The 130,342-nt window shown below is 47.6% G+C and overlaps 10 protein-coding genes and 2 non-coding genes across 26 annotated transcripts; 7 read left to right on the plus strand and 5 right to left on the minus strand.

Moving 5' to 3' along the window:
• Positions 1–7,495: 7,495 nt before the first annotated feature.
• Positions 7,496–11,171, plus strand: UFC1 (ubiquitin-fold modifier conjugating enzyme 1). 2 transcript variants are annotated; one of them, XM_012184828.4, is made up of 6 exons: positions 7,496–7,633; positions 9,448–9,515; positions 9,752–9,815; positions 10,120–10,196; positions 10,446–10,536; positions 10,735–11,171. In XM_012184828.4, the coding sequence occupies exons 1-6, from the start codon at positions 7,511–7,513 to the stop codon at positions 10,813–10,815; spliced, it is 504 nt and encodes a 167-aa protein (XP_012040218.1). In that variant the 5' UTR covers positions 7,496–7,510; the 3' UTR covers positions 10,816–11,171. The 2 variants fall into 2 exon arrangements, with proteins under 2 accessions (XP_012040218.1, XP_060271402.1); XM_060415419.1 differs by having other exon boundaries at positions 10,446–11,171.
• A 125-nt stretch (positions 11,172–11,296) lies between these two features.
• USP21 (ubiquitin specific peptidase 21) lies at positions 11,297–18,007 on the plus strand. Of its 5 annotated transcripts, none has more exons than XM_042256819.2 (13): positions 11,297–11,739; positions 12,804–13,424; positions 14,223–14,282; positions 14,414–14,534; positions 14,758–14,869; positions 15,052–15,207; positions 15,713–15,777; positions 16,130–16,233; positions 16,415–16,501; positions 16,784–16,862; positions 17,091–17,198; positions 17,303–17,417; positions 17,628–18,007. In XM_042256819.2, exons 1-13 carry the CDS (start codon positions 11,734–11,736, stop codon positions 17,716–17,718), a joined length of 1,725 nt encoding a protein of 574 aa, XP_042112753.1. In that variant the 5' UTR covers positions 11,297–11,733; the 3' UTR covers positions 17,719–18,007. The 5 variants fall into 5 exon arrangements, with proteins under 5 accessions (XP_042112753.1, XP_027833156.2, XP_042112750.1 ...); XM_027977355.2 differs by having other exon boundaries at positions 11,647–11,739; positions 12,804–13,163; XM_042256816.1 differs by lacking the exon at positions 16,415–16,501 and having other exon boundaries at positions 11,647–11,739.
• A 698-nt stretch (positions 18,008–18,705) lies between these two features.
• On the plus strand, positions 18,706–22,561 carry PPOX (protoporphyrinogen oxidase). Of its 4 annotated transcripts, none has more exons than XM_027977358.2 (13): positions 18,706–18,910; positions 19,062–19,173; positions 19,321–19,455; positions 19,591–19,706; positions 19,896–20,028; positions 20,332–20,476; positions 20,586–20,776; positions 21,211–21,271; positions 21,450–21,568; positions 21,650–21,760; positions 21,860–22,009; positions 22,218–22,260; positions 22,343–22,561. In XM_027977358.2, the coding sequence occupies exons 2-13, from the start codon at positions 19,087–19,089 to the stop codon at positions 22,483–22,485; spliced, it is 1,434 nt and encodes a 477-aa protein (XP_027833159.1). In that variant the 5' UTR covers positions 18,706–18,910; positions 19,062–19,086; the 3' UTR covers positions 22,486–22,561. The 4 variants fall into 4 exon arrangements, with proteins under 4 accessions (XP_027833159.1, XP_014947830.2, XP_027833160.1 ...); XM_015092344.3 differs by having other exon boundaries at positions 19,079–19,173; XM_027977359.2 differs by lacking the exon at positions 18,706–18,910 and having other exon boundaries at positions 19,079–19,173; positions 19,575–19,706.
• A 92-nt stretch (positions 22,562–22,653) lies between these two features.
• Positions 22,654–28,839, minus strand: B4GALT3 (beta-1,4-galactosyltransferase 3). Of its 5 annotated transcripts, none has more exons than XM_004002689.4 (8): positions 28,759–28,839; positions 27,787–27,932; positions 27,148–27,422; positions 26,406–26,641; positions 25,419–25,609; positions 25,188–25,310; positions 23,582–23,686; positions 22,654–23,448 (listed from the first exon to the last, which is right to left on the minus strand). In XM_004002689.4, the coding sequence occupies exons 3-8, from the start codon at positions 27,407–27,409 to the stop codon at positions 23,175–23,177; spliced, it is 1,191 nt and encodes a 396-aa protein (XP_004002738.1). In that variant the 5' UTR covers positions 27,410–27,422; positions 27,787–27,932; positions 28,759–28,839; the 3' UTR covers positions 22,654–23,174. The 5 variants fall into 5 exon arrangements, with proteins under 5 accessions (XP_004002738.1, XP_060271331.1, XP_012040156.1 ...); XM_060415348.1 differs by having other exon boundaries at positions 27,148–27,446; XM_012184766.4 differs by having other exon boundaries at positions 28,499–28,839.
• A 9,203-nt stretch (positions 28,840–38,042) lies between these two features.
• On the minus strand, positions 38,043–46,133 carry ADAMTS4 (ADAM metallopeptidase with thrombospondin type 1 motif 4). Its single transcript, XM_004003720.5, has 9 exons — positions 45,073–46,133; positions 43,642–43,965; positions 43,261–43,393; positions 42,528–42,698; positions 41,498–41,784; positions 41,205–41,391; positions 40,800–40,975; positions 39,704–39,879; positions 38,043–39,268 (listed from the first exon to the last, which is right to left on the minus strand). The coding sequence occupies exons 1-9, from the start codon at positions 45,808–45,810 to the stop codon at positions 38,842–38,844; spliced, it is 2,619 nt and encodes an 872-aa protein (XP_004003769.2). The 5' UTR covers positions 45,811–46,133; the 3' UTR covers positions 38,043–38,841.
• A 3,442-nt stretch (positions 46,134–49,575) lies between these two features.
• NDUFS2 (NADH:ubiquinone oxidoreductase core subunit S2) lies at positions 49,576–58,531 on the plus strand. Its single transcript, XM_004002691.5, has 14 exons — positions 49,576–49,702; positions 50,483–50,589; positions 52,878–53,068; positions 54,576–54,696; positions 54,843–54,955; positions 55,378–55,452; positions 55,623–55,700; positions 55,830–55,915; positions 56,119–56,238; positions 57,065–57,194; positions 57,587–57,682; positions 57,853–57,936; positions 58,068–58,125; positions 58,311–58,531. The coding sequence occupies exons 1-14, from the start codon at positions 49,608–49,610 to the stop codon at positions 58,346–58,348; spliced, it is 1,392 nt and encodes a 463-aa protein (XP_004002740.3). The 5' UTR covers positions 49,576–49,607; the 3' UTR covers positions 58,349–58,531.
• Positions 58,532–59,095: 564 nt separating this feature from the next.
• Positions 59,096–62,306, plus strand: FCER1G (Fc epsilon receptor Ig). 2 transcript variants are annotated; one of them, XM_004002692.5, is made up of 5 exons: positions 59,096–59,212; positions 61,053–61,144; positions 61,312–61,344; positions 61,761–61,781; positions 61,948–62,306. In XM_004002692.5, exons 1-5 carry the CDS (start codon positions 59,164–59,166, stop codon positions 62,008–62,010), a joined length of 258 nt encoding a protein of 85 aa, XP_004002741.3. In that variant the 5' UTR covers positions 59,096–59,163; the 3' UTR covers positions 62,011–62,306. The 2 variants fall into 2 exon arrangements, with proteins under 2 accessions (XP_004002741.3, XP_060271445.1); XM_060415462.1 differs by having other exon boundaries at positions 61,761–62,306.
• Positions 62,307–65,153: 2,847 nt separating this feature from the next.
• APOA2 (apolipoprotein A2) lies at positions 65,154–66,411 on the minus strand. Its single transcript, XM_004002693.5, has 4 exons — positions 66,380–66,411; positions 66,149–66,224; positions 65,755–65,887; positions 65,154–65,388 (listed from the first exon to the last, which is right to left on the minus strand). Exons 2-4 carry the CDS (start codon positions 66,198–66,200, stop codon positions 65,271–65,273), a joined length of 303 nt encoding a protein of 100 aa, XP_004002742.1. The 5' UTR covers positions 66,201–66,224; positions 66,380–66,411; the 3' UTR covers positions 65,154–65,270.
• Positions 65,154–77,022, minus strand: NR1I3 (nuclear receptor subfamily 1 group I member 3). The gene is made up of 10 exons (XM_004002694.6): positions 76,963–77,022; positions 76,526–76,665; positions 75,823–75,953; positions 74,488–74,657; positions 73,925–74,064; positions 73,555–73,700; positions 73,343–73,459; positions 73,056–73,161; positions 66,380–72,285; positions 65,154–66,224 (listed from the first exon to the last, which is right to left on the minus strand). Exons 2-9 carry the CDS (start codon positions 76,630–76,632, stop codon positions 72,156–72,158), a joined length of 1,047 nt encoding a protein of 348 aa, XP_004002743.3. The 5' UTR covers positions 76,633–76,665; positions 76,963–77,022; the 3' UTR covers positions 65,154–66,224; positions 66,380–72,155.
• Positions 68,441–72,888, plus strand: TOMM40L (translocase of outer mitochondrial membrane 40 like). 2 transcript variants are annotated; one of them, XM_004002695.6, is made up of 10 exons: positions 68,441–68,517; positions 68,729–68,978; positions 69,270–69,337; positions 69,634–69,726; positions 70,010–70,111; positions 70,258–70,363; positions 70,551–70,673; positions 70,788–70,864; positions 71,058–71,160; positions 71,298–72,888. In XM_004002695.6, the coding sequence occupies exons 2-10, from the start codon at positions 68,864–68,866 to the stop codon at positions 71,435–71,437; spliced, it is 927 nt and encodes a 308-aa protein (XP_004002744.1). In that variant the 5' UTR covers positions 68,441–68,517; positions 68,729–68,863; the 3' UTR covers positions 71,438–72,888. The 2 variants fall into 2 exon arrangements, with proteins under 2 accessions (XP_004002744.1, XP_042112768.1); XM_042256834.2 differs by lacking the exon at positions 69,270–69,337.
• A 13,232-nt stretch (positions 77,023–90,254) lies between the features above and the next one.
• On the plus strand, positions 90,255–97,101 carry LOC101105373 (uncharacterized). The gene is made up of 2 exons (XR_009600634.1): positions 90,255–90,490; positions 91,260–97,101. It is a non-coding gene; the product is annotated as an uncharacterized LOC101105373 (transcript).
• A 23,209-nt stretch (positions 97,102–120,310) lies between these two features.
• TRNAC-GCA (transfer RNA cysteine (anticodon GCA)) lies at positions 120,311–120,382 on the minus strand. Its single transcript has one exon. It is a non-coding gene; the product is annotated as a tRNA-Cys (tRNA).
• Between the last annotated feature and the right edge of the window lie 9,960 nt (positions 120,383–130,342).

Genomic DNA, 130,342 nt, shown 5'->3' on the forward strand with positions numbered 1-130,342 from the left:
TGAGTCACCTGGGAAGCCCTACCTTATACTGCTGCTGCTGCTGCTAAGTCACTTCAGTTGTGTCCGACTCTGTGCGACCCCATACACGGCAGCCCACCAGGCTACCCCGTCCCTGGGGTTCTCCAGGCAAGAGCACCAGAGTGGGTTGCCATTTCCTTCTCCAATGCAGGAAAGTGAAAAGTGAAAGTGAACTCACTAAGTCGTGTCCAACTCTTGGTGACCCCATGGACTGCAGCCTACTGCAGTAAGGCAAATCTCAACAAATTTCAAAGTTCTGAAGTGATACAAAGTACGTTTCTTGACTTGCAGTTAAGATACAGATCAGTAACAAAAAGGTAACTAGAAGTTATGAAATACACTACTTCTAAGTAGTTCAGTTCAGTTCAATTCAGTCATTCTGTCATGTCTGACTCTTTGCAACCCCATGAATTGCAGCACGCCAGGCCTCCCTGTCCATCACCAACTCCCGGAGTTCACTCAGACTCACATCCATCGAGTCAGCGATGCCATCCAGCCATCTCATCCTCTTTCGTCCCCTTCTCCTCCTGCCCCCAATCCCTCCCAGCATCAGAGTCTTTTCCAATGAGTCAACTCTTCACATGAGGTGGCCAAAGTACTGGAGTTTCAGCTTTAGCATCATTCCCTCCAAAGAAATCCCAGGGCTGATCTCCTTTAGGATGGACTGGTTGGATCTCCTTGCAGTCCAAGGGACTCTCAAGAGTCTTCTCCAACACCACAGTTCAAAAGCATCAATTCTTCGACGCTCAGCTTTCTTCACAATCCAACTCTCACATTCATACATGACCACTGGAAAAACCATAGCCTTGACTAGACGGACCAAGTAACCTCCCCCCAAAAAATCACAATTGGAGTTAGAAAATAACTTGAACTGAATGATAATAAAAATACTACATATAAAATGTGGATGTGACTAAAGCTATGCTTATAGGGAAATGTATAGTCTTAAATGAACATATTAGGAAAAAAGAGAAATGAAAGTTCAAAAGCTTTGCATCCGTCTTAAGAACCTATATAATAGTAAATTAAAACCAAACAAAGTAGAAGAAAAATGTGTGCATAGAGATGTCTAGAAGGATGTGTACTTAAAATGATAGCAGTTTTTTTTTTAATATGGGGTAGGATTTTGAGTTAATTTTATTTTTCTGTATTGTTTAAATAAGCTAGCACAAACAAAGCCATTTTCATTTTAAGAGAAACAGTACTAGAGGAAAACATGGGATAATTTTTAAAAAGTAATATAGACTGTTGTGGTGACTCAATACCAGAAATTTTAAGCAAAAAAAGACTGTGGAAAAAAAGTATTTCCACATGGTTAGAAATACTATGAACAAGAAATAAGACAAACTGAGAAAAATATTTATAACACCACAAATGACTAATCTCTTTAATATATTTTTTAAAAACTCATAAAATCAGTAAGAAAAAACAAATGACAATTTTAAAGGAGCAAAGGATATAAGAATTTATAGAAAATGAAATACAAATGAATCCTGAACCTATGAAAAAATATTGGACCTTACTCAGAATGAGAAATAGACTCTAAAATTGTTTTGAGATTGTACTTCAGTCATGAAATTGGCAAGAAGAACTCTGTTGTTAACACTGATTTTTTTTTTTAAGGAGGGGAAACTTGTAATTTCATATATTGCTAATAGTAATATAAATTGGTTTAATTTTTATAGGGGACAATTTTTAACAAATTGCCTTTTATAGAGGCAATATTTAACAAATTTTAAAAAGCACAAATCTTTTGAGGCAACAGTACTATATCTGGGTATTTATTACATGTGTACAAAGTGATGAGTAGACAAAGCTATTAACTGCAGTACTGTTTGTAATAAATAGCAAAAGACAATTTAAATATACCTCCTGAGCGTCTTGCTGAATAAATTACGTAGATCCATAAAATGGGATGCATCTACAAAAGAAGAAGAAAGAGTGGGAGGGGAAAGAATGAGGTTGTTTAATTATGTATTAATATAGAACAGTCTCCAAGATATTTACTCAATGAAAAAAAAGCAGAAATTTGAACAGTATACTATGACTTATATAGAGAGTTCGGAGAAGGCAATGGCACCCCACTCCAGTACTCTTGCCTGGAAAATCCCATCGACAGAGGAGCCTGGTGGGCTGCAGTCCATGGGGTCGCTGGGAGTTGGACAAGACTGAGCGACTTCATTTTCACTTTTCACTTTCATGCATTGGAGAAGGAAATGGCAACCCACTCCAGTGTTCTTGCCTGGAGAATCCCGGGGACGGGGCAGCCTGGTGGGCTGCCGTCTATGGGGTCGCACAGAGTCGGACACGACTGAAGCGACTTAGCAGCAGCAGCATATAAAGAGTTTTCAAAGAAGGTATATGTGTGTATATGTATAAGTGCATAGACTATATCTGGAAGGATATACAGAGAGCTAGTTGGAGAGGAGAGCCCTGGGGATGAGGACTAAGTAGCCAAGGAATGGGATTAGAGGGACACTCACATTCACATTACATTACAGACTTACACTGCACTCTATAGCATTTTCTATCTTTTGAATTTTGAGCAGGTGCCTGTATTTGTAAGTATTTTGAAGCTACGTCTGTGTATAATTTTGTTTTGTGATTTTATGCTTATTTTATAAATCTTTCTATATAGCATATTGCATATAATTAAGTCCTGCTAGGCGCTTTCTTCCGTCTTCTCTTATAAACAATGATCTGGATATTTGCTGTCCTTTAATATACTACTTTATTCCCTCATGACTTGCTGACTTACAGATGCTCCTCTTTCTGCCTAGAATGCCCCATTTGCCCTGCTCTCTCCTCTGCACAGTCAATATGCTCACCCTAAGGGGTCCAGTTCAGGTGCTATCAGCCTTCCTGATTCTCTCAGGTGTATGTGCTTGGACTACACTGTGAACATGTCCAGAACAGAGATTTATTTTATGGTAATTGACTACTTATTAATTTCTCCTCCCCAAAGAATATGTATTTTCATCTTTATTAACCAAATCCTCTGACACCCCAACCCTTGCCAAGATCTTCCTTTGAACTCAAAGTCCATAGTTCTGTAATCTCTAGGGGTGATATTAACACCTCAGAGAGTCCTGTGCACACTTCAGCCCATTCCAGGGAGGCGGCTGGTTGTCCCATTTATGTTTCTGCAGCTCTACTGTTTGTTTCTGCAGTCTCTCTTTGTGTTTTGATAACTGTCTGCCCTTTAAGGGCAATGAATAGCCCTCGAATACCAACTCTGACCTCTCAGATCACTGCTACTAATTTCACGTTGGCCCAGAAATGGTAGAAAGATGGGTATGGATGTGATCTCTAGAGCCAGACTGTGCTTGGGACTGAATGCCAATTCTACCATTTAGTGGCTGTGTGATATAGGGCTTTCTTTTATTGAGCCCAACTTCAGTTGGGTTCTTCAGTTTTTTCAAATGTAAATGAAGCTAATGAAGTAACTATATTAAGATTGTTGCCAGAATTAAAGGATCTAATTTTTTTTTTAACATTTAGGACACTGCCTAGCACATTATAAGCATTGTATAATTTTTTTTTAATCATTCTCTCCACCAAGTTCTCTCAGTGTTATAAGAATTCTTTGCTGAAGTCTCCAGAATAATTAAAGGCAATAACAAAAGGGAAAAAGTTTTCCGAACTGGTTACCCATCTATACTGATCCTCTATAGGGTGGTTCCCTCTCCTCACCATTCTGAGTTATATTCTCTGAGAATATTACAGTCCAGACTAACCCCTTTAAAATAAGAATGAGGAAAAACTTAAATTCCTCCCCTAGTCCAAAGTTTATTTCCCTAATACAGTATTTCTCGTTTCATCCCAAGGCCTACCTTTCTCCACGATGACTGACCATGGGATTTTCAACTACTTTCAGGGGCACCCTCATGTACCCAACAGTACTATCCCATCAAAACCATGGTCTGATGTCAGTACACTTCCCAGAATTGAAATTTCCAGTCATTTCTGTCCAATTCCTTTTTATAGCTGTTTTAGGAAAATTTCCTTCAGGGCAAGTACTCTGCCTGCCTTATGCACTACTGTATTTCCAATGCCTGAATGTAGTAAGAACTCCATAAATGCACGAATTGTGCATGAATGAGCTCTTCCTTTGGAAAAAAGATGAAGCTCAGGCCTACACACTCTTTTTTCAGTCTTCTCAATCTTACCTTCTGATCTCTTGTAAGAAATACTTTAACTAAAATAAGCTAAATTGAAAATTTTAAATGAAACATTTCTCTAAAATAAATATACTTTACAGAAATACAACTATGCTTACAATAGAGACAGCTTTTTATCATGCATTATGAGCTCTGCTTTACAAAGTGGTCTAATAAAGTGAGTTGTCATTTTTTTAAAATAAGATACAGATTTAGGGAGACAGCTTTCCTGATGCTTACCTAACTCATCAAGAAATTCTTTTATTTTAAAAATACTGGTTGAGCACTTAGCTTGTGCCAGGCACCACACTATTATTGTATAAACAAGATTGATACACAGTCTTTACTGTGAGTTTCCAGTCTTTCACAACAATTAAACAATAAAGTGTGATAAATCATTACCATAGGGGAAGTATTCTAAGGCTAGAGGTCTCTGACTGCACTTGAACAAGAACATTTCTGCATTGATCATTTTTGTATTTTGAGATTCCAAGTGAGAGTTTGCTTGTTAAACTAGCTCTAGTATTACAAAAAGTTTGAAAATCACTGCCATATAGTTAACGTGAATTTCATCCTGAAAGTCTATTATGTGAATGCATGAAGAGACACGACACTCATGCCACAGCTAGACAGTCTATGTAATACAACGAAAGATCGCGTGTGATGCAACAAAGATCCCACGTGCCATGCTAAGATCTGACACAACCAAATAAACATAAGTAAAATAAAAATGAAAAGCTCGCATATATAGTCAAAATCACCCTATAAACACTACTATCCTTTCATAGGTGAGGACATGCAGCTCACAGAGATAGAGTAACTCACCAAAGTCTGGCCCTCCCCTACTTTACTCAGGAATAATTGACAAATATATATTTTTAAAATCATGGCTTGATCTACATCTGCATGTATATGTCATATGCATTTGGCGAATACACATGCACGCACGAGCACATATACGAATGATTAGCAAAATCAATATCCATATCCATCACTTCACATAGTCAACACATGTGTGGTTAAGAATGCGTAAGATTGGACTTCCCTGCTGGTACAGTGGATGAGAATCTGCCTGAAATGCATGGGACATGGGTTCAGTTCCTGGTGTGGGAAGATTCCACGTGCCATGGAGCAGCTGAAGTCCATGTGCCACAACTACTGAGCTGACATACTGCAATTTCTGAAGCCCGTGCACCTAGAGCCTGTGCTCCACAGGAGATGCCACCAGTGAGAAGCCCATGCACCACAACAAAAAGTAGCTCCTGCTTACCCACACACTGCAACTAGAGAAAGCCCATCTGTGGTCACCGTGTGGTAGTGGTGGTGGTGGTGGTGGTGGTTTAGTCACTAAGTGGTATCCAACTCTTGTGACCCCGTGGACTGTAGCCACTAGGCTCTTCTATCCATGGGATTTCCCGAGCAAGAATACTGGAGTGGATTGCCATTTCCTTCTCCAGGGCATCTTCCTGACCCAGGGATTAAACCTGAGTCTCCTGCATTGAAGGTGGATTTACCGCTGAGCCAGCTGTACATTAAATCCTCAGAATGTATTCTTTTTATAACACTGTGCATCCAATTTGACCTACATTTCCCTATTTCTCCTCCTTCTCCAAATTCTTATGACAATCAAATTGCATGCCTCATTGCAAATCACTGCTCTCCACCAAACCACAAAGCCCACACTCAAAATGGAATAAATATTTATTTCTCCAGGAGAGAAAACTCTAGTGAGATACTACAAAGCTTTGCCTTAGCCTTATCCAATATCCAATATTTTAAAGAAAGAAACATATTGCATGCTAATAAAAGATAAAAACTACATCATCATCTCAGTGAATAAAGAAAAAGCATTCGGGGTGGGGGGGGGAACACTCCCATTCATGATAAAAACCTTCAGCACTAGGGAGAGAAGGGAACTTCCTTAACCTGATAAAGAGCACCCGTGAAAAGCCTATAGAGAATAGCATACTTAAAAAAGAAAGACAATGCTTTCCTCCCTGAAATCAGAACAAGACAAGGGTGTCTGTGCTCAGCATTGTACTGGAGGCTTCAGCCATAAGAAATTAAATTTGTAGATAAACTATAGAATTTCATGATTAATAGGATTGGATCCAAAATTACAGCTAAAAGTTGCAATGATTAACGCTGCAAACAAGACATGTAAGTTAAGGCCAAAAATAATGTGCTTCTGTTTAAAAACCAACTGGAAGATACAAAATTCTGAAAAAGGACTACTGGGTACCTACTGTGTGCCATGCACTGGAGATAAGAGACTTGATTCCCTCCTAGATTTGTTAATTCCAGACCCCAAAATGACTAGGCTAGACGAAGGCAAGTTTTCTAGCGGCCTTTCAACAACTTTGGCATTTATTAAGAATTCTCTAATTCAATTGTGTTAACTCTTTCGGGCTGAGACTGTATATACTTTGATTCTCCATGGTTTCCAGTAACTTTCAAGAGTTTAATACCTTCCTAATGGATGACTTTAAATGCTTTTGAACTGCGGTGTTGGAGAAGACTCTTGGGAATAACTTGTTCTGCAAAGAGATCAAATTAGTCCATCCTAAAGGAAATCAGTCCTGAATATTCATTGGAAGGACTGATGCTGAAGCTGAAACTCCAATACTTTGGCCACCTGCTGCGAAAAACTGACTCATTTGAAAAGACCGATGCTGGGAATGATCGAAAGCGGGAGGAGAAGGGGACAACAGAGGATGAGATGGTTGGATGGCATCACCAACTTAATGGACATGAGTTTGAGTAAGCTCCAGGAGTTGGTGATAGACAGGGAGGCCTGGCATGCTCCAGTCCATGGGGTCGCAAAGAGTCGGACACGACTGAGCGACTGAACTGAACTGAACTGAACTGAATGGAAGACTACAGCAGTGGCTCCTTGCTACCTCAGCCTAACAACAAGGAAGTTAAGGAAGTTTAATCAAAGCTGAAACAGGTGACTCGCGCATTTTAGGATGACAGGAACCAGAAGAGCGCCTACAATTGCCTGAAATTCTAACAATTCTTCAAGTGTCCAGAAGGGTTTTCTGAGATTACGTCTCTGAGCATGAGCGGAAGTCACCCTTTGAGCAATCTACTGTTAAATGATAGGTGCCATATCCAGGACATAGTCATCCGTTTCCATTCTTTTCTCCTCGTTGCACCCACAAGCAAGTGATCCGGTGACAAATTTGTCTTCGTTACTAGAAAATAAAGATCGTAGTTAGCGAAGTTTTAAGGCAGCCAACTCCCCATCTTCCCATAGTAAAGATGGAGGCGCCCTGAATGTAAACTACAGGTAATACCACTTCCGTGTTTCTCTTGTGCCCTGGTCTAAGATGGCGGACGAGGCCACCCGGCGAGTCGTGTCTGAGATCCCGGTGCTGAAGACCAACGCTGGACCTCGAGATCGGGAGTTGTGGGTGCAGAGACTCAAGGAGGAATATCAGTCTCTTATACGGGTCAGTTGTGCTTCTACTGTCAACCGCGTCGTAAAAGGTTTGCGGGTAATCAGGTGTCCATCGGAACAGGCTCCGTATGGAATCTACTTCCGGTTTTAAAGTGTAACTTACAAATTCAAAGATACTGGATGACTTCGGGGCTGGGGGACTTAAGGAGCCGCGGTGGGGAGGAGGCAGAAGAGACTCAAGTTAGGAACTACAGTGGGGCCAGATTTTCTTCCTGAAAGCAGCAGTAATTTTAGGGATACGCGGCCCAGGAAAATGACGTGTCCTTCTGGCCCCAGGTGATTGCACTCCTGGATGTAGGGGAGGTGGTCTTAAGGATTTCTTAGAGCCCTAAGTCCGGGCCTGAGTCCCTCCGCTCTTTCACTTGTCCTAAGGTAGGAATACATGTTAGATCGAAAAATTAAAGTAGGTATTAGTTGCAGAGAGATGAGGAGCTCAGCTCAGTTAGGAATGAACCGTTTTTTCAGCTAATCTCCGTTCTGTGGAAAGAATTTGACTTCTTGCGGTGGTCTCTGTTCCAAAGGTTTCCTGATGCATGTATTCACTAAAAAATAAATTTAAAAAATAATGTACATCTAGTACCTAGGAGGGGCATCCAAAGCCGAATAAAGTGGAGCCTACCGATGGACAGAAACATATTATTATAATACATAAGGTGGAGAAAGAAGGAGAAGGAATCTGAGAAATTGCTAGGATGTTTTGAAGCAGGAGGTGAGATACCTAAATCTAGCCTGGGTCTGGTCAGGGAAGGCTTTCTAGAAGAGGCAATGCTTGAGCTGAGACTGAAAGGGTAAACATAAGTTAGCCTTATAAAAAACGAGCATAAGAGAAGAACATTCAAGGCAAAAGGAACAGCATGAGCAAAGTTATGGAAGCTAGAAATACATGACCTATATGAAGAAACACAAGTAGTTCAGAGTTGTTAGAGCATCAGGGTGTGTCAGGGAGTGGTAGATATGACTTAATAAATAGATTGGAACTCTTGAATTCTATCTTGGAGGCATTGGGGTAGATACCTTTAAAGGATGTTAACCAGAGGATGTTAACATGATGAGATTTGGCTTTAGATCAATCACTGGCAGGAGAGAGGAAAACAGAATTGGCAGGGCTAAGGCTGAAGTTTGGAGGCTGTCATTCCAGGCAAAAGAAAAGTGATGATATAAATTCAGCAGTTATGGTAAAGAGAGGCAGACTTGAAGAATATTCAGAAGGTAAAATCAGCAGAATATCATAAAAGATTGGTTTGTAAAGGAGAAGGAGGCTTAAAGATGATTTCCAGGTTTTTAGCGTGGGTGACTGCACGCTAATACTGCCAATGGAGATTGGTGCGGTGGAGAAACAAGTCTGAAGGACTAGGGGGAAACTCACACTGCCAAGTTTGAATTGTACCTGTGGAATGAAGGTAGAAGTTTCAAAATACATTTGGATATAGACTTTGAAGCTCTGAGAAAAGCTCTAGTTTAAAGGTAAAGATTTAGAAGTTATCAGCATATGAGTGCTAGTCAAAATCAGGACAAAATGAAGTCTTGGGAAGGAATATGCCATAAAATGAGTTGTCGCTGACATTGTCGGAAGTGAGAAGAAAAGCCAGGCAACATCATAAAGTGTTTTGTGCCTGTTAAATTGAGTAGAACCCAAGCATTCTATTCTCTGTTCTGCGCAAGTCCCCTACTTACCAATATGGCTTTGACTTCAACTTATGTCAGAAAAGTTGGGTAAACAGAGTAAGTAATCACACTTCTTTTGAGGGAAGACGTACTCCCCTTGGCCCCAATTCCCCCCTCAAAGACCTCATTCTCTGCTTTTAGTATGTGGAGAACAACAAGAATGCGGACAATGACTGGTTCCGACTGGAGTCCAACAAGGAAGGGACTCGGTAGGCAGACCCTCTTGGGAGGTGTGGTGGTGGGGATCTTATATAGCTTAAGCATTCCGGTGTCCCAGAACCCACTCTCAGGCCTTTCCTGCCCCCTTCTAGTCTTCAATCCCACAACTCCAGAGTCCCCAGTTCCCAACTTATGAGTCTCCCAGGCTGGTCACCTAAGCCAAAAAGATGTCATATGAGTGTTAGAAGAATGGGAAAATTGGACTGAGGCTTGGTTTCTGTTATAGGTGGTTTGGAAAATGCTGGTACATCCATGACCTCCTCAAATATGAGTTTGACATCGAGTTTGACGTGAGTATGATGGAGTGGTAGTTAATGGAGGTTAGTAGAGGACGAGGGATTAGGTGATTCTTAACAAGCTAACCTTTCTTGGAGGGACCAAAGAAAACTTTTTAAATGGGAGGGAAAATCTTAATAAGGTTTGAAACAAGCATGGGTTTTAATTACTTATCTCCATGTCCAGAACCCTGCTGTGTAACTGCTGCTTGGGGGAGTTTGCAGAACCTTTCATTTCAACCAAGAAATGTGTATATCTGATTAGATTAGTTCCTTTCTATTCTGCTTCTGTCATATTAAAGCCTTGTAATTCTTCCAGATTCCTATCACATATCCCGCTACTGCTCCAGAAATTGCAGTACCTGAACTAGATGGAAAAACAGCAAAGATGTACAGGTAGGACTGAACAGGAGATGGGAAAAGGTCAAAGAAGGCCTTGGTGAAGAGCTTGCCAAGATAGAAATTTTCTCATAGTCTGCAGGCCTAGAGAAATTCCACATCTCCCTCTGCCAAGCCTGGGCAAAGCACTTAGATGACCTTGTTCTCAGTTCTGATCCCCAGCAGTCTTCCTGTGCTCTCAAGAATCTGCTTTGCTTTGTGGAGTACCTTGCATGTCAACACCTTCTGATCTTGTTCCTCTCATAGGGGTGGCAAAATATGTCTGACTGATCACTTTAAGCCTTTGTGGGCCAGGAATGTGCCTAAGTTTGGACTAGCTCATCTCATGGCTCTGGGGGTAAGTTTGGAGTATTTGGTATATAAGAGGGGAAGGGGTTTGGTCCTGAGCGATATAAGAAAAGTGAGAGTAAACATGGAATAATAGTGTTTTGCTTTGGGTATGTTCTCCTAGACTATCTCTAGGAAGGAGCTTCTGGTGGAATACAAGGCATTGACTGGCTGGTAGTAATCTCACAGGGTCTCCCTTGTATTGCAGCTGGGTCCATGGCTGGCAGTGGAAATCCCCGATCTGATTCAGAAGGGAGTGATTCAGCATAAAGAGAAATGCAGCCAATGAAGGATCAAGCCACTGAGGCAGGACAGAGGGACCTTTGATAGGCTGCGGTTCCTGTTTTCCTGTGCATCATTCTTCTTACTCATCTAACTGCTTCCCCTGACACCCTTTCACCCATAATTGTTACTAAGTAGCTGCAGCAGACACTGCTGGAAAAAACAACATTGCTACTGGATTTCTGAAGTTGGGCTACAGAGGAAGAGGAAAAACTAGAGCCTTGAAAAACCAAGAGGCAATTTCTATCCCTTCCCTAGGTGGAGCACTGCGAGGTCTAGAGGGATAGGGGGTGACCAAAAGTGGATACATAGTCTTTCTGGTTTCTGGAGATAACTCATCAATAAAAGCTGCTTTCTTTGGTGGCTTGTGGCTCTCATTGGTGGCTGTAATAGTGGGTGAGTAGCCTACGGGTCAGCAGGCTACCACCCAAGGCACATGTACGACCATCCTAGTTCAGGGGGGAGGGGGAAATGGAGGAAGCTCTGATCTGGACCAGAATGAAAGGAAATCCTGACTGCTGTCCCTGCTGCTGAAATCTGCTCATGTGCTTGAGCAGGGAGCCTCCTGCTTCGGCCTGCAAGATGACTGAGGACTGGTTTTGCAGGGCCAGTATTCCCTGCCCTCCGAGGAGCTTCCAATCCCTATGTGGATACTTCTCTTCTGTGGACTGGACCCTGCATTCGCATCCCTGCTCCCTGGGAAGGTCTGTGCTGCAAGCCGGGGGGGCCATACAACGATTGTCAGGTTTATATCCTCTAGGGCCACGAGATGGGGCGATGGGACTCTGTACTTTAGGGACTTGCTTTGGAGTGATGGTTTAAAGAAAAATTTTGGCAGAGCTGGGAACTGGCGGTCCTAAAGTTGGCTGTGTTTCCATGGTGTCAGCGGCGGAGCCAAGAGGGCGGGTTCACGCAAGCGCCGAAGATGCAGGTGGGTGGATTCTGAGTGTGGGTGCGCAGGCGCTCTGAGAGACGGTGAAGCCGGTGGCCGGTGGCCGGGCGGGACCAACAAAGATGGCGGCGGCCCCTGCGGCGGGAGAGAGCTGGGCAATAGCTGCGGCTAAAGCTGCAGCCGGGCCCGCGGGGGCGCTGCGCGAGGGTAGTAGGGGGTGGCCCTGAGCTGAGACCTGACCCCAGTTGGCCTCCCCCTCCGCCTCACTCGGGGACAGGTACGGTCCGGGGCGTATGGCGTGGGGGGTTCCGAGGGAAGACTGCTCCAGACTCGAGAGATCGCCCTCCACAAAGGCAAAGACGCTGGGGACCTGGCAGGCCTGAGAGAACTGGGCTGGAGGGACCAGCATCCTTGGATCGTGGAGAATATGCCTCGGGACCCCGTAGCCAATCAGCAGCCTCGGCCTTTCTGCCCTCGAGGGGGGCGGACCCGGTTGAAACCTGCTGTGGTGGGCGAGGTGCAGAGCTTGAGGGTCAGGGAATTAGTTGTTCGTCCTCCCTGCTCGCCACTGCCCCTAAGCCCCGACATCACTTTGGAGCTCAGAGGCGGGGGGGAGGGAGTGATTCGCAAGTCACCCTTTTAACCTGCTTCATTTGCAGCCCGGAGGGGCAGAGGTTTGAGAATGGAATGCTATCTTTGGGGCTGTTATACTTGCATCCACACCCCTATTTGACCAGAGGTTCTAAATGACCCAGAGCACATCCCACTTGACTAGGTTCATGGGGGACCTTCATGAACATTTAGATTATAAAGACAGACGATAGTAACTGTCTTTTCATTGGCTCTCCAGTAAAGCTGTGTTCTGCAGGAAGAGGGTAAGGAATGTAGAGTCAAAGCTCTGGACTGCTATCATTCATTCATTCATTCATTTACTCAATGGTTACTAAGTGTTTACTTTGTGCCAAACACTATGTTAGCTATTGGGGATACAATGACTGATATGATAGATACGGTTCCTGCCCTCCATGCATATAGCCAGGTATGGTAGCCTAGGTTCCCACCTCCCTCCATGTTCAAATGTTGACCCTGTCTTCTTCTCTCAGGTCCAGCCTGTGGCGTCCACAATGCCCCAGGCTTCTGAGCACCGCCTGGGACGGACCCGAGAGCCACCTCTTAATATCCAGCCCCGAGTGGGATCCAAGCTACCATTTGCTCCCCGGGCCCGGAGCAAGGAACGCCGAAACCCAGGCCCTGGGCCAAATCCCATGTTACGACCTCTGCCTCCTAGGCCAGGTCCCCCTGAGGAACGGCTCAAGAAACTGGAGCTGGGACGGGGACGGACCTCAGGCCCTCGTCCCAGCGGCCCACTTCGGGCAGATCATGGAGTTCCCCTGCCTGGCTCACCACCCCCAACTGTGGCTCTGCCTCTCCCATCCAGGACCAACCTAGCCCGTTCCAAGTCTGTGAGCAGTGGGGACTTGCGTCCAATGGGGATTGCCTTGGGAGGGCACCGTGGCACTGGAGAGCTGGGGGCTGCACTGAGCCGCTTGGCTCTCCGGCCTGAGCCACCCCCTTTGAGACGTAGCACCTCTCTCCGTCGCCTTGGGGGCTTTCCTGGGCCACCCACTTTGTTCAGCATACGGACAGAGCCCCCTACTCCCCATGGCTCCTTCCACGTGATATCTGCCCGGCCCTCTGAACCTTTCTACTCCGATGACAAGATGGTGAGGATTCGCCGGCACACGTGGCCTTCCATGCCCACACGTTCCTCCATGCCTCCAGCTTTCTTGCCATCATACGGCTTTCCTTTCTCCTTTTCCCTCAAAATTCCTTTTTCACTCCTTCATTTTAGTAGTGTGGACTCTCTTCTCCCTTAAGTACCCTTGAGCCTCATAGACCCTTTTTGGGCCTGTCTGTGACTCCCCAGCATGGTTTGCCATTTCATTCTCCAAGGAATTAACTCAACCATTTGGAATTATTTGGGTCCCCAGGCCCTTAATTTCCCTTACTGTGCCTTCTCTCCTAGGATGCTTGCCTAGGTTTAATTAATCTCTGGAGCCAAGGAGGGGCGGGCTCAGAACATCTGAGCTAATGTGGTTGCCCATTTCCTGAGCTAAGTGAGCTAGGCTGATTGCAGTTGGAGCCATCAGGAGAGGGTGTAGAAAGGGGCCACGGGTGCAGGAGGGGGCCTTGCGGGTAGCAAGGTGGGGGTGGGGAGCAGCTGGGCAACCATGCCAGTGCTTGGGGAGTTGCCCCAGGAGTTGCATCGCCGGCTAGCTGGGCAGAGGAGTAAGTGGGGAACAGATGGGACAGCCATGGCTGAGACCGTGGTACACTCAGCTGTGATGGGCTTACTGCTCATGGCCAGTGAGGTAGGGAGACCCTGATACTCAGGGAGAAAGTGTAGAGTTTGGGGGTGAACGATGGGATGGGGAAGGCAGTGGGCAGCATGCTGTGGGAAGGTTCAAGTGCCAGTTAAGGGTATACAGGAACCTGTTGACTGTACTGTACTGACCTTCCAGGCTCATCACACACTGCTTCTGGGCTCTGGTCACGTTGGCCTCCGAAATCTGGGGAACACGGTGAGAGCCGTTCTTGCATCCTTCCTAACAGGAATGTGGACTGGTGCTGGGGACAGGCATGGGGAGGGAAACTTAGAGAAGCACAGCACTGAAGTTCTCCTAAGGCTTCTTGGTTCTCTCCTGCTCCCCAGTGCTTCCTAAATGCTGTGCTACAGTGTTTGAGTAGCACCCGGCCTCTTCGGGACTTCTGTCTGCGAAGGGACTTCCGTCAAGAGGTGCCTGGAGGGGGCCGAGCCCAGGAGCTCACTGAAGGTAGGGCAACAACTCCTGCTCCCCCCTTTCAGGTGCTCTTTTCCCTAACCCCATGTAGGTTCATCTGCCAGTGGCAGTGAACCCGAGCCTGAAAGCTGGCAGTTGTATCTGTTTTTCCCTGTGTCTGATTTCCTAGAGGTGGTTTTCCACCCTCTCAGCCGCCTCTTGCTTCCCTCTTGTAGTCATTAACTTTAGTTTCCCTTCCCCACTCCCATCCTAACAGCCTTTGCAGATGTGATTGGTGCCCTGTGGCACCCTGATTCCTGTGAAGCTGTGAATCCTACTCGATTCCGAGCTGTCTTCCAGAAATACGTCCCCTCCTTCTCTGGATACAGGTGGGAGAGCTGGAGGGTATGGGATTTCTCTCTGGCCTTGTCTGGGGGTAGGGAGCCCTGGCAGCCTCATTCTGAGCCTTGAGATGCTCTTCATCCAGGAAGTGGGGACAGATGTCTGGGCAGAGATTAGTGACTGTGGACTAGGGAGGAGTCAGTTGCACATGCTTTTTGTCTGGCTGCAGCCAGCAGGATGCCCAAGAGTTTCTGAAGCTCCTCATGGAGCGGCTACACCTCGAAATCAACCGCCGAGGCCGCCGGGCTCCACCAATCCTGGCCAGTAGTCCTGCTCCACCCCCACCCCGCCTCGGAGGGGCTCTGCTAGAAGAACCTGAGTTAAGGTAAGGTTGCTCCCCCTCCCGCTTCTCCCCAGTAGTTTATCAGCAGCATTCATCCTTCATAGAAGTGAGTTAGTCACGGTTGAGGCTGTAGGGTCCAAGGAAATATATAGTTCAGAAAATGGTTGGTGAAGCAGTGCAGAAGCAGAAGAAGGAAGGAGGAGGCTGAGGGGCGCAGATGGAAGCAGAAGACAGTGCCGTGGCTGTCACCATATTGACGGAGGAGGGGATAATTAATTTATAAGGTACAAAAGGGGTTTGGAGCCAGGTGGAAGCAGACGGCATGTTCTTCCCCTGTCTACATTCCTTTGTTTTCCTCTCACCAGAGAGTCCTCTGAAGGAGGGCTCCTTTGACTCTTGAAATTCAGAGAAGGAGCTGGGGCACAGAGGGGGTAGAGTATGGGGTGGGGTGGGGTACAGGGCTTTGTGGATCATTTCAGTGGTGTTAGGGGTGCCCAGCGTTCCTGCTGTCTCATGGATGCTTCCCACTTTCCTTGCTCTGTTGTAGCGATGACGATCGAGCCAACCTAATGTGGAAGCGTTACCTGGAAAGAGAGGACAGCAAGATCGTGGGTATGGAGTAAGGCAGTGATGGGGGGAGTCTGTGTGTGGGGGCGGGGGAAGATCGTGGGTATGGAGTAAGGCAGTGATGGAGGGAGTGTGTGTGTGAGACGGGGGAAGATCGTGGGTATGGAGTAAGACAGTGATGGGGGAAAGTGTCTGGGGGTGGGGGCGGTGCAGGCTTGGCAGAAAAAATCAATACTATCGAGGGGTATGGGAACAGGATTGGGTGGAAAAGCTGTTAGGGGTTTGTGAGGAGTGGTGGTGGTGGGAAAAGAAAGGTCAAGTAAGGGGGTGGAATTCCAAGAAAGCACCTTAGACATCCCGTAGTGACTGTTTCTCCTGCCCTTTTGCTTCTATCTAGACCTGTTTGTGGGCCAGTTGAAAAGTTGTCTCAAGTGCCAGGCCTGTGGGTATCGCTCCACAACCTTCGAGGTTTTTTGTGACCTGTCCCTGCCCATCCCCAAGGTGGGATTCCAGAAGATTCCAGGGGTGGATGGGACATGAGTTCTGTGATGCAGTCCTCCCACCCCTAGTGTGGGAGGGATCCCTGTGGGTCTCTGGAGCAGAAATGAAGCTTGGATTACTTGAGAAGAGTTGGAAAAGTAAATTCATACCATGCTGACCCTTCACTCCCCTTTCCCCTCAGAAAGGATTTGCTGGGGGCAAGGTGTCTCTGCGAGATTGTTTCAACCTTTTCACCAAGGAAGAAGAGCTAGAATCGGAGAATGCCCCAGTATGTGGGGGTTCACAAGGGATATAGTAAGGGTGGGAAACCTGGGGGGGGAGCTCCGTATGTGTAAAAGGGGTTGCATGGTGCCTGAGTATGAAGAATGACACGTGTCAGGGTTTGTAAAGGAGTTTCAGGAATGTCCTGGTGCTTCCAGGGCAAAGGGCAGCGGCCCAGAGGATGCAGCAATGTATACAGAGCACAGTGAATTTGTGAGTCAGGATGCCAGAAAAGGCAGCTGAGGTGAGGAACACGTTAACCTTATAACATTATTTGACATTTGTTTAGGTTTGTGACCGATGTCGGCAGAAAACACGAAGTACCAAAAAGTTGACAGTACAGAGATTCCCCCGCATTCTCGTGCTCCGTATCCTAACCTTCAGATTATTTCTCCCATTCATTCTTTTTCCACATTTTCCCTGTTTACAGAAGCTGGACATTTGGGAATTCAGTTTGCCTTAGGAAAAACCAGCCACTCCACCTTTCCCTATCATGCTCCCCAGATCTGTTCAGGGAGGGGTGGTGGACAACATTCAGTTCCTCAGTCCCTCTCAGAGGCCCTCTGCCTCCCAAATTCTCCTTAACCAGAGCTTAGATCTTAATCGATTTTCTGCCTCCCGAGGCTCCATCAAGAAGAGTTCAGTAGGTGTAGACTTCCCGCTGCAGCGACTGAGCCTAGGGGACTTCGCCAGTGACAAAGCCGGTGAGTCTGGCAGGAAAGGTCCTGAGGAGCTCCATGCAGGGGAGGGAAGGGTGGGAGCGGAGCACAGCTCTGACTATAGGATTTGGTCGTCTGTAACCCTGAAGGAAGCCCCGTGTATCAGCTGTACGCCCTTTGCAACCACTCGGGCAGCGTCCACTACGGCCACTACACAGCCCTGTGCCGGTGCCAGACTGGCTGGCACGTCTACAATGACTCTCGGTGAGAAGAGCCTGCTACTCCCCTCCGGCCCTATCCCCACAGCAGCCCTGACATCTTTCCCAAATCCGAAGCCCCAGGAGAGCACGGTGCCGGGCGGTGGGGGCGGGGTTGGTATCCTGATCACTACCAGGATGCTGTGAGGTTGATCTTGCGGGGAAGTAGAATACCCAGAGATGATCACACCTCTTTCCCCATGTCCTTTCTTCCTAGTGTTTCCCCTGTCAGTGAAAACCAGGTGGCATCCAGTGAGGGCTACGTGCTGTTCTACCAACTGATGCAGGAGCCACCCCGGTGCCTGTGACATCCCTTTTAAGCCCTGGCACCTGTGAAACCCTTTCAACACCCTTAAGCCCCCAGGCTCCCCATTTACCTCAGAGACGTCTATTTTTGTGTCTTTTTAATCGGGGAGGGGGGAGGGGGTGGTTGTACCTCCCATTATTTTTTTTATTAAAAAATCCCCTTTCACCTGGAGGCTCCCTTGTCTCCCAGTCCCATGTACAGAGCTCCACAGGCCCCTGCCCGTGTACAGCCCCCAGACCCTCTACAGTCTCACTTTTTTTGTGAATAAATTTATTAAAAAAAAAAAAAAAGACCTTATTTGTATTTGTGTTTTAAGGGTGTGGAGATACAGAACTAGGCCGAATGGGGAGTCTTTCTGGGACTCAGTTCCCTCTCTGAACAGATGGGGGCCCACTCAGAGCCGTGGGGGTGGGGATGGGGTGTGGGACCAGGACACGGTGATGCCAAGGTTTACACTGGTAAGAGAAGAGGGAAGGCAAACGAGACTCGTGAAGCTGTAAGGAAGCCTGGAACTAGAGTGCAGGCACGGGGGTCCACGGGTTTTGCCCGCGTAGGGGGCTGCCTCTCGAGAGCGTGGTACCCAGGGACCCCTGCGGATAAACACGGTACGCTGCCGGGCTGCCCTAGCTCCCACAGGCCCAGGCTGTTGCTAACATCAAGGAGCTGTTGATGGAGCCACTTCCCCACGGACCAGCCTCCAGTGCCCCTATCTACTCTCCTTACAACCAAAGCTCCTGGGAGCCTCCCTCCAGGGTTCTCACCCTAGGTGGGCCTGGGAAGCTCGAGCTGGGGAATGCTGACCAGGATTCAGCTCTCGCCGCTCCAGCCCTGAAGGGAGAGCCGTGCGGGATATGGCCGCTCTCTCCAACAACCCGGCATCGAACCAGTTAATCTCCAGCTTCAGAGAACCGCCTTCTACAGGCTGGAGCGTCCGCGAGACTAGAATGGACGGAAAGTCGGAGAGGCCAGAAAGCTTGGGGGCGGAGGCAGCGGGCTGAAAGCACTAGGCCTGGATGGGGGTGGGAGGGAAAGCGCTCCAGAACACCGGCGTCCAGTTGGGCCCCCGAGCCCTGCGCGAGCAGATAGCGTGGGTGTGGCCCTTACCCGCCTCGCCTGTCCCCCCGGATCGCCGGCGGGGTGATGCGCTGAGATCGCTAACTCCTTTCGCCTCATTTTTCTCGTTCCCCTCGTGGGTGAGTCCTAGGCCCTGGGAGGGGACCTCAGAGTTCCACCGCCGCATCCGCCGGCTCTGGGTTTCCCCGCAAACAGCGAATGACCGGGGGTGGAACGCGGAGCTCGCAGGTTTTCTGCAGAGCAGGCTGCTTGCAGTCACCCTGGCCGTAGTGCCTCTTCACCCGCAGGTTTCTTCATGGGCCGGACGGTGGTCGTGCTGGGCGGAGGGATCAGCGGCTTGGCCGCCAGTTACTACCTGAGCCGGGCCCCCTGTCCCCCCAAGGTGAGTGCGCTACGCTGCCAGAGAGAGCGCCTTTAATACTTCTCTCCCATTTCCAGCAAGAGCGACTGCGCCGCCCCCTTTTTCTCCTGACCACGCATGCCGCCGCGGCTGTGGCTGTAGGCTGCAGTGCCTCCCTCTTGTCCTCAGGTGGTCTTGGTGGAGGGCAGCGAGCGCCTGGGAGGCTGGATCCGCTCAGTACGCGGGCCAGATGGTGCTATTTTTGAACTTGGACCTCGAGGAATTCGGCCGGCAGGAGCCCTGGGAGCCCGGACCCTGCTCCTGGTGAGCGGCTTGTGCGATGCCTAGGAGGGATTGCGGAGGGGCCTTCACTAGAGGATAGAGTTAAGGGGAGCAAGTGGATTTGGTGGACAGTGCCTTCCTTAGTCTATCCTCTTCTTGAGGACGTGTGGAGAGCAGATTTCTGAGCTTGGCTTGGACTCAGAAGTGTTGCCTGTCCGGGGAGACCATCCAGCTGCCCAGAACAGGTTCCTGTATGTAGGTGGTGCTCTGCATGCCTTGCCCTCTGGCATCAGGTAATGTTATCACTTCCTTACTGCCATCCTTCTCCTTTGCCCTTGTCCTCACATCCCTTCCACTTCCTCATCTCCCAGTCTGTCAGCTGTCAGCCCTCCCAGCAAAAGGGGCCAAACGAATAGAGATGATCCCCTGGAGCTGGGGAGGCAAACCAGAGCTCCCTTTTCACTGTGCCTTCCTCCATGCAGGGGGCTCCTCCGCCCTTCACCTCCCTTCTCCAAGCCTCTGTTCTGGGCTGGGCTGAGGGATTTGACCACCCCTCGTGGCAAAGACCCTGATGAGACTGTGCATAGTTTTGCCCAGCGCCGCCTTGGTCCTGAGGTAACACCACCCAGAAGCCCCCAGATCCCTCCCCTTCTAAAGCGGCTGCAAATCTACCACTGGGGCCCAAACCTACCACTGGGGCCTCTTCTGTAGCCTCTGAAAATGCCCTCTTCTCTTCATACCCAGTAGCCTCCCAAACTCACTGTTGAGGTGAATGCCTTCACTTCCTTCCCATCCATCTGTTGTAGCCAGACTGCTTTCCAAGTAAACCCATGCTGCCTCCATTCCCTGCCAAGCAGGGATCAGTGGAAATTAGTGCAGTTTATTCCTTGGCCTCTTAATCCTAGTCTCACCCTTAAGGTGGCGTCTCTAGCCATGGACAGTCTCTGCCGTGGAGTGTTTGCAGGCAACAGCCGTGAGCTCAGCATCAGGTCCTGCTTTCCTAGTCTCTTCCAAGCTGAGCAAACCCACCGTTCCATATTACTGGGGCTGCTGCTGGGGGCAGGTGAGGGGGCAGTTGGTTCAAGGGTTGAAGATATTAAGGACTGCCAGAGTGAGGGACTGGAGGCAAGGAGTGCTATTTTAATGATTCTTCTCTGCTTCCTTCTCTGCAGGCCGGGGCCCACAGCTGGACTCAGCACTTATTCGCCAAGCTCGGGCTGAGCGCTGGAGCCAGTGGTCACTCCGTGGAGGGCTGGAGACATTGCCCCAGGCCCTCAACGCCCACCTGACTAGTAGGGGTGTCAGTGTTCTCCAAGGCCAGCCAGTCTGTGGGCTCAGTCTCCAGGCAGAAGGGCGCTGGAAGGTAGGCGAGCCTCCTGGACTGTAATGAACGTGTGTGTTAGAGTTTTCATCTTTGTTTAAACTCCAGGACTGGAGTTTCTCTTTTTCTTCTGTCCTAGAAGCTGCTTAAATATGGGCTACCCCAAGTTCTTAGGCCTTATTTGTGGACCTTCCTCCAAGACCATCTGATCCAGATCTGTGGATAGAAGTAGTGCTTATATATAAGTGGCTCCCAACTAAGGGAAAGAACCACCCAGCTCCACTAAACATTTCAAATTGGCCCACTGGCTTTTGTCTGGCCCACTTGCTGGAGTGACAGGGGGGTGATTTTTGTTCTGACTACACAGTTAGTCTCTTCATCCTGAGTCAGCATCCAGTCTCTCCTGCCACTTGGGTGCTAGGAAACGGAGGCAAAATTCCCATGATTTCTGTCTTTTAATGTTTTCATCCTTTCAGGTGTCTCTAGAGGACAGCAGCCTGGAGGCTGACCACATTATTAGTGCCATTCCAGCTTCAGGTAATGGGATAGCCACCCTCCCCTTCCCCAGCCAGGGTGAGGCAGCCTAGCTTCTTCCTGGGCCAACGGGACCATACCATGCCCTTGAACTGCTCATCCTTGTGGGGGTCTTATCCTAAGGATGGTGGCCAAAACTGCACTAGGAATGCCTCCTGAGGCAGGCTGCTCTCTCCTCCAGTGCTCAGCAAGCTGCTCCCTGCTGAGGCTGCACCTCTGGCCCGTGCCCTGAGCACCATCACTGCTGTGTCTGTGGCTGTGGTGAATCTGCAGTACCGAGGAGCTCGTCTGCCTGTCCAGGTGTGACCCAGAAGAGGAGGTGAGACAGACACAGGCTTAACTGGAACACTTCCCTCCTGACCCAGTCTCTGTTTTCTCCAGGGATTTGGACATTTGGTGCCTTCCTCAGAAGATCCAGTTATCCTGGGAATTGTGTATGACTCCGTTGCTTTCCCTGAGCAGGATGGGAGCCTGCCTGGCCTCAGACTGACTGTGAGAGAAGGCAGCCGTGCTTAGTGGGGGTTTCCAAAGGGCTCCTCTCTGCCCCAGTGCAGTAAGGCCAGGCTAGTCAGTGCTATCTTCCCTCCTTAGGTGATGCTGGGAGGTTCCTGGTTACAGACACTAGAAGCCAGGGGCTGTGTCTTATCTCAGGAACTGCTCCAACAGGAGGCAGAGAAAGCTGCTGCCACTCAATTAGGACTGAATGAGCCACCAAGTCACTGCTTGGTCCATCTACACAAGGTGAGTTGGTAACACAAGGTAAACACTCTTCAGCTACCTAGTAGAGGCATGCCTTGGAGGCAGGGACTGATCCATTTGTCACTGTCTATCCAGGCCTGTTGTTCAGTTACTAAGTCGTGTCTGACTCTTTGTGACCCCATGGAACGTAGCACCCAGGCCTGGGATATCAATAATAATGTTTTTCCTGTATGCCTTTTTCTCTCCCCAGAACTCTATCCCCCAGTATACATTAGGCCACTGGCAAAAATTGGGTAAGTTGAGAAAGCAGCTGGGCTGAGAAGAGCCATGAAAACAGACCCCCAGCTGTAATATTCCTTTTATCTTTCCTTTCAGAGTCAGCTGCCCAATTCCTGGCTGCTCAGAAGCTGCCTTTGACTCTGGCCGGGGCCTCCTATGAGGGGGTTGCTGTCAATGATTGTATAGAGAGTGGGCGTCAGGCAGCAGCCCGTGTCTTAGGCACAGAACCTAACAGTTGATCCTCAGCTCCCACTTCTTCTTGCCCCTGGTGGCAGGGATTCTCTCACCCATGAAAATAAAAGTTGCTAAAGCTTGGCTTGGCCTGGCTGTTCTGTCATCCAAGGGCAGAAGGTGGGGGTGGGTGAGCAAAGATAGGCAAAGAGTGCCTGGGACGCAGAAAGCAGGAGCAGAGGCGAGACAAAGTCCTTTATTAGAAAATATATCAAAATCCCAGCCCCCTGAGCCAGGTCCGAAAGAGGGAGCTACTCCATTACTGGCAGAAAGTACCCAGGGAGGGGCTTCCTTCAAACACACTTCCTGGGAACCATAAATAGAATAAATATTCACAGAGGTCCCGGGAGAAGCCAGATCACTCTTCTCTCCATGGAAGAAGAAGGGATTTGGGGTCCAGCCCTGCTCCTACCCCATAGGCAGGGGACTCCTAGGAGTCATCACATAAGTCATGACATCAAGGATTCACAGTCATAAGCCCTGGCAGGTGACCCTAGAAAGAGAGACCCCCCCAGGGCCAGAGGAGCCCAGCTCCAGTCCAGCAGTGAGGAGAGGCCCCTGCCCCCAGCACAGCAGTAAAGTTCAGTTCCCCCACATCCCTCTAAGAGCAGTGAGGAGCTGAGGGTGGGGAAAATATAACCCCTCTGATTCAGTTTCATGATTAAAGTGGGAAAGATTCAGTTTCATGATTAAGGAGTCAGTGTGAACCATGGGGAGCTGTGTGGTTGGCAGTAGGCAGAGGGCCAGGCCTGGCTGGGGGCCGGCGATGCAACATCTCCTGACGGAAGGCTTGGGAAGAACCAGGCGGGTAATGGGGACCAGAGGAAGTCCGGGGACCCCGAGGGTCAGTTCCAATGTCTGCTGTGATGTTGGTATAGAGAGGGCCCAGCTCTCGAGACAGCAACTGATACGTCAGTGAGTTCATTCCATCTTGAGTCCAGGAATTCTGGGTACGGACCAGGAGGTCAAATCTGAGGGTTAGAGATTGGAGACTGAGACCTGGAAAGGAACAGCCAGGAATCTAGAAACTTTTAGGAGCTGCCTGGCTAGGGTGTAGAGCCCTGAGGATTCACTAATAATTCCCAGGCAACCCTCCCGTCCTACCTGTGGGGGTTTTCCTCGTTGCCCTTATCTCCTCGGTGCTTCACCATCTTATAGTGTCCCACAGATGTGGGGGGACGAGAGATCTTCATCCCAGCCAAGCGAACCCTATGGGAAAAGCGAGGGCACCTTGGAGGATCCAGAGTGAAAGAAAGCTGCTGACAGGTGAGCAAGCAGAGCTAAGGCCAGCGAGGGAGGAATTGCAAAGAATAACTATTACTAACTCGATAAAGGGCCAAGTACTGGAAGGGCAAACAGAAAACTCAGAGAAAGAAGGAAAGGCTGAAGATAATGTAAAAGCTACTACTACTACTACTACTACTACAACTACTACTACTACTAAGTCGCTTCAGTCGTGTCCGACTCTGTGCAACCCCATAGACGGCAGCCCACCAGGCTGCCCCGTCCCTGGGATTCTCCAGGCAAGAACACTGGAGTGGGTTGCCATTTCCTTCTCCAGTTTTCCTTTAAAATTAGAGGAAGTTACAGTTCAGTACACACAGGCAAAGTTGTATCCGACTCTTTGTGACCCCATGGACTGTAGCCCACCAGGCTCCTCTGTCCATGGAATTCTCTAGGCAAGAATACTGGAGTAGGTTGCCATTGCCTTCTCCAATGTAAAAGTTGGCTGTCTCCAAATCCTCAGGGCCTAGTGTAGGCAGCCTGGGGGATATAAACAATCGGCAGAGGTAGGTTTGCACCTCCCACCTGTTTCCTCAGTGGCTCCCAGGAGCTGCCTTTGCTGTCTGCAAAGGACAGGGAGAGGAACCATTTTGTCAAAAAAGGTAGGACAAGACTGGGAACCACAGACCCAAGCTCAGCAATTCTTACTGAGATTAGTGGTTGAGCGGCCTCAGCTCTGCTGCACTCCTGCCCCCCACCCACATTTAAGAAAAGGGTGGAACCAGGAAATCAGGACCTGGAAAGAAATGAACTCCAACTCTGATACACAGAAGCAAGAAGTGAGGATGGTTGGGGAAGATACTGAAAGAATACGTACATTTAGAAATTGCTGGGTGCTTTACACACATACAGAAGACAAGAATTCAGAGATGTCTTCCCAGAGGACAAAGCGGGAGGTGAGGCAAGGGGCCCAGCATATCAAGCCCAAATAGTCAAATGACATATGAAATTGGGTCAGCTGAGGCTGAAGGTCAAAATCTTTTACATGCTAAAAATAAGCTGGCATCATGCCAATGGCACAGGCCCTTTCTTTTTTTAAAAAAACAGTGATTCTGGACTATGTGGAGCAGAGCTTTTCCTCTTCCAGCTCTGCAGGAAGTGGCTTGGATGCAATCCTAGCAGAGGCAGGACTAAACAGTTTCTAGGCCCCTTTCCAGTTCTGGAATCCCATGATCCTATTGGGATGGATTGTATTGATCTTGTCTTCTCTCCCGGGAATGTTACTAACCAGGTCTAAGGGACTGAAAGATAACAGAAGGGGGAGCAGCATGCAAAGCCTGACCTGGATAGGCTGCAAAGATAAGGGAGAGGAATAGGCACCTTTCAGGACCAGGGAGCTAAATTAAAAGACTAGGGCTAGAGGTGGTCTTAGAGGACAGGGATCCAGGCTGGGGTTAGGGAAGAAGGTCGTGGCAAGAAGTCTGACCTGGTAGCTATGTCATCATCCTCACCACCCCAGCCCCAGTATTCATTGGGGAAACCATTCATCTTCAGGTACTGGTCAGGAGTGAGCGCCGAGACCCCGCCGAAGTACTGGGGATACGGGAGGCTGGGGAAAGAAAGATCCTTGGATTTCACACATCTTCTGGGAGCCATCCCTCCTTCTTCCACTGGCTGGTGGAATATCCTGCTTCCAGTACCCTCCCGTGCCCTCTACCTGTATCCAAACTTGTTCATGGCAACAGCAACGTGCCGAGGTCCTCGGGGGTCGCACACATACAGATTGTGGTCGTTCTCTGGCAGGAGATCCACATCATGCAGGAACAAGCAGTCCCATTCTTCATCACGCAGGGCCTCCCGCACCCCAACATTCAGCAGCTTTGCCCTGTTAAATGTTCCATTTCCAGCCTGGAAGATAATGGAGGAGAACCAACTAGGTCTATAGGTGGCATGGAGAAGAAGCATAAAAGTGAATGGAGGGAAGTCAAAGTGGGTTATGGGATGAAGAGGATGAAGAGAAAGACAACTTCTTTGTTTTCTCATTCAACAAAAAATTTTCAAGCATCAGTATGTGCCGGATGGGCTTCCCTGGTGGCTCAGATGGTAAAGAGGGAGACATATGAATGTCCTCTTGCAATGCAGGAGACCCGGGTTCGATCTCTGGGTCAGGAAGATCCCCTGGAGAAGGGAATGGCAACCCACTCCAGTATTCTTGCCTGAAGACTCCCATGGACAGAAGAGCCTGGCTGGCACAGTCCATGAGGTCGCAAAGAATTGGACATGACTGAGTGACTAACACACACATGTGCCTGACACACACATGCTATTATTTAGCATTTAATCCCAACAACCATGAAATAGGGGGTATATTCGTTACCACTCTTTGCCTCATTTTAGCAGGTTGGGTGTCTTGCTCAAGGTCACGTATGGAACAAATGGCAGAACCAGAACTTTGGCCCAAATCTATCCACTTCCAAATTCAACAACAGAAAAATCATGGAAGATTACAGGACAATGGGAATACCCTTAAGAAGAAGCATGGGGCTAACATGTTGGCAGAGCAGTGCAAGCTGCTGCTTTCTTACATTCCACAGTCTGACCCTCTTTTAATTATTTTGAGACCCATTATATGAGAGTGGAGTGGAATTTGCTTGAGGCTTCCTTATTAAAAAGAAAATCACAGTGGCGTGGGAACTGGGAGTACCTGGTGGATGACATAAATGCCATAAGCAAGCTGCTGGCGCTGCAGGAACGGATGCAGGTGGTAGAGCAGCAGGCGCAAGTGGTGCTCCCGGGCACGGTGGGGCACAATGATGGCTGTCCGGGACCGGGGCTCACACCTTGCAGGGCGGTATCGGCCCCCCGGTTCTACCCGGGGATTCCTCTCCACAATCTCTGCCAACGATGGCACTGGGCTAAAGGACACGGATACGGGACCCACTGTCAGGAGGGAATGACAAGGTCAGGGATTAGAAGGTCAAGGAGAACTGTCCCTGGCAGTCTGATTCTGGGACTCAGCTCCCCCAAGGGCTTGCTCAGAAATCTCACAAAACCTTGAGTTCCCCATCATTGGCACAACTTTGCAAAGTCTGGAAGGTGAAGGCTCCTCACCTAGCCTGCCTTATTTTAGGGTTCCTTAACCCTCCCCTGCCTCACAAGGTTGGAAGCTTAGAGTTAGCAGGTGGAAAGATGAGGACTTCCAACTAACTCCTAATCCTACCCTGAGGCATGAAGAGCCCATAAACGGGCAGGCAATTGAAAGCTGTGGCTCAATCAAAGAACCCAAGTCGAAACTCCAAATTTAGAGTCCATTCTATCTCAACATTAGCCTACCTCCCAGTTCCATGACCCTCCAGTTTGAAGACCCATGGCTGCCATCCTATACTTTTCCAAGCCTCCCTGTCCCCACACCTTGGCCTTGCCTTCTGCTTTCCTTCTGCACTCACCTAAGAGAGGAGATCGTTCGGGACAGTATGGCAGGCCTTGAGGAGCTGGGAGGCCCCCTGGGGCAACAGGGGCCCCAGGCAGGTGACTGAGGTTACTGTAGACATCATGGGGATGAGAATAGTCAAACGCCGGCTCCTGCTCTCGGCCAAAGAGGGCACTGAGGCTTCGAAAGCCCCCCAACGACAGGTACATCATGACTGCCAGCTGGGAGCCCACAAGCAGGGCCAGGGTGCAGGGCCGCTCCAGCAACCTCCGCAACATCCTGTGCTGGGGTCTGGATGAGAGAGAGAGGAGAGTTCTGGGGGTGGGGGGCAGGAAGGCAGCATGCCAGCAGAGAGATCATTGGGTATTGATGAAGGTGGTGGGCAGGGGTAAAGAGGAAAAAGGAAAAGAACCGAGTCACAGAAGGGAGCACACACCAATACAGAAAGAAACAGAATGTAACCAACGGCAGGCCGCACCACCTGTCACTCCCAGCCTAAGTTTCACTCTCCCCCACCCCTCCCTCAAACAGCTCCTACCACCTACTCAGTCCCCACCCCCGAGAGAATGCTTACATCATTCAAGTCCCAAGGCCATTCCAGAGCATTCTCTGGAGAACATTCCTTCCAATTTTAGAGGGGGAGAGATAGACTCACCTAGATTCAAACTGTCTTCTTCAGGATCATGGGGACTCCAGGAGGTCCCAGGGGAGCAGAGATGTGAAGCATTATATAAAATTGGAAACGCAACAGAGGACAGAGACAGGCTCCATCCAGCACGCCAACAGCAATCTTGGGACCAGCTGGAACAGAAGTGGTCAAGGATAGCCAGCCACCCTCAGAGGGGCAGAGGGCAGGAACAGGGTGAAGCCGGCTTCCCAGCTCGGGAAGCGGGAAGCGAGCGAGGGAAAGTGCTTGGAGAGAAAAGGGGTGGAGCAGGAGATGCTAGGTCCCCGGCTCTGCCCCAGCCATCCTATAGCGTGTCACATTCACTCGGTATTTAACCATCCCCCACGCCAACAGGACCAACCTGTTTGGGGAGTGGGGACAGGGCAACTACTGGAGATTTGGGTGAGGCAGTCCTAACAGGACTGTGAAGTGGCCTCAAGAGAACCCAGGGAGGCGGAAGAAACTGGCTGCTTTCCGTTCTTCACATTTATGGGAGCTAGCTCCGCAGGTGCAGGGAGGCGACCACCTGGGAGCTGCAAGCAAACAACCCCGGAGCGCGGGAGGAAATAGGATGGGGGTAGCGTCCTCTACCTTCTTCTACCTTTCTCCATCCTAGGGTGGGGGTCGGGGTTATTGATGAAATGAGATCGGGAGAGGAAGGGCTGGGCAGAACCTGTCAGAGGAACCTGGGCTAGCTCACCTAGAGGGGCGTGGTCATCGGTCTGGAAGGGGTTACAGCCCAGTTCTTTCGGAGCAGCCTCATCTCATTCCACGCCAACCTCCTCTGGCGATTGATTGCTCTATCTTGCAAAGTGAGCCCGCCGGCCTCTGTCCGGACTTGCACTTAGGTCTCCCTCCTTGCTCAAGGCTGTTTACAGCCTTTACCCAAAACTTCTCACCTTCCCAATCTCCCAAACCTTTCTCCAGGGCCTCTCACCCCACCATCTCCAGCCTACACACCTGGCCTCCTGCCGCCCGTCGTCACCGCCACCCCGACAGCCGGGCAGGAATCGCTGCCGCCATCTTGGAAGCGGGCGCCGCGGGGGCGGGGCCTCGCGTCACGGGGCGGGGCCTCGGAGGGAGGTCGCCCAGGCGTGGAGCGCAGGGTCTGAGCACCGCGGGGATGGTGAGGCTCGCTTCAGGCCGCAGGCAATGAGGGGCTCGACCCTTTGGAAACCGGTGCGGGGGCTCTTCCCCACTGGACCGACTCCTAGCAGGATTCTATTCCCCACCCCTCAATTCAGCCTCTGAGTCGTGTCCGACTCTTTGCGACCCCATGGTCTGCAGCATGCCAGGCTTCCCTGTCCTTCACCAACTCCCGGAACTTGCTCAAACTCATGTCCATCGAGTCGGTGATGCCATCCAACCATCTCATCCTCTGTCGTCCCCTTCTCCTGCCTTCACTCTTTCCCAGCATCAGGGTCTTTTCAAATGAGTCAGTTCTTTGCATAAGTTGGCCAGAGTATTGGAGTTTCAGCTTCAACATCAGTCCTTCCAATGAACATTCAGGACTGATTTCCTTTAGGGTGGACTTTTTTGATCTTGCAGTCCAAGGGACTCTCAGGAGTCTTCTCCAACACCGCAGTTCAAGAGCATCAATTCTTCAGCGTTCAGTTTTAAGATCCAACTCTCACATCCATACATGACTACTGGAAAAACCATAGCTTTGGCTAGACGAACCTTTGTTGGCAAAGTAATGTCTCTGCTTTTCAATATGCTATGTAGGCTGGTCATAACTTTTCTTCCAAGGAGCAAATGTCTTTTAATTTCATGGCTGCACTCACCATCTGCAGTGATTTTGGAGCCCCAAAGATAAAGTCTGTCACTGTTTCCACTGTTTCCCCATCTGTTTGCCATGAAGTGATGGGACTAGATGCCATGACCTTAGTTTTCTGAATGTTGAGCTTTAATCTAGTTTTTTCACTCTCCTTTTTCAGAATCAAGAGGCTCTTTAGTTCTTCGCTTTCTGCCATGAAGGTGATGTCATCTGCGTATCTGAGGTTATTGATATTTCTCCCTTGATTCCAGCTGGTGCTTCATCCAGCCTGGCATTTCACTTGATATACTCTGCATGTAAGTTAAGTAAGCAGTGTGACAATATGTAGCCTTGACGTACTCCTTTCCCAATTTGGAAGCAGTTTGTTGTTCCATGTCCAGTCCCCACCCCTAGACTTATAAAAACAGCCGGTCCAACCAGGACCTTCCTCGGGGCCAAGAGGGACCGAGAGGCAGGCTGGTCTGAATTCGATTTTCAACATGTCAATGGCCCCCCCTGCAACCTAGTGCCACTTATTATCAAAATTGTTTCCTGCTTGGGGTACATCTTTGCAGACCACTCTGGTGCAGTTTTGTATCCCCAAGGTATCCCTCAGGCCTTGAAATAGAAATGGTTCATAAAACAAGGAAACATTGAGGATGAAGAGGTCAGCATCTGCTTTAATGTAAAAATGTGTTTCCCCAGATGTTAGAATAAGACGGAGGCTCCACTAATAGGCAATATATTTATCTTGTGGCTTCTACTACCCGCTTCGAATATTGTGCTCCTTAGACGCAGATGATCACACTGAGAAAACTTTGAATAACTCACAGTGTCTGCCTCAGAAAGCTCACGTTCTTATGTGGGGATGGGAGGAGTTACACACAATATAGTATAATAAATATGATAACCTAGAAACTGCACCTCATTCACAAGTTGAAGTTTGGGAAAGATTTCCCAGAAGTGACAGGAAACCTAAAGTACATGTCCTTCTGTTGTATAAGTTTCTGTTTCCACGTGGCCATTTTACAACTCTGTAGGTAACTGACCCAATGTAAATTCTGTTGTCTGACAGAGGTTCAATTAACCCCCTCCTCCCGAATTTGTGGAAAAACAGTTTTGCCTTCATTTTCATATTTCTGTATCCCTGAATAAATGTGTCTATTCTTTTGTTCAGTTGCTCAGTCGTGTCCAACTCTTTGCGACCCCATGGTCTGCAGCATGCCAGGCTTCCCTGTCCTTCACCATCTCCCAGAGCTTGCACAAACGCATGTCCATTGAGTCAATGATGCCATCCAACCATGTCATCCTCTGTCATCCCCTTCTCCTCCTCCCTTCAGTCCTTCTCAGCATCAGGGTCTTTTCCAGTGAGTCGGCTCTTTGCATCAGGTGGCCAAAGTATTTGAGCTTCAGCTTCGGCATTAGTCCTTCCAATGAATATTCAAGGTTGACTTCCTTTGGGATTGACTGGTTTGATCTCCTTGCTCTCTGAGGGACTCTCAAGAGTCTTCTGCTTGTTTCCTTGTGAGTTAAAACCTTTAACAGGTGTTCATTTTTGTATGTGTATTAACAAAAAGTCTCTCCTTGACCAAATTTTAAACAGGCCCCCTGAGCCCTCTTTTAGACCTCATCCTTGGGCCTATAACCATTTTTAGGAAGAATTCGATATCAGTTTAGCAAGAATCCCCTTACCTTTAATTTCTGATCTCCTTGTCCTGCTTTTAGCAAGAATTCTAAGTTGGTTTAGCAAGAATCTTCTTATCCTTGATGTAATTTTCCATCCATTGACTCTTTCATTCTGCTCATTGGCTATAAATATCCATTTGTCCTTATTGTATATAGAGGGAATTCCTAATAATGTATTTTCCCAGCCTTGAGAAATTCCACAGAAACAGCACCTAGAAAAACAGCATATATTAAGAAACTATGTTAATGGTTAGCGTTCATGTTTTTCTTAGAATAATATCCTTGTTACAAACCCCAAGGCCAGACCCAAAAGGGAGTATGACTGGGATCATGAAAGCATGGACCTTGGAACACCAGGTCGGAGTCAGGCATAAATATTGCTTCAGTTCAGTTCAGTTCAGTTCAGTTCAGTCGCTCAGTCATGTCCAAGACTTTGTGACCCCACGAACAGCAGCACACCAGGCCTGCCATGTCCATCACGAAGTCCCAGAGTCCACCCAAACCCATGGCCATTGAGTCGGTGATGCCATCCAACCATCTTATCCTCTGTCGTCCCCTTCTCCTCGCTGCTTGTTCACTTGCTAATTGTTCCTAAGACTAGCCCAGAAGGGAGAGGCCTGGGGTAAAAACGAGGAGATCTGGGCTCTGTCAGTGTTGTCCATGACATTTAGGAGTATGTGATTGAAACAGCATGTGTCTTGAGAAAGATAAGATCTGAGAAAGTCTTGTGGTCTACAATTAGGAATAAAAGCTGGACTCAGAGTGGACTCTGCACATTAGTCCAATAGAGGCTGCAGGTCCCCTGACCCATTGCCCCAGATTTCGTGTTCTGTCTTCATTCTCGTTGCTCATTCCCGGACCATTAGAACAACAGCTGTATTCAGAGTTGGATCCAGTCTCTCTCTGACAGGGACAGTGTTGGCCCCTATTGCAATAATCCTGAATAAAATCTTTCTTACCATTTTAACAAGTGTCAGAATAAGTTTTTACAGAGTGACAGTTATAATTTTACCCTTTTCTGAAAATTATCTTTTAACAGATGGATTGTGTTCTAGACCAAGAAAACCATAGTGTAGTCTGAAAATGAGGAATAAATTAGGGCATTGGGGAAATTAAAAAATGGATCAGTAGAGCTAAACGATAGGGTGAGGGGAAGGATGAGAGATGAGACTGATGCGGTAAATAGGTGCCAGATAATGAAAGAGTCCATAAACCACATTAAAAGAGATTTTTATCCTGAGGGTAAGATGAAGGCATTAAAATGCTCAAAACAGAGATTTTAGGAAGTTTGCTCTGGTGGAAACGTGGAGCATTATCAGAGTGGTCAAGGCTGGAAGCAGGGACCTAGCAAGGTTACTGCAGAAACCCAGGAGTGAAATGAAGCTCATGCAAAGTAAGGTAATTTCAGTGGGACTAGAGGGAAGAAGACACCTTTGAGAACTTCGGGGAGGCAAATAGGACTTGGTGATTGATGGCATGTGCCAAGTCAGGGAGTTAGAAGACTCCAGGATGAAACTTGGATTTCTAATGTGGACCAATGGACATTTAATGAGAAACAAAACTTAGAAGAGGCAAATTTGGGGGAAACAGTAGCGATGACAAGTTAAACTTTGGACTTAACGAGTTTGATGTGCCTGTGAAGGCTTATAATTATATAATGTTGGATTTCAGTACAACAGCAACTAGTTTTTTTTTTTTTTTTTGGCTGCATCAGGTCTTTGTTGCATCATGGGGAGTTTTTCCTTGTGGTGCCCAGATTCTCTAGTTGTGGTGTGTGGGCTCAGGAGTTGCAGCATACAGGCCTAGTCACGCCAAGGTATATGGGATCTTTTTTCCCCAACCAGGGATTGAACCCACGTCCCCTGTATTGCAAGGCAGATTTTTAACCACTGGACCATCAGGGAAGTCCCACAGTGTCAGCTTTGAAATCTCTGGCTGCGTGATGTTGAGCAATACACTCTCTGGGTTCATCTGTACAGTGAACCCATCTTAAAGGGTTTTGTGATAATTAGAAGTATGGCAAAGGGCCAGCAAACAGTGGATATTCAATACATCTGAATTTTGAGCACAAAATAGGAGTCAAGTAAAAGCCCTACTTTTTTTTTTTTAAGGTCTCACTATATAATGGAAAAGATAGACTTATACAGAAAATTGACACTTAACTCATCTAGAGGACTTTCTTCCAAGCCTCTGCCCCTCCGCGGTGTTCTATTCTTGTAAAACTGATCTTCACCTTCTATCCCTCATATCTACCATCTTCTGACAACTCCTCTACATTCATTTGCAAGCTCCCTGTTTTCAGGAAACTTCACCTCCACTTCTTTACATGCCAGCCACACCCTGGGCTTAGTCATCATCTAGAATGGCTACATTTCTGAAACCGTGAATTCTAATATGCTGGTTTCTACCACAACATCCTGCCTTTTTGTATTCTGAATAAGTCATGGGGCCCCTAGAGGCCCAGTCATGACACACCACGTAACAGAAGACACCCAGTCTAATAACTAAAAATAATAATAATTTAAATCTCTACTTGGGCTTCCCTGGTATCTCAGCGGTAAAGAATCCACTTGCCAACGCAGGAGACGTGGGTTCAATCCATGGATTGAGAAGATCTCCTGGAGAAGGAAATGGCAACCCACTCCATTATTCTTGCCTGGAGAATTCCATGGACAGAGGAGCCTGGCAGGCTACAGTCCACACGGTTGCAAAAGGGTCGGGAGTCGAACACGACTTAGTGACTAAACAACAGCAACAACAAATCTCTACTTAGTTTCTCTAGGAGATGTCAGAGGCATGGGACAACGGAGAGGGAAGCAAGAGCACATTCTAATGCACAGCTCAATGTCTTTAAAATCCTCCTCTGCCACTTAACATTTTTTACTGAGATGGCAGCTTCTTCCCAAAACTACCCTTTCCAACTCTACTCAGTTCCTTACAGGTATTATCCACCAGCTTCAAGTCTGTTCGCTTTATTTTGATTTTGCATAACGGAGAAGAGCTTGGGAGCTGACCTAGCAAGCAGAAATTCTTTCTTCTTCCACCACTAATCTACTCTCCACAAGCGCTTACAGTTTACTTCTCAAAGGGGAGGCAGACACCTCTAGGAACACTTCTGTGACCTCACACCCTACGACCCCCCTCTATCTTGGCACCTGTCACACATGTCTGGAATCTTTGTCTTACCCAAATGTCTGAGCCATCAGACTATGAACTCTCTGAGGACAGAAACCATGTCTTCCTTTTAATTATCCCCTGAATGTAACCTAGAACTTTTGGCACAAATTTTTACAAAATAGCCCAAGTAATAATAATCTTATTATTACAATATAATATAATATTAGATAATATAATATAATATTAGATCAAACAATTTAAGATCATGCCATTACATCTTGGCTCTTGCAAAGCTTAGATTCAGTCCAGCTCCAAAAATCTATGTCCTTTCCAGACACTGTGAGAGAATGATATGATTCCGGTTTGTAACCTAATGGTTTATTTATTGAACAGGTAAGTGTGATGAACAGATCATTTGCATAGGGGAATTAAGTCAATTAATTTATCCCCTCTGACCCATTTTCAGGCCTCAACTCTGCATTTTCAGCTTCTCAATGCTTACTTGCATCTATATTTGAACATGTGTGTCAACGTGTGTCACTGTTAGTGTATTTATTACTGGATCTGCAGGGCCTGTTGTTGGTTGCCCAAAGACTATGAGGGATGCCTTGGATCTACTTCCTCCCCTATCTTTCCTTCCTAAAGCTACTTAAGTACTCAGGGCCTGTCCCCATATAAGGTCCTGTCTCAGGAGGTTTTGCAGCATTGTTCCCCCCCCCCGCCACCCCCGGCCCTAGCTTCTTTCAGAGTGGCTTTTTAAGAACTGGTGGTTTCCTGCAGCTGTCAGCTGGTTACTCTTGTTGCCAATGGTTTTGGCTTCCCCCCAGCAACAGTCAATGAGGAAGGTGTTCAACTGGTTCAGAAGCACCCTCTTATACGAGTTAACAATAAAATGTTAATACATTAAGGTCTACTCTCTTCTTCCTTCCTCCCCAACAAGTCCCGACCATGAGATGAAGGTTTTGTCACTTACCATCAATCTGGTATTTTAGAAAATAAAATATTATAATACTATGTGAAGAGTAAAGAAGCGGGGCTAGGGAGGGGGTGGAAATGTAAATTAATAGCTCATTCCACAGGATACACCCCACCCCAAACCCTGGCTCTCCCACTCCCACCACAAAATTAGTGATTGGACAAATGCCCAGATTCCTTCTGCTCTAACTGCTAAAACAGAGAATCTCTGGGACAGAAAGACTTGAAAGAAATTGGCCCAACTCACAGCTATTGCTTCAGTCTCCTCCCCTACCTCAAACACACAGTCACCCTTGCCATCCTATAAAATAGTTGTCTCTGCTTGAACTTCTGAAAGGACTGGGCTCTCCCAGCAGTCACTGATTCTTCTTTCTTCAGCTCAACATCGTTCTTTTTCCCTTAATGACCAGATATCTGAACTGTCTCCATGCTTTCCTCCCTCCTGTTATTCTTGTTTCTCCTCTGTTTGTCCATCCATACCCCAGCTCAGCCCCATGAAGGGAGTAGATTAAGCAGACTAAGGAGTCAGGGCTAATCCTGGCTCTTCGAGGGAGGTATGCACTCTTTAATCCATAGGAAGAACTTGCTGGACTCCTGACATCAGGATGTTAGGCAGTCTATGGCCTGGTTCTGGGAAGGGTGCTATGATGAGAACATTCCGGAAAGGGTGAGGCCTTGCTTGGGGTTTAGGGCCAGAATGCCCATCAGTTCTCTTTGAGGAGCAGCTCTGTTTTGTCTTTCACTGTCTAACTCCACCCACCTACCCGCCCAATCATACAGGTGGCCTCTGAGCTCAGCGACCTCCCGGGAAAAACGTCTTCATGGCAGTCAGAACCTTATTCAGTGAGAAAACGGCTTTCTCTTAAAATAGTACATATGAAAGTGATTTACAAAGTGTGAATTACCATAGACACTAAGGAAGCATGAGGAGGGGTATCACGATTACCTGTTCATAAGGCCCAGCCCAGGACACTCTCTTTTATTTTATTGGACCACACTGCACAGCATGCAGGATGTAAGTTAGTTCTCTGACCAGAGATCAAATCTGTATTCCCTGCAGAGGAAGCTCGGAGTCCTAACCATTGGACCACTAGGGAATCCCAGGACTCATCCCCCTGAAACCTCACAGTCCACTGAAGCCTGGGCATCAGTTCAGTTTGCCCTTATCATACAGTTCTTCATATGATCCTATCTTTCTCTTTGCGGAGGTATACTACAAAACATTTCCCCAGATTGCAGTGAGCATCTTTAGCCATGTATTGTTTGTGTTTGTACCTCAGGTCTACTTAGTACCGAACTTGGCTTATTATACCATTAGCTCATAGTATTGGCGGCCCAATTTTGCTACTTAGGTGAAACATTTGAAGATCACTCTGGCCTTGTCCCCTCTCCTGTTTCTCCCTCCTCTAGCCTGGCTGATAGGAGGACGGGAGGAAGGGCCAGGGCCGAGCACAGCAGTGGGGCCATACACGATGAAGAGAAGAGATGGAGCGGAGCAGGGGCCTGCCCCGTTCCCAGTGAGTGCCATGCTTGGTGGCACAAACTCCAGTGCACTGTGCAAGGCACTGCCTGGTACAGACGCGAGCAACGAAGCCCAGCCCCAGTGAGCACGGCACACACTACCGCCACTCTCCATGGCTTGCCTTAATCCCCTAGTCCCAGCACTATATCCCAAGCAACGTGTGGCAGCCCAGCCAGGAGCTACTATGGCAGAATGAAGCACCTCTATTTTCCCTGCTTCTTCTTCCTCCACTTCCACCTCAGGGTCTTCTTTACCTATTGTTCCTCCCTCACCTCCACATTTAGACCTCTTCAATCCCTAGCAGTCCTGCTACTGCCTCAAGACCCCAAATTCTTGCAGGGTCTACCTGCCACCCTATCACAAGCCTGTTCCTTTAATCAAAGTCACCCAGTCAGAAGATAAAATAGAATTGTTTAGTACCCAACTGCCCTTCAGGTGTTTTCTGCCACCACTGAACACTTGGTTCCCCCTTGCCTCAGCTTCTCAATGCCTTTTTTTTTTTTTTTTTGGCCCTTCTGACTATCTCCCACACCTCTTATTAAATTCCATTCTAACCTCATGTCTTCAAAGAAGCCTGCTAGGTTTACACTGGTTTCTAAGGACTCTGTGCCTGTTACTCACAAGGGTAATTCACATGGGTACAGTCTTCACAGTTTTGAAAATACTGTAACATTTGTTCAGAATAACCCTATGGGAAGAGGTATTTTTAGCCCTCTTGCACACATGAGCAGCCTAAGGCTCAAAATCTGTGACTTATCCACCACTACCAGTTAATAAGATGCTGAATCCCAACTCAGATTCAGACCCTGCTCCAGTGGTCTTTCTGAAACAGCTTCCCCAGGACCCCCTTACCTAGCACTCTCATTACTAAGCACTGTTTGTATGTATTGACATAGTTGTTCTTGTTATTTTTCACCTTCATGTTCTTGTCAACTGTGCTTGTACTGCAGTGTTTATTAAGTCTCCCCGTGGTTGGGAGCCTCCAGGAATCAGGGACAGGATTGTCCTTTCTCTGACAGTCCTTCAAAATCCAGGCTAGGGCTCTGCCAACCAAAGGAATTGAGCCTGGGGGCGAGCCCAGGCACCACTGACGCAGATCTTTGCCACCTTCAGATGCACTGCAGACTCTGGAGACAGTGGAGCTGAGGACAGCACGGTGGTGGTAATAACAACGGAGGACAGCTGACATTTGTTGAGCACTTACTGAGAGCTAGGCATTATGCTAGTTCTTTATTTACAGTATTTAATCCTTATAACAAATTTACAAAGGAGGTATTATTATTGTCAAATGAGGAAACTAACGTTCAGAGATGTGGAATCAGGGTGCAACCCACATCTGTCTGACTCCAAAAGGAGCACATAAATAGCAGAACTCAATTTATATTTAAAAAATATGATAATCCCTTACTCCCTGAAGGCCTATCCTACCCTTGACTCTTCCTTTCCCAGAAAATAAAATTCAAGGAGAGGAAAGCTGGGCAGGATGAACCGCGCGCGCGCACACACACACACACACACACACACACACACACACACATACACACACTTTGTCACACACACACACACAGGTCACGTACACCTATCACCACCACCCTGGATTTCCTAGACAGGGTGAGAGCTATCAAGACAGGGGATCAGTTTCCCCAGGACCCTGACCCTCATCCCCATCCTTGGTGCTAAATAAAAGTGAATAAATACGAAATAAATACAACTGGGGCCCACCCTGCCTTCCCCCTCCCTCCTGTGACCAGCAGGGCAGAGGGGGCAGTTTGGACAGGGGTCAATCTCCCAGCCCCTTCCATCCACCAGCCATCCAGGGCAGGAAACCCCGGCAGGGCCAGCCTGCTCGGTAGCGCGGAGAGGAGGGGCGGGGCTCGTTAAGCCCCTCCCCCACGGCGTTTCGGGGTGAGGCCGCTGCAGAGGTCTCTCGTTCACCCAGCTAAGTCCGAGGCCCCGGTGCCCAGAAAGGGCAGCCGGGATGGTGAGGTTATTTCCTGCCGGCCCAGGAGCGCCGCCGGAGGATCTCCAGAATCTGTGCCTTCCGGCGCAGCCAGTCCTGGGGAGTAGGGCGTGGCGTGGAGGGGGCCGGCCGGGGCACGAAGAAGCTGTATCGGAGGCGGGCGTTCTGCGGGTTGCCAGCCACTAGGACCTGCAGCGTTAAGGGCTCAGCCAGGGGCCCGTGTCCTGACAGTGTCTCCACGGCTGCAGTGGCCCCGCTGTAGCGCAGGCTGACTGCCCCGGGCAGTACCACGTCTTTGGGGGACGGTATCAGCGTGTATTCACCGTTGAGGGCGTAGGAGCCATCGGGGAGCTTCAGGGCCAGGTAGAGGCTCCGGACGCCAGGGCTCCCCTGCTGCCGCACCAGGATGTGGGTAGCCCCAGCGGGGATGGTGACCACGTTGTTGTATCCGTACCTGTGTGCGAGTAGAGGAGAACTCAGCATCTCGGTGAACCCTCTCTTGCTATTCTGAGCAGAGTTTGTATCATCACACGTGTGCAGCAGGTTGAATCCCCAGACCTACCTGAGCTTTCCAGCCTAGATCTGAGCTACCTGCAGATGCGTCCTTCTCCCTCTTCTCTGTGGGCCCTTACACCTGCGTCCCTTCTTGAGGTGCCCTTCTAAGCCCCGCCTCCTTGGTGCCTGTCCAATTCCTGTTCCCTCCAGGAGGGAGGTCGCCTCCTGGAGAAGCCTTCCCCAATGCCCACAGTGGCCCTCATGGCAAGCCCAGGCTGACACTCCGAGAAGGGGTCTGTATATCTCCCCTACTAGACTCCCAAGTCAGCTCTTTGAAAGGAGAAACAGTGTTGAGGATACCACTATATCCCCAGGAAGGTGGAAGTGAACAAACCTGAATTTTTTGAAGGAGCCAGACTGCTTGCTGCAGCTGGAACCATCCCCACCACACACCATGCACTTGTCAAACTTCTTTTTGGAGCCAATGACGCGGTCACAGCCGGCATGGATGCAGCGGCCCTGGACACAGACTGAGGAGCTGTCCGGGGAGCAGGGGGTCCCATCTGCCACCTGAGGAGAAGAGAGGGAGTGATGAAAGGGTCTTCCTAAATCAAAAGGTATTGGTAAGCCAAACAAAAGCCATATCCCATCAGGGAGGGGGTGTGGATGGAGTGCGGAGGGAACCTCAGGCTCTTGTAAGGGGCGATAATCATAATGACAGTGATGAAAGCCACCATTTTCAGACGCTCACTCTGAATTAGACACTGTGCCAAGTGCCATATAAATCTCACAACCACTATTTGAGGTTTGTAGAGATGGAACACTGAGGTTTAGAAAGATTAGGAGCTTGCCCAACGGTAACACAGCTGGCAAGAGGAGATGCCAGCATCGGAATTGCAGGTCTGAGTCCCAACACCAAGCCCTAAACCTTGGTGTAGTGTCCCAGCTAGACACTAGAGGGCAGTCACAAGTAGGCATTCTCCCCAGAACAGGGTAAAGGAAGCAAAACTGCTAGTCTAGTTCTTCTTTCTTCAGCTTCAGCCCAGGGCCCTATCACAGAGAGGGGTGGGGCAGGGCCATCACCCTCTCCAGGAGGACTGTTTAGTGGGGGACTGGCCCCCCATGAGCTCAGCGAGGCCACCGCTGTAATTCAACAGAGCAGCCCATCCGATGGGGGTCAGAGCCGTGCCCAAAAGGCCACAGGCTTCCCTTCTCACCAAATGGAGCACTGGAAGATGGGGAGAGGAAGAGCGAGAAACCAGTGGAAATGGAACAGCCTAGCACGGCCTGATTGACAACTTCTCCAGAGTCCAGGGCTGATTTTCCAAATACCCATAGACAGAGAAGTCTGAATGGAGCCCTGGGCTGGCCAGGCATGGCCGTGGGAACTCCAGCAATAGTGCTGTTTTGGATCTTGGCCATCAGAAAGCAGAGGGCCTCTGGGGGGGTGAGTGAGCACAGACAAGGCCCTGGGGCATTCTGGTCCTCACCCGTGGGTCCAGCACGTAATAGTAGCCCAGTGCCCGGGTCTGGCAGGTGAGTTTGCACTGGTCCCGGGGGGCCACACCAGTGTAGCGAGGAACCCAGTCCATGGGCCCGGGGAAGTTCTTGAAGAGGTCAGTGCGGTGGTTGTAGGCAGCACACTGCTCTTCACGGAAGGTCAGCGCTGCAAGGTTAAAATGGACAGTCAGAGCCCCTCTCCCTCACACTGCCCACCAGCCTCCCGTTAGCCTCTCACACCTTCTAGATAGCATGGCAGCTCTCTACCCCACAGACTGCCTGTCACCCCCCTCAACAGCAGGACCCTTAACACCTCCTTGGTCCCTGAACTCAAAGGACAGTGCTTTCTGCTCTCCCAACGCTTTCCAAGCGGTCCCCTACCTCCCACTCCTCACCTGAGCCAGTTGGGCAGTCCTGGGTGTTGCAGGAACGGAAGCGGGTACGGCGGCCCTCACAGTACTTGCCACCATTCCGGGGGACAGGCCGTGTGCAGTCCCGGTAAGAGAACTGGACACCACCCCCACAGCTCCGAGAGCAGTCACCCCACGATCCCCAGGGACCCCAGCCACCAGCCTGTGGGACCTGCAGAAAGACAGAATGCAAGAGTGGGATCAACATACTCTCTTGGGCTCAGGGCCAGTCACCACTCCCCCAGGCCCTCTGCCCCACCCCTGCCCTGGGATCTCACGTTGAAAGCCTGGAGCTGGTCCACATGGAGGCAGCGGCCACCCATACAAGCCTGTGCGGGCCCGCAAGGAGTACCGTCAGCCCAGGGTGAGTGCTTGGTCTGGCACATGGCATGGCCATTCAGATGGCCAGAGCACCAGAGGGCAGCGCAGGGTGGCGGCAGCTGTGGACAATGGCGTGAGTCAGGCCCAAAGGTCAGCTGGCACTGGCGGTCAGCATCGTAGTCCTTGCCGGGGAAGGTCATGGGCAGATGCAGGGGAGCCTCCGGCTTGTCTAGGAGACAGTGCCCTGGGAAAAGAGGCAGGGGGTTATGAAGTCAGCAAGAGGTTGCAGAGGGGCCGGCTGGTCATCAGCTGAAATCTTGGGTTCCCCAGGTGGCTGAGGGATCCTACAAATTCTAGTACTGGAAGATGCTTTAAATAGCAGCTATAATTTATTCAATGTTTATTTGATGAGCATTGACTAAATGCTTGACCAATAATATGTGTTTAAATCTTGGCCAGCACCTGTGAGTTAGTCACTGTTATTATGCCTATTTTACAGATCGGCTATGCAGAAGTGAAATAACTTACAGTCACACATCTATCTACACACATCGAAAAATAGGATCAGGAGAGGAGCTCACAGCACTAGATCTTCCCACCTAGTCTAACCAACTACAGACTTCTTGATCTGCTTCTCATCAACAGCATTGTGCGATCATAGTCATACTGCTGAGTTTGCACACTTCAAGTGACAAGGCCTCCTTCACAACTGGCCCCTTCTGGTGTCGCACAGCTCTGGCCCTTAGAAGGTCAGTTCTAATTCTTTTGAGGCCAACACTTGCCTCCTGTAGTTGTGCTATTCATCCTGAGAGGAAGTGGGAACCACACGAAGGCAGCAATGTTTCTCACCGCATCCCACACGTAGAGGAGGCATGTTGGAGGGAGTCAGTTTGGCCCACATGGGATGCGGCAGAAGAGGAAGTACTGTGGAGTCGGGGGGGCAGGAACTGCGTCCAGCACAGGGCAAGGGGAGTGCCAGCTGCTTACCGTAGCCATTGTCTAGGAAGTCAGTGATGAAGCGGGCGCTGCAGGGGGACCAGGGCTCCTCGGGATCCACGTGGGCCATCACAGGAGCCATGACGTGGCGGGAGGTGCTCTCAGGCCCGTTCAGACCAGCGCATTGCTTCGAGCTGTCATGGAGCATGCTGAAGACATGGCCTGTGGAGCAGAGGCCCTGTCAGTGGCCACGAGCCCCATCCCTGTGCCTGCAGTGGGCTGCGGACCCATCCAAGCCTGGCTGCAGCTTCGGAGCATCAGATCCAGTCCACACCTCATTCTGCCCCCAGCGTCTTTCTGGTGCTCCCAGGGTTCTCAGTATGTAGCCCCCATTTCTCTGTCTCCCTTCCCCCTGATATATTCAGGGGCCCTCCCTACTCACTTTTCCTTACAGGCAACATTCCCAACCCTGATTCCATCCATTCTATCACTGACTCTTGTGAATAATCTCTCTCAACACTGTCCCACCTCCGCCTCCAAACACACACACACACACACACCCAAGTTCACAGTAGATTTCTACACACTATCTCACTGAATAGAAAAATTTGTTTGTCTACATTCTGAGCAGAGAAGGGTAATGGCCCTGGACTGAGGCTTGAGGAGAAGGAAGAAAACCCTTGTGACCTCCACTTGTATGCTGGTTAGCGCACCGTTGCCTCACCTCACCCCTGACAGCTCTCTCACTCCTCACGGGTGTCCCATGACCCCACCGCCAGCTTACCCAGTTCATGAGCAGCAGTGAAGGCTGACTGGAGTCCGTCATCCTCTACGATGGCGCAGCTCCGGGCGGGGTCACACACGGTGCCCACGTCAGCCATGCCTAGAGTGTCACAGGTGGAAACTCCACACAGGTCCTGGGAGAGGGATCAGAGACACTGCATGAGGGAACATGACAGCGGGCTGCGTTGGGCCAAGACCCAGATTAGTGGGGACCTGGGCACCGTGCCTGCAGCAGTGTCAGGGCCAAGATGGCACTGGCAGTGTGGCTGGGGCCGGGCGCCACGCCGAACTACTCCAGAGGCACCATTTACACCAGAGTCTGTGCAGCAGTGCTTCTTGGAGTTGTGCAGGGCGTTGCCTGAGGTGCTGCCCGGGGCCTCACCTGCCGGGTAAACAGAATGGCTGTGTCAAAGTGGTCAGGGTCCGCGTCGTCAGGGGTGTTGAGTCCTCGCTGCCAGGCACAGAAGCTGCGCAGGGTCTGGGCGGCACTGGGGCCCACTTGGGGCCCTTCCTCACCCGGCCCCAAAACCACTAGCCGAGTCACCACCAAGCTGACGGGGTTGCGGATGCTCGGGTGCTTGAAGGCCTTGGCTGCCGCTGCCATAACTGTCAGCAGGTAGCGCTTGAGCCCTGCACCGTGGAATGCCGCCATCTTGTCATCTGCCACCACCAGGGTCTCCACAAATCTGCTCAGTGAGGCAAAGCGCTGCAGAGGGAAAGAGGGGAAGAGGATCCTGAAATAGCCTCCCAGACCCGTGCATAACTTCTCCCCTCCCTCACTTCCTAGGTCTGGAACTCAGCAGAGCCAGCTGGGCCTCACATATCCCACGAGATTCTTGAAGGGTCTGGTGAGGCCTCTCCCCCGACAACTCCAAATCCCTGGGCTTTTGCGGTAACTCTGAGAAATCATCTGTTGGTTCTGAGAAGAGGAGGGGATAGGGAGGCCACGTCCCAGGGCTGTGTGGGCCCCTGAAGTGAAAACCAGTTGGGACTGCCTCTGGGAGGGACCATGGGGTCCCCCAAGCCCAAGTGTGGCTGGGGCCTGCAGGACTGGGGCTAGAGGGCTGGGCTGCAACGTGTCTGCCCTGTGTGGTTGGAGGAATAATTCAGTCAGCAGCTAGGGCCAGGGCCAGATCTCAGCGTGGCGGGTGAGGAGGGAGCGTCTGGTCTGGATTAAAGCTAGAGAGGAAGGGAGGGAGGAAGGGAAGAAGGGGGAGAGCAGGAGTGGGAGGGAGGAGAGGATGGAGCCTCAAGCAGCCTTACAGTCAGTCCTCAGTGTGGGAAGGACCGACCAGAACGGACTTCAGGGTGCTTTGCCTCCCCATCCGCTCCTGCCCTAGTTGGTAGTTTGCCAGAACAATTTTGAAGACAGCATCAGAAGCCAGAGGCCAATCCCTCGGGCCTCAAACCTCATTCCTTTAGCTGGTGGTGGGGTGAGAGTCAAACTTGGGGCCCAGAAAAGAGTCAAGGCCAGGGGGCTGTTAGGAGGGCCTCACTGTTAGGGACTGTGCCAGCAGGATAGCCAGGGCCATAGCCACGCAGGGGTGGGATGGGGAGAGGCAGCAGTCACTCCCCGCACAGAGTCTCTGACCTGCCCCTGGGAAGCACCCCTTGGGGTCAGCGATCTGGCCAGAAGAAGGGTTGGGGCAGGGAGAAGCCAGAGGCTTCCCAGGGAAGGAGGGCAGTGGAAAGAGAAAAGGCAGGCAGAAGGGAGGGGAGCAGCAGACGGGCCAGAAGTGGAAGTGGGTGGAGAGAAGGCAAATGGGGGTCAGTAGGACAGACACGGCAGGACACAGGCTTCAGGACTGCCTACCTTAGCCCTTCGGGGGCTGGGGCTGGGCTTCCCGGGAGGAGCCTTGACGTTGCACATGGGGCCCTGGCCGCTGACAGGACTCTTCCGGCGTAGGATGTGAGCCCCAGGCCCCCCAGCAGAGTTAGGCGCGCCTCCCTCCAGGGGCTGGATGTGGAGTTCAGTCCCTCGGTACTGCAGCACCCCTAAAAGTGCGCCCCCGTCCCAGTGGAGAGATGCCACCGACTCCGGATCTCCGTTGATGGTGCCGGTGAGGTAGGTGCCTGGCTCCGCCCCACCTAGCAGCTCAGGAGCCCGGCCCAAGTATTGCACCGTCAGCCCCTCAACCTGCAAGCCGGGGTCCTTCTCCAGCTCTAGCAGCAGGGTCTCCCCAAAGGCTGGCAAGCGGTACAACAGCCTGGCAGGGGCGCCCAAACCAGGCAGAACGCTGCCGTTGAGCTTCTCTGGAAACACGATCTCCTCCTCCCGGGGGAGGGGGCTGGCCAGCCAGGCTGAGGGCAGGAGGGAGGCTAGCAGCAGCAGCCACACTAGCCTGGAGATGGAGAGGGGCACAGTGGGGAGCAGCAGGCGGGGTTGGATTCCCCACAGCCAGCCGTCCGCCAAGCCCCTCCCGGGATGCGAGTCCATCTGGGACATGGCACTGATGCTGCAGCTGGGAGGGACTGAGGCCATCTGGGCACCAAGTCCTCCCTGCCCCGGCTTCGAAAAGCTCCTCTTTGCAGTCTGGGGGCTCGGACTCATGCCAGGGTCAGAGGCAGAGTGTTCAGAGGGCCCGGGGACCTTCAGAGGAGTTGGAGAAAACTTGGCCCTTAGGCTTAGAAGAGGTGCCTAGTGGTCTGGTTCCTCCACACTCTCCTCCCACACCCTCCTTCTCCCGGGTCTGTTTCTGCCTGCTTGTATCTTCTGCAGCTTCTCTGGCTTCTCCCTCTGCTCTCTCAGACTCTCTCTGGCTTCGCGTCAATGCCTGTCCTCTCTCTCTGCCTCCTTCCGCCGAGCCTTTGTCTCTTTCTCCTTCTCTCTCTCCCGTGTCTATGTGTCTGTGGGTCTCTCTGTGAGTTCTTCCCAGCTTCTCTCCGCGCCAGCTCTTTTTAAGCATCCCCAGCTGCTTCGATTGGCTGAGCTATAAGCCATTCAGCCCAGAGCTCTGGTGGCAGAACTCAGATGGGTGTCTCATTACTTCCCAAAAATCCATTTGTTTTCCTTTAAAAAAAAAAAAAAAAAAAGGGACTTGCCCAGTCCCAGTTGCTAGAGGGGACTCTCCCAGGCACTGGGCCAGCTGATGACATAGCCTTTTCCCAAACTCCACAGTCGGCTCTCAGCTGTCTCACTCTCTTTTGTGCAACAGAGCCCCAGGAGGGGTAGGAAGTCAGGGAAAGGGCCTGACCAACACGCAAAGAAAGGGTCAAAGTCCCGGGAGAATTCTTGCTCCCACTGTCTAGTCTTTTCTCAGGGATCCTTCATGATGCTCTCTGGCCCTCAAGGCTGGTTTCCAGGGCCAAGGGAACTGAGTCAGCTGCCAGGGAAAGAGGGTGGGGAACAGGTAAGGAATCATCAAGAGGGCAGAACAAAGAAAGGAGGTGACTTGACACAGCTCAGGAACCAAGCAGTTGGAGAGAGTACAGGAGGCCAGAAGATGGGACAGGCAAGGAGACAGTGATCAGGAAGGGTACTGCTCAAAGGCAGGATGAGTCTGCTTAGGATGGGCACATGAAGCAGGCAGAGGCCACGGCAGACAGGATTAAGGACTTTTACAGAAGGAAGACCCAGGGTGGCACCTCTGCTTCCCTTCTCATTCCGTTAGGCTCCCCCTTCCTGAATAACCATTCCCCGCCCCCTCCAAAGCCCAAACGGCCATTCCGCCTCCATTCCCCCCAGGGCTCCCCCTCCCCACTTCCTGGCTCCCCATTTCCCTGGCCCGGTTCCCAGGAGCTTCCCCCAGGCTCCCGCCTAGCTCCTACCCACTCTCAACTGCCCTACCCCTCCCCCAGCCTCAAGTCAGTCAACCCGCTGCACCCTGTGTCAATCCATCAGAGGGAATCCCCACTTGGTTCCCTTTTTTTGGCCCCACTTTGTCCTAAGAAGTCAATGTTTCCTGGAATACCTAGTAATCTTTATTTCTCATTCCCCATGGGGCAGGAGAGAGTGGATGCAGCATTGTGTATATAGGAAATTTAGAGCACTGAGAGAAAGAAGCCCAGTGCCTAGGCCGGGGAGAGTGCTTGGGGAGGAAGAGGTAACATTTGTAAAAGGAAACAAAATTATTCCCTTGGTTCAGGACTGGAGAGAACTCAGCAAAGGAGTCTTGGGGGTGGACTCCCAAGGCAAGGAAGGAAAGGGTTCAGAAGTAGGGGCGATTTCTGCTCACCCCGTGCTACGGCCACTCCTTTCCCCAGGATATCCCCAGGAAGGCGCGTACAGTCAGCACTTTCCTTTCCCAGAGGTGGCCCACCTGCCCCTACCCCCATTCCCCTATTCACTCTTTGCCTTGTCACCTCCTGTCCTCCACAGCACATCCGCCAGAATACTTCCTCTACCCTTCCCTTCCTGCTCGGGTTGCTAATACCTGCCCTGGTGCCCATCGCTTCCCATATCACACACCAGCTTCTGATGCCACACCAACCTGTGGACCCACCACACACCCTGACCCTGGTCCTAAGTGGAGGGGGTTGATGTTGCAGGAGTCAGACAAAGGCTAGGAGACCAGAAGGGGCAGGGGCAAGAGGAGCTATCACCAGAGGGCTCTTACCACCCCTTTCTACCCCCATCTGAGATGAGAACAAAGGGGGTGACTAAGCAGTGAGAGACAAAGGGCCTTAGAGCCACAGCAGCAGTGTGTGAGTGTGTGGGGGGTGCTGGCAGCAGGCAGCAGGCACAAAAGATGCAGTGTCCTAGGCAGCCCCCCAGGATCCCTCACCCTAGCTCAAGTTGCCCCAGGGCCAAGCAGCCCAGAGTCTATCCTGATTTCTCGTCTATCCTGACACGCATGTGTGTGTGTGTGTGTGTGTGTGTCACTCAGTTGTGTCCGACTCTTTGTGACCCCTGTGGACTTTAGCCTACCGGGATCCTCTGTCCATGGAATTTTCCAGGCAAGAATACTGGAATGGGTGTCACGACCTCCTTCAGGGCATCTTCCCGGCCCAGAGATGGAACCTGCATCTTCTGCATTGCAGGTGGATTCTTCACTTCTGTGCCACCAGGGAAGCCCCTCTTAGGCTGGATTAAGGCAAAAAAAAAAAAAAAAAATGCAGTCCCCACCTCCTTCTCCCACACTATTACCACATTCACTGTGTTTCAGGGGGACAAGGCCCAGGGAGCGGGCGGGGAATCAAGGCAGCAGGGAGGCCCAGCCTCTGCCTGGCTCTTGGGGGCCGCCCAGTCTTTACAGGTCGTCAGTTCCCACAGCGTGGGATATGGCCCCACTCTTTGGTACAGTTCCCATTAGGTCAGCTAGAAGTCTGCCTTTCCCCTCTTTCTTTGTAGCTAAGAGTTACTGGCGTCTGCCCCTCTCTTGGTCTGTCTGTCCCACCCTTCGCACTGCTGGTGGGCTCTGGCCCAGGGACCCTCTCTGGGGGATGTCTCCGTCCAGACCCCAAGTTGAAGGGATGTGCAAACTCAACGGGTGGCCCAGCTGGAGCTTAGCTTAGAGGCCAAGAGAACAGGAACCAGATCCAAGGCTGAGAAACTCCCCTTTGTCTGTACCACACAGAATTGGGATCAGACTCCTGATGGTACCACATTTCTATGCCATTGGCCAGGGGAGAGGCCAGGTCAGAAACACATGAAGTAAAAGAGACTGACCAGGGATAGAAGTGGGATGCTAGGGATCACTAAAGGCATTTACTGAGTCTGTTAATTCTATAGGTTCTGGAAAGCTGGCAGATATCAGGTCACCTACAGGGGACCTCCTCTCCTCAGCTAGGACGAGGCGACTCCTACACACCCCTGCAGCCTGTTCCAATGCCGGTGGTCTTGGCCGCCTCCTCTTTTTTTCATTTATGTTTGGCGGGAGTTCTCAGACCCGCCCAGTCCCACTTGGGCCCCTTTCCCCTAACCCATTTAGGCCATCTGGAAATTAGCTCCCTCTGCTCCAAATCTTTTGGATTTGGTTATAAGAAGGTAACTGGCAAAGCCTGGCGCTGCCCTAGAAGGGCAGGACTACAGCAACAGAGCGGCGCAGGCAGAAAGTGGGGAAGGGTCTGCATGTGAGTGTGCGTCTGGCGCCAGGCGGCAGAACACTTTCTAAGGCGCGCACGGGCAGCGCGCCGGGGCTTCGTGAGGGGAGCCGCTGCCACCGGCAGCGGTGGCAAGTTTCTCTGGCTCGGCCTTTGAAGAGCCAGTCAGGAGCGGTGGGAAGCACGGTCCCCAGCCTCAGGTGTTTAAGCGAAAGTGAAGCCGAGGCGCAGAACCCGGCTGGTGTCAGGTTAGCGAGCCAGCTTACAAAAGGACGGGTGCGTGGCGCCGATACGCGGGAAGCCCGCAAGGAGGCGCGCTAGAGGCACTTCCGCCAGGCTCTCCTTCCAGCAGTCTACGGCGGCAAGATGGCGGCGCTCAGGGCTCTGCGCCGCCTGCGAGGCGCCGCGGCCCAGGTGCTGCGGCCCGGGGCTGGGGCCCGACTGCCGATTCAGCCCAGCAGGTGAGAGCAAGGGCGGCGCCCGATGCGCCGTCCCCAGGGCTGGGGTTACTCGAGTCTGGGAACTCCATGGGCCCTATGATCGCCTAGGAAAGAATGACCCGGGCCCGTGACCCCGCTCCCTGGCCTGCGCTCTCGGGTTCCGGGATCCACTGGTACCGGTTCTGGAGGAGGGAGGAAAGATTGTTTCAGCTCGATGTGCCAGGGTTGAAATCATGTGGAGGGAGACGCCGCCCCTCAGCATTAGTGATATGCCACCCACCCCCCATTCGCCCTGCTGCTTCTACCCACCTCGTCAGGGGTGAAAAGTCTCCTTAGACGCTATGAAAGAAAAGGAAGGCAGTCCCAGTGGACTTAAAGGAGGAAAGTAACCCAGGAAAACCCGGGCCTCAGTGCATCCCTCTGGCCATACTTGAGCAGAGCCAAGGAGCGAGCGTGCCTCACCCCCCTTTTCTTACTCTTCGGTTGACCTTGAATAAACACCTGTCTCGGATTCGTATTCACTAAGATGGGAACCATGAATATGACCAGAAATTAAAGGACTGGGATCCCCATCTTTGCATGCATAGGGTTATTGGGTGAAGTGATTCCAGGAATAAGTTATTAGTAAGAATGGAACCTCAAGAGTTCCAGTTTGTTCTGCCAGAGCTACACAGCTCCGTCAGCGACTTGGTGTTGATGAATCCCAGACACCCTTCCTAGGGCCCACGTGAAAGTGAGTGGGAACAGAGGAACCAAGCACTGTTCAGGCCTTTTGTCTAGGATTTGTCATTACCTCCCCAGAGGTGCTCGGCAGTGGCAGCCAGATGTGGAATGGGCAGAGCAGTATGGGGGTGCTGTAATGTACCCCACCAAGGAAACAGCCCACTGGAAACCTCCCCCTTGGAATGGTGAGTGCCCAGGGCCACTGTCCCAACCCATACACTTCCCTGCCCTACCCTGATTTCTGAGTGCTCTTGAGCTGTCTGTCTGAGGCAAAATTTAGCCCCCAATGCTTTTTGCTTGCAATACTCTACTTGCAACTCACCACATATGATAATAATGATAATAGGAGGTATTTATCAAGTAGAAAATTCCAAGGGAAAAGAAAGAGGAGATTCCAGACAACCCTTGAAGATCCCTACCAAATTTGTATCTTTAGCTTTAGCTTTTTCCAGAGGTTTAATATATTTCCTGCTAAAGGAGTTTTTCCCCACTGGCACTCAAATGAAACCTTTCTAAATATGAAATTCCCCCCACCCTGCCGTAAAACTAGCCCTTCTTGTGATTTTAAATTTTGATCAATGACTCCCTCATTTTCCTAATCCCTTAGGACTGAAAGTTTTTAGTCACCTTTGGCCCTTTTTTCTTTCTCCCCCCCCCCCATGTCTATTTTCAATATGTCACCAAACCATGCAGATTCTTTTGTAGTAATGTTTCACATCTGGTTATCTTACCCTTTGTTGGTTTGGTTTATTTTATATTAGACCTTGATTATCTTGGGAATCTCTTTGATGGGTTCCTGCACTGATCTAGTTCCCCTTCAGCCGTCCTATACAATGTCATCACCTTTATCTTCCCCAAACATTGTTTTATACTATGTCATTCATTCTTTTGCTCAAAAACCTTTAGAGGAACTTCCAGTTACCTTTCGAAAAACTTAACAGTAATAATAGCTGAGTGCTTACCATGTGCTGAGTGTTTTTTGTATGTGTTATTTTACTTAGCCATTACAATAACCCTGTGAGAGTGATATTATCTCAGTTTTGAGGAAATCATGGTATAGGGAAACTAAAAGGTGATCAAGGACACAGGTGGATTTGTACGTGGGTCTGTGTGACTCCAAAGCCCACGGTAAAGAATTTTGGTTGCATAAGTAGAGTCTGGTTTCAGATCTCAACCCTCCATTTACTAGTGAATGAAGTACCTGCTTTCATAGCGTTATTGTAAGGATTAAAAGAGATGCTAGTAACAGAAACCACTCAGTGTAGTGACTGGCTTGTGCTCAGTCCTCCCTAAGTGTTCCTAATAATCCTGATAATTGAACCACACCCCCCACTGCCTACCAACACTAATCTTCTGCGCTTGGTAGATAAGAATTCCACAGAGACTTACTTCCTTGTTTCTAAGATCTGACATACGTTCATTCCATAGCCTAGGATGCCTCTTCTCTCTTCCTATCTGAATCATTCCCTGTGTTTAAGAAGCAGCCTATATCTTGCCCCCACGAAGTCGTCACAGTCTTTCCTTTCTTTAAATACTTAGCTAAGCAACTTACTGGGAAAGGCAATGGCACCCCACTCCAGTACTCTTGCCTGGGAAATCCCATGGATGGAGGAGCCTGGTGGGCTACAGTCCGTGGGGTCGCAAGGAGTTGGACATGACTGAGCGACTTCACTTTCACTTTTCACTTTCATGCATTGGAGAAGGAAATGGCAACCCACTCCAGTGTTCTTGCCTGGAGAATCCCAGGGACAGAGGAGCCTGGTGGGCTGCCATCTGTGGGGTCACACAGAGTCGGACATGACTGATGCAACTTAGCAGCAGCAGCACCTTACTTGGCAACTTGTAAATTTGACCTGTGTTACTAGTTTCTCATGTGTACTTATTTCCCAAACTAAATAGTAACCTCTTGAGGGTAGAAGCTGTCAATTAGTAGTGGTAAGAATGAAGTATGCATTTCCCAATTAGTTGGACATTCAGCAGATGCAGCTGGAGAGCAGTGTATCTTAGTGGTTAAGAGTGTGGAATCTGAAGCTGCCCAGACTGAGTTAAATCCTGACTCTGCCACTTACTGACTCGGTGGGAATTCATTTATCTTTTCTGGCCTCAGTTTCTTCAGTAAGATAATAAGGTTGTTGAAATGATTAAATTAATTAAAATAAGTAAAGTGCTTAGAGCAGTGCCTGGCATATTATAGGGACTATATAAATGTTATCTATCTTTTTTTTTTTAAAGGTATTCTGAGAGATGTGGAAAGAGGGAGGTTCATGGTCCCTCTCCCTCTTAGCAGAAAGTTTAGATCCCCCTTCCCTTTTCCCCAGCTGATGGTCTTCTTCTTGGTTATGTTAAAGATGGGGAACTTAGCAGGATATGGAATGGTGAGATGGAAGGTATACAGGGAGATGCTAACTCTTTGCTGTCTTTTGGGGCTTCTCAAAGGAATCACCATTTGGCTCAACTCTTTCCCACTTCTCAGATGTGGACCCTCCAAAGGACACACTGGTGTCGAACCTGACCCTGAACTTTGGGCCCCAGCACCCAGCAGCCCATGGAGTCCTGCGGCTAGTGATGGAGTTGAGTGGGGAGATGGTGCGGAAGTGCGACCCTCACATTGGGCTGCTGCACCGAGGCACTGAGAAGCTCATTGAATACAAGACCTATCTGCAGGTGTCGGAGGCGAACGGGGCCTGGCAACAGGACTGGGGGTGCTTTCACCTGGGGCTTTGCCCGTTTGCTGGCCCAGGAGCCCAGAGAAGGAGGGTGTTGTGGGGGTTGGGAGGGAGCCCTGTTGAGGTTATCAGGACAGTTTCGGTTGGGAGGATGGAGAGATGTGGCAGGGGATGCTGGACTTGAATCATGTGGATTTGGTTTACCCAACAGAAAGGCTTTGGAGCCAGAGCTACACTCCTAACTCTTCTCTGGCTGACTTTTTGGCTGGCCCCTTTAACTTTACTCCAGTGCCTCAGTTTCCCTGCCCTTGTATCATGCTAGTACGTCAAAGCTGGTGTCCCTGGAGTCAGGGAAAGAGGAGAGAGACGTCAGCTCCCCAGGACTAACAGCTGATTCTTGTATCTTTCAGCATTCTAAGTTTGTTTTTGAAATACTCAGTGAGTCAGAGTGACCGGGAGGGAGTTTGTGAGAGTTTGCTGTTTTTGGAGAACTCTGTGACCCAAATAGTGAGGGTCAGATTTGAAGAAACTGGATCCTGGGATAGGAATCTGAAGTTTCTCTTCTTACTGTCATGAAGAAAGCTCTTGATAACAGGATGATGGAGTTAGGATTTACAACCAGCTGACTAGAATGTAATTCCCCCAAAGAGTCCTGGCAGTGATGGTTTCTGGTCCCGTTCTCCACAGAGTTAACCCCTGTAGCTTTATCCCGCGTCACAGTGACATCAGGGCAAGAACTGGCTGTTCCAAAGAGAGGCGTCTTAGCTCCGCCTCCTTCCTGGAAACTGAAATTAACAGCTGGGACTTAGCTTTCTTGGTACTGTGCGGATGAGTCCTTTCTACCTGTCTCTTTCCATCCTTCTTGCTCTTCCTTAATATCCTCCTAAGATTACCTTTCCCCGTCAGTATCGCAAATAGACCTTGTTCTTGGACAGAGGTTCTGCTTGGCCCAGAAGATGCGGTTGGCGGTGGTGTGCTGCAGCCAGCTCACACTGGCTTGCAAGAGCAGATTGTTAAGTTTTCACTTCTGTGGGCCAGTTGTTAAACACAGCTATCATTAAAAATTAAATTGTGCCAGCTTGCAGTTTAAGATAGTAAAAGTCAAGGTAAGAAGTATGACAAGCCCCGGCTCTGGTACTTCGTGCATTCCTCTGTGCCGTGCTCTCTGGGTGTTTGCTTTTGTGGCGTCTGTGTAGTGGAAGTACTGTGGTGGTGTGGTATCCTTCCCAGTGCTGTCTGTTCAGTTATGTATGTAGCACTGGTAGTTTAAAATGGGACCTTGTAGGAGTATTTTTACCATGGAAATTGGCAGACCCAACAGATCAGGGCCCCCCCCGCCCCCACCTCACCCCTTCTTTGCGTTTCATCCTGCCTTTCTGAGACTCTTGAGATCGGGAGGACTGATGTAGCACTGACCTCTGACGCCCACTGAGGACAATGCTTCTAGCAGCCAGACGGAGGGTTCCTTGGCCTGTTAGATGTGACCCAGATTTCTCTCTTCCCAGGCCCTTCCATACTTTGACCGGCTGGACTATGTATCCATGATGTGTAATGAACAGGCCTATTCACTGGCCGTGGAGAAGCTGCTCAACATCCAGCCTCCTCCTCGTGCACAGTGGATCCGAGGTACGCCCCATCCCCTTCCTCCAGTGGTCCACTGTGAAGATCGCATAGAGCCCGCCCCGTCTCAGGAGCACTGACCCCAGAGCTGTTCGCTCAGCCTGGATCCCTGGCTCCTGCATCCGTCTCTTCCCGTCTTCACCTCTCTACAGTGCTATTTGGAGAAATCACGCGACTTTTGAACCACATCATGGCTGTGACCACACATGCCCTAGACATCGGGGCTATGACCCCTTTCTTCTGGATGTTTGAAGAAAGGGAGAAGGTATGAGGAGGAGGAAAGGATGGGAAAAGGGGAGGAGATACCTGAGATGGAGCAGGTGTGAAGGATGCGAGAGTAAAAGGAACACGAACATTTAGGGGGAGAAGGTGTATTTAATCTGGGTTATATATGTATATTCTTTAAGTTTTTGTTATGTATTTTTATTTATTTAGCTGCATGGGGTCTTAGTTGTGGCACGGGGGATCTAGTTCCCTGATGAGGGATCGAACCCAGGCCCCCTGCTTCGGGAGCACAGAATTTTAGCCACTTTTCCACCAGGGAATCCCCTGGGTTATGTTTCTAAAGAGCTTTGTGCTGTGAAGTGTTGGTTAAGCCCCAGAAGGCTGGAGGCGGGGGAGTAAACCACCATGGTGTTGGACCTAGGGACCCAGGCCTTTGTCACTAACTCAGTGTGTCCCGTCAAGATGTTCGAGTTCTACGAGCGAGTGTCTGGGGCTCGGATGCATGCTGCTTACGTCCGGCCAGGAGGTGTGCACCAGGTGAGCAGGTTCCCCTGCCTGTCTCAGGGTCCAGCCCTTGCCTGTACCCTCCGTGGCCACTGGAGGGCAGCAATGCGGATGGAAGCGCCAACCCTGTGCCCTCCGAGGCAGAGCTGGCTCTCCCTAGCAGAGGCAGTACACTCATTATTGAGCCTCCGTTTGTTTTCTAGGACCTACCCCTTGGGCTTATGGATGACATTTACGAGTTTTCTAAGAACTTTTCTCTTCGGATTGACGAGCTGGAGGAGGTAAGAGGGAAGAATCCCTTTTCCCCCGGGAAGGGTTCGTGGGGTTTTAGTCCCCAGTTGCAAAGAAATACAGAGGTATCTGAGGAGTGTCTTGAATAGTGTTCATACAGCAGCTTTCTTGATCAACAGATGCTGACCAACAATAGGATCTGGCGAAATCGGACAGTCGACATTGGGGTTGTAACAGCAGAAGACGCACTTAACTATGGTTTTAGGTGGGAGGAATAAGACTTCTCTCTTTGGGGGTGGGTGAGTTCCAGATTAATAGCGTGGCTTCAGAGTATGGCACCTTCCTTGCCAGGCTGATTTTCTATCCCATGCCCAGAGTGTGCGGGCGGGAGAGGGGAGCCTGAGGAAGAGAGCATGCCTCCTTTCTTGGTCTGTGGACAGTGGCCCTGGACTCTATTGCACTCTGCAGTGGGGTGATGCTCCGGGGCTCAGGCATCCAGTGGGACCTGCGGAAGACCCAGCCCTATGATGTCTACGACCAGGTGGAGTTTGATGTGCCTATTGGCTCTCGAGGGGACTGCTATGATAGGTAAGGCCCACATCCTTTCTTAGCTCATTGTCCCCCTGGTTTTCTCCCTGTCTAAAACCTTTCTCTTAGCTACTTTCTTTTTTCTCATACTTTATAGTATCTATCAAAACACCTGTGTGTATTAAATTAGGTTGCTTTTTTTTTTTAATTTTTATTTTTACTTTATTTTACTTTACAATACTATATTAGTTTTGCCATACATTGACATAAATCCACCACAGGTGTACATTCGTTCCCAAACATGAACCCCCCTCCCACCTCCCTCCCCATAACATCTCTCTGGGTCATCCCCATATATGTGACATCCTCTTTTACCCTTACATTCTCCTTATGTCTTGGATAGAACTAGTTTTGGCCACATCTTATAGCTGAAAAAGCTGAAGCATAAAAGTTAGAGATTAGCCTGGGATTGTTCTGTCAGTAGTGTTTGAGACTAGAAGCCTCCTGATCCAGTGCTCTTTCCACTAGATTCTAAGCTTCAAATCCCCCTGTTCTTTACTGACCCCAAGAAAAGTTTGCTTCTGTTTTCCTCTTGAGTCCATTTGACTCTCACCTCCAGAAAAACGTTTAAGAGAGGAGCTAAAGAGGGAAATACTACAGGACATAGTCTGAGCAAACTGGGAGAGGATTTGGGAAAGGGCCCAGTGCTGAAATCAGAAGACTAGGTTTTATACAGGTGCCCAGGCCAAGCAGAGATGCCGTACTAGGGGAGTGAAGAAAGTTACCTAGCACTGTTCGTTCGGTTCAGCCCAGCGCGTTCTCCCAGCCTCACATCCGATTCTCTGGCTGCTCGTCTCTTGTTCTTAGCCTGTCTCATCTCCTTCAGATACCTATGTCGGGTGGAGGAGATGCGCCAGTCCATTCGAATCATCTCACAGTGTCTGAACAAGATGCCTCCTGGGGAGATCAAGGTGGATGATGCCAAAGTGTCTCCACCAAAACGAGCAGAAATGAAGGTTGGCCTGTTGTTCAGTTACCCAGTTGTGTCCAACTCTTCGTGACCCCACAGGCTGCAGCACACCAGCCTCCGTGTCCTTCATCATCTTCTGAAGTTTGCCCAAGTTGGCTACAGGGATAGAAAAAAGTGGGGAGGGGGTGACAAGGGGCAGTGACTGGGGAGGAGAGTCTTTGGATCAAATCCCACTTTGCAGTTTTCCTTTTTGAAAGAATTCACTGTGTAAGATTGTTGCCTCCCGTACTCTCCTCTATCTTTCTGTATCTTCTCTGCTCACTGACTTACATGGGGGATTTTAGACTCCCTGGGGGTAGAGATTATGTTCTGTGTGTGCAAAGGCCTGCCGTACAGTTTGGATCTGGCTTACTGATGCTGCCTTGTTCCTTTCTCCAGACGTCTATGGAGTCACTGATCCATCACTTTAAGCTGTACACCGAGGGCTACCAAGTTCCCCCAGGAGCCACATACACGGCCATTGAGGCGCCCAAGGTGAGGCGGGCAGAGGGAGAGAGTGTGTGCAGTGGGCGACTGGAGACAGATGTGCAATTAAACTCTCGTTCATCAGTGAAAGAGAGGACATGAGGGCGAATAGAAAGGATTTTGCTGGCAGAGAAAAGTGTTCTTCCTGTTAATGAAGGCAGCGAACCTTCTTTGGACAGGGAGAGTTTGGCGTGTACCTGGTGTCTGATGGTAGCAGCCGCCCTTATCGATGCAAGATCAAGGCTCCTGGTTTTGCTCACCTGGTAAGAGCCAGCCTCAGTGATTCTAACTCTTAATACGTGAATCCAATAATGGTTGAGATCTTTATGAACTTTCATTTCTTCTCGTCCACCTTGCTTATCTTGCCTAATACTTGCTGTCTGAATCTCTCCAGGCTGGTCTGGACAAGATGTCTAAGGGACACATGTTGGCGGACGTCGTTGCCATCATAGGTACAAGGTCTCTTGTGTAGTGGAGGGGTTCTAGTCTCGGGTCTTTGGAACTCTATGGGAACGGAAACCAGACACTGTTCAACAGACTGCAGGCATAGACTCGGATCCTTGGTCTCCTGGGCACTGTAGGGACTGCTGGATCCTTGGTGACATCACCTTTTTTCCTCCTTCCCCTGACCTCCTAGGTACCCAGGATATTGTGTTTGGAGAAGTAGATCGGTGAGCAGGGAACAGTGTTGGACCTCCCTGCCCTCGGTGGAGCCTCTCCGTTGCTGAAAATGGGACTGTGCGTGTGTGTGTGTGTGTGTATACACGTACATGAATGCTTAGCTGTCAGGCTTTCTGTGCATGTACTAGAAAAGGAGAAACTACAATAAATTAGCCACCTTCTGGCCCTACACCCCAATTTCTGGTTTGTTTTTCCCAGTGTCTTACTGTCTTTCACTTTAAAGAGAAACTTAGGATGTTTGTTAAGCACCTACTTCTCTGTTAGACTCAGTCCTTGGCAGTTTTTCCTGTTCATCTCCACCCCCGTTTCTGACTCTTGTTCCACTTCTGCATTCCCCATTTCCTCTTTTCCCCTCACTTCCCCCTGCCCAAACCTTGCTGCCCGCACTAATTGATAAACTCAAGTCAAGCCTGGGTACAGAGTTCCAGATGGGAGAGAAGGGTTATCGTGGGGTCATAGAGAATCTTGAGGGGCAGCTTATCACTGTTCTGTCTCTGAACAGGGCTGGAGTGAGACGGTGGGTTTAGATAGCCTTTCCCAAGCATGGCGACCCCTCTTTCCATGGGTGACAGGGGCTCGGTCACTGGAGGACGGAGGCATGAGAGTTCAGATCTCCTAGCTCCCTTCCTTAGATGGCCCTTCCGGGAGCTGCTCGTTTTCTCTTGCAGGAAGGGGAAGGGGCCAGAGCTCGGAGGAAGGCGTGGCAGGAAGGGGGGAACTCTGTGGTCAGGGAGCTGCTCACAGCACAGCTGCGCGGTGCCAGCAGAGCGGCAGATCCTCAGCTCTCGGCCCCTCAGCCCCTGCCCAGGATGATCCCGGCAGTGCTCCTGCTCTTACTCCTTTTGGTTGAACAAGCAGGTGAGAGGGTTTGGTGAGGGTTTGGAGCGGGGCTCCAGGGTGGGAACCAAGGGCATGTGTCTGAGGGACAAGGCAGGAACAGACGGAGGAAGGCCGGCATGGGGCGGGTGGACACAGAGACCCTGAGGCTGGTCCCATCCCATCCCCATCAGGGCACAGGAATTGTTCCCTCTTGTCCCCTTCTTATTTTTTCAGGGCTAATACACACATAAGGCTTCAGTTTGGCAGAGGAGTGGTTCTGTGACGTGAAGAGCTGGTCTGGGGGAAAGCTTCCATTTCCCCTGATGAGCATTTTCTGTGGGGTGCATTTAATCCATTGGAAACTGATCTCTAGCTGGTTAAATAACAATTATAAAGCCCCCTTTAGGAAGGCAGGGGCCTGTCCTTGTGTTTAGGGGTGAGGCAAGGATAGTTAAACACAGTTGCTGCCTCTAAGGGGTTTTCACTAAGGCACAGCTGGAATGAGGGCAGGCAGCACACGATGCTGAGGTCTGGAGAGCTGGGAGCATCAGCTGAGAAATACTGAGGCAGAAAAGGAAGGTCTCTGTAGTTCTGAGGCTCCATCATTCTCTGATCTCCCACTGCTTGCTCTCTTGGAGTTGTCTGTTTTTTGGAGACGGGATAGTCACAGCTGGGGTTCAGGGAGGAAGAGGTTAGTGAAACAAGGGAAGTGGGGAAATTTAAAAAGATGGAGTGGGATGGACTTCCACCAGCCCAGCCATGAAGGTGGAGGGAACGGTCTAAGTGAGGGGCCAGTCTGCTGCCATAAGATGAGGTAGTAGGGCCACTGAGGCATAAAAGAGAGGGTGCAAGCTTTAAAAGTGGAAAACCTGGGCTTGAATTCAAGTTCTGTCACTTACCTCTGTGGCCCTAAAGAACTACTTTTCTTGGCCTTGGTTTCGTCATCTACAAAATGGCGATGATGTTTCCCTCGAGGGGTAGTTTTGAGATTTATGCAATACTGTGTGTGAAAGAACATCACAGCATAAAACGCACTTAACTGATATATCACATGCTCACGAGCTCTTCTGATAGAGGTCGGAGCTGATAGAGGCTGGAGCTCAGACTTTATTTGATTTTTTTCATCGCACCAAACTTCCTCTCTCAGTGGCCCAGAGTGAGTAACAGGGCAGAGTACCCGGAGCCGGAATCCATACAGCTTGTAGTCATTCCCTTGAGCCTGGGCTGAGACACTCACTCAACCTTGTGTGTAGAGCCATCGGTATCCCTAAGGCCAAGGAAAGCAGGCAGCTTGTTTTTACATATTTCAGTGTCGCAGGATTTGGTGGCGAGGGGGAAAGCAATGTGGCTGAGGCTAGATGACCAATAATAGAGTGAGTGATTGCCTTCCCTCCCTTCCTCAGCTCACATCCTTCCTGTCCAGCCCTCAGCCACAGGTCACAGGACTTAGCAAAGACACCCCTGTGGTTTCTTTGCTGAAATTTGTCACTGCCTCCCCTCGCTTTACCCCTCTGGGCTGAGGTTTTCAGCCCAGTGAACACAAATGGGTCCCTTGAGGGCTATGAAGTGCTCAGTGGTGCCTGAGGAACCCACGGTGCTAAAAAGTTGGTTGGGGGCTAAAAGGGGAATGCTCTCAACTCTCAGAAACTATAAGTTGCATCACAACAGACCCCTTCACACTCCTGTCTTACCCCTTACCCTATGGTGAAGGAGAAAACAGAGGTAAGAGAAATAGGAATCCAGAGAGGAAGATGAAGTTGCTTCCCTTGGAGGGTGCTCCTTCAGGCCCCGTCCGACCTCCCAGAGCCCTCCTTCTCTCCTCTGAACACCAGCTCTCCCCCGCTGCCCCTGACCTGATGCGTGCGCTCTCTACCTTCAGCGGCCCTGGCAGAGCCTCAGCTCTGCTATATCCTGGATGCCATCCTGTTTCTCTACGGCATTGTCCTCACCCTGCTCTACTGCCGACTCAAGGTAAGGCAGGGGCAGCGTGGGCTGAGGGCTGGAAGGAGAAGTGGGAGGTTGGTGGCAGCATGGCTTCAAGGCAAGGGGAAAAGGGGGTTTGAAGTTCCCGCATGAAGTCTGGAGGGGGCGCTGGGCCAATTAACTTCACCTTTGCTAATGACTTTCCTTTACTCCAGCTGCAGGTGCGAAAGGCAGCTACCGCCAGTGAGGTATGAACCCACCCTCAAAGGGGCGTCAGCAATGTCTCAGACTCTCAGCCCTTCTGGGGTTTTAGCCTTGGGGTTTGTGGTCTCTGTGTGGGGGCCTGGGCCTCAGGTGCTGATCTGTTTAGCTTCAGAGACCCCTTCCCACCTCATCCTACCCACCCTGCCAGCTAGCCAAGTCACAAGTGAAATATTCAGCAGGCGACGAGGAAGAGTCCAGTGCAGAGTGGCGATGAGTACAGGAGAGACTTGAATTGTGTATACGTGTGTGTTGGCAGTGTTATGGGCACATGTGCGTTCGTGCCCCAGTGGCCTGAGGGAGCCGGTCACCCCTGGCCAAATACCTCCCTGGGAGGGCAAGATGTTGAGGGGTCCTGTGGGACACGTCGGTCTCTAATGCTTTGCCCCTTTTGCCTCCACAGAAATCAGATGGCATTTACACGGTAAGGGAACCTGCCTCCCCACCCCGACCTGGACTCCCTGTCCAGAAAGTCAGCAGAAGAGGGTGGGCTTTTGAGTGACCTTTGGAAGAGGTGGAGCCTGTGGGGGTGGCTAGCAGGCCCAGTGATGGGCTCAGGCTCCTGATTGTCCTTTGACCTCTATCTCCAGGGCCTGAGCACCCGGACCCAGGAGACTTATGAGACCCTGAAGCATGAGAAACCGCCACAGTAGCTTTAGAACAGATGCCCTTTGTCACTTCCTTTTAACACTCTCCTCCCAGCCCTGTGGTTGGCATCACATATGCCTCCCCACCATTAATGCCAGTTGACCCTACCCCTGTAATGATCCTCTGCCCCCCATTAATAATCACCAGTGATTCCTCCTCCTTGTCAAAGACCTCAGATGCTCTTCATTGATGTTTATATTCTAGTCTCACCCCTTTATGCCACCCTTCCCCTCTTCCCCATCCCCAGGTCCTACTGAACAGTGGGAAGGGACTAACATCAATAAAGACACCATAGACTGGACTCTATTCATTCATTCATTTAAGATATTTATTTAGCCTCTGCTAGCCTAGGCTGGATACTGAAGATACCATTTCGAGTAAGGCAAACTTGGTTCCTGACCTGCCAGAGCTCATAGTCTAATAGACATCAGGGTTGTTTTACTTGATTGAGGGATGAATGCTGACTGTGACTGGGGGAAGGAAGAAACTCCTGACCCCCAGGTTCTCTAACATGGAGCTGGAGCAAGGAGTAATGTGTTGGCAGTCTAGGCACATTCAGAACAGTCAAACCCAAGAAATGACTTTCTCACCCAGCATGGCCCTCCGTGCCTGACAACGGGAACAAGGTTGAGCTGCAGGCAAGCCTGGCTGTCCAACCCCAGATAGTCACCAATCCAAATCAGAGTGGGCTACATGGAGGAGAGTAAGCACATCTCATAATACACATGCATATGGGCAATAGCAGAGCTGGTAAGCCAAGCGTGCAGAAGGGACGGTGTGACAGACGCTTGTGTGAGACTCCCAACGGAAGGTTTAGTGGAAGATGTTTTCTGTGGATTCTGGGGTAAGATGGACCTCAGGCGGCCAGGTTGGGGTTGGAGGAGGGTAAGGCAAAGGGGAGGGCATGCTAGGTGGCACAGTGGAAAAGAATCTACCTGCTAAAGCAGGAGGCACAGGGATCTGGAGTTGATCTCTGGCCCAGGAAGATGCTGTGGGGGAGGAGATGACAACGCACTCGAGTGTTCTTGCACGAAAAATCCCGTGGACAGAGGAGCGTGGAAGGCAACAGTTCAGGGGTCACAGAGTCGGACACAACTGAGCAGGCAAGCAAATAAGGCGAAGGGGAACAAGTCGGGTCCAGGTCGGAGGCCAGCTCCTCTGAGCGCATGGGTGGGTGGTGAAGGGAGGCCCCTTGTCAGCACCGGTCCTGTTTCTAGGCAGGACTCTGTGGCAATATCTGAGTCCCATCTGATGTCAGTCCTACCTCTGATCCCGCAGGCCTGTGCAAATGGGTCCAGGTCTCCAGGCTTACCCCCATCTCCCCCCTACCCCCACCCCGTGCTGGACAGTACTTTGCACTGCATGGTGACTGACACTTTTCAGTATGTTTCCAGCTTGTACCATTTGATCCACTCATTAGCCCTGTGAGGAAATTCAGGCTCTTGGAAGTTAATTAACCTGTCCAAGGTCATTTTGCAAGTGAGGGACAGATCTCTGTCCCTGCATGTTTGGCCACATGCGGGGGGGCAAAAAAAAAAAAAAAAAAGATACTGAGAAAGAAAGGGGAAATAGTAATTTTGAGTGGTAAGGGGCTAGAAGGCCAGACTGAAGAGGTTGATTAATATACAGAAGGGGGGACAGAGATAGATTGGGAGTTTGGGATGGAGATATACACACTGCTATATTTAAAATAGATAACCAACAAGGACCTACTGTATAGTACAGAGAACTCTGTTCAATACTCTATAAAAACCTAAAGTGAGAAAAGAATTTGGAAAAGAACAGATACATGGAATATGTATAACCGAATTACCCTGCTATGTGCTTGAAACACAACATTGTTAATCAACTATACTCCAATATAAAATAAAAGTCTTAAAAAGTATACAGAAGAAATTGGAGCCATTTCTGATGTCTTGGGAAAAGGTGGTTTCAGATGAGATATGAAGAATGAGTTAGGGTAGGGAAGTAAATATTTTAAAGATACAGTGTAAACAAACTTTTATTGGAAATGCCCATTTATCCCATTTGGGGATTGTGAATCTCCTGCATCAATCCAGCCTGACTTACATTCCATTTTGATTTAAGCCAGGTATCACAGCTACCAGAATTTCTCAAGTCCTACACGTCCACCAAGTTGGAGAACTACCAGGCCTTTAACTGGCTATCACGTCTGCTAGTTCTAGGCTCTAAGATAGCCACCAGAATTTAGGTCAGTTCTATGAACAGCACCCAGATAATGGTAAGGGAGGGGCTTCCCTGGTGGCTCAGACAGTAAAGAATCTGTCTGTAGTGCAGGAGGTCTGGCTTTGATCCCTAAGTCAGGAAGATCCCCTGGAGAAGGGAAAGGCTACCCACTCCAGTATTCTTGCCTGGAGAACCCCATGAACAGAGGAGCCTGGTGGTCCATGGGGTCACAAACAGTTGAACATGTCTGAGTGACTAACACTTTCAATAGTGGGGGAGATACTTGGAATGAGTGTTCTGCAGACAGGGGTCTAGGTGAGAGGTTTTAAATGGAAGGATTAGAGCACCTCCAGGGAAAGCTGCTCTGGTGGCTCAGCTGGTAAAGAATCTGCCTGCAATGCAGAAGACCTCAGTTCAATCCCTGGGTAGAGAAGATCCCCTGGAGAAGAAAATGGCTACCCATTCCAGTATTCTGGCCTGGAGAATTAAAGAGTTGCACATGACTGAGGGACTTTCACTTTCTTTTCAGGGGAGAAGCACAGTGTCCCCTGGCTCAGAATGGAGGGGAGGGGCCTTGGGTGACACCTCTGGGCTCATTTGGGGAAGCTTTCTCCTCTTCATAGTGTGGTAGAGGAAATTCTGAGGGGTGCTCTCATTTCCCATGACCTCTAGGAGTCTAGGGATTCAGATTATGAATTTTTTGTGCCTTTCAAGGTACCATGTCCAAGGCAAAGTCTCTCTAGGGCCTTCCCAGGCCTGTAAAAAGATTCCCTGGGTTTGGAGAAGAGTCACCAGCGCCTCCCACTCTGTCATTTCCATCACTGGTCTCGTGAACCCTTTCTCCACCCCTTCACACCAAAACCCTTTCCTGTTAGAAGCAGATTTCTCTTTGTTTTTCGTCCTGCTCTTCCCCGACAACCCTTATTTCTCCTGGTTCCCCAAAACAGACCAGGCTCACAACTTAATTCCTGCAAAGTTTATTGTAGAAAACAAGGAGTGGGTAGGGAGAGGAGTCTCAGGCCTGGCCAGTGGGTGTTCCAGGGACGAACAAGGGGTGGGAGGCCCGGGTCTGCACACCTCAGCGGGCGGCAGGCTGCTTTTTGGGGTCTATAAAACTGCTCAAGAAGTTAAGCAGGTCAGTCCCAGCCTTCTTGAACAGGGGCGTCAGTTCCTCCTGCGTCTTCTCAAAGTAGGCCCTGGCAACGTGAGGGGTTAGAAATGAGGGTGAGGGACGGGTACTGGCCTTCTTGTGGTGGGAGGTGAGACCCAAGGCCCCAAACCCTAGTGCCTGGTCTGTCCTGGCACGGTGAAGCTCCTAGGAGGGGAGGCGAGTTCTCAACTGGGCAGAGGAACAGAGAGAGAAATTCGAAGCCCAGTTCCTGCTGCCCCTCCCTGTCGAGGAGGTCTGAGGGATCTGTAGGGTGATGATGGCATTTCCTCTACAATTAAACCTCATCCTCCCGAGCCCCCCACCCCTGAGCTCAGTGCCCTGTGGGATCTCTGAACTTCGCCTCCTGCTCTCCACAGCCCCCTGGTCCCTGAACCCCTTTGCTGAGACTTACTTGGCTTGGGTTTGAAGCTCTGAGCCCTTGGCCTTCTCCACGAGGTCCTTGCCATAGTCGGCCACAGTCTGGAAGTACTGAGAGACCAGGCTCTGCAGATTTGGCTCCTCAGCCTGTCTCCGAACCAGAGCCCCTGTACATACACAGAAACACACACACGCACACTCTCAGTTGAGCCCTCAGCAATGAGTCCCACATCTCTGCCAGTATTCAGCCTCAGCTCTCAGCCCTCTCCCCAAACAGGTATCCAACTCCAGGTCTTTGGATGGGTTTTCTGGGCTTTAGAGAGGGGATGATTTTCCTTTTAAGCTCTCTGGTTGCCAGACCTGGGCATAGGAGCACAGACAGTGGGGCACCTTCTCCTCCTTGAGACCCCTCTTCAGCTCACACCCACCTTCAAGGCCACAGATGGTCAGGAGCAGCACAGTCAATGCAAGCAGCTTCATGGTGTTGACGGCAGGGAAAGTGGCCTGTGAACAGTTGGGGGCAGGGGAGGTCACTGACGCTGCATGGGCTTCCCCCTTCCCCTGCGACCTGCTCCCTACACGTCCACTCCAACCCGGCTCCCTCCTGTTCTACCTGAAGTCTGTGGACACCACCCTCGCCTCTTACTCCCTTACTGTACCTGGTCAGGGATGCTGTCCTCGCCGTCTGTCTGGCCTGGCCGAGGAGGCAGGGGCTATATATCTCTGTGCTTCCCCACTCCACCCCGTCAGGTGATAAGGACTTTGGAGGAGTCCAGTGGGGCAGGGACTATGCTGGAGTAAACAAGTTAGAGAAGTTAGGGGAGGAAAGGCCAGCATGTAGGAGAGCCTGGTGATGGGGTCGGAGGGAGGGCCTTAATGGATGCCAAGGGGATACGTTTTAGTCCTATTCAAGACTCATTCCTTTGGGGCCTGGGACCAGTAGTCCTTGGATCTGAATCCTTCAGTAAGCAGGACTTCTAGGGTTTTCTTCTCTTTTTTCCTGGAAAACTTTGATGTATCAGATCTGACGACCTCAGCCGTTGGTATCTTCGTACCATTATGGGTAAATTTCATCTCCCAACCCTACCCCCATTCACTGAAACTTGGCAGAGAGGTATTGGGGGACAGAAAAAAAGCAATAAAATCAGGGACAGGGATGAGGGGAATGCAGGTTAGGAGAATGAGGATTAGGGCCAGAGGCCAGGTGTGATCGACTCTGTACTTTTTTGAGTTAATGTGTAATGAATGAGATGGGGGAGAAAACACTAGAACCAGAATGACCTTCCTGAGTGCAGATCAGCAAGCACAGCCCACCCCCAATAAAACAAATTCAGAAAGCAGCTGCTGCCCACCCAACGCACCTTCCCCCACCCCCCCACCCCCATCATTGGCGTGCTCTGGCAGGATAAAGGTTGAAGGTCTCTGGGCATTTGATCCCCTTATCAGTTCCAGGCAGTGGTCAGCCAATACAAGTCAGCAGGGGCCATAACATCTCTCCGACCAAGGTCCTGGCCCTTGTCCCTGTCCTGATTGTGAGGGAGGACAGAGATGCACTCCCCAGGCCCAAGGCCTTTGGGTGAAATCAGCTAAATAGAGATCACAAGTATTTGTATCTTTCATCCTTTGACCTCTTCCTGAGAGATAGGAGTGGTGATATGAGAGCTAGTAGAGGAGGCGACCAGAGCCTAAGAAATTTTATTCTATCTTATACTATTCCCCTGTGGAGCACTTGGTGCTTGAAGGGGAGCTCCATTGATTTGTCCCTGGCTTTGGAGTGGAGTGCATTTGAGGGCAGGAGCCTGTATTTCTCGATTTTATTTGCCAACTCTGCCTAGGGAAACTTTTCACTTTCTTTCCTAGGGAACCAGGGAAGGAAAGATCAACTGCAGAGGTCATGTGTTTCAGGGACTACTTCTGCTGGAACTCAGGTTGCAGCCCCTGCTCCTCTACCCCAAACTCTCACACCCATTCCCTTTCTACAGAGAGGACAAGAGGGTAAACTTTAAAAGGTTTGGACCTCTAGGAGGGAGGGTGGGTCCCTTTTCCTACGAAGAGCTGTACCTATGAGTGGAATTCATCTGAGGGTGTACTGTGTACTGTGAAGGACTGCGAAGTGGAGTCCCCAGGGGTTCGTACGGGTCTGGGTGGGGGCGGGGCCCCTAGGAGAGATATGAATCAGTGTTCGAAAGAAGTATTCAGTCTTCCCTGGGCCACCTTTCACAGGCTATATGTCTCCAGGCTACACAGTGGAGGGAACTTCAGTGACTCAGGCCCCAAGATGCTCCCTCTAGTGTCTTGTTAGCTAAAAGGTTTTTTCCGATTTGGAGAGGCAGGGCACTCTAACGCCATCTATTTGAGTAGATTGCCTGGAGAATCCCAGGGACGGGGGAGTCTGGTGGGCTGCCGTCTATGGGGTCGCACAGAGTCGGACACGACTGAAGCAACTTAGCAGCAGTAGCACGGACCTAACCAATCAAGTACCGCCTGTCCCTGCAGTGCCGGAGTTGGAGCTCTCCAGACGTAAGGTCGGCCACGCCTTTGCGTTCTCCTCTCCTATTGGCCAATGCTCGGCGGCCAAACAGCCTTTTCTTTTTTTAAAAAATCCATTGGGCGGAGCCCAATCAAGGAGGGTTGGGTCTCTGAAATCTTTTTTTTTCGCCCGGTTCCAAGATGGCGCCCATGACCACGCTGGGGGTGCAGCGTGAAGCCGCAGTTCTGCCATCACTCAAGATGGCTGCCCCCATCAAGATGACCGGGGTGTGCCTGGGGGAAAGGGGCAGCATGATGGTATGAGAAGGTAAGGGTTATTGCCTCATTGCAAGCCTCGCCATGTGGCCTAGGAATGAAGAGCAGAAAGACTAGGAAGCTGGGTAAAGTCTGTGGTGGAGACTAGGATTAGAGAGTGGGGGAGGTTACAAGGGTGACAGCGGGATTAAAGATGCAATGGGAGTGTGCCTGGGGTTCAAGCTCCCCACCGGTGCCCTCTCCCCCTACTTTTCCTGTTCCAGGTCTAGCGTCGGACTATGTGGAAGTTTCTGGGACTGGGGAGCCGGATAATGGGGGGTGGGGCCCGTGGAGGGTAGAGGGAGCAACAGCGTCCTTTCCCAGGCGAACCCCGGCCCCTCCCTGACCTCTCTACTGAAATGGGGAACACACTAGGCCTGGCACCTATGGGGGCTTTGCCCCGCCGGAGCCCCCGTCGAGAGGAACCTCTCCCCAACCCTGGGAGCTTTGATGAGCTGCACCGGCTATGCAAAGGTGAGAAGACACTCGAGGCATTTGGGTGTCTCAAGTTGAAGGGGCAGAGAAGGGCGGGGTCTTGAGTGCTGGGTGTCCAGCGATGGGAGCAGAAAAGGGGAGATCACAGCTGGGGCATGCAGCCTTAGGGAGGATCAGGCGCCCCCATGGAGCGGAGCATTTCCTGGTGCAGGACTTGAGAGGAGGTCAGTTCCTCCAAAGCACTTCTGTGGGATTGAAAGGGGAGATGACTTCGTGGGGTAGGGGTTCCTTGTCTGCTTATTCCTTCCCTTCCGCCTCCCCTCCCTTCAGATGTATTCCCAGCACAGATGGAGGGAGTGAAGCTCGTTGTCAACAAGGTTCTGAGCAGCCATTTCCAGGTGCTCCCACTTCTCTGTCCCTTCCTTACTATTCCTCCCTGCCTGTCCCTGGATCTTATCCTTTCCTTTCGTGCACCCCCTTAGCCAGGCTATATGGGACAGAAGAAGAGGGATATGGGGCCCTTTTGACTTCCTTTGTCTGTGGGACTTGTTGCTTTTAATCTGGCGACCCTCTGTATAAGTTGGAATGTTTGGGTTTCTTAAACGACCTGCCGGATGGGGAATAGATGAAGGGTAGGATGGGGGCTTGAAGTGGAGCAGGAATGCGGTCTCCTCCATGGATTTCTCTTCCTCAGGTGGCTCACACTGTGCACATGAGTGCTCTGGGTTTGCCAGGCTATCATCTTCATGCGGCCTATGCAGGGGACTGGCAACTGAGTCCCACTGAGGTGAGGGCTCTACTCACCTGGGTTATCTCCCCTACAGCCCAGTTGGGACTCAGGTGTAGAGGAGAAGGAAATGTGCTTGTTATGGGGAGGAATGGGCAGGGTATGTCCTCTGTGTTTCTTCTGAATGGGAGAAGGTGGGGAAACCTATGTGTGATGAGTTGAGAGTTTGTCTTTGTGATTCCACTAGGGGGTGCTGAGTACTGTTAAAGAAATCCTACGTTTGGATTGAGGCCGAGGGGTGCCCTTCTGCTCCCTGTTACTGACTGTGGACACTCTTCAACAGGTGTTCCCCACTGTGGTGGGAGATATGGACAGCAGCGGCAGCCTCAACGCCCAGGTCCTGCTCCTCTTGGCAGAGCGGCTCCGAGCCAAGGCTGTCTTTCAGGTGACTGGGGTTCCTGCCTTCATCCACTGAGGCATTTCCTCTTTCTCCTTCTCAAGTGTTCTGCCCTGGTGGCTGAGGGACAGGCGTAGAGGCAACAGTGATCGTAAAGAGAGAGGGAGCTTTCACTTCTTGCCCTCCCTATCTAGACGCAGCAGGCCAAGTTCCTGACCTGGCAGTTCGATGGCGAGTATCGGGGAGATGACTACACAGCCACTCTGACCCTAGGAAATCCGGACCTCATTGGGGAATCAGGTGAGGAACGGGCACAGGGTTCTTTTGCTCTTGGCCACCCACCTGCTCATGTTGACTCTGCCTCTGCGCTGTCTGCACAGTTCAGGGATTAGGGAAGGAACTCGGGGGCAGGCTGGGGTGGGGGCCGCTGGGAATGACAGCAGGCCTGTCTCGATGACTGACTCCGGGTCTCCCCACTCCCCCGCAGTGATCATGGTCGCTCACTTCCTGCAGAGCCTCACGCATCGACTGGTGCTGGGAGGAGAGCTAGTTTATCACCGGCGGCCAGGCGAAGAGGGGGCCATCCTGACACTGGCTGGGAAGTACTCGGGTATGGGGTGAGGAAGAATAGTGAGGGGGAGGGCAAGTCTGGACTTGGCTGGAGATGCCGGCCTGTGTTCTCCTGCGGTAACGCTCTTTTTCTCTTGTACTTTGGTTTTCACAGCTGTACACTGGGTAGCTACATTGAATGTGGGATCAGGTGGGGCCCATGCAAGTTATTACCACAGGGCAAATGAGCAGGTGAGTCTGCTGAGCCCGTGCCCTTCCCCCAGCAGGCCCCTGCGGACCCCCACAGGCCCTGCTGACCTGCTGTTTTTCCTGCCCACACCACGTGTGCATTTCATGCGCGCCTTCATTCCGCCAGTCCCCTCTCAGGACTCCTCTTGTCTTCACCGAGACAGATCCGTCTCCCATCCTTGCCCACTATTCTCAGGTTCAGGTTGGAGTGGAGTTTGAAGCAAACACAAGGCTACAAGACACAACCTTCTCCTTTGGTTACCACCTGACTCTGCCCCAGGCCAACATGGTATTTAGAGGTGAGAACTGTTCAGATGATATTCTGAGGTGCTGAGGGATTGGGGCGGGCAGTGGGAGGGAAGTGCTGCCTTAAATCCGCTGACCCCTTTCTCCAAGCCCTGTTAAATAGCATAATGTGTATTCTCTTCGCCAACAGGCTTGGTGGATAGTAACTGGTGTGTGGGTGCTGTGCTGGAGAAGAAGATGCCCCCCCTGCCTGTCACCCTTGCCCTCGGAGCCTTCCTTAATCACTGGCGCAACAGATTCCACTGTGGCTTTAGCATCACTGTGGGCTGAGGTCATCCCAGAGCCAGCCCACACAACAGCTGGAGCCTCTGAGTCAGGTGTCCTGGGGCCAGAGCCCTCTCCAGAGCCCACCTTGCTGGGTGACCTCTGGGTCCCAAGAGCAGAGTGGGGACAGGACCACAACCTCCTCAGAACTGGTGCTGCCACAGGGGCAGCTGCTGAGGCAGTGGTTTGAGTCTCCCACCTCTGCCATCAGTCCAGTACCATCTTCCCATGCTCTTACGGCTCTGGACTAGGGAGAAGAATTAAGGGGTATGTCTGGCTGAATTTTCTCTCCTCACTCCCACCTCCTTTATTTCTCTGTGGATTAAAGCTCCTAGCCTCTTTCTCTTCAGAGCAGAAAAATCTGCATGGGATTTACTCCCCATTCTGTGTTCCATCCCAGAGTTTCCCAAACTGGGAAAAGAAGGGCTGAAGGGCTCAATCTTTGACCTCAGAAAGTGGGGCCCACCTGTTCCCGGAAGGAGCTTCTTTACCTCTTAGCCCTGAGGCTTCCTCCTTCCCCATCTTCTGTGCTTCCAGAGAACAACTTTGTCCCCACAGCCACCCCTCACTCTCCCTATTACTGCATGAAGAGGCAGTTACTGCTTTAATCTTTCTTTGCAACCAATGGGCTCCCTGTTTACTGTCTCCAACCTCTGGCCCCAGGATTCTCCCCTTTCCAGTCCAACGTGTCCAGATGGGGCTGGGGAAGGAGGTAGATTGGGCCTCAGCTGCAGATCTCCTGGAGCAGTGGCATCATGGTGGACAGTCCCTGGATGTTCTGGATTTGGTACCAAAATGCATCGTGAATGCTTCGGAGATCAGCCAACAGGCCCAGCAGCTTCGCATATAGAAACCTTCGTGGTCACCAGGGAAAGAGGAGAGAAATAAGGCAGCTAAGAGTCTTGTCCTGAGGCCCTGACCCCCTGAATTGCCTCTCAGTGAAGCTAGGTCTGAACACCAAGTTCCAAAGGGGGCTCTGTGTGACACTGACTTCTCTCACCATGCTGTTTTTCTGGAACCCAGAGCCCAGAGGGCCAAGTGACAGATCTTCAACTGTGTGGATCTGGCCTCTCAGAGCAGGTTCTAGAAGGTGGGTGTGTTCTATGGTATTATAACCCTCTTCTGATCAAACTGGCACATTGAGGAATAAGCAAAATAGAAGTGGAGAGTGCCCCAGAGCCTGGTTAGCTCATGGACTGTGGAACCAGGGACTGGCTTTGGCCATGAAACTGAATGACCATAACTTCAAGGGGAATGAAAAAGGAATTGGGCCAATGGAGAGGAGGGGAAGGGCCAACAGAGTGAACAAGACTCTTGAGGAGGTTGCTTTAGTCTGGAGAAGTTGGCTTGGTGAGGTGATGGATGTCATCAATCTCAGGAATGCTATTACACAGAGCCTGTGAGCTACCACTTTGCATCTCTGCTGAATAAAAAGATCTGGAAAAAGTGAGATGAAACAGCAGTAGGAGCAATTTGAATGCTGAAACTCTGTGAAATGGGAGGGAAGGACTAGATCCCCAGGGGCCCTGGTTTTCCAAAGGAAAGGACAGTAAAAGTACTTATCCTGAGTTCAGTTCACCCTAACCCCTTTGGTACAGCCTCCACGTGCCCAGTCCCACCATACCGGTCCCGGGGTCGTGGCTGCTGGCCTTGGATGTAGTTCTGCAGAGTCAGCGCCATCTCCTCTTGCAACTGATCAATCTCCTCCCTGCAGGTTATTCCAGGCCGGTCTATAAGATAGGGAGTGAGGAAGGATAAGATGGGAGGTTGTGGGTGGCCTGAAGAGCCAAGACGAATAGACCCACTCCACAGGTTTGAAGACTACAAGGCCTGGATGGATGGATTGAGGGAGCTGGGAGTTTGGGCAGAGGTGCTAGAATGAACGTTTCTGGGCTTTGGGGGAATGCTTACCAGGAGAGAAGAGGGCCATCGCAGCCATGAGCACATACTCAGGCTCCTGGAGCTGCAGTCGGCGCAGTGTCCTATGGAAGCCAAAGAGGAACTCCAAAAACTCTTCCTGGAACCCCACTGTTGGAGATAGTAGGCTTAGGAGCCTGCGGGTCACCTTGCCACATACCCTGCCAAAGGGATGCATGCCCTCCGCTGCCCGAGCACCGTCTCACCTTGGGCTGCATCTTCTATGGTGTAGCGAAGAGGCCCACAGAGGAAGTTTTGTGTTTGGAGACAGAAAGTGGTGTTGAGTGCAATATGACAGATCTCTATAGCTGCTCCCTTGAGAAGGGAGATCTGGTCCTCCATGGGCAAGGACCTGTGAGAGGCAGGAGACCTGTGCTTTAGGCTGAACTTCAGAGAGGGAGAGGGACCCCCAGTTCTTACTGAGATGCTTAAAAGCCAAGCTGAGAATTCAAGATCCACTACTTCAAAGGGCTGAGGGATGGGTTAGTTTGGTTAGTAACTTTTTTTTTTAATGGAGTTGGATTATAATTTACTAGAGCAATTTCTTCCTGAAAGGCACGGGGAGGGGTCACATACCGAAAGAGGGGCAGATCCTTGGTGAACTTGATGATTTGCTGTACCATGAAAGTGTTGACATCTGCAAAATGCATGAGCAGGGGCAGTACAGGGACCAGGGTGGGCAAGTGCTGGCGGTGGATGAACAGATGAGCTGGTGGCTGCAGAGATCAGAGCCTGAGTGAGAGGCCCCAGTCCTAGGGGTCTCTTTTAGGTTTCTCTAGTCTTATCTGATGGCTCAAATGGTAAAGAATCTGCCTGCAGACCCAGGTTTGACCCCTGTATCGGGAAGATTCTGTGGAGGAGGAAATGGCAACTGACTCCAATATTCTTGCCTGGGAAATCCCATGGACAGAGAAGCCTGGCGGGCTACAGTCCATGGGGTCACAAAGAATCAGACATGACTAAGCGACTAACCCAACAGTCTTATCTTGGAAGGATTCCAGGCTGAGAAGTCTGCCTCAGCTGGGGTTCTGGAGAAGTCCTATCCTCTATCAGGGCATGGCACACAGTCCCCTCCCTCAGGCCAGATTCCTTGGGCACCCTTTTTGTCTTATTTCATCTTGAATCCTATAAATGCTCACCCTGAACTGCACAAACTGGTCAAACATGGTGCCCACATGGCGAGAGTGGGCCCCCAGGAGTGTCCGGACTAGCTCCTTCTGCTCCTTACTCAGCTGCATCGATGCTTGCTGTGCCCGTCGCTGGGCCTGTCTTGCTCGCCGCAATGCCAGGGCTTCTGCCGATAGGATCACTGTGCCCGGGGAAGGGATGTGAGAAAGCTTGAGACCAGCAGAGAGCACATCTCTCTGCCAGCCCCTGGCTTGGGGCCCTTGGACACTCTGCACAATGGACACAAGGAGGGAGGAGTTCCTGGCATTTCCTTGGGCTCGACTGGAGTCCCAGAGGCTCCAGGTGGTAGGGGATTCCTGAACATTTTCTCCGACCCATGGGACACTGTGGCAGAAAACTGCACTGTGGGAGGGAAAGGAAGGATGGACAATAAAGTGGGGAAAGCATTAGGAGATGTTTGGCTTCTGGGGGAATATTGAAGATGGAGGGCTCGTGATACCAAAAACCACCTTATGTTGCAATAGCTTTATAATTTCAAAGCTTCTGAGGTTAGGTCTCAGTGAATGAAACAATCCTATGGGTAGAGAGGGCAGGTGTGATTTCCATGTTTTTCAGAAACGTAGACATGCTGACATTCTAGTTCGAGGTCCAAGGTCACAAAATACTTATGTGATGTAGACTGCATTCAAGATTTTTTTGACTTCTATAGTTTCTTTTCTATTGCTCCATGATGAAAAGTAATGTGATGTCACAAAGGAAATAAGGGTCTGGTGAATACTGACTCTCCAGTTTTCAGCTGAGTGTACTTAGGCAAGCTGATTTCTATTAGTTTAGGTTTATTACAAGTTACATTGTCTTTTGGGGGCTGAACCTAATTACTTGGCACTGAGAAAAAAATTAAATCAATTATTGAGTAGTTACTAAGTAACAGGTACTATACTTGAGAGACAGAGGAGAAGACGCAAGCTATGAGAATACCTAGGAAAAGAGCATTCTGGTAGAGGGAATGGCAAGTGCAAGTATAAGTTACATAAGTCCCCAGGAGAGTGTACTTTGGTGTGTTTGAGAATGGCATTGCCATCAGTGTGGCTGGGATGGACTGAGCAAGGGGAAGAGCAGGAAGTAAAATCTGAGAGGTGGTATGGCAGGCATGGGACTGTGAGGCCATGGACCATAAGAGAGATGAGGAGACCTTGGAGATCTTGAGCACAGAGTGACATTGTCTGGCTCGTTTCAAAAAGCTTACTCTGTCTTCCATGTGGAGGATAATGCTGTGGGAACAAGGGCAAAGCATAGTCATGGGGGAGGACACAGCAGATTCTTGGGATGGTAGGGGGCCAACTCACTGTCCTTCTTCATGCCAGCATCCAAGCACTTCTGCCACCTGCAGGCGGGGCAGTGGCGCCTCTGGGCCTTGTTGACCTCACAGCTTCCAGCGAAGGGGCACATGAGACTCGTGCTTTTGTTGACTGTTCGCCTGTGGAGAGAGATGTTGTGAGGGTCAGGGATGGCAGCAAGCAGGTGGGTATGTGAGGGGCTACAGTGATATGGTCCCAGAGAACCTATGGTGGGGATTCCCTGGTGGTCCAGTGGTTAGCACTCGGTGCTTTCACTGCCAAGGGCCCGGGTTCAATTCCTGGTTGTTGAACTAAAATCCTGAGTCTACGGTGACATGGGCTAATCTGAGCTGTGTCCAGAAGTCCCTAGGGGTAGGGAGGACACAGTACAGCTCAAGCATTTCCATGGGGCACAGAATCAGTCAGGAGTCTATACTTCCTATAGACTGGACTAGTTTGGTGTTTTGCAGGTAGTGAGTACACCTGACTAAAGGGCTGTGTCCACAGGACACACACTCTGCCTCCCTCTGTTCTTTTGCCACATGTTTATACAGTGTTGAGGTTGCCAGCGTGTCACATGCTCGCTACAGGGTGGTTAGGTTCCAAGATGCAAGAGTGCTGTAGCCAGGGCTACAGCCAGCATATGCCAAGGCTTAAAGGCTGCCTGGCAGGCAGTTTGGGAAGTTGCTTGTGTTGAGGAGGAGGTTCTCACCTGAAGAAACCCTTGCAGCCCTCACAAGTCAGGGCATGGAAGTGGTAGCCTGTAGCCTGGTCCCCACACACTGCACAGTTCCTCGGCTCGTCTTCCCCACTGGCCATGGCTTCAGGTATTGGGGTGGCTGTTGCAGGCCCCTGAATTTGGGAGGGGTTAGCAGTCAGCTCTGGACCCCCCCCTTGACATTCGACCCCCCTTCTGCAGAGCCTCTCCCCAAACTTACCCTGGGCCTGACCCCCTGCACTATCTGCACTTCATTGTTTTTAATCTCTGCCCACTGAAAGATCTCCTCCCTGCTCCTCTCACACAGCGTGTAACCTGCAGGCCACAGAATCTGGTGTTGGATTCTTCTCCCCAGGCTCCCCCTCTGCCCTGCTTTCTGCTTGATTTCAGGAGCTGCCAGTGTTTAGAGTTAGGATTATGGCCCTCAGTACCTGGAAAACAAGGAACTTCTGTTGTGTGTAGCCTCCGTTGTTCTCAGCGATTACCTGGATGGGGCACAGACTCTGGACCCAGGGCAAAGACTTGGGTGGGAGGTTTTCCCAGCATGCCCATGGTGCTGGCTGCTGGCACATGGGGAGGGACCCTGGCAGGAGGGGACCTCGTGACTTGTTAGAAACTGCTCCCTATCAGATCCATAGGGACTTTCCCGACTGCCGAGTTTCATGTTAGATCTGCAGCCTCCTCTGTATATGGATTCTGGACAAGCTGAGAGGATGGAGGGAGAGTGGGAGACAACAAGCTTTTTCACCTGCAGTGTGTCCACAGTAAAAGAATAGGCAGAACAATTGTACACTGCTCCTCTAAGGTGAGTTCTTCAAAAGAGACTGGGGCCTAATTAAGAGCTTATGTATAAAGAGCTAGAAGAGGCACCACTTCCGAAGCAGGGAGGGCTGAGAATTAAATCAGAGTGGCCTCTAGAACGTTAGAGGTATTTGGGATTGATCTGAGGACTCGTGCACCAGAGATGGCTTCATGAGAGTGTGCCCATGAAGTCACACAGGCTCTGTGCTCAGAGGGATCTTGGGCTTGTTTTAATGCTCTGCTATTTCTACTGGCTTGAAATTCTTAATGATGTTTGAAAAAGGGGCTCTTCATTTTCGTTTTTCAGTGGGCCCTGCAAATTATGTACCTGGTCCTGTATGGAGCCAAGATGAAGGACTTCTAAGTAATAAGTTTAAGAATCAGAAGTAGGAGCCTTCACTGTGGTTGTCTAGTACTCCATAAATATTGAAGAATATTTTTGCAAGTATAAAAAATGTACGTGTGTTCAGGTGGCCAAGAGGCACTTGAAAAGATGCTCAACATCATTAATTATTAGAAAAATGCAAATCAAAACTACAGTGAGATATCACCTCATACCAGTCAGTACGGCCATCATCAAAAAGTTTACAAGCAATAAGTAATGGAGAGGGTGTGGAGAAAAGGAAACACTCCTACACTGTTGGTGGGAATGTAAATTGGTGCAGTCACTATGGAGAACAGTAAGAAGATTCCTTAGAAAACTAAAAATAGAGCTACCGTATGACCCTGCAATCCCATTCCTGGGTATATGTCCAGAGAAAACTGTGGTTTGAAAGGATACATGTACCCCAGTGTTCATTCTAATGCTGTTTACAATAGCCAAGGCATGGAAGCAATTTAAATATCCACTGACAGATGAATGGATGAAGATGTGGTACAAATATACAATGGGATATTACTCAGCCATTGAAAAGAATGATATAATGCCATTTGCAGCAACATGGATGGACCTGAAGATTATCGTACTGAGTAAAGTAAGTCAGACAAAGACAAATTCATAGGATATTGCCTATATGCAGAACCTAAAAAATGATGCTATTGAACTTGTTTACAAAACAGAAACAGACTCACAGACGTAGAAAATAAATTTATGGTTACCAAAAGGGAAAGGTGGGTGGGAAATATAAATGGGGAGTTTGGGATTGACATAGACACATGGACTATTTCTAAAATAGAGAACCAATAAGTACCTACAGTATAGCACAGAGAAATCTGCTCAATATTCTGTAATAATATAAACGGGAAAAGAATTTGAAAAAGACTGATATATGCATAACTGAACCACTTTGCTGTACACCTGAAACCAATACAATATTGTAAATCAACTACTGCTGCTGTTATTGTTTAGTTGGTAAGTCATGTCTGACGTTTTGCAACCCCATGGAGTATAACCCACCAGACTCCTCTGTCCATGGGATTTCCCAGGCAAGAGTACTGGAGTGGGTTGCCATTTCCCTCTCTAGGTGATCTTCTTGACACAGGGATCTAATGTCTCCTGCATTGGCAGGAGGATTCTTTACCGCTAAACCACCAGGGAAACCCGAATCAACCACACTTGATTAAAATAAAAATAGCAAATAAAAAAGTAAGAATTCTGAAAAGAAAAAGTGTGTATACAACACTCTCTCTGAAATTTATGAATGGAAAAAAATAATTTCAAAATTAAAAATAAATAAATTTTAAAAAGAAAAAAAAGCTATGTAGATATGTTGGAGATGGGTAACACGTTGGATAAATCTATGCTGGATAAATCTAATCATGCAAACACTGCAGTAAGGTACAAATTTCAGTCTCTCACCTTGAAAGTTCTTTCTTGGTGCGCATCTCCATGGGTGTTTGTTGTTCCTGCACTTATATAGTCTCCTCCCACTAGAATACAGCATTTTTTCTTTTTGTCATATTGTTCGTTTCTTCAGTTAAGGACTAAATTATAACTAATGTTTCTCTGACAATGAGTTAAAAACCAAATGCAGGCTAGAACCATAAAAATACACTTAGAAGAGACTGGGTCAGAAAGACCTTTGTTTAGGTCCTCTTCATCTCAAGTAGGTGAAACATCCAATGATGTCTAACTTACTGCATTTTGAAGTCAGTTGAGTTCCAGAGAGCACAGACTTGGATCTGGTCCTTGCATATTTATGTGTGTGCGTCTGTTGTTGTCTTTGCTTGAGTGGGACTCTTGTGAGAATTTACACTAACTCATTCAGTCAACAAATACTGAGAACCTCCTATATACTAGACACTAGGGATAAAAGCAATGGCAACCCACTCCAGTACTCCTGCCTGGAAAATCCCATGGACGGAGGAGCCTGGTAGGCTGCAATCCATGGGGTCGCGAAGAGTCGGGCATGACTGAGTGACTTCACTTTCACTTTTCACTTTCATGCACTGGAGAAGGAAATGGCAACCCACTTCAGTGTTCTTGCCTGGAGAATCCCAGGGACGGCAGAGCCTGGTGGGCTGCCATCTATGGGGTCACACAGAGTCGGACGTGACTGAAGTGACTTAGCAGCAGCAGGGATAAAAATGATGAATAAGAGGTCAAGGGAAAAAAAGATGAATAAGATGCTCTCCTGTCCTTGTGGAGTTTAAACACATAGATATAAGGAAATATAACCAGAGACTTTCCGGGCAATCCAGTAGTTAAGACTCCATGCTTTCAATTCAGGGGGCGCAAGTCTGATCCCTGGCTGGGAAACTAAGATCCCACTGGGTGGTGAGGCACCAAAAAAAAAAAAAAAAAGAAATATAATCAAATCACTGATGATGCTATGTACAGAGCTTTATGGAACCACAGAAGAGGGACATTAATCCTGCTTTGGCAAAGAGGTGTTGAGGAGGAGGCAGGAAAGGCTTTCTGAAGGAATGACAATTGAGTTGATTTTTAAAGGATAATGAGAAGTTAGCCAGATAAAAAATAAAAGGTAGTTCAGTTAGAGGGTGCAACCTGACAAATTGGAGAAGCTAGATACAATAAAGTAGGTATGGTAGAACCACCAACAGGCTTTTCTTGCTGGAGCATAACATCTCAGGCTGGAGTGGGAAGAGAGAAGTCTAGAGAGATGGGATATGAGGCTGGGATGTAGGCAGTGCTGGTTCATGGGAGACCTTGTGTGCTGGAGATAGCAGCTTAAGTCCATCAGGAAGCTTTTAAAGGGTAAAATGGGAGATTACATGGTCAGATCTGTTGTGGATATCTAACTGCAGACTGTCTGGAAGATGGATCCGGGCAGGACTGGAGGCAAAGAAACCAGCTGGAACTCTTGCCGTAAAGTAGATTCAGGGTTGATAAGCCTGATCTAGGATAGTGGGAGGATATAGTGGAGGAGAGGGTTTTGAAAAATACACTGGAGGTGAAGTACTTGGAACTTGGTGATTACTAGCAGGTCTGGGTTGAGAAGGAGTTAAAGATGACTCCAGGTTCCTAGCATGGGAGATTGGGAGAACGCTGGCACCACCAGCTGGAGCAGAGACTACAGGAGTGTAGGGCCCTCCATGCTTGGGCCCATAGCCGCTTTCACAGTTGCCATTTCCTTTAGCTTTCAGTTATTAGGTACCCACTCTGTGGTGAGGAACTACGGGAAGGAGAAAAGAGAGGGTTCCTGTTATCAAGGAATTTACTGTCTGACTATGGAGACTGCATAAATAAATGGAACTCCTAGCTCTTACAAGGAAATGTATAATCCAACTCTAACTTGTGTGGTAAAGATCACGTTTCATATTATAGGTATTGCTTCATTAATTTATTCTTATTATGAGCGATGTACTGTGTAAGAATCCTTACTAATATTTACCCTAAAAGATAGGTAATATCACCCCTTTAAAGATGAGGAAACTGAGGCCAGAGAGTGTAAATAACTTGTGCAAGGACTACTATACCCAAGAGTTTATTAGATGACTTTACTTGGATGTCACACAGGCATCTCAAAGTCAGTATGTCTAAAATGGAGCTTTATGACACCTAAAGTACAAGCAACATAATAAAAAAAACACAAGTATTAATAGTACAGTTTGTGTTTCCCGGGTGGCATTGGTGATAAAGAACCCGCTTGCCAATGCAGATGTAAGAGATGTGAAAGACTCAGGCTCGATCTCTGTTTGGAAGATCCCCTGGAGTAGGAAAAGGCAACCCTCTCCAGTAATCTTGCCTGGAAAATTCCATGGACAGAGGAGGCTAGGGGGTCACAGTCAATGGGCCGCAAAGCGTAGGACATAACTGAGTGACTGTGCACGCACAGTACAATGTACAACGTGTACATCAGACAAAAAAGCTTCTGGACAGAAAAAGAAATGAACAGCAAAATGACAAGGCCACTTATGAATGGGAGAGAACATTCGTGAGCTACATATCTGGTAAGAGGTTACTATCGAAAATAAGAGGTTATTGTCCAAAATATCATGCAACTCAATAGCAAAACCCCCAAATAATCCAATTTTAAAATGAGCAAAGGACCCGAATAGACAGTTTTCCAAAGGAGATATTCAAATGGCCAACAAGTACATGAAAAGGTGCTTACCATCATTAATTTCTATGGAAATACAAATCAAAACCACAACTGAGATGTCATCTCACAGCTGTTAGAGTGACTATCATGAAAAGGCAAGAAATATAAAAATTGTGGACTACTATGTTGTACACCTGAAACATATTGTTCATCAACTATACCTCAATCAAAAAAAAAATCTAAAAATTAAAAAAAAAAAGACAAGAAATAACAATTGGTGGTAAGGATGTGGAGAAAAGGGAGAACTTGTGTACTGTAGGTGGGAATGTAAATTGGTGCAACCACTGTGGAAAATAGGATGGCAGTTCCTCAAAAAATTAAAAATAGAACTACCATGTGATCCAACAATTCCACATTTAGGGGCATATCTGAAGGGAACAAAATCACAAACAGATATCTGTATCTCCATGATCACTGCAGCCAAATAGGTAACAGCCAAGACATGGAAACAACCTAACTGGCCATCAATAGACACACGGATAAAGGAGATGTAATATATATGTTATATACATATACAATATTATATATGTATCATATTATGTCCATTTAAGATATGTTATATATTTAATTCAGTCATTAAAAAAAAGGAAATTTTACCATTTGTGACAACGTGGATGGACCTTGAGGGAATTATGCTAACAGAATCAGAAAAAGACAAATACTGTATGATCTCACTTATATGTGGAATCTAAAAAAACTCAAACTCATAGAAATAGAGATCAGATTTTTGGTTGGCAGAGGTAGGGGGAAAGGGTCTTTGGGTGAAGCTGGTCAGAAGGCACAAATTCCTGCTGCTGCTGCTGCTGCTAAGTTGCTTCAGTTGTATCTGATTCTGTGCGACCCCATAAACGGCAGCCCACCAGGCTCCCCTGTCCCTGGGATTCTCCAGGCAAGAACACTGGAGTGGGTTGCCATTTCCTTCTCCAATGCATGAAAGTAAAAAGTGAAAGTGAAGCCACTCAGTCGTGTCCGACTCTTCTCGACTCCATGGACTGCAGCCTACCAGGCTCCTCCGTCCATGGGACTTTCCAGGCAAGAGTGGGGTACCATTGCCTTCTCTGCAAATTCCTAGTTATAACCTAAATAAATTCTGAGGTTGTAATACACAACATGGTGACTATAGTTAACGCAACTATATTGTATATTTGAAGATTCTAAGAGAACAGATCTTAAAAATTCTCATTACAAGGAAAAAAGTTATAATTATGTGATGAATCATTTTTTCAATATGTACATATCAAATCATTATGCTGTTCACCTTAAACTTATACAATGTTATATGTCAATTGTAGCTCAATAAAAATGAAAAAAATAAAACCAAAAAACAAAAAAGAAATCATTGTCAACTCCCCACAAACTAACATCTCCTATATAACCTAACTTGGTGACTATCCCAACCTGCAAAAGTACAAAGAGCATGGAGTTTGGAGTCATACAGACCTAAGTTCAAATTTTGACTCTGGTTCTTACTTGTTGAATTTCTTTCTTTCTCTCCCTCTCTCTCTCTCTCTCTTTTTTTTTTTTTTTTTGCTCCTTTCCTAAATATTTGATGTGACTGAGACCCAGTTCCATGAGAGTCAAATATCATCAGGCTGGGCCATTCCCAGACTGGGGAAGGGAGGCTGATGTCCTCTTTCTAGATCAGTATCGATTAGGGAGGAGTTCAGGCTAGAGGAGAGATTCTCTGGCTGAGGGCTGCCTGTCACCTGGGCAAAGGAATTGCCCTGACCGTTTTTTTTCCCCCCAACTGAGGAATGAACCCTCACCCTTGGAAGTGAAAGCATGGAGCTCTAACCACTGGACTCTCCAGGAATTCCCTGGCCCTGAGCCTTCTTTCTCTTGGAGGAATTCACCTTGCCGTTCTTTGAGATGGAGCAGCTTTAGGAACACACCTCTCTGACTGTGCTCTTCTGTGTGCAGAAATGCTCCCCCAGCTCCAGGGTCTCTCCCTTTGAGCAAGCTAAGACTGGGAGGTGCTGCAGAATGCCCATGGAGCCACGGTGGACAGGCTTTCGGGGTTAACTCATGTCCTTGCCCTCTTCCATCATGCTTGTCCCAGCTCAGTTCTGAAAAACATCTGTGTTAGTTGTAGCCTGGTAGGTTAAACTCTCTGAACTTCATTATTCTTATTTGGAAAAAGGAGTTAGTAATACCCAGTAGCTGAGTTTGTTGTGAAGGTTAAACAAATTAATATATATAAACTTCCTTACACAGTGCTTGAATCATGGAAGGAAGTGAATACATATTCATTCTCCTGCCCTCTTTGTTTCCTTCCTCTCCACTGCCACCCTCTCCATGATATTGAGCCAGAAGCCAAGGAGTCACCTAGCCCCTTTTCTCTCCCTCCTTAAAAATAATCAGATGCCTGCTCTGTCATTCCTGTCTCCTGGCCTCTACATGCCCTCTGCCTCTTAGCTGAATTCAGGCCCTCATCATTTTCCACTTATCAATGGATGTAGTGGAATTAAATTATTAAATTAAATGATTCTGTCTATGACCAGCTTCATCTCTTTCCAACCCATTTTCCATGCTGTTGCTATTTCTAAAATGCAAATTTGATCTCGTCTCTCTCCTGCTTAAAATTCTTCATTTGCTTCTCATCATCTTTAGGATAAAATCCAATCTCTTTAGCATGTCACACAAAGTCCTTTATGATCTGGCCCCTATTTATCACTCTGCCCTCATCTGTCCAAACCCATTTACCTCTCCTGACCTAATGTCTGTATTTTTGCTATAGATGTGCTTAAGCATTTAGCTCCCTGAGGAAGCTATGCTCACACACCTCTGAATATCTGCCCTCATTATTCTGTCTGGTTGGAATTGCCACACACACCCCACTTCCAAACCGTCCCCCCGACACTCCCCACCTGGTCCTCCTGATCTTTTTTGCTCTTTGGGTCTGAGTCCAGCAGATCACTTCTGAGAGCCTGTGGGTTAGAGCCACACATCTGCACACACATTGTCACAGCACTCACCACATCGCAGAGCAACTGTCACTTTCTTTCTGACTCTGTCAATCAGTTGTGAGTTGTTGAAGTCCAGGGTACATCTTTTATTTTTGGATCCTTCAGTTCAGTTCAGTCGCTCAGTCGTGTCTGACTATTTGCGACCCCATGAACCGCAGCACGCCAGGCCTCCCTGTCCTTCACCAGTTCCCAGAGTCTACCCAAACCCATGTCCATTGAGTTGGTGATGCCATCCAACCATCTGATCCTCTGTCGTCCCCTTCTCCTCCTGCCCTCAAGCTTTCCCAGCATCAGGGTCTTTTCAAATGATTCAGCTCTCCTCATTAAGTGGCCAAAGTATTGGAGTTTCTGCTTCAACATCAGTCCCTCCAATGAACACCCAGGATTGATCTCCTTTAGGATGGACTGGTTGGATCTCCTTGCAGTCCAAGGGACTCTCAAGAGTCTTCTCCAACACCACAATTCAAAAGCATCAGTTCTTCTACGCTCAGCTTTCTTTATAGTCCAACTCTCACGTCCATACACGACCACTGGAAAAACCATAGCCTTGACTAGACAGACCTTTGTTGGCAAAGTAATGTCTTTGCTTTTTAATATGCTGTTGGTCATATTACACAGGTTAGTCATAACTTTCCTTCCAAGGAGCAAGTGTCTTTTAATTTCATGGCTGCAATCACCATCCACAGTGATTTTGGAGCCCAGAAAAATAAAGTCAGCCACTGTTTCCCCATTTATTTGTCATGAAGTGATGGGACCAGATGCCATGATCTTAGTTTTCTGAATGTTGAGCTTTAAGCCAACTTTTTCACTCTCTTCCTTCACTTTTATCAATAGGCTTTTTAGTTCCTCATCTGCATATCTGAGGTTACTGATATTTCTCCCGGCAATCTTGATTCCAGCTTGTGATTTTTCCAGCCCAGTGTTTCTCATGATACACTCTGCATATAAGTTAAATAAGCAGGGTGACAATATACAGCCTTGACATACTCCTTTTCCTATTTGGAACCAGTCTGTTGTTCCATGTCCAGTTCTAACTGTTGCTTCCTGACCTGCATACAGGGTTTTTTGGATCCTTAGGGTCTTGTATACTCCAAGCACATATAAAAAAGTTTATGGAGTGAATAAATGAGCTAGGATATGAATTGAGGTCTGATTCCAAACTCATGCTCATTCTATGTGGTATCATATTATTATTTGTGGATCCATTCATTCATGAAACAAATACTTAATGGGTTTCTATTTTTTCAGGCATTTTCTAGTAACGTATGTTATATGTCTTCTGGGTACATTCCTGTTTCCCTCTTAACTGCTGTCTCTCACAGCTGATTATCCTTTGCTGTTCTGAGTTTCTAACAGGATACTCATCAGTCTTTTTGTCTGATTCCTGACTCCTTTCTGACTTCTGAACCATTGCTGCATGCTGTTCGTACCTGCCTTGTTTGCATTTGACGTGGTCAACCTCACTCAGGTGGCTATTGAGTCAAATTTCCAGTCTGGGCTTGCTTTATCCCCTTTGACCTCCCAAGTTTTGGCACAAAAACTTCTTTGAACAAGAGGGATTCAGGATACCTCCTTTCCTTTATACTGGTAATCTAGTTTTGATCTTCTTTCTCTAAATTCATCAAAGATCTGTGACCTGTTGACTTCAATGGACTTTCTCCCAATTAAGCTCCCTATTGCTTTTGACTCCTTGACAATTACATTATCTTCTTTGAAATGCCTTTTCTCCCTAGCCTCTATGATATTATGCATTCCTGATTCTCCACCTGTACTTCTAATAGCTCTTTTTTCTTTCTCCTCTATTGGATTCTCATTTTTCCTAAGGCAATTGGTTATGGAAAACTGAGTTTGTTTTTTTTTTTCTAAGACTCAATTTAAACCTTCCCACCTTTCTTCTTCTATGTCCTTCCCTAGTAGGGCATCTAGTCACAAGGCTCAGGTAAAATATGAAAATAGCTCACATTTTAACATCATGGTTTACAGAGTACCTTTACATATCTGATTTCACTTATCCTCATTCTAGTATGTGAATGTCTCCGCAAATCAACTCCAGTTCTATCCATGGGGTCTTGCTATTCTTAGTAGTTTCTTCTGATGCCTGTTCAGATTATTATTCTCATTCTATTCCTTTTTCTGGACTCTCACCACACTTGCCCAGATTTCCACCGCAGCACCCATAATAATATTGCACCTTCAAGTTCACATGACCATCTCTCCCCTTCTAGACTGTCAGTGCTTTGTCCTGTGGGTCTTCTTTTCCTGACACCTAGCATATGTTCTGGCCATAACGTGTGTTTAACAGCCAGCGAATAATTGAATAAATTATCTTGTTCTGGTCCTGAATTCCAAGAGTCACTTTGAATCCTCTCCTAAATCCTGTCATTGATTCCTTATGCCTTACGTTTCTTGATGTTGTCCCTTTTCTTCTGTTATTTTTCCTGCAGTCACCCAGACTTTTTCGTTTTGTGCAAATATGACATCCCCATGTTGTCTCCCTGCTCTTGGTCTTCCTCTTGTCAAATCAATCCTATGTTTACCTTGCAAGAATAATCTAAAGGGACTTCCCTGGTGGTCCACTGGCTAAGACTCTGTGCTCTCAATGCAGAGGGCTGGGATTTGATCCCTGGTCAGAGAACTAAATCCCACGTGCTGCAACTAAGAGTTGGCAGGCTGCAGCGAAAGATCCTGCATGCCACAACGAAGACCTGGTGCAACCAAATATATGTTTTTTAAAAAGAGTAATATAAAAGTGCCATTTGTGTGAGGAGCAGGTTTAAACTCCTTATTCTGATATTCAAGACCTTCACACATCTCCTGAAACTTCCCCATCATATACCTCAGTCTTCTTTCAGTCTTCTTTTTTCTTTTCAGCACCCAGATGCCAGATCCACACCTTTTCCTCTTTCTGCCTTCCTTCCCCCATTTGTCTAAATTTCACCCTTCTTTTATCCAACACAAATCCTATTTTCTCCAGGAATCTTTTGAGTCTTTCAGTCCTACACAATGTCATTCTTCTTAGACCGATTACTATTTACTTCTGTATAGCTTACTGTTGTAGCATACTTGAGCATTTAATCATCTGTGGTAGGGATCATATCCCATTTAATCATCTATAGAGCTTCCCTAGTGGCTCAGATGGTAAAGAATCTGCCTGCAATGCGGGAGACTCAGGTTCTATCCCTGGGTTGGGAAGATTCCCTGGAGGAGGAAATAGCAACCCACTGCAGTACTCTTGCTGGAGAATTCCATGGACAAAGGAGCCTGGCAGACTACAGTCCACAGGGTCGCAAAGAGTCGGACACGACTGAAGCGATTTGACAGAGCATGGCACATGGTAGGTATCAGCAATTGATGACCTGTCAGCCAAATCTGGTATACTGTCTGTTTTTGCAGAGTCTGTGAGCTAAGAATGGTTTTTACATTAAAAATGTAAAAGAAGAAAAAGACTATTTCACTCATAGCACATGAAAATTATATGAAATTCACACATTAGTGTCCACAAATAAAGTTTTATGATAATATAGTCACATCTATTTTGTTTACATATTGTCTATGACTTCTCTCAAGCTATAATGAGAGACTCGAGTAATTTGACTATAGGTCCTGCAGAGCCTAAATTATTTACTTTCTGGCTGTTACAGAAAAAGCTTGTTAATCTATGATCTAGGGTTTTGAAGTCTCTGTATAATCCTTGCATCGCTATTCAAGAATTTTGGAGAGGTCTGCTTCATTAAAGACAGTCTTTTCAAGGCTAATTATCCATTTGTTAGAAAGGTAGGGGAAGCCAGAGAGTAGGCTGCATAGAATAGGAGCTAGCCTACTTAGAATTTAGTAACTTAGGCAACCAGATTCCCATTGGAAAGTGAAGGTCAGGGGATCCCAGGTGTAGGGGAAAAGATATGATCTTTTTTTCTATTTTCTCTGTTTCTGAAGTGGCAGAGAAAATGTAAACACACAGAGGGTCTAGCTAGTGAAAGGGTATTTGAGGTCTTATCTGAATCTAGTTGTTGAGAATGGATCAGTGGTTGCTGACTTAGAGAAGCTCAGCTATAAATGACTCAGTTATTGCAGGCCATGGAAGAAACTATCAAAAGGATGTAACAATGTATGGTAAAAACCACTACGATATTGTAATTAGCCTCCAACTAAAATAAATAAATTAAAAAAAAAAAGATGTAACAGCTAAAGCTGAAAGTGTTTGGCTTTGGCCGACTGAAGCTTCAAGAGGGCTAAGAGGTTTTGCAACGTCTAGAAGTATCACAGGCAAGAGCATTTAAAGGATTTCTTTAAAGTAGAAATGAAAGCTAGGTATTTCGGTATAGTAGTTGAAGTTATCAGAAAGTTCATGACTTTTACCTAGGTGTTCTATTTCTTTTCATCTTACTCTCATCATATTTTTCCTTAAAACTTATACAACATAGTGACTATTTAGTAAAGCTCCATCTTACTGAAAAATAATCTGTATAGATTGGGCTGTTGGCTTCGTCTTTCACATCTGCTCCCTACACCTGGGTAGAGTCCACTTGCTAGTTTTGGTACTCATACATGTACCACCAAATGGGTTGCTACCTGAACTGCAGGAAGAAAAAAGTTAGACTTTAAGATCTAGGACTTGCATATTGAGTGAAATCTATTTTAATGGCAACAAAAGGTGTAAGGCCATAAGAAGTCTCTCTTTTTTTTTTTTAATTTTTAATTTTTATTTATAGTTTCTCCACCACAGTGGAGCACAGTGGAGGATGCACTGACAGATTGAGACTGAATGAGTAAACAGTTGTAAATTAACTTTTGGAGGAGCTCACTACCTATTCAAGTGGACCCTAGGGAACCATCATTTTGGTGGAGAGGATTTTTTGCATTATGTGGGAGGTAGGATTGATGAATCTGAAAATGTCTTTCAACTCCTAAGAATAAAATCTTTCGAATCAGGCACTTAAAACTTACCCTGTTCTTTGCTACAGAACACTGTCCCCTTCCATCTCTGTCTCTCTTTCTCTCTCTGTCCCTCTCCTTCCCTTTCTCCTTTCTGCCCTTCTCTTTTTCAGACTGCCATCCCATAACTAAATCTTAATCTGCAACATCTCTTCCCTTTACCCTTTGATTCACTGCTGCCTGCTTCACATGTACCCTCTTGATTTCCTTCCAGCTCTTCTTTCTTCACTTTCTCAAACTCACACACCCCGTCCTTCCCCTTCTCTCCTTCCTTCTTTCGTATACTATTCCTTCCTTCTTTGCTCCCCCTACTTCATTTTCCATCCGCTCATCCCCCGACGGTCTCCCCCTCCTTCCCGCTCTCTGTCTTACCCTAGTTTGGAAATGCAGCAGACCTCTGAGCCTGCCACCATTGGTTATGAGGGGCTGTCACTCCGAGGCAAGAAGAGTTCCTATTGGTCGACTTGGAGGCGGGTATGGCGCTGACTATAAAAGGTGGGGCCAGCGGCGATTAACCTCGCGGCTCTGACAGGACACGGTCGGAAGGGGACTCCCGGCACGGAGCTGAGCGCTTGAAGCTGGGGTGCGGGCACTAGAACAACGGCTCTCTGCACCGACTCTTCCCGCCTCATCAGCGGGGACCCTGCTTCAGAGCCCGGCAACTCGCTGCCGTCGCCCGTGCAACCCGGGGGCCCTTTGTCTCCCCTGCACGTGCCGCGCCCCGCGCGCCCCGTCTGGTCTCAGAGATGAGCGAGGTGAGCGGCGCTGCCCGACTCCCCGCTGCGGGCTAGGGCTGCGGCGCGGGGAGGCCGCGGCTCGCGTGTCCCAGGGCGGCTCGGGAGGGTGCTGTAGTCCACATCCGCGGAGAATCCTCCCGGGGCGCCCACCTGCTTCTCTGGAAAAGCTCCCGTGTCCAGGAGCTGGGAGCGATTGGAAAAAGGGGGCTTTAAGTTTCCCGACTGTGGGTGGCGATTTTGGGGGACTGGAATCGAGTGTAGAATGGAGGGAGGCTGAAGTCTCTGGTTATAAATCTTACCCTCGGGATGCGGCTCTCTGCATCTGTTTTACTGTTCCGAGGTTACTCGGGCTTCCCTTCACTCCCCTGACTTCTGAGAAAACCGTTCACTTTTGTCCTCCTAGGGCTGCATTGCTTTTACATTCCGTAGGTAGCATTCAGCCGAGAACTCCAGCCTTTGCCCCCTGAGGTGGCCACTTTGCCCCTTTTAGGAAGGTGACATCCCACCCTCCATTCATTCAATCAAGAGCCAACTGACATTCAGAAGCCTTGTAGTGGGGGCCTGTTCGGCTCCTGGGGAGATGTCCCCTTCAAGAATAGACCTCCCTCTGCAGTGCTTGTTACATCCTGAGGCTCCGTGGTCATCTGAGCCAGACCCAATCCGTTAACTGTGATTTCCTCTATTCAGAGAACACTGTCCACGCTCCCTTCCACGCGGCACGTGCAGGGGAGACGGGTCAAAACAGAAACTGGGAAAGACCTGTGCCATTGTTTGACTGCATTTGCAGGCATCCAGAGACAAGGATCTTCCTTTCTGAGTGAAGTCGGTATGGGCAGTGACATCACAGGCTTGGTCTTGGCAACCCCTTTCCTAGTACCCAGGATCCTGTGTTAAATCCAGCTTCTCATCTATATGCCAGATCCCAGCTCTACTACTTACTATATGGCCGTAGGCAAGTTTACTAAACCTTTCTCTGCTTCAGTGTTTTATCTGCAAAATGGGGGTAATACTGGTTGTTCTAATGATTAAATAAGATATTATATGCCAAGTACTTAGTACCCGGCACAGAGTAGGCACTCAATTTATGTTAGCTATTCTCTCTCTCTCTTTTTAAAATTTTAACTTAGAGGCCTTTTTTTTTTAGAGTGTTTCAGAAAAACTAGCTTGAGAATTCTCAAGAATACAGATCAGTGAAGGGGCAGGACGCTGGAGCCGGGGTCTCAATTTAGATCTTCATCTTAAGCAAGAGCTCTGCTGGCTACCAAAAGCTGTCACCCAGGGAGCCAATTAGTGCCAACTACTATGTTTTGGTTGCCATGTCCACTAAATTCATCCTGGAAAATCCAGCTAGTCTGGGGGCTGCAGATGAGCTAAAGTGGTTTCCTGTCCCTCAGATAGTTGTGACTGTGATTACAGCAGCCTTTCAGAAAGAAAAGGAAGAGGAAAAAAAAAAAGATTCAATCTTATTTCCTTTTGCTTCTTTCAGCTCTAATATGAGAGGAGAGGTTTTCCATTCCCTCTTTTCACTAAGGTCTAGAGTTTAATGCCCCCTCCAGTGTTTCTAAATCTGAAAGTTGCAATTCAAGCCATCCCCTGGGGGTTTGTGATCTGAGGGCTATGCCAACAGGAAGATGTATGGTTAGTCTGTGCTTTTAAGGGGAAGTGCACAGCCTTTCTGTAGAATATGCTACAGGGGCTGGGATTTAGAGTGGTATTTTGGTGGAGTGACAAAACTGTCACAAAGCAGTGTCAAGGAAAACAATTTGGTGTTTGAGGGGAACATCAAGTCTTGACTTAGCAGCTGGACTTGGCTAGCCTCAGTCAGGAACTCAAGTAAAATGGTGAGAGTAGGATCCTTGAATGGGAAGTAACCATCAGTTGTCTGCAGGGCTGCCCAGACTTTCAGGCTGTCAGAGTGATCTGGCTCTAACTAGCAATTTAGCCGTCAAAGTTGCCCCCTAATACGGAGCTGAGCCCGACTTCAGGGATGAGTATTTATGAAATCCAGAAACAACTACCTGGGCTTTCACAGAGACCAACTGTCTCTGAACCAGATCCCCAAAGGGCCTTGAATTCCCTTGAGGCCAAGACCCAGCCTGCTTTCTTCCTCCTGTAAAAGTTATGATGAAAAGCGGAAGTGTTGCCCAGAGCTCTGAAGCTCCTGGGAGACTCCAAGCTCCTTTATTGCTCTCAGCCCAGCCCCAGGGGTCTCCTATTTCAGGCTGAGTTCTAGCCAGGAAAGCCCTGTGCACTCTGAATCTTATGTAAGCTTCACCTCCTCCACCTGCTTATTTTCTTGCTTCAGAAAAACTGCATGAAATGAGAGGATTTGGGATCGCTTGAAGAGATTCCCATTTCAAATGAAGAGCAAAAGTTGGGAGGGGGAGGTAGTCTCCAGACCTAGAGGAAAAGTGTAGGGTCCTGGTGACACTGCTGGGGAGGGTCTCTGGTTACACTTTGCCTTCCTGGCTCTTTGCTGTCACTCAGTACTGCAGCAGAGCATTTCCCTGTGAATGTGTGTGCTCATGCGGCTGGAGCCGCAGGCTCATCTCCAGCTTGTCTGCATTCACAGCTGCAGGCAGGACTTGATTGCTGTCAATCAGCCTGTCTCTTATAGTTTAATAACTTTTTGCCAGTTTCAGTGAAGAATGGGAAGATGCAATGGGAGTCCCTGAGGGCTCTTTCCTATGATCCCTTCTCATATGGTGTAGCTGGCTGCTTAAAGCACACTTGCAAGTTTTTCTGTGATCTTGTTGCACTTCTCAAGTGTAAAAAAGCCCAGCTGGAGGAATCCTTTGGTCCAGCAGTCATTCTGTTGAAACAAAGGTTATGGAGGTCTGATAACTAGTCCATGGTGTCTGCCCCATAGTGTCTGTCCCCAAGCTGGCAGGGGATGGAGCATGGGACAGATCAGTTAGAAACCTCACTAGAACCAGTACTCCCTGCTTTTATTATTCTGCTTGCTGTCTTCCTTGGTAATAGGAATGGAACATGGTAAAGAATCTGCCTGCAATGCAGGAGACCTGGGTTCAATTCCTGAGTTGGTCAGATCCCCTAGAGAGGGAAATGGCAACCCACTACAGTATTCTTGCCTGGAAAATCCCATGAAGAGAGGAACCTGGTGGGCTAAAGTCCATGAGGTCACAAAGAGTCAGACATGACTGAGTGACTAACATAATATATCATATTTTGGGGATCACATTCTTCTTCCTGTGCATATCTGTCTGAGTCTACAAGCCTTCTCCAATGTAAGTTTGGTCAGAGTGACATCATTCTGTTATATCTTTTGTGAACCAGTTGTTAGGGAACCTGGTAGGGACTCGGGGGAAATCCAAGTTTCTTTCTCACTGTATTTAATTGTGATGATAATTATATTGGACATATAAAATAGAAAAGCTTGATATTGGAAAGCTTTCTACCTCTAGAAATATCTGTCTCCTAAAGTAAGAGAAACCATAACTTGGTTCTAGAATTTGCTCCTCTTAGTCATCCATCCAGGTAGTCGACTTTGGCTGCTTCAGCAGGAGACTCTCTGGCTGGTCCAAGTGGATGACTTTGTCGTCCTGTGACCCAGGATTATAGATGACTCTTTTTCCTAAGCTGCAGCTGTGATCAGTTACACTTTAGAATATCACGTCTCTATAGGGTCAGGCATCCATAAGTAATGTGGCTGAAGTCCAAATATGCAAACCTGCAGTCTTTCATCTCTCCGTGGAGGGTCTGAACCCTGAAAAAAGTGATGGGTATAGGCTTGCAGAGGCAGTGGAGGAAGAAGGATCAGGTTAATAACTGTCTTTTCAAGGTAATGATTCTATAAATGCCTCCTCCTGTTTTCTTTCTGTTTTATCTGTAGTTCCAAACTGTCTTTCATGAGTCTATGTTATCATGGGAAAAAATAAGCTTAGTTTTGCAAAAACCTTTCTAGAAGAAATACAGGTAATATTTTTCATCAAGAAAATCTCAAATAATATATCAAAACATTTTAGTGATATAATTTCAGATTCATTAAGGAGCCCTAAAGGTCATCTGGCCCAGTCTTCTCATTGTGCAGACAAGGAAACTGAGGCCCAAACCTCAGCATTAGCGTCAACCATGGGCACAGACGACTGCCTTCTTATCCCCAAAGAGCTCTCCCTAAGACTGTTAGTGTGTGACCCCAGTGACAGAGTGATATGAAGGCTGCATGCAACTTTGGACAATACTACAAATACTTTATATAGGAAATCTAAGCAGGATGACTTAGTCACTCCTGAGTAAGAGAATAGAAAGGAGAGACCAACATAGGAATGAAAGCACTATTCTTCCTTGAGAGGCCTAGTCACCTTAAAAATGGGTGCAATGAATGTGCTGAAGTGGAGTAGGGAAGTTAATAGGAATCAAGGGAAGGGGAAGCCCAGAGGCCCTCTTTTTATGAATTTTTAGCTTCTGGTGTCCATCATTTATTTCCTTATGTGTAGAGCATCAAGGACCAGAAGGAGAGGTTTTCTTCAGAGAAGAAAGGAATGACCAATTCTGTGAACTCTAACGTGTTTGATGTGGAGGACCCATTGCTGAAAAGTGGGTATTTAAGTAAAATTGCTATACTTGATGATCAAACAGATGCTGAACAGTCCTCCTTTACTTGGCCACTCAATTTCCAAAGAGAGTATAGTGGCTTCCAGAGGAGAAACCTAGAAGAGGAAAAGAAGAATGTATTAGGCTGGCAAAGTAAGTGATCAGTACTAAGTGCATAATTGTCTAAATCCATACTCCAAACCCGCTGCTCAAAATGGCTTGACTTGCCCAGGATTATTTTACCTGCAAGAGTAAGCCAAGCCAGAAGCAGATCCCAAACCGCTTTCTCTGAGAAATCTGCATCTCTGCAGGTGCCTGGACCTTATCACATTCTCCTCCTTGAAGCCTGACAACTGCTTGATTCCAGGCTGACACCAGAAGGCAGGCCCACCTAGGTTTCCCAACACCCCATCCAGGGAAAAGAGGTGCCATTTACCATTCCGGTGTCCTTGGTGTTGCCTCCCTCCCACGCAAAGCCCTCCAGCTGCATGTTTGCTTGTAGGCTGTGGTGGGATTAATACGTTTATTTTGGGACATTAACGCCATGGGTGGGATGCACATTGAAGATTATAGTAATAAATGATGCTTTGGCACTACTCTTTTTCCTCCACCCCCTTCCCTCAGTATGGGGTGAAGGCACAGTTCCAAGCTGTGCGCAAAGCACCACAAATAACACTCATTAAATTGTGGCAGTCCATGCTGGGGGGGAATGGGCCGGGGCCTTTGACTCACTGCATACCGTGAGCTGGCATAAGCAAGGAATTGTGCCTGACTCCAGTGGGGGGTACTGCTATTCCCAGAAACAGAGGTGGGGTGGCTGAATGGGGAAGGACAGACCAGCGGGCTTGGGAGCTCGGACTGCTTAGATTCTATTCCTGTCTTAGGAGGCACCCGAGCTATAAGGTATTTGAGTTATGTGCCTTATGTTAGGAAAAGAAGGTGTGTATGTAGAACTGGGAATAAGGATTCATAGTTCTTTTTCTGCTATGATCTTGAGGGTGACCTTGAGAAAGTCTTTCTGAAGCTGTTTGAGGACTGCAGCTGGTTGCTACACTGAAAGAATTGAAACAGTTCCAACGGCGCTCCAAAAACAGCAGTCTGGGGTCTTTCAGGGGCACCAGGGGATCCCAAAGGCCTTTCTAAGGATCTTTAGCACTGAACTTCATTTAACATTGGCGGGGGGACATGTCAGCAGGGATAGAAGGGTCTCTGGGGGGCTGAAGCCTCTTTGTCACAACTTGTAAGCAGATGCACTAACCCTGTCTCTCTTCCCTTTCTGTGCCTCTAAAGCAAGCAGGGAGCTTACACAACCTAGGATTTATGTCAATACTCAGGCAAGAACGAGGTGTCTGGGATTCATATCTGGGATTTTTAGGTTTCAGTCCTTTTTTAGATTTCCCTGCCCTGGATTGTAGGACAGGATTCTAAGCCCTTGTGCCTGTTCATCTGGATTACATGATTCTAACAGTACTATAATGTGTGTATAACATGCTTTTATTTGCCCAGCATCCAAGTTATATCATGCAAAAGCAGGGTACATGTTGCCCAGGTATGATGAGATGCTCCTTTGTTCCTGTCTGTCGCTGCTAACAACCTGTGATACCTCTTGAAAGACGCCAGTAGGATGAGGAGTATGGGAAAATCTGGGTGGTTTACCTTTCCTATGGTTAGTTTTAACTTGCTGCTTGGAGCAGAGGGGGTGACACTGTCTTGCCTCTTCCCTGTGACAATGGTTGCTGTGGCAACACCGCTGAAGATGAAAGAGACAAAGAAAGGAAGAACTGCAGCCTAGGAAGGGGGTGGGGCAAGGAGGGCCTAGAGTTACAGGGCACCTATTTCCAATAGTGGTAGCAAGGAAACAGCACCTAAGTTGCGACCACTTTGACTGTTTTTAGGTGCGTTGCCAAGACAATACAAACTAAACTGTCCTCTGAGGCAAGGAGTATATTTCCACAAACATCTTTGTGATACGTAGATGGATGAAAGAACTTGATCAAAGAGATGTGGTTTATTTGCCCCTGAGCACTAATCACTTCCCAGTGGTCTATGACTGGAAAAAAAAATAAATAAATAAAGGAAGGGAAAAAAGCAAATAAACAATGTGTTTGTGTCTAAGGGTTCTTTGAAGTAAAACATGAACACTGTTGGAGGTACTCTATTGGAGATGTCCTCTTGTACACCCCTGACCTGGGACTAGTTCCAGCAGGCTCCAGGACTCCAGACATGGGCAGAGGCTGTACAGAATACAATTTCTATCCAAGCAGTCTGTTGTTGGACCCTTTACCAAAGGTTTAGAGCCCTTGTCAGCATTTTTTGGGGTCACGCATTGGGAAGATAGGGGGATTGTGATTTCCAGGGTTAGTTTCGAGTAAAAAGAGATCAGTTATGAAACTCCTTTCGTACCAGAATAAGCCTCCAGGGCCTTTAGAACCATCCCAGGTATTCCCTTCTTTCTTCAGTCCCACTTAGTGAAGATCTACTCTGTGGAAAGCTCTGCTGTTTCATTCCAGGACTTGGACCATGCAATACCCTAGTAACTTGACCTGTTCTTATATTCAACCCAGAGTTACCTTACTTCAGAATAATAACTATTTATGTTCATATGGACTAGACATTTTACATCCGTTTTTCTAGTTCTCTTTACCTTTTAGGATAGATATTTCTCTTCTGCAGATGAGAGATCTGAGCACAGCAAGGCTAACTGCCTTCCCAATGTCACACAGCTGGGAGTGGCAGAGCTGGGGCAGTCAATTCAGATCCAGGATATGAACCCAGATCTGTCTAACTCGACCTAATATGACATACTGCTTCCACCAGGAATTTGAGGCTTAAGAAAAGTTTAATTCATGTGAACAAATATCTATTGAGCACCTACTATGTGCAAGGTATAGGTTGCAGTTACTGCTAGTGATACACAAATGAATGGACCATGCTTTCAAGGAAATGGGTTCTGGTGGGGTGGTGAAGGTGGGGAAAGGGAGGTAAGACAAGTACACAGTAACCGTAATACAAGTAATATGAAATACACTTCTAGAGAAGCTCTTCCCCTTCACCCTCAGCTCTCTTTCGGGTAAATGCGCTTAAGTGAGGAGAAACAATGACCTAGCTTCACTGTCTCTGAACCACTACGAAATGAGGCCCTCAGCTATCTGGATACAAATTAGATTTTAGAAAGCTAGGTGCGGTGGCAAACAGAGCAGAGCCGGAGCTCCCTTCATTCTTTCAACAAATGCTAACTGGGGACTTACCTGGTGGTCCCATGGTTAAGAATCTGCCTTGCAATGCAGGGATTGTGGGTTCGATCCCTGGTTAAGGAACTAAGATCCCACATGCCACAGAGCAACTAAGCCCAAGGCCCACGACTCCCGAAGTCTGCCCACTCTGGAGCCCATGCCCCACAGCTGGAGAGTCTGTGTGCCATGGTGTGCAAAGGTCCCACAGGACACACCGAGGATTGTGCGTGCTGCAACCAAGACCTGACTCAGCCAAATACACAAAAATTTTTTTTAAGTGTTAGACTGAAAAAAAGACAAATACTGAGTAGATATCGTGTGTAAAGGCATTGTTCTAGACCCTGGGACTACAGGAGTGAGTAAGATACTGCCGCTACCCTCACAGAAGCTCTCACACTGAGATGAGGGAGACATTCAGTATCTAACCACTAAATTAATATGTAATTACATTAATAAAAAGTACTATCAAGGAGAAATACTAGGTGCTGTGAAAACTTATAATGAGGGACCTAGCCTAGTCTGGGGAAGCTTAGAAGAGCTTCCTGGAAGAAGGAATTCTTGAGGAGAGCTCTGAAGAATAGGAATTAACTAGACAAAAGGGAAGCAAGGGTGAACGTGTGTCAAGGTATCGAGGCGGGAAGGAACAGAGACGAGGTTACTAAGGCATCAGAGGCTGCATGATGTTGGGCCTTTTAGACCATGTTAAGAATTGTCATCTCTGTCTTAGCAACATTGCTAACACCTGGGCTCTTAAGGTGGTCTACATAAGAAACAGCCGAAATGGCAACCCACTCCAGTATTCTTGCCTAGAGAATCCCATGGATGGAGAGGCTTGGTGGGCTACAGTCCACGGGTAGCAAACAGTCGGATACGACTGAGTGACTTCACTTTCACTTTTATGCATTGGAGAAGGAAATGGCAACCCACTCCAGTGATATGCCTGGAGAATCCCAGGGACAGAGGAGCCTGGTGGGCTGCCGTCTATGGGGTCGCACAGAGTCGGACACGACTGAAGTGACTTAGCAGCTTAGCAGCAGGGTGGTAACAGTGGGAGAAGTGAATGGATTAAGAGAGATTTGGTAAATAAAGTTAACAGGACTTATTATTGAATTTGGATATGCAATATAAAGGAAGGAAAGGTATCAAAAACAGTTTCTATGTTTCTGGCTTGTACAACTGGATGAAATGGGGAATATTGCAGAGGGCTAAGTTGGGTAGGCAGGATTATGAGTTTAGTCTGAAACTGAAGAGTTTGGAGTTTCCATAAAACACCCAAGTGGAGACGTTTTAAAGATGGGAGGAGAGGTTGGGATAGAGATATGTGGTCTGCCCTCTGCATCCATAGGCTCCACCAACAGCAGATCAGATTTCTGCATCTAAGAAGGCAGAACCCATGGAGAGCCAACTGTACTGTGCCATTTTATATAAAGGATTTGAGCATCTGTGGATTTTGATATCCTTGGGGATCCTAAAACCGATCTTTCTTGGATAACAAAGGGAGGTTGTATATTTGAGTCCTCAGTGGCATTCTGCACTGTTGAATATGGTTTAATTATTATTCATCAATAATTAATAATAATTATTAAGTTATTTTAAAAATTCTAAATTTTATTCCTCAGTTGCACTGGACACATTCCTAAGTATTCAGTAGCCCCTTGTGTCTAGGGAGTGCCATATATTAGATGGCACTCTATCATTTCAAAATACTTCCATTATTGCAAAAAGTTCTGTTGCAGGGGTCTGCAAACTTTTCCTGTAATGGGCCAGGTAGCAAATATTTTGGGCTTGGTGGGCCATGTGGTCTCTGTTGCAGTCACTCAACTCTGCTATTGTGGTGCCAAAGCAGCCACAAGCAATACACAAACAAGGGCATGCCTGTGGTCCAGTAAAACTTTATTTAGGAGAACAGGCTGCAGACCAGATTTAGCAGTCAGCAGTAGTTTGCTGAACCTTTGTTCTGTTGGATGGTTCTGGTATAAATGATAAACTGAAGTCATAGGTACATATAAGATCATCTGGGAAAAGAGAACAGAAGAGAGCCTAGACCTAAACGTTGAGAGCCTCCAATACTTAATGTTGGCAGAAGTATCCAGAAAGAAAAAAAAAAAAACAAAACAGGAAAAACTGTGATGCCCCAGGAGCCACGGAAAGAATGTGTGTCAAGAAAGGTGAAATGAAAAAAAAAAAGAAAGGTGAAATGATTAACACTGCTGAATGCTTCAAGAGGTCAAGCCTCAAAGAGCTGAAACTTTGCATTTGATTTAGTATCGTAGAGAACTTTGGTTTCCTAAAGACATTTCAGTGGAGAAGGAGTAGAAGCTAGGTTGAAGTGGGCTGAAGAGTGTGTGGGACATAGGGAAATGGAAAGAGTAAATGTGTTGAGGAGGCCAGTTATGAAAAGAAGAGAGACGTGAGCGATCCTGGCCCTCACCCCCACCCCAGTCACCTTTCTACTCTGTTCCTCTCAGTCTTTGCTAGCTTCTTGACCTCTCCTTAACCTTTTTATCTCCCTTAATAAAAAAATACAGTATAATTTACTTGAAGTAAAATGTACCTTATCAGAGTATAGTTCTGTGAATTTTAACAAATATATAGTGATATAAACACCACCACAATCAAGATATATGCAGTTCCATCATTCCCAAATTCCCCCAGCCCCCTCCACAGTCACCCCTCAGCCCTTAGTAGTTGCTGGTCTGTCTGCTATCCCTATATTTTTTTCCTTTACAAGAAATGTCACATAATTGGAATCATACAATATGTGTGTATCCTTTTGGGTCTGGCTTCTTTCACTTAGCATGATGCCTTTGAAGTTCGTCGATGTTGTGTGTGTCCATAGTTCATTCCGTCTTTAGTTGCTGAGTAGTATTACATTGTATGGATGGATTGCAGTTTGTTTATCCATTCCTCAGTTACGGGACATTTGATTGTTTATACTTTTTGATGATTACAGGTAAAGCCATTATAAACATTCACTCGACAAGTTTACATGTAGACGTAAGTTTTAACTTCACTTGAGTAGATACCTGGGAGTGGGATTGCTGGGCTGTATGATAAATGTGCCCTTAAGAAACTACCTGTACTCCCTAAGGTGGCTCAGAGGTTAAAGCGTCCGCCTGCAATGCTGGAGAGCCGGGTTCGATCCCTGGGTTGGGGAGATCCCCTGGAGAAGGAAATGGCACCCCACTCCAGTACTCTTGCCTGGAGAATCCCATGGACTGAGGAGCCTGGTGGGCTACAGTCTATGGAGTCGCAAAGAGTCGGACACGACTGAGCGACTTCACTTTAAGAAACTGCCACAGGAACTTCCCTGGTGGTCCAGTAGTTCGGACGGCTCCCCACTTCCACTGCAGGGGGCTCGGGTTTGATCCCTGGTCAGGGAACTAAGCTCCCGCTTGCCATATGCTGTGGCCAAAAACTACATGAAGAAAAATTATTAAAAAAAAAAAAAGAAGAAAGAAACTACCACAGTAGCTATACCATCTTGCATTCCCAGCAATGTCTGAGAATTTCAGATACTCTGTACCTTTGCCAGCATATGATATTGTCATAAACAAAACAAACAAAAAACCCAAAGCAACAATAACAAAAATTCTAATTAGGTATATAATGAGATCTAATTGTGGTGTTAGTGTGAATTTCTCAAGTGACTCACGATGTTATACAAATTTTCATGTGCGTATTTGTCATCCATGCATCCTCTTGTCCAAACATCTTGTCCTTTTTACAGATTGTATTCATATTATGGATATTTGAAAGTTCTTTATATATACTGGATACAAGTCCTTTGTCAGATTTTTGATTTGCAAATATTTTTTCCAGTCTGAGGTTTGTCTCTTCATTCTCTTAGAAGTGTCTTTCAAAGAGCAGTTTTAAATGTGTGTGTGTGTGTGTGTGTGTGTGTGTGTGTGTGTGTGTGTGTGTATGTGTATTTTTTGGCCATGCCAAGCAGGCATGTTGGGTCTTAGTACATCAACCAGGGATCGAACTTGTGCCTGTTGTAGTGGAAACATTGTCTTCTTTTTTTTTTTTTCCCCTTAACTTTTAATTTTATATGGGGTGCAGTTGATTAATAAACAATGTTGTGATAGTTTCAGAACAGTGAAGGGACTCACCCATACATATACATGTATCCATTCTACCCCAAGCCCCACTCCCATCCAGGCTGTCACATCTCATTGAGCAGAGTTCCATGTGCTATATGAAGCATTGAGTCTCAACCAGTGGACTGCCAGGGAAATCTTAGAGCAATTTTTAATTTTGACAAAGTCCAATTTATAATTTTTTTCTCTTATGGGTTGTGCTTTTGGCGTATCTAAGAAATCTTTGCCTAACCTAAGGTTGCAAAGATTTTTTCCCTGTATTTTCTTCTAGAAGTTTTACAGTTTTAGGTTTATATTCACTTCAAGTTAATTATTGTATAAGGCGCAAAGTGTAGATTGAGGTTTTTTGTACATGGCTAGCCAATCATTCTAGCACTATTATGAATGGATCACCCTAAGCTTTCAATACTGAGGTTCCTCCAGGGTTGGTCCTAAATCTGATTCTTTTCACTCTAGTGGTGTGGCTGGAGAAGGAATTCAAATTGATATAGACTTTTTTTTTTTTTTTTGTCTTAGAGAAAGGACGAGGTTTTATTTATAAGTGAAGAAAATTGATTGTAAAGCTTCTTGAGAAGGAGAAAAGGGGAATGGGCTCTAAAACTCAAATGGAAGGACAAGATATCATCTGAATGCTGATAAATGCCCTGGAAGGAGGTGTGGGGTGGGGAAAGGGAGGATTTTGCTATGTCTCTGCAGTCTCAATGCCTGAAGACAAAAGACTCCTAAGCCAGAAGGCCTCTCCTTCTCCTCCTTCCCCACAGGAAGGGGGAGTCCACAACTTTGAAAAGCAGAGGAAACAAAAGTTACTCATGGGGAATTGGCAGCTACTGCCAAGATGATCAAATGGAACATTGGAACACATCAGGCCCAGAGGTGAGGAAAAAGGGAAGGCAGGCAGGGAAAGAAATGAGGGCCCTCTAGGGAAACACAAGAGTTAATGGGCCTCATAGTTGCTAATTAGTGTTTGGTGCCTATTGAGAAGTAAGAAACATTTAGTCCTCTATGGGCAGTGAGGTGGAACTGAACCAAGCTTCAACTCACTGGAAGCTTGGAATAACAGGCTTCAATGTACGCAAGGGAGTCATTTGGAATGGAAACCAGTAGGATGATCCTGCACATGGAATTCTCAGAATCTGAAAGGCTAGCATCTGGCCCTGGGGGTGAAGAACACACAAACAGGCTATGGCTAACCCCCAGGGGTTCGCCTGGTGTGTGTCAGGAGGCCCACTGAGCAAACATTAAAATGAAAGCCAAGAACTTCCCTGGAGGTCCTGTAGCTAAGACTCTAAACTCCCAAAGCAGGGGACCCAGGTTCTATCCCTGGTCAGGGAACTAGATCCCACATGCTACAACTAGAGACCCTGCATGCTGCCATTAAGGCCCAGCCAAATACATAAATATTTTTTAAAACTGTATGTATATATTTTTAGAAGATGAAAACCAGAGTCAGTGTGGTTTGCTCAACTCTCAGAGTAGGAGTCTGAATCAGTAGGCATGGTCTGGGGTCAGATTCTTAAATTACAAATGAGCTCTCCCCATACTGGGAGGACGGGGCCCTGTAGAGTGGTGGTCTGCAGCCTTTCTGGCACCAAGGGCTGGTTTCATGGAAAACCGTTTGTCCACAGAGCAGGGGTTGACGGGAGTGGGGGTGGTGGTGGGGATGATTCAAGTGCATCACATTCATTGTGCACTTTATTTCTATTATTATTACATCAGTTCCACCTCAGATCATCAGGCATTAGATCTGGAAGCTGGGAACCCCTGCTCTAGAGTGTATACCAAGGAACTGCTGAGGACTGTGGATTGGGAGAGTAGTTCTTGAATACAGCTGTCTAACTGTGGAAATGGAAGGAAGTCATGATCCCTAGGACTTTCCTGCTTACCCAGGGATTGCTCTGCTGTGCGGGAGAACTTGTCTAATTCAGTTTCATGTTGGACATGCTTCTTATGTGGTATGTGTGTACAACATGCATACACATGCTTATGTCTTTGGCTGGAGACTCAGATATAGCATAGCATAGTGTTCAAGAGGGTGGACTCTGGAGTTGGACTGTCTTGGTTCAAATCCTGTCTTTGCTACTTCTTAGCTATATGACCTTCAGTCAGTTCAGTTCAGTTCAGTCGCTCAGTCGTGTCTGACTCTTTGTGACCCCATGAATCGCAGCACGCCAGGTCTCCCTGTCCATCACCAACTCCCGGAGTTCACTCAGACTCATGTCCATCAAGTTGGTGATGCCATCCAGCCATCTTATCCTCTGTCGTCCCCTTCTCCTCCTGCCCCCAATCCCTCCCAGCAGCAGTCTTTTCCAATGAGTCAACTCTTCAGTCCTTCCAATGAACACCCAGGACTGATCTCCTTTAGGATGGACTGGTTGGATCTCCTTGCAGTCCAGGGGACTCTCAAGAGTCTTCTCTAACACCACAGTTCAAAAGCATCAATTCTTTGGCACTCAGCTTTATTCACAGTCCGACTCTCACATCCACACGTAACCAATGGAAAAACCATAGCGTTGACTAGACGGACCTTTGTTGGCAAAGTAATATCTCTGTTTTTCAATATGCTATCTAGGTTGGTCATAACTTTCCTTCCAAGGAGCAAGTGTCTTTTAATTCCATGGCTGTAGTCACCATCTGCAGTGATTCTGGAGTCCCCCAAAATAAAGTCTGACATTGTTTCCCCATCTATTTCCCATGAAGTGATGGGACCAGATGCCATGATCTTCGTTTTCTGAATGTTGAGCTTTAAGCCAACTCTTTCGCTCTCCTCTTTCACTTTCATCAAGAGGCTTTTTAGGTCCTCTTCACTTTCTGCCATAAGGGTGGTGTCATCTGCATATCTGAGGTTATTGATATTTTTCCCAGCAATCTTGATTCCAGATTGTGCTTCTTCCAGCCCAGCGTCTCTCATGATGCACTCTGCATATAAGTTAAATAAGCAGGGTGACAATATACAGCCTTGACATACTCCTTTTCCTATTTGGAACCAGTCTGTTGTTCCATGTCCAGTTCTAACTGTTGCTTCCTGACCTGCATATAGGTTTCTCAAGGGGCAAGTCAGGTGATCTGGTATTCCCATCTCTTGAAGAATTTTCCAGTTTATTGTGATCCACACAGTCAAAGGCTTTGGCATAGTCAATAAAGCAGAAATAGATGTTCTTCTGGAACTCTCTTGCTTTTTCGATGATCCAGCAATGTTGGCATTTTGATCTCTGGTTCCTCTGCATTTTCTAAAACCGGCTGGAACACCTGGTTAAGTTAATTAACCTCTTCTGGATCTTAGTTTTCTTATCTGTAAAGTGAGACTAGTAACGTTACCTATCTTATAGGGTAAGAATTCAATGTGTTATATTGTAAGAATTCAACGTGTTAAGGTACTTAGAAAAGTGGCTGATACAAAGTATTATATATATATATATGATTTTTAATAAGATGAGCTAGTGAAGTGAAGGTTGCTCAGGCGTGTTTGACTCTTCGTGACCCCATGGACTGTAGCCCACCAGGGTCCTCTGTCCATGGGATTTCCCAGGTAAGAATACTGGAGTAGGTTGCCATTCCCTTCTCCAGGGTATCTTACCAACTGAGGGATCAAACTTGGGTCTCCTGCATTGCAGGCAGGTCCTTTACCATCTGAACCACCAGGGAAGCCTTAAGATGAGGTTGGGAGAGAAGATGGGGTAGCGTGGGATTCTAAAGTCTTTTGATTCCCTCCAGTTCCCTGAGATGGGTTCTACAAGGACATGGAACGACTTGCTAAGCAATTTAACTGTCATTATTTCTGAGGTCGGAAGAGCTCAGTATTGAAAGAAGTAGAAGAGCACCTGAGAGTTAGTAATCCATGCCAGGCCAGAATGAGAGGCTGAGAGAGCGCGCAGCTGAGAAACAGATGCTCACCTGTCACAGCTCTTGTGGGTTAGACTCGATCCTCTGCAGGTGTGAAGTTTTGTGAGAGACACTCATAGAGGATGTGATTCACATAGAGTGGACCTCCATGCCCCCTTGGTTTGCCTAAAATATGGTTAATCTGATGGCTTCCAGATAGATGCACTAAAGGATCTTTATTCACCTAAAATTGCTGAGTTCCTAGGAGAAACACAGGAGGGTTAGGGCAGGGACCAGAAACCAGTAAAGGGCTGAGTATGATGTAGAGGGTGGGAGCTGACAACTTGTGATTTAACTGCCCCCAACCCCCACACCGCACCAAATCACTAACCACTAAATCCAGAAACCCAGAGTGTTTGGAGCAGCTATTTTGAGAACTGGCTGCAGAGGGTGCAGGGAGGAGGGGCAAGTTGAAGCTCTAACATATTACATTTTAGAAGGTATGAGAGAGATTTCAAGGAGGATTGTATAGGAGTTTTCTTCTTTTTAGAACCCTTTTCTGCTCTCCCTAGTGACCTTTCATAAATTTAAGTCAAATAGAGCTGAGAAGCCCTGGGTGACCAGACAGCTGCTGTGCCATGGCTCCATTCCAGGGTCAGTAATCTCAGGAGAGACTCAGGAAGGCAACAGCTGGCCCAGCAGGGGGAGAGGGGTGGCCTGTGTGGTTCAGTCCCGATACACCCTCCTGCTTAGTGGATTCTCAAGGTTAGCTGATACGGGAGGGAATGTAGAGGAAGAGACAGCTACTCGAAGGGAGCTATTTAGAATCGGAGTCCAGATTTTCCTCCAAAGGGGAGGGATGAGAGAAAAGAATTGGTAGATTAAGGGAATGGGCTTAGAGAGAGAGAGGGAGGGAGGGAGGGATAACAGTTAAAGCAAGGATCAGGTTCGGGGATTTGCTGGTAATAGAGAAAGTAGGATTTGAAGTCAGAGATCATGGGACTACAGAACTTGCCTCTAGACCTGTGACCCTCTTGTCTGGACTATTGAATGTTATCCTATTACTAAACACCCCATCCATGTCATGCTTTTGCAGTGTGGATAGACCTCTTGTGATGACACTGCGGCATCATGGAAAGTGTCACCTAGCTAACTACTGGATCATTATATTGATCTTGTGAGAAAAATTTTTCTATAGGAAGACAGAAGACCATGGGAAAAGAAAGAGTATTGAGTGGCCAGTCTCCTAAGAGTCTCAGGAATAGTCCTTCCTCTTGTGAAATCTTTTTTTTTCCTTTTGTCAAAGGGGGACAAGGAGGAATTCTATAGAGTTTGGGGAACAATTTTGTGCATGTTCTTTCAGATTTTTAAATAAAAATGTACAAATACATAGATAAACAATTTATAACCTTTGTAAAATTTGGACCATATCAACTTATAATCTCCTTTCAAAAACATTAGAGCAAAAATTAACATATTGTAAATCAACTTTTATACTTACATAAAATTTAAAAAATTATTTAAAAGTTAGATAGTTATTTTATAATTGTCTGCTATCTTCAGTACTTTGCAACATGTTAGGAAAGCACAAATAAATCACAAGACTTGAAAAAGCAGTGTAGATGTGACCAGTATATCCTTTGAAAATCCCATCTTAACCCTGGTGGTCCAGTGGTTAAGAAAGTGCCTTGCAATGCAGGGGACATGCGTTCATTCAGTCCTTGGTCTGGAGACTAAGATCCCACATGCCTGGGAACAATTAAATCAGCACGCCACAACTGCTGAAGCCCTCTCGCTGTGGAGTCCCTGAGTAGGCACTGCTAGAGCCTGTGTACCTCAACAAAAAACCACATGTGCTGCAATGAAGACCTGATGGAGCCAAATAAGTAAATAAATAAAATCACATATGGTCAATAAAGCAATCTTAGTTTGCCCCCACATTTTAATATCCAAAAGGATGGGATTGTCTATTTACCTAAGAATTCTTAAATCTGTAATTTACTTTTAAAGACACTTTCCCTATCAAATACAGTACAGCATCAGTGTTTTATAACCATAATTTTCGTTTTACCTTATTTTCTTTTTTAAAAACCATTTATTTATTTGACTTCCTTGAGTTCTAGTTGTGGCACTCGGGATCTTTGTTGTGATGCAAGGAGCATGTGGGCTTGGAAGCTGTGGCTTGTGGGCCTAGTTATTCCATGTCGTGTGGAATCTTAGGTCCCCGACCAGGGATTAAACCTGTACCCCCTGCACTGCAAGGCAGATTCTTTACCACCAAGGAAATCCCAAAGTGTTGTTTTCTTATTTCCCTCTATCTTTTTATTAGAGAAGTTTTTCAGAGTTGAAAGAATTGTTCAATGCACATCCATATCCTTTCCACCTAGCCTCAGTAATTGTTAATATATTGGCATATTTCTGTCAACATGTGACAGTATTCGATCTTGTGGACGTCGTACGGTGGTTGAGTGTGGAGTCAGTGTGCCTGGGTCCCAGAGCCAGTTTCATTGTTTTCTGGTAGTGTGGCTTGAACTTGGGCAAAATCTTCAGTGTCTCTAAGCCTGTTTCCTCACCTGTAAAACAGGATGACATCTCAGAGATTTCAGAGGATGGTATGGGATAGGATTTGGCACATAATAAATGCTTGAGAAGTATTATTTGGGAACCTGTCCTATTTGCTCACTCAGCCTGGAAGATAGGGACACTATCTTGACTGGTTTTCCTTTAAATCTATGCCCATTAACTTCAAGTGAGCCCTGCGGGCTGCCTGGTCGTCCTGCCACATCTCACCAGTCGTTCACTCTTAGCTTTGTTTAATGACTATTTCACTCAGTCACCTCTCTCCTCTAATCTTAAATACTTTCTGTCCCTTCTTCATTCTTAGCTGACGAGTGTGCTTGCGTCACTGAGAGAATAGAAACAGGAGAGAGCTTTCATAGATTCCCGTTAGTCTTGCCACCTTACTGCCATCTATACCCCTATTCTGTGTCTTCATTCCTATATTGTGGATAAACTGTCCATAGCTCTGTTTAAGGCCAACCTATTTACTTGTGCTCTAGATCAATTTAGTTTTGCCTGTTCAAGATCACTCTAGTACTTATGACTTCTGTCTTCTGCACCGTCAGGTTTTCCTTCTCTACTAAATCATTCCCATGACCCCACATCTTGTCTCAGCTACTGTCCAATTTCTCTGGGTCTCTTTGAAGCAAAAGTCTTTGAAAGAGCCATCTTTATTCATACATCCATCAACAAATCCAACTTATTCTACCATGAAAATTGTCTCAAGCTTATCACCTCTCTCACTACCACCCTAGTCCAAACACCCACGATCTGACCTGTAAGATCCTTGCAATTGTTTCCCCTCTTTCTTTCTTGCGTCTCTCTAATCTGTTCTCCACCCCACACTCAGTGATCCTTTAAAAACACGTCAGACCATGTTTCCTTCAGCATCAAACCTTGTGATGCCTTTTCATCAACTCATAAAAAATCCAGGACTTCCCTGGTGGTCCAGTGGTCAGGAATCCTCTTGCCAGTGCAGGAGACATGGGTTCGGTCCCTGGTCTGGGAAGATTCCACATGCTGCGGGGCTGCTGAGACTGCACACTCTAAAGAATGTGCTCTGCGACAAGAGACGCCACCGCCATGAGCGGCCCATGCACTGCAGCTAGAGAGCAGTCCCTGCTTGCCGCAGCTGGAGAAAGCCCACACACTGCATGAAGACCGAGGGCAGCCAAAACTAAATGAGTAAGAAAAAAGAGGGGGAAATCTATCTTTCCCCTGGTCCAAAGACATTCATATTCTAGCACCTACCCACCTTCATTTCCTATACCCTCTCCCTTTCTCACTCAAATCCAGACGTGCTGATTTTCTTTCTCTTTCCCTGAACACACTAGGCACAAAATCTGCCTCAGTGACTTTCCACTTGATGCTTCATCTGCCCCCAAGGCTCTTTTAGATATTCACCTGACTGGCTCTTATATGTCATTCAAACCTCTGTGTCACTCATCAGAGAGGCCTTCCTAGACTACTCTGTTTTATTTTCCTTCTTGGCGCTTGTCACTAACTGGCATAATTGTTTAATGAGTTCAGGGACTTATTAATAATTTTGCTCATTTCTGTATCCCTAATATCTAGAACAATAATTGACATATACTGGGCAGTGATCTATTTGTTGAATGAATGAATCTTGTGTTTCTTCTATACCCTTTTCATGTATAGAACAGTGCTAAACTCAAATATAAGTCCATGATAAGTATTGATAAAAATACGGTGGAAACAGCATAATCTACAGAATTGATGCTTTGAAACTGGTGGTGGAGAAGATTCTTGAGAGTCTCTTGGACAACAAGAAGATCAAACCAGTCAATCCTAATGGAAATCAACCCTGATTATTCATTGGAAGGACTGATGCTGAAGCTGAAGCTCTGATACTTTGGCCACCTGATGCGAAGAGCCTACTCATTGGAAAAGACCCTGATACCGGGAAAGATTGAGGGCAGGAGGAGGATGCGACAGAGGATGAGATGGTTGGATAGTATAACTGATTCAACAGACATGAGTTTGAGCAAACTCTGGGAGATGGTGAAGGACCAGGAAACCTGGCATGCTGCAGTTCATAGGGTTGCAAAGGAGTCAGACACAGCTTAGCAACTGAACAACAGCATAACATAAGCTGGATTCTATAGCTTCCTAAAGTAGAACCCTTATATCTGGCAGTCATTTAACAACGATTTGCATCTGTAAAATGAGGGATAATATTTTATACTCCATTGAGCTCTCCCAAGGATGAGATGAGAAAACATTTTAGAAAGTACCAGTTTCTGTATTTTGAAAATAAAGTACTCAAAATTGTGAAATAAACAAACTCTAAGGGGACCCAGAAGCCTACAGGAGTGACTGTTTCAAGATGAATTGTACCTTGAGCCTGAGGAATGAGCAGATGAAGCAGTTCTATTGATAAGATTCTGAGGAAGGGGAGTTACTATTATGTTACATCTAACTCTCCATCTGAGCAGAGAGGCTGGCAAGAAGCACACATACGAATTGACAAGTCTCACTTCGTGTTCATGAACTTGGCCTTGTGAGGGGTCTTAATGCTTCCCAGAAATCTTACTACTGTTTCCTAATCCACTCACTTTCCTCCTCTCCTAGGTGAGTATTTCATCCCTTCTTCTCTGCACTCCTCCTTCAGTACCTCTTCTTGCCTCTTGAAGGATCACCTTGTTACCTATTTTACTTCAGATACAGAAGCAATTAGAAGAGACCTTGCAAATGTTCCCCCTTGCTGTATCTGGGTTCTTGTGGCTCTGCTTCTCCTGCAGTTACTCTGGATAATCTGTTCTTGGCTCCTATTCAAGGCTACCCCTCTACTCATGTGCTGAATCTTTCCCCCTTTCTCCTGCTCCAGCAATGAACCTCTTTCTCTCCTACAGTTTTTCCTTCTTTACTGGATTGTTCCCACAAAGCACAAATATTCTGTAACTTCTGCTGTCTTAAAATCTTCTTATGACCCATGTTCCCCTCAAGCCACAGCCCCCATTCTTATTTCTTTGGAACTCCTTCTGTATCTGCAGCTTTAATGCCTGTCCTCCTTTTCTCTTAGGAACACACTACAATCAGATTTTTCCTCCCTTCCTCGACTGTAACTTCTCTTGTCACTGTCCCCAGTGATCTCCCCGTAGCAAAACCCAGTGGTCAGTTCTTGATCCTTATTTTACTAGGCCTACGTGCAGGATTTGACACAATCACTCTCGTCTCCATGAGACAGTTTCTCTGTGTGCTTCTCAAGTACTACAGTCTCCTGGCTTTTCTCCTGGCTTCTTCTCCATTTTTTTTTATTGACATTTTGTCACTTCTATACCTTCTAATCACTGGAACACTCCAGGATTTGACCCTGTTCTCTTCTTTATTCAAACTCACTTCCTTGGTGATCTTACTCAGTCTCATGGCTTAAATACCAAACACATGTTAATTTTGCGTAATTTCTATCTCTGGGCCAAGACCTTCTCTTTAACTCATTTGAATATTCAACAGTGTATCAAAGCAAATGCTGGATCCTTCCATAGGCATCTCAAACTTGTCCAAAAATAAATCCCTGGATATTTTCCCTAATACCTGCTCTCCCTGCTGTCTTCTTCATTTCAGAAAATGGCAATTCCATTGTTTTTCATTTCCTCAGCCCTAAAACTGTGGAGTCATCCCTGACTCCTGTCTCACAGTGCCACTTATCCAATCAACCAGTCACTTTAGTCGTAGCTCAAAAATAGTGTCTGAGGGTTCCACACCTGTGGATTCAATCAACTGAGGATTGAAAATATTTTTATAAAAATTCCAGAAAATTCCCCAAAGCAAAACTTGAATTTGCTGCAAGCCAGCAACTATTTATAGAACATTTACATTGTGTTAGATATTATAAGCAATCTAGAGATGATTTAAAATATATGGAAGGGTGTGCATGGGTTATATGCAAACATTACGCCATTTTATACAGACGTGTGCATCCATGCATGGGCTTTTGTATCCTCAGTGGTCCTGGAACTCATCCCTTGTGGGTACTGAGACACAACCGTATACCAGAATTGAGCTACTACTCACCGCTTCCACAGGCTTCCCAGGTGGCGCTAGTGGTAAAGAAGCTGCCAGCCACTATGTAAGAAGCAGGTTTCATCCCTGGGTTTGGAAGACCCCCTGGAGTAGGATATGGAACCCACGCCAGGGTTTTTCCCGGGACACAGGAGCCTGGCAGGCTACAGTCCACAGGGTGGCAAAGAGTCAGACACAATGGGTGACTGAGCGCACCACTCTCACCGCCACCTTGTTGATCCAAGCAACCATTGTCTCCTGCCGGGTCTTCTGCAATAACCGCTCAGCAGATCTTTCTGCTTCCTGCTGAGTGCCCCTTATGTGCAAATTGAAGGTCTCTAATGGCTTCTCCTCCCTCTTTTTTTTTTTTTAAATTTTTATTTTTACTTTATTTTGCTTTACAATACTGTATTGGTTTTGCCGTACATTGACATGAACCCGCCACGGCTTCTCCTCCCTCTTGTGGTACAAGTCAAGCTCCTTAAAATGACTTCCCAGGCCCAGCGTGGTCTGCCGGCACTCCCAGGCATTTCTGATCTCATCTCCATCTGTTGTTCCTCCTTCTTCCTCCTCTCCCCTCCAGGTACATTGGCTCCTTGCTGTTCCTCAAACAGGCTAGTGCCACTGCTGTTTCAGGGCCCGAGAGTGGGCTCTTGTCTAACACTCAGAAATTGATTGTCTGAGGAGACACATGAGCTGATAAAACAAGAGGCTTTATTGGAAAGGGAACCTGGGCAGAGAGCAGTGGGGGAAGGAAACCCAGGAGAACTGCTCTGCCACGTGGCTCCCAGTCTCAGGTTTTATGGTGATGGCATTAGTTTCCAGGTTGTCTTTGGCCAATCATTCTGACTCAGGGTCCTTCCTGGTGGGACACGCATTGCTGAGCCAAGATGGATGCCAGCGAGAAGGATTCTGGGAGGTGGAAGGACACATGGCGTCTCCCTTTGACCTTTACTGAACTCTTCCGGTTGGTGGTGGCTTGTTCGTTCCCTGTTCTTTGTTGGGACCTCCTGTCATAAAATAACTCACACGCACGGTTACTATGGTGCCTGGCCAGGGTGGGCGGTTTCCGTCAGTGTGCTTCCCCTAGGACTTCCACCCCTTGAAAGCCCTTGCCCTCCGTCCGCAGGCCTTCCTCCCTTGCCTCCTTCAGCTCTTGGCTCAGATGCCGCCTTTCAGAGAGGGTTCTCCTGACCACTCTGTGCACAGCTGTTTCTCCATTCCCACCTGGCGTTCACTGCTTCCCTTTCCTGTCTTTGGTCTATAGCACTCCTCACCGTTTAACATAATAAGAATTTTCTAAAAGATTTTTTTTTGATGTGGACCATTTCTAAAGTCTTTATTGACTTTGTTACAATATTGCTTCTGTTGTTTATGTTCTGTTTGGTTTTTTTTTGGCCACAAGGCATGTGGGATCCTAGCTCCCTGACCAGGGATCTCACCTGCTTCCCCCCCAACTCAGATTCTTAGTCACTGTACCAGTAGGAAGTCCATAATAACATAGTAATAGTTTTGTTTATTCATTTGTCTATCTAAATCCTTGAATGTGAACTCAAAGAGGGCAGGTTTTTCCTCTTTTGTCCTCTACAATTTCCTTAGCAACAAATACTTTTTGAATAAATTTTGATGACTTTTCTCCCTCTCTCTGATCTCAAGACTCACTTCTTCAAAAGGCTAAGAGATGTACTTGGTAATAGGAGGACTTGAAAATTATGATGGTGATTCTAAGGGGATGGTACCTTAATACTTCCATTAATATCTAATATTCTGATTTTTCTTTTCCAGCTTAACACCAAAACATCCCCAGCAACCAACCAGGCACCTGGCCCTGAGGAAAAGGGTGAGTGGGGATGGGCTAGGAAGTTTATAGAGCAGGTAAATATAAGGACATGAAAACAAGTAGAGCTGTAAATCTGGAAGCTCCTAAAGTCAGATGTAACAGGAATAAGAATGTGATAAGTGAAACAAAGCACTAGTTTAGGACCACTATATCTATAGGCTTCCTTCTACTTTTTTCCTAAGAAGTAAACCTACCAGTATTTACTCTTTGATTTTAGAAACTGGTTCTGGAGTGCTTAGAAACAGGCGCACAGTCATAGGAAGAAACTCATCAAATAAGCCCAGACTCTGTCTCAATCAGAGAGGAAGCTGGGGAAAGAGAGAGTGCTCTGGTACTCTGAATTGTTGTTGTTTAGTTGCTAAGTCGTGTCTGACACTTTGCGACACCATGGACTGTAACCAGGGTCCTCTGTCCATGGGATTTCCCAGGCAAGAATATTGGATTGGGTTGCCATTTCCTTCTCCAGGGGATCTTCCCAACCCAGGGATCAAACTGGCATCTCCTATATTGGCAGGCGGATTCTTTACCACTGGGCCACAAAGACAGCATTTAGGGATAAGTGATGACAGAAGACGTTTGTCATCTTGGTTTAAGCTTTGCAAAGCTCCTGAGTAATTACTATAACTAGTTCTCAGCCCAGGCACCCTTACTCAAGCTCCTAGGAGATTATTAGACATTCTGTGTCCTAGCAAAGGTCGCGGGCCCACACAGTCTAAGCAGAAAGTGGACTTTAACCACTGTATTTGGGGCCTGGGGAAAAGGGCTGGGGCCCTTTCCTCATTAATGAAACTCTCAACTGTCTGCAGGGAAGGCTGGCAGTGCCAAGAAGACTGAGGATGAGGAGGAGGAGATTGACATTGATCTGACGGCACCTGAAACAGAGAAGGCTGCCCTTGCTATTCAGGGCAAGTTCCGGCGATTCCAGAAAAGGAAAAAGGACCCCAGCTCCTGAATAACCAGCCTTGCCCTCTCCTTGCACTCTGCTCCCTTCCCTCTCCTTTTCCACAGCTCTGACTCCGTGTGTCTTTGTCTCTTTGTTCCACTAGCCTCTCACAGAGGCAAGTTCAACCCTTATACATTATTTATTCCAGCCCGTCAAGCCATTGTCGTTGTAGAGGCACAAGGAACATGGGCAAGATGAAGAATTTAGTAGGCAGCCACTTGTCTAAGGGTGGACCATTTTCTCCTGGAGATACAGCCAGTATCTAGATCAGTACCTATGCCTTCCCTACGAGGTTGAAGAGCAAGAGGATTTCAGGTTGAGAGAGAGACCCCTGATAATGTGGGAGGGAGGGGAATGCCTTCAGAGTAGGGTGCCCAATGGCGGGGCATATACACTGTTCCACTGGTTACAAACGTTTCACTTCAGTTAACATCTTTTCCCCTTCACATCCTTCTCGTCAGCACCTCAACTCCCCTCCTATGCGCTAAGCCACAGTGGGAACTGGAGCCTCCCTTTCCCCTAGGCAGACCTAAATCAGGCTCTTCCCATGTTAGTGCATGCTGAGTAGATTAGTTCCAAGGATGGGAGACTGGGACAAGGAACAATTTCCTTCATCATGTTAGTCGAGAACCATAAGGGGCAGACGTGGAAGAGGTCCCACGGGCCACAGGCAGGGAAATGGGAAGATTCGGGAAGGAAAGAAAAATAGAGGAGGAGGAGGTCCCTAAAGGTACAAGTTACTGCTGGTAAAGGTGTACTATGTAAAGGATTCTTGGGTCTTTGCTAACCTGCCTACCTCTAACCCCTCATGTCTAGATACTCTCAGAGGCCACACAAATCAAGTGACCCTTATAGTTCCCACCTGCCTCATGGTGGAGTCAGAGCAGAGTTGGAATAACCATTCTATGTGATTTTAGCATGTGTAATAATTATGAAAACAATTTAAAAAAAACCCTCAAGTGGAGCCGTTTGACCTCTCCTTCTATATTTTTCTCTGGAGGAATATGAATGTAAGTCTGAGCTGGCCTCAGGGAGGTGGTAGAGCAACTGCACAGATGCCACGGTGGCTCAGGAAATGGACGCTGCCTGAGAATTTGCAGACTGAAGCCCCCTCCTACCTTCTTTCCCTGACCTTGTCCTCACCTTGATTCACCACCCACACTGCCTTTATCTGCTGTTGCCACCCCCGCAGTGCACCTGCAAGGGTGCTTGCCTCCTTCTCTTTCCCCTTCCAGCTCGGTGTATGCTTGGCAGATCTGCCTCTGGAAACAAACCCCATCTTCCTTGCTCCCCTATCCCCGAATGACCTGTGCTAACTGTCCCTCCTCACCTCCCACTGTTTTATCAAACTTAGGAGAAGAAGTAGATGAGTCTGGGTCAATAGAGATCAGCACTCTCACCCTGAAGATGTTAAACTATGAATAAAATGATGGCTTACATTGCTGAGAAAGGAACTCTATATATTGTAACCGGAAGACAAATGCCTAAAGATCAAACAAGGAACACTTTCTCTCTCCCACTCTCCTCACTTCTTTGTATTGATTTAAGAATATAGAAGTTGAGGGACTTCCCTGGTGGCTCAGTGGCTAAGACTCTGAGCTTTCAATGCAGGGGGCCTGGGTTTGATTCCTGGGCAGGGAACTAGATCCCACATGCTGTAACTAAAGGTCCTGAATGCTGCAGCTAAGACCTGGAACAGCCAAAAATAAAAAGAATACAGAGGTTGAAACCATGCACAGCTCTGAGTAGGAAGCAAGGAACAGTATCCCTGGAAGGCAACCTATATCCCAAAGTTTATCCATGCCTAACAACTCATTTTGGGCTTCCCTAGTGGCTCAGATGGGAAGGAATCTATCTGTCTGCAATGCAGGAGACCTGGGTTTGATCCTGGGTCAGGGAGATCCGTTGGAGAAAGGAATGGCGACCCACTCCAGTATTCTTGCCTAGAGAATCCCATGCACAGAGGAGCCTAGTGGGCTACAGTCCATGGGCTCACAAAGAGTCAGACACAACTCAGTGGCTAACCCTTTCACAACAACCCGTTTTACCTTTGAAATCTGCTCTGAGTGCAGTATAGCAGTGATGGTAGCTTTTAGTCCGGGACTCAGGTGGGCTGCCGTCTATGGGGTCACCTAGCATCAGACACGACTGAAGCGACTTAGCAGCAGCAGGGGCAAATAAAAGAATGACCTCATTGTCGCACCCAGTGTGTGTCCAGTATGTCCTGGTAAAACAGGAGGACTTCCTGTTTTGTTCCATGGACACAAGATGGGGATCGAACATTCTGCACCTTGGTCTTCCCCTGTGGACACTGAAGTAAAACAGGTGTTTCCTGTTCCTGGTGACACAGACTTCCGAGAGTCGACTGCTGTGCTTAGTCACTCAGTTGTGTCTGACTGTGTGACCCCAGGGACTGTAGCCTGCCAGGCTCCTCTGCCCATGGAGTTTTCCAGGCAGGAATGCTGGAGTTGGTTGCCATTTCCTATTCCAGGGGATCTTCCCGACCGAGGGATCAAGGATCCTCCTGACCTGCATCTCTTTGTCTCCTGCATTGGTAGCTGGATCCTTCATCACTGCGCTACCTGGGAAGCCCAGGTGGAAAGTAGAGAGTTGACCGCCGCTGAGCAGTGGTGGCGTTCTCTGGCACTGGCACTCTCCTGTAGGCTCGCCGCTTGGAGGATATCTGCTGGTTTGTTTTTTTACCACATTGATCTGGAGCATGGTGCTGAAATGATTTTTTTCCCCCTTCACCACTGCCTGCTCCAGAGTATTACACTTGCCCTCATGCATTTTTTTAAAATTTTTAAAATTAATTTATTTTTGGCTGTGCCAGGTCTTTGTTGCTGCGCTCGGGCTTCCTGTAGCTGAGGCGAATGGGGGCTGCTCTCTAGGTGTGGGGCGTGGGCTTCTCATCGTGTGGCTTCTCTTGTTGTGGAGCACAGGCTCTAGGCAGTAGCGGTGGCACATGAGCTCTAGAACGGTGGCACTGTGGCTCAGGGGCTTAGTTGCCCTGTGACATGTGGAATCTTCCTGGACCAGGAATCGAACCTGTGTCCCCTGCATTGGCAGGTGGATTCCCAACCACTGGACCACTAGGGAAGTCCTCATGTATGTTTTAAAGAAAGGGCATGGTAGCAAAACATAATCTGTTGCTTTGGAAAAGATAGTTCAAACTGGAAAGAAAGGTTTAGGCAGCTTTTGCTAAACAAGTGGCAGTTCCCGTAAAAGTTCTGAAAAGTGCCTTCTATCTGCCCAGGCTACTTACTTCCACCATGGAGCACTCAGACTGAGCCTCTCCTCTCTGACATATCTGTAACTCCTTCTTGGGGCCCTAGAATTCTGTCTCTGCCCTCTAATTCCTACTACTGGAAACATGATCCTTCAGTACTAATCACTGAGGAATTATTCCTGAGAGCTTTGTTTTGTGGAGCAAAACCTGCAAGTTCTTTGAGGGATTGGTGAATGCTTTTATAATAAGTGGTTAGGTAGACGGCACGCGCATTAGAAGCAGTCAAGGAGGAAAGCAAATTCAGCTATCATGGCTGTATCACTGAAAACTCAGTGTTTTTTCAGTTGTGTAGGAGTGGGAGCTGGGAGTCGAGCTCTGACAAAAGTGGAAGGCTGGAGATCTGAGCAAGGGCTACTTGGAGATGTGTTCCCAAAGCCCAAACTTGAGGTGAAAGTCTTGGGAGAAACTCAGGTAACCAAAGGGACAAGGATTCTGCTTCCCTTTCAGGGACTTGGTGTCATTGCTGGGTAGGACTCTTCCCCTCCTTGAACTTGCCCCAGTATAGAGCCAGCTTTCCTACTTTGATCTCTTCCGTTGTTTACTGTTACAAGGAACCCCTGTTCTATTGTCCTTTTTGGAAGTTCCTTCCTGTCCACCTCTGCCTCTCTCTGTCTGCCCTTCTTGTCCTTGCTGAGTTTTCTCTATTTCTAGAATTGTTTTCAGTGGGGGTGGCTCCTGCAGCTTCTTTGTTCCTGCTGCCCTCATGCCTGAGAACTGGTCCTCACTGGAATCACTCTCCAGTGAGTTGCTGACTTCCAGCATTAATCCCCTGCTCTCTGTGCCTCTGAAAATGGAGGCTTTGGGGGTCAGGTAGTTTGTTGAGACGGACATCATTGGTACCTTCCGTTCTGGCTGTTTGGGTGCCAGTCCTGACTCCAGATCTGCAAAGGCAGAAAGTCACAATCCACAGATGGACAGAAAGTCAACCTGTTCACAAGGCTGCAGGAAATGCTTCTGTATTCCCCCTTGGACTACTTCCCTCCTCCAGGCACTGGGTTGGGGTGACATTGACAACCCTCCCTCCTGCTAAGCATTTTAGTCTCCCCTTGTTAGACTATTACTACTGCTACTACAAATAGGCCTTTCTTAGTCCCTGACCACCTAGATCTTTAAGAATGAAGCGAGAGAGCCTGCTTCCCTAGATCATCTGAGTATTCTTACCTACACATAATGTTCTGTTAACATAGGTTTCTTTGTAGTGTCTTCAGGGATGTTCACCCCCCAAGTTGGGGTAACTCCACAGCTTTATGCTTCAGGGCATGAATGGTGATGACAATAGTAATATCTAGATTTGGAAAATACTGTGTGCCAGACCCTATTCCAAGTACTTTTACATATGTGAAGTGAAGTGAAGTCACTCAGTCGTGTCCAACTCTTTGTGACCCCGTGGACTGTAGCCCACCAGGCTCCTCCGTCCGTGGGATTCTCCAAGCAAGAATACTGGAGTGGGCTGCCATTTCCTTCTCCAGAGGATGTTCCCAACCCAGGGATCGAACCTGGGTCTCCTGCATTGCAGGCAGGTTCTTTAACCACTGAGGTACCAGGGAAGCCACATATGTAAACCCATCTAATTCTTACAGCCCTATGTCATATTATTCTCTTTTACACACAAGGAAACTGAGACCCAGAGAAATTAAATAACCTTCCCAAAGCAAGTGAATAAGAGAGTTACAATCAGAACTCAGGTAGTCTGTCTCCAGAATCTGTGTTCTTCATACCACCTTGATAAAGGTGAGTGAAGGGTAGAGGCCTTGGTTATTAAGGATGTTGTCTAGCCTACTACAGAGGGTAGAGAGGGCCAAGTTGCCCCTAGCTGAGCCTAGGCATACCTACTTGGTCCTTCACAGCCCACATAAGATCTAGACCCTCTCAGTCCCTCATATTTCTTGAGAACCACCAGCTCTGGCTTTACCTGATTGTTCTGCCAAACTCCTCCCAAAGTTCTATCACTGGCTTGATCTCATCCAGCTGCCTCTCCTGGTATTCCAAGGAACACAGGGAAAGGCTCTCTGGAATTAAAGGTTGTTTGAAGTGAAATGAAAAGAGAAGTGGGGTTCAGAACTTGGGAGGCAGGGCTGATATGAATGCTCAGAAAGGAGGAAAGGTCAACAGACTCACATTAGGATACAAAGGTGAATAGAAAGGACCTTCCTGGTGTTCTAGTGGTTGAGAATCTGCCCTTCAATGCAGGGGACACGGGTTCAATCCCTGGTCAGGGAACTAAGATCCCACATGCTTCAGGGCATCTGAGCCTATGAGCTGCAACTAGAGCCCCAATGCCATGCCACAACTAAGACCCGTTGAAGCCAAAAATAAATACATATATTTTTTAAAAGGCAAATAGACGTGGGCATTATGAAATGAAATCAGACTGTAACTCCTGGGCGGGCGCTGCTGCTACTGCTAAGTCGCTTCAGTCGTGTCCGACTCTGTGTGACCCCAGAGACAGCAGCCCACCAGGCTCCCCTGTCCCTGGGATTCTCCAGGCAAGAACACTGGAGTGGGTTGCCATTTCCTTCTCCAATGCATGAAAGTGAAAAGTGAAAGTGAAGTCGCTCAGTCGTGTCCGACTCTTAGCGACCCCATGGACTGCAGCCTACCAGGCTCCTCCGCCCATGGGATTTTCCAGGCAAGAGTACTGGAGGGCGCTAGGTCTCACTCACCAAGCCAACAGGAAGATGGCTTGCGGAGTTATCAGCAGGAGGATGTACTGCCCTCTAGAGGGTGTTCTGGAAATCCTTGGGGGTATTTTCCGATTATCATGCTATATTGGGGGTGGGGCAGGGATGGGTAGGATTTCGTGGTTTTGAGTGCTCAAGAGCAAACGATGTTATAACCTGGATAGTAGCCTGTAATAACCAGGATAGTGCTGCACAAGATAAAATTGTCCCACATCCCACATGTCCTTTAAAAATATTGAGGACTCCTCTGGTGGTATAGTGGGTAAGCATCCGCCTACCAACGCAGGGGGCAGGGGTTTGGTCCCTGCCTGGTCTGGGAAGATTCCACGTACTAGGGAGCAATTAAGCCTGTGCGCCACAACTACCGAGCCCGCACTCCAGAGCCCACGAGCTGCAACTTCTAAAGGCTGCGCGCCCAGGGCCTGTGCTCTGCAGCAAGAGAAGCCCCTGCAGTGAGAGGCCTGCGCACTGCAACGAACAGTTGGCCCCTCGCGCCACAATCAGAGAAAGCCCTGGCATCAGTGAAGACCCAGCACAACCCAAAATAAGGGAATAAGTAAGATTATTTAAAAAGTAAGTAAAAATAACATTGGGTATTAATGTGAAAAACCTGTTACAATTTGAGTGCACCTAGAATCCAACCTGATTTTACATATAAACACAAAATACTTTTTGCACCATTTTAAATATTGAATTTCCCAGAAACGCAACTAAGGTGTAGATTGAGGGGATTTACAGTTTGTTTTGTTCAGAACTTTACCATGAATTGCTTACCATTTCAGAAATCTATGTCATCATCAACAGTGCTGCTCATGGGATCTGAGTCACTGATACCCAGTGCTGCTCATGGGATCTGAGTCACTGATACCTCTGCACACCCACCAGTTGGCATTTGTTGCTGTTGTATTCGCAGTGATTCTACATGTAGGTTCAGGTCCCTGACTACTACATTATATGCTTCCAGTCTAGTTAGGTCTGAATATTACATATTAAAATATTTATAATACTATTATAAATTATTTTTTATTTCACCTTTATATTATGGTTAGAGTATTATATTTACCTTCTAAAATTATGTTTACAGTTTCTATTATATACATATATCATTTTTGGGTAATAAAAGGGACACTGGGTCTGAGGGGTTTGGGAACTATTGCTCTAAGGTTTTGAAAAGCTATGCCCAGCACCAGCCGGAAGATTCAGGAATTCGTCTTCCTCCTGCCTCCAACCCCTTTCTCTCTAAAAGAGCCCCCTGAACCTTGCTGCCAAGCTGTAAGTTAGGGCGGGACACTCAGAGCGAGACCACAGGATAAACAGTGGGGGCTCCCCTGGAAGCCACACTTACTGCCCGGAAAGGAAAGCCTTGGCAGGATCATGTCTGTGTTGTGACGATGTCTGAATTGTAAAGCAGACAGCCATAGACAGAGATGTAACCTGTGAGCGAGTTAGGCCCTCTTGCCTGAGTGTGCGTTGGGTGAGAGGTCTCCTACTTGCTTCGATGAACAGAGGAAGAAAAAGGAGGAAGAGGATGGATGACTAGGAACTAACATGGGTGGAGCTTCTACTCCATGCCAAGTACTTAGTGGTATTGTTTATATTTTCAATTTCTTCTTTTAAATGCACCATAGGATAGATACTAACTTAACAAAGCTCAAGGTTCTGCAGTCAGGTGATTTGTCCCAGGTCACAGAGAGCCACAGCAGGAATTAAAGCAGGACTGGTTTGATCTCTGTTTTAAATCTTCCCCAAAACAGGGATGAGTTCCTTCTTTAGACAATTCCTAATTTTTGGTTCTTTTAGAATAAACAGAAAGATTTAAGCGAATCAGAGATTCTGCTGAATTTTTATTCGACCCTAAAGCAATGTTAAAGAACATTCACACACATCACTTCAGCTTCTAAGACTTCTCTCTCTCGCTGTGTATGCACACATCTGCTAAGACCTAGACTCCCTGCTTTTGTTGGGGAGACCACACATGTAGCTTCACCCACACTGGGTGATGCTTCCTGAGGAGAAGGTGTCCTGATCTCTTTCACTTCTTGTGTGTCCCTAACCAGGAGGGAGGAGAGCCGATAAAAACTCCACAGTCTCACGGAGCCTGGCTCAATGGACAAGATACTCTCTGCTCTTCATCTAATTTCTCAAAAGAACTTTGCAAACATTCATGTTCCATTTATCTCAATACATCAAAACTGTCTTCTGGAACTTCCCTGGTGGTTTAGTGGCTAAGATTTTACTCTCCCAATTCAGGGGGACCCAGGTTCTATCATTGGTCAGGGAATTAGATCTCACAGGCTGCAACTAATGCTTCTGCATGCTGCAACTAAGACCCAGTGAAGCCAAATAAATAGTGAATATTTGTAAAAAACAAAACAAAACAAAACCCAAACAACAACAAACTAACTTCTGGGAAGGAATATATAACATAGATTTTAGTATAACCCATCCCACCACCAAGCTTTATTGATACATAATATTGTGTTATTTTAAGGTATACAGCATGATGATTAGACACATTTATAAATCACAAAGTGACTACCACCATAGTATTAGCTACTACTATATACTGCTGAGGAGAAGGCAATGGCACCCCACTCCAGTACTCTTGCCTGGAAAATCCCATGGGTGGAGGAGCCTGGTGGGCTGCAATCCATGGGGTCGCTAAGAGTTGGACACGAATGAGCATCTTCACTTTCACTTTTCACTTTCTTGCATTGGAGAAGGAAATGGCAACCCATTCCAGTGTTCTTGCCTGGAGAATCCCAGGGACAGGGGAGCCTGGTGGGCTGCCGTCTCTGGGGTCGCACAGAGTTGGACACGACTGAAGCGAGCTGCTGGGATTCTTCATCATGTAATTACCAATTCTTTTTTCATGCTGAGAAATTTAAGATCTACTCTCTTAGCAACATTCAGGTACATGATACAGTATTATTAGCTCTTATCGGCATGTTGTACTTTTGATCCCCGAACTTGTAATCTTACTGAAACATTGGTATAACTTATGTATTTATTTTTGGCTGCGCTCTGTCTTTGTTGCGGCGGGGGCTTTCTCTAGCCATGGTGGGGGTAGGGAGGATATTGTGCTTTGTGGTACACTGGTTTTTCATTGGTATGGCTTCTCCTGTTGCAAAGCGCGGGCTCTAGAGCATGCAGGCTTCAGGAGTTGCAGCACCCAGGCTCAGTAGTTGCAGCACCCAGGCTCAGTAGTTGCGGCTGGCACGCTTTAAGACTCAGCAGTTGTAGTGCACTGGCTTAGCTGCCCCGAGGCATGAGAGACCTTCCTGGACCAAGGTCCAATGTCCCCTGCACAGGCAGCCGCATTCTTAAGAAGTTATACCAGGACTTCCCTGGTGATCCAATAATTAATAGTCATATTTGTTAATTCCATTTTTCCTAACAGAAGTATACACTAAATTACCTGGTGAATATTAGGAGGGCTTCAGGACTAGAAAGATAAATAGAACTTAAAGTCTTTCAGATGACTTCAAAGTTGAGTGCCTAATATCTCAATAGTAGAGGCCAATACTGAGTCCCTGACATGTACTATTTCTTGTGGGGATCAGCCAGACATTTGATGTCAAGTTAATTGTATTGGATTTCTTTCTTCGTGGAGAGGGCGTAGATTTATCTTTACTGAAACAGGTACATTTTTGGCATGAATTTGCCTTCTTTGCTCAAAATGCCAGCACCAGCATTGGTAGATTCACAGATATGCCTTATTCATAGTTAGGGCATTCCCCATAGCATTGTGTCCAATCAAGGAACTTACTTCATAGCAAAGGAAATGTACTTGTGCTCATTAAATTAAGTGATCTCTCCATGTAATCCATCTGAAAGCAGTTGCTTGTTTTAAATGCAGAATGCTTTACTGAAGAGTCACAGCAACAACTGGGAGACAATTCTCTGAAAGTACGAAGTTCTGTCTTACAAGATGTGATATAAGCTTTGAATCAGGGATGATGACATGATGTTGTCTCCCTCATGACCAGAATATAAGGGTTCCGGCATCAGGGGCTGAAAGTGGGGGTGGCTCTTTCACTATTATACCTAATAATCCACTTACAGAATTTTTGTTTTTCCTAGAAACTTTGAGCTCTGCTGGTTTGGAGAACTTGGGCTCCAAAATGAGAATGCTTCTACCATTAGACACTATGGTTCCACTGAATTAGAAGAATCTGCCACCTAGTCATTTGGGGGTCTATATATCACTGAATCAAGAAGCAAAGAAAAAAAGTGATTACTTGGCTGGCTGGTGTGATTGATCCTGATTCCCTAAGGGAGATTGGGATGCTGCTATACAATGAGAGGAGAGCATTTCTGGAACCCAGGAGAGTCTCTTGCCTAATAGTAAACGTTAACAAAGCAACCGAAGGGGGAAAAAAAAGGCAGCACAGACCTTGAGTTGGCAATGGAAGCTTTGATCATTCTACCACATAAACAACCCTGACAATCTGAAGTTCTGGCTGAAGACATGGGAAATATGAAATAAGTAGTGGAAGTGGTTCAGAGATGTCAGTTATGGCTTCTTAACAATTACAGAAATGAGGGCTGTTGTAACAGCGTATTTTCTATTTGTTTGTTTTAGGTGTTTATCTAGGTAACCATTTTATTCCTCTCTCCCTTTCTTCCCATTTTTGTTATTATACAAGTTGTTGGAAGTGAACTTCCCAATTTAGTCTTCTTAAAAATTCTTACTTTTGGCTGTGTTGGGTCTTTGTTGCTGCACTTGGGCTTTCTCTAGTTGCCTCGAGTGGGTCTATGCTTTACTTGCTGTGCGTAGGCTTCTTGTTGCGGTTGCCTTCTCTCATTGTGTAGTGCGGGTTTTAGAGTGTGCAGGCTCTGTAGTTGTGGCAGCTGGGCTTAGTTGTCCCAAAGCATGTGGAATCTTCCTGGACCAGGGATTGAATCTGTGTCCCCTGCATTGGCAGGCGTATTCTTTACCACCGGACCACCAGGGAAGTCCCTAGTGTTTCTCTTTAAAAAAAAAATTATTTATTTATTTGACTGTGTTGGTTCTTAGCTGCAGCATGCAGGATCTTCGTTATGTCATGCAGGATCTTTTGTTGCAGTACCTGGACTCTCTAGCTGTGGCAGGCAGGTTCCAGAGCATGTGGGTTCAGTAGCTCCAGGGCATGTGGGATCTTAGTCCTCAACCAGGGATCAGACCTGCATCCCTTGCATTGCCAGGCGGATTCTTAAACCACCGGGAAGTCCCACACAATTTAGTCTTAAAAAAAAAAAAAATTGTTTATTTGGCAGCATTGGGCCTTTGTTGTGGCATATGGGATCTAGGTCCCTCCCAGGCCCCCTGCATTGGGAGCATGGAGTCTTAGCCACTGGACTACCAGGAAAGTCCCTACTACTTAGTTTTTAGATAACAAAGAATTCAGTGGGACTTTGAGTTTGATGAGTAACTAATATAGCCAGAGAAGAACATGGTGACTGGTGGCCTGTTTGAGGAACTTGAGAAACTCTGGGTGTAGTCTGACTACACATCAATTCTGCAACTTCACTCCCACTCATAAATGTCCAGTTTCTTAGACGTTTTAAGACACAGCAGGTAAGACAGAGTATGGTAAGAGTGGTCAAGCAGGTAAGGAAATGAAAGTGAAGAGAATTCAGGCTCTATCTAAAGGGAAAAAACCATATTCAGTTCAGCATGATTGTTGCCATGTGATGACCAAATGTTGCTTAAAATAAACAAACATGTCATGTGGGACAAACAAAAGATGTCTTTTTGGTTGTTTCGATCTCTACTTTAAAATTAAGTCACATGTGCTGTGCTAAGGCATATCCAGCTCTTTGTGGCCCTATGTACTGTAGCCTGCCGAGCTCTTCTGTCCATGGAACTTTCCAGGCAAGAATACTGGAGTGACGTGCCATTTCTATTCCAGGGGATCTTCCCGACCCACGGATCAAACCCAGGTCTCTTGTGTATCCTGCATTGGCGGGCAGATTATTTACTGCCAGTGCAACCTGGGAAGCGGCATCTCCCCAATGTGTGTGTATGTTAGTTGCTCAGTCATGTCCAACTCTTTGCGACCCCATGGACTGTAGCCGGCCAAACTCCTCTGTCCATGAGATTCTCCAGGCAAGAGTACTGGAGTGGGTCGCCATTCCCTTCTCCAAGGGATCTTCCTGACCCAGGGATCGAACCTGGGTCTCCCTCATTTGAGGCAAAATCTTTACCATCTGAGCCACCAGGGAAGCCAAATAGGTAGGAGTAATGCCATGAGAGTGGGTTTCAAAAAAGCCAAGTGATGACGTGTCAACAAAAAGAGGAAGTGGCCAATAATGTCAAATGCTGCTAAACAGATGAGAAGGGCTGAAAAATGACTGTCGTACATGGCGAAATGGTCATCACTGGTGCCCTTCGACAGGAGCGATTTCAGTAGAGCGGGGGACAGAGGGTTGAACAGAGAATGGGAGGGCCCTAGACTTGTCCAAGCAGCTTTGCTGTAGAGGGAAGCAGCGAAATGGGACAGTAGCAGGAGATGGGAATAATGGAGACACTAGATTATTATGTGAAGAAGTGCAAATACATTTGCACTGTATTTTTCTCCATGGTTACCAACTGTCTTTTGGTTTCATTTATAATATAGTCTGCCTTTAAAGAGGTTCAAGATTTCTTGTACTTCCTTTAAGATTTTTACATTTTTTTTCATGTACTTCCTTTAAGATTTTACTTCCCTTAAGATAAAGGCCCTTATTTAAAGGCCTTTCCCATTTAAGGATTAAATGAATATGCTTATCTCCTTCAGATTCTTGTATTTTATCTCATAACATTTCGGTTTTATTTTTATATATGATGTAAGATAAAGATTTTACTTTGTTTTCTTCTAGACATATGTCAATATAACAATATTTTTGATTAACTAATCCATTCATTTACCACTGAACTGGAATGTTATTTTTATAATATAGTATGTTCCCACACTTATATGCATTTCTGAACTCTGCATTCTGGTTCACTGATAAAGACTCTTTATCTTAGATAGTCTCAACTTTATCGAGTTGTGACTAAGCTTCCTCTATCTCCCTGAAAAAAGCTATATTGACTCTGTTAACTTTTATTTTATCAAAAAATTGTAGTAAAATACATTTACCATAAAATTTACCTCTTAATCATTTTAAGTGTATAGTTCAGTGGTATTAAGTACATTCCTTATGTGTGCAACCATCAGCATTATCCATCTCCGTAACTCATCATCTTGTAAAAGTGAGACTCTGTCTTAATTAAACAGTAACTGCCCATTCTCCCATTCCTCCAGCCCCTGACAACTACCATTTTACTTTCTGTCTCTGTGATTGTTGACTATGATAAGTAACTCATATAAGTAGAATCACAGTATTTGTCTTTTTATGGCTGGCTTATTTCACTTAACATAATGTCCTAAGTTCACTCATGTTGTAGCATGTGTTAGAATTTTCTTTCTTTTTACAGCCGAGTAATATCCCATTGTATGTATAGATATACCACATTTTGCTTATCTAGTCATCATTTGTCCATGGACTTTTGGGCTGCTTCCTCATTTCAGCCATGGTGAATAATGCCACCAAGAACATGGCTGTACTAATAAACATATCAAGACCCTGCTTTTAATTTTTTTTTTAGATATATACCCCAAAATGGAACTGCTGGATAATATGGTAATTCTATATTTAATTTTCTTCAGGAACTTCCTACTTTCCACAGAGGCTGTACCATTTTACAACCCCACAAGCAGTACACAAGGATGCCAACTTCTCTATGCTCTTGTCAATACTTTGTTTTGTTTTGAAGGCAGCTATTCTTACGGGTATGAGGTGGTATCTCATTATAGTTTTGGTTTGTATTTGCCTAGTAGAATCTATTGGGCTTCCTTGGTGGCTCAGAGTTTAAGCTTCTGCCTGCAATGCAACCCTGCCTGCCTGCAACCCAGGGAGACCTGGGTTCGATCCCTGGGTCGAGAAGATCCCCTGGAGAAGGAAATGGCAACCCACTCCAGTATTCTTGCCTGGAGAATCCCATGGACGGAGGAGCTTGGTGGGCTACAGTCCATGGGGTCACAAAGAGTCGGACACGACTGGGCGACTTCACTTTCACTTTTTCACTTTCAATAGAATCTATTGGGCTTGCCAGGTGGCACTAGTGGTAAAGAACCCACCTCTCAATGCAAGAGACGTAGAGATACAGGTTTGATCCCTGGGTCTGGAAGATCCACTGGAGGTGGGGTCATGGCAACCCACTCCAGCATTTTTGCCTGGAGAATCCTGTCGACAGAGGAGCCTAGCGGGCTACAGTCCATAGGGTTGCAAAGAGTTGGACATGACTGAAATGACTTTGCACGCACACACAATGAAATCTATTAGCTTTTACATTAAAATGAATTTGGGTTAATTTTCCTTTTAAGAGAAATGGAAGACAGCCCTTGAAATAAATGGAAGCACTAAAGGTTTTGCAAAACTGCTATTAAAAATCTTTTATTTAACCTCTCAACAAGGTGAAGAAATGACTTATGAGACTCTTGGGTTTTTTGCCGTCAGTAACCACCAAGGGTTACAGATACATATCTGTTTTTCCATAATTATTTAAGGACTCTGGATATTAATGATGTACCTAAATTAGCATGCCAACAAACTAGCTAATGAGCTATTAATAGCACACCTAAAATGCAACAACAAAACAAAGCTGTGTGTTTATATGAGTGAATGAAATTAGTGCTAGCTTGTAAACTGTAATCCGTTAGGCAAGATTGAAAAACATCTGTAAAGAACTAATCCTTAATATCTTTGTTGTGTATCAATTTATAAGTTACAAAGGTTTCCATACACAGCATGGAATCA

This window comes from Ovis aries, chromosome 1 (assembly GCF_016772045.2).
Source record: "Ovis aries strain OAR_USU_Benz2616 breed Rambouillet chromosome 1, ARS-UI_Ramb_v3.0, whole genome shotgun sequence".
Classification (NCBI taxonomy): domain Eukaryota; kingdom Metazoa; phylum Chordata; class Mammalia; order Artiodactyla; family Bovidae; genus Ovis; species Ovis aries.

Excerpts from the sequence above, each read along its gene's own strand:
- FCER1G (XM_060415462.1), top strand. The coding sequence starts at position 59,164 with ATGATCCCGGCAGTGCTCCTGCTCTTACTCCTTTTGGTTGAACAAGCA. Across the intron at positions 59,213-61,052 it reads CCTTTTGGTTGAACAAGCAG|CGGCCCTGGCAGAGCCTCAG; the intron begins GTGAGAGGGTTT and ends CTCTACCTTCAG. Across the intron at positions 61,345-61,760 it reads AGGCAGCTACCGCCAGTGAG|AAATCAGATGGCATTTACAC; the intron begins GTATGAACCCAC and ends TTGCCTCCACAG.
- NR1I3 (XM_004002694.6), bottom strand. The coding sequence starts at position 76,632 with ATGGCCAGTGGGGAAGACGAGCCGAGGAACTGTGCAGTGTGTGGGGAC. Across the intron at positions 75,954-76,525 it reads GGCTGCAAGGGTTTCTTCAG|GCGAACAGTCAACAAAAGCA; the intron begins GTGAGAACCTCC and ends CTCTCTCCACAG. Across the intron at positions 74,065-74,487 it reads ACCAGTTTGTGCAGTTCAGG|CCACCAGCTCATCTGTTCAT; the intron begins GTGAGCATTTAT and ends TGATCTCTGCAG.
- USP21 (XM_027977351.3), top strand. The coding sequence starts at position 12,726 with ATGCATATAGCCAGGTATGGTAGCCTAGGTTCCCACCTCCCTCCATGT. Across the intron at positions 13,425-14,222 it reads TCTACTCCGATGACAAGATG|GCTCATCACACACTGCTTCT; the intron begins GTGAGGATTCGC and ends CTGACCTTCCAG. Across the intron at positions 17,418-17,627 it reads CACGTCTACAATGACTCTCG|TGTTTCCCCTGTCAGTGAAA; the intron begins GTGAGAAGAGCC and ends CTTTCTTCCTAG.
- B4GALT3 (XM_004002689.4), bottom strand. The coding sequence starts at position 27,409 with ATGTTGCGGAGGTTGCTGGAGCGGCCCTGCACCCTGGCCCTGCTTGTG. Across the intron at positions 26,642-27,147 it reads CGAACGATCTCCTCTCTTAG|TGGGTCCCGTATCCGTGTCC; the intron begins GTGAGTGCAGAA and ends CCCTCCTGACAG. Across the intron at positions 23,449-23,581 it reads AACGAGGAAAACCCCCACAG|ATTTGACCTCCTGGTCCGTA; the intron begins GTAGGACGGGAG and ends TCTAACCCTCAG.
- NDUFS2 (XM_004002691.5), top strand. The coding sequence starts at position 49,608 with ATGGCGGCGCTCAGGGCTCTGCGCCGCCTGCGAGGCGCCGCGGCCCAG. Across the intron at positions 53,069-54,575 it reads AATACAAGACCTATCTGCAG|GCCCTTCCATACTTTGACCG; the intron begins GTGTCGGAGGCG and ends CTCTCTTCCCAG. Across the intron at positions 58,126-58,310 it reads GGACGTCGTTGCCATCATAG|GTACCCAGGATATTGTGTTT; the intron begins GTACAAGGTCTC and ends CTGACCTCCTAG.
- TOMM40L (XM_004002695.6), top strand. The coding sequence starts at position 68,864 with ATGGGGAACACACTAGGCCTGGCACCTATGGGGGCTTTGCCCCGCCGG. Across the intron at positions 68,979-69,269 it reads GCTGCACCGGCTATGCAAAG|ATGTATTCCCAGCACAGATG; the intron begins GTGAGAAGACAC and ends CCCTCCCTTCAG. Across the intron at positions 71,161-71,297 it reads GGCCAACATGGTATTTAGAG|GCTTGGTGGATAGTAACTGG; the intron begins GTGAGAACTGTT and ends CTTCGCCAACAG.
- ADAMTS4 (XM_004003720.5), bottom strand. The coding sequence starts at position 45,810 with ATGAGTCCGAGCCCCCAGACTGCAAAGAGGAGCTTTTCGAAGCCGGGG. Across the intron at positions 42,699-43,260 it reads CACTGCTGCTCATGAACTGG|GCCATGTCTTCAGCATGCTC; the intron begins GTAAGCTGGCGG and ends TCTGCTCCACAG. Across the intron at positions 39,269-39,703 it reads GGCTCCTTCAAAAAATTCAG|GTACGGATACAACAACGTGG; the intron begins GTTTGTTCACTT and ends ACTCGCACACAG.
- APOA2 (XM_004002693.5), bottom strand. The coding sequence starts at position 66,200 with ATGAAGCTGCTTGCATTGACTGTGCTGCTCCTGACCATCTGTGGCCTT. Across the intron at positions 65,888-66,148 it reads GACCATCTGTGGCCTTGAAG|GGGCTCTGGTTCGGAGACAG; the intron begins GTGGGTGTGAGC and ends GTGTATGTACAG. Across the intron at positions 65,389-65,754 it reads GAGCTTCAAACCCAAGCCAA|GGCCTACTTTGAGAAGACGC; the intron begins GTAAGTCTCAGC and ends TCACGTTGCCAG.
- UFC1 (XM_060415419.1), top strand. The coding sequence starts at position 7,511 with ATGGCGGACGAGGCCACCCGGCGAGTCGTGTCTGAGATCCCGGTGCTG. Across the intron at positions 7,634-9,447 it reads AATATCAGTCTCTTATACGG|TATGTGGAGAACAACAAGAA; the intron begins GTCAGTTGTGCT and ends CTCTGCTTTTAG. Across the intron at positions 9,516-9,751 it reads TCCAACAAGGAAGGGACTCG|GTGGTTTGGAAAATGCTGGT; the intron begins GTAGGCAGACCC and ends TTTCTGTTATAG.
- PPOX (XM_027977358.2), top strand. The coding sequence starts at position 19,087 with ATGGGCCGGACGGTGGTCGTGCTGGGCGGAGGGATCAGCGGCTTGGCC. Across the intron at positions 19,174-19,320 it reads GGGCCCCCTGTCCCCCCAAG|GTGGTCTTGGTGGAGGGCAG; the intron begins GTGAGTGCGCTA and ends TCTTGTCCTCAG. Across the intron at positions 19,456-19,590 it reads GAGCCCGGACCCTGCTCCTG|ATTTCTGAGCTTGGCTTGGA; the intron begins GTGAGCGGCTTG and ends TGTGGAGAGCAG.